The sequence below is a fragment of the Chiloscyllium punctatum genome, chromosome 7 (genome assembly GCF_047496795.1).
Source record: "Chiloscyllium punctatum isolate Juve2018m chromosome 7, sChiPun1.3, whole genome shotgun sequence".
Taxonomy (NCBI): Eukaryota; Metazoa; Chordata; class Chondrichthyes; order Orectolobiformes; family Hemiscylliidae; genus Chiloscyllium; species Chiloscyllium punctatum.
Window position 1 is genome coordinate 8115562 of NC_092745.1, and position 144179 is coordinate 8259740.

Below are 144179 nucleotides of genomic sequence, written 5' to 3' on the forward strand. Positions count from 1 at the left end.
AAATGTTCCGCAAGTAGGTGGTCTGTCTCCCCAGTATAGAGAAGGCCACATTGGGTACAGCGGATGCAATAAATGTTGTGTGTGGAAGTGCAGGTGAATTTGTGGCGGATATGGAAGTATCCCATGGGGCCTTGGAGGGAAGTAATGGGGGAGGTGTGGGCGCAAGTTTTGCATTTCTTGCGGTTGCAGGGGAAGGTGCCTGGAGTGAAGGTTGAGTTGGTGGGGGGTGTAGACCTGTCGAGGGAGTCACGGAGGGAGTGGTCTTTTCAGAACGCTGATAGGGGAGGGGAGGGAAATATATCCCTGGTGGTGGGGTCTATTTGGAGGTGGCGCAAATGCCGACGGATGATACAATGTATATGGAAGTTGGTGGGGTGGTAGGTGAGGACCAGTGGGGTTCTGTCCTGGTAGCGATTGGAGGGGTGAGGCTCAAGGGCGGAGGAGCGGGAATTGGAGGAGATGCGGTGGAGGGCATTGTCAATCACGTCTGGTGGAAATTGCGGTCTTTGAAGAAGGAGACCATCTGGGTTGTATGGTTTTGGAACTGGTCCTCCTGGGAGCAGATGTGGCGGAGACAAAGGAATTGTGAATATGGGATGGCGTTTTTACAGGGGGCAGGGTGGGAGGAGGTGTAGTCTCGGTAGCTGTGGGAGTCAGTCGGTTTATAGTAAATGTCCGTGTTGATTTGATCGCCCGAGATAGAAATGGAACGTTCTAGGAAGGGGAGGGAGGAGTCTGAGACGGTCCAGGTGAATTTTAGGTCGGGGTGGAAGGTGTTGGTAAAGTGGGTGAACTGTTCAACCTCCTCGTGGGAGCACGAGGCAGCACTGATACAGTCATCGATGTAGCAGAGAAAAAGGTGGGGGGTGGTGCGAGTGTAGCTGCAGAAGATGGACTGTTCCACATATCCTGCGAAGAGGCAGGCATAGCTGGGGCCCATACGGGTGCCCATGGCACTCCATTGGTTGGGAGGAAGTGGGGGGATTGGAAAGGGAAGTTATTCAGGTTGAGGACCAGTTCAGTCAGTAGAAGGAGAGGGCCAGTGGAAGGGTACTGGTTGGTGCAGCGGGAAAGGAAGAAGCGGCGGGCTTTGAGTCCTTCGTGATGGTGGATGGAGGTGTACAGGGACTGGATGTCCATGATGAAGATAAGGCGTTGGGGACCGGGGAAGCGAAAATCATGGAGGAGGTTGAGGGCGTGGGTGGTGTCCCAAACGTAGGTGGGGAGTTCTTGGACTAAGGGGGACAGGACCGTGTCGAGTTATGCAGAGATGAGTTCGGTGGGGCAGTCAGGTTTGTGGATTTTGGGCAGGAGGTAGAAACGGGCGGTGCGGGGTAGTGGGACTATGAGGTTGGAGGCGGTGGATGGGAGATCCCCTGAGGTGATGAGATTATGGATGGTCTGGTAGATGATGGTTTGGTGGTGGGATATGGGGTCATGGTCAAGGGGGCAGTAGGAGGAGGTGTCCGCGAGCTGGTATTTAGTCTCAGCGGTGTAAAGGTCGGTGCGTCAAACTACTACTGCGTCTCCCTTGTCTGCCAGTTTGATACGGAGGTTGGGGTTGGAAGAGAGTGGAAGTTGCCAAGCGATGTCATAGAAACAGAAATGTGAGTAAAGTTTTGAAGTGACATTTAGACAGAAACATGAACGGCCAGAGAATAGAGGGATATGGACTATGTACATACAGATGGGATGAGTTGAGAATGATATCAAGGTGGGCCGAAGGGCCTATTGCTGCACTGTTCTAGTTTCTAACTTCCCAGCATTTAACCAGTCAAAGCACTTCAGAATCTTGCATGTTTCATTCAGTTTCTCTCTAATTTTTCTCAACTTCAATGGGTTCATTCTCAATCTACTCCACCTCTTATTATATAATCTCTCCATTTCCAACATCAGCCGAGTGGAGCTTATCTGGCCTGCCTCTGATACGAGAATATCTTTCCTTCGGGCACACACACTGTTCATAATGTTCTAGGTATAGTCTGACTTGTACCTTGCATCGTTTTAGAAAGACCTCCCTATATTTGGACTCCAGTCCCTTTGCAATAAATGGCTGCATTTGATTTGCCTTCTCTATTACGTGATGACCCTGTAAGCTACATTTTTTCAGATTGATAAACAAGAACTTCCACAACCCTTTATGTTTCCAGTCTAAAAACAAATACTGTTAGCCTGACAGTAATTCAGGAGCATTCTGAAATGAGTGAGAAACGACATATCAACAAAAAATAACTGGACCCTTAGAAACACATTTTATAAAAGAGAATTTGTTTTTGAGCCTGTTGGATTTATTTGTTGTGTGAATATAAATGGCAGAATAGATACGGATGTTGGGCGGGGTGTTGGTACGGACAATATGTTTTATTTGAATTTTCAGAAGCCTTTGTGCAAGTTTCAATAAGGGCTAAAGAGTAACTGGTAGAGAATAGGGCCTCTTAAATATCAATAAGGTCAACTATGTGTGGAACCAGAGTAGGTGGGTGAGATATTAAATTTTAAAAAAAGTCTTGTCAGTATTTACTGTGGAGAAAGACATGGAAGCTCGGGAACGTTGGGAAATAATTTGCGATATATTGGAAAGAATCCTCATCAGAGAAGAGAAAGTGATCAGATTAGATTATATTACAGCATGGAAACAGGCCCTTCGGCCCAACAAATCCACACCGACCCGCCGAAGCTCAACCCATCCATACTCCTACATTTACCTCTTACCTGACACTATGGGCAATTTAGCATGGCCAATTCACCTAACCTGCACATCTTGTGTGGGAGTGTGGGAGGAAACCGGAGCACCCGGAGGAAACCCACGCAGACACGGGGAGAATGTGAAAACTCCACACAGTCAGTCTTCTGAGGCAGGAAGTCAACCAGGGTCACAGGTGCTATGAGGCAGCAGTGCTAACCACTGTGCCACTGTGCCCACCGGTCGAAGGGCTGGAATATTAAAACAAGTAAAGGTAGATCTATTCTTAGTAGCTCATTAGGTCGACCTGAGAATATTGTGGGAAGCTAGGGAAGAGATTGCAGTGCCCCTAACAAAGATATTTTAATTTATATTATCAACAGACGCAGTGATGTGCCGAAAGACTGGAGGTCGGCTAATGCTGTTCCATCACTAAAGGATTGCAGGGAAAAGCCAGGAAATTACAGCCCCTTGAGCCCAGTGATGGGGAAGTTGTTGGAGGGGATTCTGAGAGAAAGGAGCTCCTTATATTTACAAAGGCAAGGGCTGATTCGAAGTGGTCAGCATGGCTTTGTGAGTGGGAAACTGTATTTCACAAACCGGATTGACTCTTCGAGGAGGTGGCCAAGAGATAGATGAAGGCAGAGCAGTGCACATTGACCACTTGGACTTTAGCGAAGCATTTAACAAGGTTCAAAGGGCTGTAGAACATCTACTCAAGAGGAAGAAGGAAGCTTACTTCAAGTTGAGGGCGCTAGGATCGTTAGACCTCTACAGGGTTATATGAGGGCGGCACGATGGCTCAGTGGTTAGCATGGCTGCCTTATACCACCAAGGACCCGATTTCGATTCCAGTCCCGGGCGACTGTCTGTGTGGAGTTTACACGTTCTCCCCATGTCTGCGCAGGGTTCCTCCAAGTGCTCCAGTTTCCACCCAAAGATGTGCAGATTAGGTTAATCAGCCATTGTAAATTACCCATAGTGTTCAGGGATGTGCAGAATTGACACATTAGTCAGGGTAAATGGAAAGTAATAGGGTGGGGGAATGGTTTTGGGCGGGATGTTCTTCAGAGGGTCCGTATGGAGTTTTAGGGCCAAATGGCCTGTTTCCACAATCTGGGGACTCACTGAAGGTAGCCAGGAAGGAACTGAAGAATGGACTTAGGGCAGCTAGAATGGGACATGAAAAAACTTTTTTGGGAAGGATTAAGGAAAACCGTAAGGCATTTTCCACTTAGGTGAGGAACAAGAGGATGGTCAGCGTGAGGGTAGGGCGGGTCAGGCATAGTGGAGTGAACATGTGCCTGGAGTCACAGGAGGTAGGGGAGGACCGTAATGAATACTTTGCTTCAGTATTCACTTCTAAGAGGGACTTTGTCATTTGTGAGGACAGCGTGTAAAGGACTGATATATGTGAATAGGTTGATGTTGAGAAGGAGGATTTGCTGAGGATTGTGTAAAACATAAAGATAGATAAGTCTATTGGACCAGACCAGATATGCCCAAAGTTACTGCGAGGGAAGGGATTGCCTTTGGCGATGACCTTTGGACCCACACTAGGAGAAAGGGCTTGAAGAAGAGCTTATGCCCGAAACGTCAATTCTCCAACTCCTTGGATGCTGCCTGGCCTGCTGTGGTTTTCCAGCACCACACTTTTCAACTTTGCACCCACACTGTCCACCAGAGTCATACCAGATGATTGCAGGGCGGCACATGTTGCTCCCTTGTTCAAGAAAGGGCATAGGGCTAATCCCGGGAAATACAGACCTCCACTTTCTTATGTCTGTGGTATGCAATTTATTGGAGAGGACTCTGAGAGAGCGGCTTTATGACTCCGTAGAAAACCATAGTTTGATTAGAGATAGTCAGCATGGCTTTGTAAGGGACAGGTCATGCCTCACAAATCTTATTGAATCCTTCGCGAATGTGACAAAACGCATTTATGGCTCATTCAAAAAATACAGAGGCATGGGATGCAGGGAAACCTGTCTGTCTGGATATGGAATTCCTGCCTCATAGAAGAGAGAGGGTGATGATAGATGGGAAGCATTCAGCATGGAGCTCGGTGACCAGTGGCGTTCTGCAGGGATCAGTTGCAGGAACTCTGCTCTTTGTGATTCTTTTTTATAAACTACTTGAATGTGGTTGTGGAAGAATGGGTTAGTAATTTTGCCAATGACATGCCGGTTGGTGGAGTGGTGGATAGTGTGGAGGTCTGTTGTAGGTTGCAGCAGGATATTGACAGAATGCAGAGCTGGGCTGAGAAGTGGCACATGGAGTTTAATCTGGAAAAGTGTGAAATGATTAATTTTGGAAAGTCAAACTTGAATGCAGAATACAGGGTTAAAGGCAGTGTAGTGATGTGGAACAGAGAGATCTTGGGTTCCACATCCATCTATCCCTCAAAGTTGCCATCCAAGCTGATAGGGTTGTTGAGAAGGAATATGTTGTGTTGCCTTTCAATTGCTGGGGGATTGGGTTTTCAAGCCGTGAGATTATGCTGCAGCTCTATAGAGCCATGGTGAGACCCCACTTGGAATATTGTGTTCAGTTCTGATCCTCCCATTACAGGAAGGCAGTGGAGGCTTTATGGAGGGAAAATTAGAGGTTTACCAGAATGCTGCCTGTACTGGAGAGCATGTCTTACGAAGAAAGGTTCAGGGAGGTAAGTCTTTGGTCATTGAAGTGAAGAAGGGTGAGTGGCGACTTGGTAGAGGTGATCAACATGATGTGAGACATAGATAGAGTGAATAGTGAGAGACTTCTTTATACCATGGCATAAATGGCTATTGTCAGTGGGCATAAATAATTTTAAGGTGATTGTTGTATGGGTAAAGAGAAATTTCAGAGAAAGGTTCTTTACACAAAGAGTGTTGCGTTGTTGGAATTAACTGCCAGTGGTGGTAGGAGAGTCAGATACATGAGGGACATTTAATAGACTCTTGAATTGGCACACAGATGGTAGTAAAATGAAGGGTATGTCGGTTAGTTTGATCTTACAGACGGATAAAAGGTTGGCATGGCATCATGGCCGAAGGGTTTTGTACTGTACTGTTCTGTGTTCTACGTTCCGTGTGGTAAACTGGGTAAGAAGCCTAGACGATTGTAAAAGGATACGGTATTCAGGAGGAGCGAGGAAACTGGATACAAAATTGGGCTTGATGGTAGGAGCCAGATGGTGATGGGAGACGTGTTCTTTCTGACTGGAGGGATGTGACCAGCGGTGTGATGGGTCCACTGTTGTTTGTCATTTGGATAAATGGTTTGGATGAGAATATTGGTTTCCTGGTAAGTAAGTCTTTTGGGTGACAGTGAAATGGGTGGTAAAGTGATTAGTGGAGAAGGTTATCTGTGATACAACAGGATGAACAGTACTGCTGGGATAGTGGGCTGAAGAATAGCACATGGAGTTTAATTAGATAAATGTCAAGTGTTACATTTTGATGAAACAAACTAGGCTGGGACTTGTACAGTTAATGTTCGGGCCCTGGGTAGTGTTGTCAGTCAGAGACCCAGGGATGCAGGTCCACAGTTTCTTGAGAGTGGCGATACTGGTAGACAGGCTGGTGAAGCAGGTGTTTGGGATGGTTACCTTCATAGGGCAAAGCATTGAGAGTAGGAATTGGGATGTCATGTTGTGGCGATACAGGACATTGGTGCGGCCTCCATAAAAGCATTGTTGATCAGTAGGAAGAACTCATCTGGTTCACTTAGCTCCTTTTAGGGAAGGACATCTGACATTCCAACCTGGTCTGGCTGACATGTGACCCCAGACCCACAGCAATATGGCTGACTCTGAGCTACCCTCTGGGTAATTAGCAGTGAGGCAAAGAATGCTGGTCCAATCACCCTCATCCCATGAATGAATAAATAAAAATACATACGTCCCTCCCTATCTCTGCAAACCCCTCCAGCTGCAGCTGGCTTTGTCACACTGTTCAGGCCCGGACCATTCTCTCACCACCTTCAGCATCCTCACCTCTCCCTGTTCCTGTTGTGTTATTAAACCCTGATAATGATTCCCCTTTCCATTGCACTCCCCACTGCTGGCAGACCCTTTGCAATCCCTTTAAAACTTATTGCTTAAACTCTCTCTCATTTCAGGATTTTAAGTCCTTTGTGGTAATCGTCTAAGCCTCATAATCGGTTAAGATCCATTTTGTCCTGAATGAGGGATGGGTGGGAATTTCTTGCTGAGGATTTTCCATTTCAATGGAACGTCCTTTTGTTGAGGGATTTCCACTGTTCCTTCAAATGTTTTCCACTGTTCATTTACAGACACATGTTTCAGTCTGTTTACTCTGTTTACCTTGGTCACTTCTCATCTCAAACTCATGTAATTGGCTGTTTTTGTTTCCAGATGTAGCTTGTCCTTTCTGTGATTCACTTTAAAACTTCGTATTTCTTTAAACTGCACTTTACACAATTTCCCAGAGGATCTCCCCAGGTGACATTACTCACTAAGTTTCATGACACAACTGTCGCACTGAGATAGCTATGTCCCTAGCCAGTTGCAAAATGTGTTATTCAAAGAAACACTGAAAAAAAAATCCACAATCTCTTCTTCCAATATCACTCTTGCCAGTATGATTGTCAAGATTATATGAATATTCAAGTTTCACTAAATTATCACAATGCCTTATTACAAATTCCAATGAGTTCCTCTTTAATGCAAATGATGAGCAATGAAATGTTGTTAAGTGGCTGAAAACTGTTCTGCCGCTTGTGTTGGCAAGTAGTTGCCAGAATTTACATTCAGACTGACTATACTTCATGATCTGATGCCAAATGCTTTCTCTGTAATACCTTTGTTACCCATTATTGTTAGCATTACCCATTTTACATGAGTTTCCGCAAGGTGGTGAACCACTGAATATTTATGTTCCAACTGTTGTTCGTCCTGTAACCATGTCTCACTGGTGTCTAAATCTTTTTTATCTCTGTGTCACAAATCAGTCTACCTTGCTGCAGAGACTTTGTCCATTCCAAAAAAAACATAATTTACTCTTTCCCACAATTTCCTGTCAAAAATTGATTCACTGATGTACAGTTTTAGTTGAAATTTGTCCCTTCCTGTTCCTTTCTGCTTGTCTTCAGCCACATCCCCGTGCTGTTCAAATGCGTCATCTTTTCTATTTGGATTTGGAAAGCTGCATTCACCTGAACCCTTTAGGTTTAGCTGTCCATAAACCTACCGACATGATTTGCCAGGACACTGATCCCAGCTCAGTTCCAGTGGGACCGCATCCTAATGGATTTTTTAAAAAATCAGGTTTGGGATGTGGGTGTCTCTGGCTGATCAGCCTTTCTTGCCCAGCCCTAGCTACCCTTGAGCTGACTAGCTTGCTCGGCCATTTCAGAGGGTAATTGGGAGGCAAACCCTTTGCTGTGGCTATGTTGTGCAGACCACGTGAGGGTGGGCGATGTCCTTCTCTGAATGACAAGTGTTTGGATTTATTGTACATCAGTAATGGTATTTATAGATGGTCAATTACTATTTTTAAAATAATTTATTTGAAATTCCACCATTTCAGATAAGGTGGTTCAAATCTTCCTCTCCTGAACATTAGCTGAGGTTTCGGGATACATGCTCTAGCAACAATATCACAAGGCCATTACTTTGTCTGCTCACAGGCTATTTATCCCTGAACACTGATACCAGTGTATCATGGAGCTAAACCTGTTTTCCTTCATGATTGTGTGATCCTGAAACCTTCATGCACTCTGGTGACATCACTCAGTCTCTCTCCATGTGGTATCCATCACTGTGTGGGTCTAATTGCTGCCTCTGTCAGTGTCTCTCACTCTTACAGCTATTCCAGGTTCTGAGCCAACAGAATTCTGCACAGGCCATGGATGGAGACTGGGAATTTCCAGATCTCCGTGGGACACAGTACTATTCTCCATGTGTAACCCTCCCTGCATCAGTCTAATTTCCCATTCTGTCTATTTCTCTGTCTCCTGTAGGTACTCAGGAAGTTCCTGACTCAATAGATTTCCCAGCTGCTGGGTGTCCCAAGCATGACCACATTGAAGATGGTTGGTCAGGCAGAGAGACAAAGGGCAGGGAGATCTGGAGCCTTCAATAAACCCTGCACTGATGTAAGATAACTCACCATGCACAGAGCAGAGAGCAGCGAGAGGGCTCCAAACATCAGCTAACAGTGCTGGAGGGGGAGCAGTGTACAGACACACCCCAGGCTCAATCACCACATCTACTGTAAGTTTTGTTGTTCTGAGACAGTATCAGGAGTGTCACAGTTATCAATCCATGCCTGTGATGTCTTAGTGAGCATCAGGACAACAGAGGGGAAAGCAGGCTTCCCATGAGTGGGTGGGAAAGCTGCCTGGGATCTTTCTGTTTTGTGTTCCTCCTCCAACACTGTACATATTCCATGTCTCGTGGATCAGTGTCTTCAATAATTTGTAACTCCTACAACAGTGCCTGTCCCTGTAACGTCCACCTTCCCTATTGTCCCTCCCCATATTTGAAATGTACTGCATTTATTATCCTTCCATGCAACTAGTCCATGCTGACTACTGTTCATGAACGAGTCGCATTTGCATGTGTTTGGTCCATATCTCTTCAAACCTTCTCTTATCCATGAATCTGCCCAAATGTCTTTTCCATGTTGTAACTTTACTTTTCTCTACCCCTTCCCCAGACGCTCATTCCATACATGCACCATTCTCTATGTGGAAATGTTCTCCTGTGGTCACTTTTAAATATTTCTTCTCTCACCTCATATTTCTGCCCTCTAGTAATGGATTCCCCTACCCTGGGATAGAAACCTTTACTATTCACATTAAGTATGCCCCTCATTGTTTTATAAACCTTTATAAGGTCACCCCGCAGCCACCTCCGCCCAAAGGAAATACGAAGGATAATGATACAAATATCTCTGCCATGGTCCCCGCTGCGACTTTGCCACAATGTTAAGGACCCCGAGCGTTCTATACCTTTGTGTTCTAAGATCTCCAGCACCACCTCTTCTGTAACGGAGACTCTTTTCAAGACATCATTGTTTCTCTCCCTTTGTTTCCTGGTCTTTGTCCACAGTATGTTCTGAAATGAAATATTCCTTTCAGGTCACGCCCATCTCCTGTTGTTCCAGGCACGGATGGCCTTCTTGATCTTTGAAGGGCTCTATTGTCACTCGAGTTGCTTTTTTGTACTTGTGTGCTGTAGAATCTCTTTGGATTCTCCTTAACTTTATCTTCCAAAGCTATCTCATCGCCCTGTTTTGTTCTCCAGCTTCTCCAGCGTGTCTGTTTCTCCACGTGTGAAGCCACATCCAAGGAACAATGTAACTGCACCACTTGGTCTCTCTCCGTGAGACAACACTGAACAGAGCACTGCCATTAACTGTGTTCGTCCTCCCTGGTTTGTCTTAACAAAATCCAACACCTGAATTCAACTCCACCTTTCATTTCTTGACCCACGGCTCAGTTGGTTAAGATCACCTTTGATCACTGTATTCATTGCCCACTATAACACCTATTTTACTATCCACAAACATGCTAACACTAATTCATATATTCTCGTTTATGTCAATATACACATGTATGGACGCTGCACCGATCCTCATGGCACACCGTTGGTCCGAGGTCCCCAGTCTGCACAACAACCCTCTCCCACTACCCTCTGTCTCCTACTGTCAAGCCCATTTTGTGTTTGTTTGTCTTGCTCTCCCTGATCCCATGTGATCTTATCTTACTAACCAGTGCGCAAGGCTAAACCCAGTCTAAGGCCTTGCTGAAGTCAGGATAGACAACATCTACTGCTCTGTCTTCATCCATCTCCTTGGTCACCTCTTCAACAAACTCTATCAAGTTTGAGAGACACCCCTTTGTATGCACAAAGCTATGCTGACTATCCCTAATCAATCATTGCCTTTCCAAATGCACGTGACTCCTGTCCCGCAGAAACGCTTCCAACAACATTCGCACCACTGACATCAAGCTAATTGGTGTTTATGTCTCTGGCTTTCCCTCGCAGCCTTTCCTAAATGCTGGCACAACATTAGCCACCCTCCAGGCTCCCAGTTCACCACCTGTGGCTGTCAGTGATAGAAATATCTTTGTAAGTTTCTTACCTAAGTTACCCCAATGTCCTGGGATGTACTTGATGAGTTCCCTGGGAGTTGTCTGATTTTAATGTGTTTTCAAACCTTCAGCACCTTCTGTTCTCCAAAGTGGACTCTTTTGAAAACATCACTGTGTATTTCCCTGCTTCACCAGTGTTTTTTCCACAGTAAGTTCTGACTTGAAATTTTTCTTTCGGATCTCGCCCATTTCCTGTTGGTTCACACACAGATGGCTTCATTGATCTTTCAGGGGTCACGTTTTGTCTCGAGTTAATCTTCTGTTGTTAATATACTTGTAGAATCTCTTTGGATTTTCCTGAACCTTATCTGCCAAAACTCTGTCAGTTCCCAATCCTCATGGTTTCCCTCTTAAGAGTATTACTATACCCACAATGTTCTTTAAGGGATTGACTTAATTCAGCTGGCTATATAGGACATGTGCCCCCTTTTGTTTGGACCAGAACCTCAATATCCCAAGTCATCCAGTGTTTCCCATTGTGTCAGCATTGTCCTTCATACAAACAGGAATATGCTGCCCCTGAAATCTTAATTTATCTCTCTTTTGAAAGAATCCCACTTGCTCGACGTCTCTTTACTTTCAAATAGCCTCCACGAATCAACTTTTGAACAGTCTTGCCTAATACCTTCTGGACTGGGTCAGGGCCAGTTTTGATCTTTAACTTGTGGACCAGGCCTGTACTTCTCCATCGCTATTTCTAAACTAATAGAATTGTGGTGACTTTGCCAAAGTGCTCCCCCACAAACACTTCAGCCCCTTTCTCGAAGGGAGGTCAGGTTTCATCCCTTTCTCCAATCGGACCAGTTACATACTGACTGAGACAGTTTTCTTGAACACACTGAACAAATTTCTTCCATCCAAGCGTGAACATTCTGGCAATACCAGCCTCGGTTTAGAAAGTTAAAATCCCCGACCATTACAGCCCTATCATTATTACAGATATCTGAGATCCCCAACATATTTGCTGCTCAATTTCCCACTGACTGTAGTACCGTCATATCAAACTGATCATCCAGTGTAATTTCTCAGGTCCACTAACACAGCTTCGCTGGACGATCCCCAGTAATATCCTCTCTCATGCTGCAGTGATGTTTTCACTGATCAAAACACACCAATCCCCATCCTCTCTTGCCTCCCCTTCTATCTTTCCTGTATCATCTGTCCCTGGAACATTGAGTTGCCTGTCCTGCCCCTCCCTCAGCTATTTTTCCATAATTCCAGTGATATCCCTGTCCCACGCTCCCATCCATTCCGTGCGTTCATCTGTATAACCTGTTAGATCTTTTACATCAAAGTAAATGCAGCTTAATTGATGCGTTTTCCCTCATTGCCTGCTGCATTCTTGCCGGACTTGTCGATTGAAATGACTCTCTTGAAATTCTGTCCCAGCCTCAACCTTCGGACTGCAGCCTGAGACCATCCCCCTCACTGTGGACAATACCCTCACCGTTCATGTCATCTACAAACCTACTAATGATACCTTCTGCTTTCACATCCAAGTGACTAATGCCCAAAAGGAACAACAATGATTCCTGCACAGATCCCTGTGGTACACCCGCTGGGCAAAGGCTTTCAATCAGAAAACCAACCCTCCAACAATTTTGGATCCAATTTGCCAACTTGCTTTGGATTCCATGGGCTCTTCCCTTTTGGACCAGCCTTCCATGTGGGTCCTTGTCAAAGGCCTTAATGAATTCCATGTAAACCACAACATTTGCACTGCCCTAATCAATCTCTTCAATCGTAATTTCAAAGAAATCTCAGCTGATTTCATTGGACATTAACTTACTCTTCCAAATCTGTGCTGACTATCACTAATCGATCCCTGCCTTCCCAGTTATTGATTCATCCTGTCCCTCAGAATTGTTCCCAATTTCCCTCCCCCCTGCTGTCAGACTCCCTGTTCTGTAATTACCTGGCTTATCCCTGCTGTCCTTCTTGTATAAAGGAACCACATTAGCAATCCTCCAGTCATTCGGCACTTCACCTGTTGCCAGCAAAGTATTAAATATATCCATTAGGGCCCAACAATCTCCTCCCTTACCTCCCATAGCAGCATCGGATACATTTCATTGGGCACTGGGGAGTTTTCCATCTTTTATGCCTGTGAAAACATTTAATTTCACCTCGAACATTATCCTCCCAAATGAAATCTCTGGATACAATGTCTTTCTCCTGTGTGAATACAGATGGGAAGTATTCATTGAAGACCTCACCTACTTCCTCTGGCTCCATGCACAGATTATCCATTTGGTTTTTAACAGGCCTCACTCTTCCCTCAGTTACCCTCTTATTCTAACGATACTGATAAAGTACCTTGTGACTTTTCTTTAATAGTATCTGACAAACATATTTCATGGCCATTGTGTGTCCCTCATTTCTATGGATCCCCTTGCACTCTCTATCCTTGTAAATGGCTTCACCTGAGTTTATTGCACTGTATTTTCTTTATCAAACTCACAATATCACTTGATCAGTATTTGCTGGACTTGCTGTCTTTACTATTCCCACGTCAGGAACTCACTGGCCCTGAATTCTCACTGTATCAATTTAACATACTCCCACTTTCAAAATAGACCCAACTGCAGATAGTCCTCCCAGTATATGTTTGCCAGATCCTCTCTAATGATCGTGATACTGATCGGAGACTCATTTTCGAGGAGGACAGACTGGAGATCCTTTGGTTGCAGAAGAGACCCCAGGATGGTGTGCTGCCTCCCGGGTGCCAGGGTCAAGGATGTCTCTGAGCGGTTACTGAACATTCTGAAGGGGGAGGGTGAACAGCCAGAGGTCATTGTCCACATCGGTCCACATGATATAGGTAGACAAAGCCATGGGGTCCTGTGAAATGAGTATCGGGCGTTAGGTAAGAAGTTAAAAAGCAGGACCTCCCAGTGCCACGTGCCAGTGAGAATGGACACAGAATAGGCCAGTGGATGTTTGCCTGAGCAGCTGGTGGAGGGTGCAGGGTTTTCAGTTCTTTGATCATTGGGATCATTCCTGGGGTAGAGGTGACCTGTACAAGGGGCTGGGTTAGACTTGAACCAGAAGGGCACAAGTATCACTGGGGGGACATTTGCTAGCGTTACCCTGGAATGCTTAAACTAGCTTGGCAGGAGGTTGGAACTCTGAATAAGAGAGGGACCATCGAAACGTTAGGGGAAAATACTTCGGCCATCAAGAGCAAGTTTACTCTGCAGGATATCCAGGGGCACAGTCAAGGGAGGGAAAAGACTTTTGGTTTAAAGTTCTTTTATTTCAACGCACGTGACCTGACTAGTAAGGCAGACAAGCTCAGAGCATGGATTGGCTCTGGGGACTTTGATATTATAACCATAACATAAAGATGGCTGAGAGAAGGGCAGGACTGGCAGCTCAGTGTTCCAGGATACAGAAGCTACAGGCGCGACAGAAGGACAAGTAAGTGAGGAGGGGGAGTTGTCCTTTTGATAAGGGAGGATGTAACAACAGTGCTTAGACAGGATACTCTTAAGGGGTCATCAAATGAGGCCACATGGTTAGGAGTTAGAAACAAGAAGGGGTGGTCACTCTGTTGTGACGGTATTATAGACCCCCAAATAGCCAGCGGGTACTAGAGGAGCAGATGTGTAGAGAGATTGGAGATAACAGTCAGAATAATAGAATTGTATTTGTTGGACATTTTAAGGCTCCCTCTGCCTCCTACTGTCAAGCCAATTTTGTCACCACTTCAACAAAAACAATCAAGCTAGTGAGACCTGACTTTGTAGACACAAAGCTGTGCTGACTACCTTTCATCAATCCTTGCCTTTCCAAATGCATGTGACTCCTGTCTGGCAGAATCACTTTCACAACTTACCCACCACTGATATTGAGCTAATTGGCCTTTAGTTCCTTAGCTTTCCATTGCAGCCTTTCTTAAATAATGGAATAAAACCACATTCTTGTCATAGAGCCATACAGCATGGAAACTGACCCTTCCGTTGATACCAAACATGATCTAAAACTAAACTCATCCAGCTGCCTGTTGCTGGCCCATATCCCTCCAAACCTTTCCTGTTCACGGACTTATCCAAATGTCGTTTAAACGTTGTTATTGTACCCACATCCACCCCTTCCTCAGGAAGTGCATTCCACACTCAAACCATCCTCTCTGTAACAATTTGCCATTTTTTAAAACTCTCTCTTCTAACCTTAAAAATATGGTCCCTACTCTTGAGGCTCCCCCATCCTGGGGAAAAGGCACCTACCATTAAATCGATGTATATATCTCACCGTTTTCACAAACTACTATAAGGTCACCTCTCAATTTCCAGCTCCAGTGAAACAGGACTCGGCATATCCAGACATTTTTCAGAACTCAAGACTTCCATATCCAACAACATCCTTGAAATCTCTTCTAAACTACTGAAACCTAATAATATCCTCCCCATAACTGGGTGACAGAAGTGGAAAAAGTATTGTAGACGTGGCCTCACCAATGTTCTTAGAATCTCCACATGACATCGCAAATCCTACACTCAATAGACTGAGCAATAGTCAGGCATGCCAAGCACTGTCTTATCCATCCTGTGAGGCAAGCTTCAAGAATTATGTACCTGAACCCGGAGGGCCCTCTGCTCTAAAACACTAACCAAGGTCCTAATATTAATTGTATGAGCTCTACCCTTTTTTTTAACCAAATGCATTACCTCGAATTTATTCAGATTGAATAACATCTGCAGATTTTCAGCCCATTCACCCATATCATCAAGATACCTTTGTAATCTCAAAAAATCTCCTTCACTGTCCATGATTCCAACCTCCAGCCTTCCAGCTAATCACACATGGCTGTCAAAGGTACAAATACCTTTGCTTGGGGTTTCACAGTTTCTTCCCTCGCATTCCACAATGTCCTGTGATACACTTAATCAGGTCCTAGGGCATTCCGTACCTTTATGTTTTAAAACCTACAGCACTACCTCTTATATAACATCCAGTCTTTTCAAGTCATAGAGATGTTCAGCATAGAAACAGATCCTTTGGTCTCCAATTCGTCCAGGCTGACCAGAAGATCTAAGTAAATCTATTCCCTTTTCCAGCATTTGGCCCATATACTGCTACACCCTTACTAGTCATATACCCATCCATATACCTTTTAAACGTTGTAATTGTATCAGTCTCCATTACTTTCTCTCTCAGCTCATTCCATACACGCATCACCATGTGCATGAAAAATCTGTCCTTTCGGGCCCTTTTTAAACCTGGCCCCTCTAAACTTAAAACTATGCCCTCTAGATGTGGACTCCCCAACCCCTGGGGAAAGACCTTGAATGTTTACACTATCCATGCCCATCATGTTGAGATAAATCTCTTTAAGGTCATCCCTCAGTCTCCGATTCTCCAGTGACAGTTACCACAGCTTAGTCAGCAACAACCCGGGCAATATCTTGTTAATCTTTACTCAGCCCATTCAAGTCTCACAACATCCTTCCTATAGCAGGGAGACTGGAATTGCAGAGTGCTCCAATTGTAGTCTAACGTATTACTCTTGTTCCCTGAGTCCACAGTAAGTTCTGGAGAGAAACATTTGTTTAGGGTCTTAGCCATATTCTGCAGTTCCACACATCGATGGCCTCATTGATCTTTAGTGGACCCTATTTTGTCCCGACTTACTCGTTTACTATTAATTTCTTTTTACAATCACTTTTGGATTCCCCTTATCCTTCTCTGCCGAGTCTATTTCATGTATCCTTTCTGCATTCTTGATATCTACCCAAAGTATATTCCTACAGCCCCTATGCTCCTCAGGGATTCCCTTGATCCACGTAGCTATACCTGACATGTGCCCCCTTTTCTTGACCGGATCCTGAACATTTAACTAGTGTTTCTAAATGCTGACTGCATTGACCTGCACACTAACAGGAATATGCTGTCACTGAACACTCAATTTATCTCATTTCTAAAATATTCTCACTTGCCAGACTTCCCTTTCTCTGCAAAGAGACTCCCCAATCACCTTTTGAAAGTACCTGGCTAATACTATGAAGATTGGTCTGGCCCATTTTATAATTTGAACTTGTGGACCAACCTTGTCCTTTTCCATCGCTATTTTCAAACTAATATAATTGTAGTCGCATTGGCAAAATGATTTCCCACGAACATCTCAGTCCCTTTCCCTACCTTGTTTCCCAAGGGGAGGTTAGATTTTGCATCTTTCGCAAGTTGGGCCACTTACATACTGTTTGGGTGTTTTCTGGAACACAATTACTAAATTACTCCCTCCCTAACGTTGAATAGTGGCAGTGCCAATCTAGATTTAGAAAGTTTAAACCCCACTACAATACAGCCTTATTATTATTATTGAAATTTGAGATCTCTCGACATATTTGTTCCTCAGTCTGCCACTGGCTATCCAGGGTCAGTACACTCGTAACAAAGTGATGATTCATATTCTTATTTCAGATTTCCACCAGAACAGTGGCGATCCCACATGTATATCCTCTCTAAATATTGCTGTGATGTTTCATGTAATCAAAACCCATACCCACACGTCTTTCCTTCTCTTGCCTCCCCTTCGATACTTCCTCTGCTCTCTGTGCCTTGAAACATTGAACTGACAATCCTGTCCCTCCCTCAATGGTATTCTGTAATAACTATAATCTCCCAGCCTCATATTCCCATCCATCCCCTGAGTTCATCTTTTTTAGTTTAACTATCAGTTATCTTTTTTACCTATTCCCTGCTATGTTCTTGCCTGTCTTGTCTTGAAATTGCTCACTTGGACTTGTGTACCAACCTCAAACTTCTATCTGGCTTTCTGACAGTTTAAGGTCCAACACCCTACTAGATTAGTTTATATCCTCTCAGGCCGCTTCAGCAATTTGCCCCACCAGGATGTCTGTCACCATCCCACTCACAGGTCCATTTCCCACCCTGTGCTGACACCTTCAGGGATCTTTGGACTTATCCACCAAGTTCCCTGTGCATCTCAGTACTCTACAAGGACCTACCATTCATTATGTCTGTCCTTCGCTTATCATTCCTCCCACAGAGTATTACCTCACTTCGAGCACTCCTAAATCATCCTCAGATCATCATCTGATCGGCATCGGACTGTAGATTGAGACCATCCCCCTCACTTTGGACAACACCCTCACCTTTCATGTCATCTGCAAACCGACTAATTATACCTTCTGCTTTCACATCAGAGTTGCTAACGCACAGAATAACCAGCAGTGGTTCCTGCACAGATCCCTGTGGTAAACCCACCGGTGAAAGAATTTCAAACACGAAGAAGTCTATCCACCAATTGTGTATCCAATTTGCCAACTTGCCTTGGAACCCAATGGCTCTTTACTTTTGGACCAGCCTACCATCTGGGATCTTGTCAAAGGCCTTATTCAACTCCATGTAAACCACATCATCTGCACTGCCCTCCTTAATAGACACCATTTCAAAAATGTCCACTGAATTTCTAACACAGTATCTTCCTGTACCAAATCCCTGATGATTGAGCCGAGATGATCCTTATTTTGCAAGTGTTGATTTAAACTCAGAATTGTTCCAATAATTTCCATCCCCACCTGCTGTCAGACTATCTGCTCTGTAATTACCTGGCCCATCCCTGCTGCCCTTCTTGAACAAAGGAACCACATTAGCGATCCTCCAGTCATACGGCACTTCACCTGTAGTCAGCAAAGTTTTAAATATATCCGCCAGAGCCCCAGCAATCTCCTCCCTTACCTCCCATAGCAGCCTGGGATACATTTCAGTGGGAACTGGGGATTTCTCCACCTTTATGCCTGTGAAAATACTTAATACGTCCTCCTTATTGATCTTAACATGTTCGAGGACATCACCATTCCAATTGAAATCCCCGGCTACAATATCTTTCTCCTGTGTGAATACAGATGGGAAGTATTCGTTGAAGACCTCATCTACTTCCTCTGGCTCCATGCACAGATTATCAATTTAGTTTTTTAACAGGTCTCACTCTTTCCTCAGTTACCCTCTTATTCTAACTATACTGAGAAAGTACCTTGTGACTTTTCCTTAATAGTATTTGACAAGGATAATTTATGGCCATTGTTTGTCCCTCATTTCTAAGGACTCCCTTGCACTCCCTATACTTGTGAATGGTTTCACCTGTTTATATTGCACTGTATTTTCTTTATCAAACTCAAGATATCACTTGATCAGTATTCGCTGGACTTTCTGCCTTTACTATTCCTTCAACACACAGGCCCTGAATTCTCACTGTATCACTTTAACATACTCGCACTTTCCAAATATAGACCCAACTGCAAATAGTCCTCCAAGTCTATATTTGCCAGATCCTCTCTAATGATAGTGATACTGATAGGAGACTCCGCTGTGAGTGGGACAGACTGGAGTTTCTTTGGTTGCAGAAGAGATCCCAGGATGGTGTGCTGCCTTCCGGGTGCTTGGGTCCTGGATGTCTCTGAGCGGTTACTGAACATTCTGAAGGGGAGGGTGAGTTGCCAGAGATCGCATCAGTCCACATGATAGTGGTAGACAATGGGATGGGGTCCTATGAAATGAATGTCAGGAGTTAGGTAATAAGTTAAAAAGCAGGACCGCAATGGAAGTGATCTTCAGATTAATCCCAGTGCCACCTGCCCAGTTGAGGACTGAAATAGAAAGATAGGCCAGATAGATGTGTGGCTGAGGAGCTGGGGGAGGGAGTAATGTTTGGATCATTGAGATCTCTTCTGGGATAGAGGTGACCTGTACAAGTTGGACAGTATTCCTGGGGGAGATTTGTTAGTGTTACACGGGGAGGGTTAAAACTAGTTTCGCAGGGACTCTGAGTAAGAGAGGGCCCATCGACCAGTCAGAGGAAAAATACATCAGTCATCGAGAACAAGTTTCCTATTCAGGATATCCAGGGGCACAGTCAAGAGAGGGAAAAGGTTTAACGTGCATTTATTTCAACACACGAGGCCTGACAGGTAAGTCAGACGATCTCAGAGCATGGATTAGCTCTGGGAACTGGGATATTACAGCCATAACAGAAACATGGCTGAGAGAAGTGTAGGACTGGCGGCTCAGTGTTCCAGGATACAGAAGCTACAGGTGTGACAGAAGGACAAGTAAGTGAGGAGGGGGAGTAGCACTTTTGATCAGGGAGGGGATGACAACAGTATTTAGAAAGGATACTCTTAAGGGGTCATCAAATGAGGCCATATGTTTAGAAGTTAGAAACAAAAAGGGGATGGTCACTATGTTGGGACAGTGTTCTAGATTCCCCAATAGCCAGCGGACACTAGAGGAGCAGATGTGTAGAGAGATTGCAGGTACCTATAGAAATAATAGATTAGCATTGGTTGGAGATGTTAACTTCCCCTGGATGGACTGGGCCACTCACAGAATAAAAGACCCGTATGGAGTGCAATTTGTCAAATGTGTCCAAGAAAGTTTCCTAAATCATGATGTAGCTCTAACAAGGCCTAACTCTACTCAGGCAGGTGCAACATTGGTCCTCCCCTCAGAAGAATTTGTTGGGCAAGTGACTGAATAGTCAGTCAGAGAGCACTTTGGGTCCAGTGACCACAACTGTCTTAGTTTTTACATAGTTATGGCAAAATGTCAGACAGGTCCACAGATGAAACTGAAGCAGGGCCATTAGGCAGGATCGAGCAGAGGTGAATTAAAAATCACAGAATACCAGGTTATAGTCCAACAGGTTAATTTCAAAGCACCAACTTTCGAAGTGCAGGTGATCATCCTAAAAGATGAAAGGCAGAAACTAAATGTGTTTGATATTACATTCCATGACACTGCTATCCTGTTGCTATAAATTCTGTTCCGTACGACTGTGCTCCACAACCACCTGATGAAGCAGTGATCTGAAACCTTGTGCCTCCAAATTAACCTGTTGGACTGTAAGCTGGTGTTGTGTGATTTTTAACATTGTCTATCCCAGTCACCACCGGATCCTCCACATTATGATTACCATCGATTGGGTGAGTCTGTTTGAAGGAAAAGTAATGACTGGCAAACGGGAGGGTTTTAAAAGTGTGATCTCAAGAATCCAGGGCCAATATGTCCCTGTTAGGGTAGAGGGAAAAGCTGGCAGTGTTAGGGCTCCCTGTCTGCTGAGGGTTATTGAGGCTGTGTTCAGGACAAAGAAAACAGCATACATTGGGTTTAATCTATCCATATCTTCTTCCAGTCCGAAAGACACGATCAATTTGTGGAGACCCTGCAATCCTCTCAGGTCCCTGCTGCAGTCAGGATCTTTAGAACTCACTCCAATGTCTGTTGCTCTCCTGATCCAGTTCCGAAAAGAATCACTATCCTCTCGTCGCTATCTCCCACCCTGACAGTGTAAGCTCCTCCAGCCTCTCCATCCACCTACCATCTCCATAACCTTCTCCAGCTCTTACACCCCTATCTGTGTAAACATCAACCTCCCCCCAAACTAATGCTCCCTTATCTGTGAAACTGTCTCCAACCAAAATGGCTGTCTTTATCTCCTGGTAAAACTGTCCGGCTCCACACCCTCTGTGTCTAAATAACCTGCAGAACCTTAGCTTTTCTATAACTATAAACATCTTCAGTCACAACTGCCCTCCATATATCTGTGTGTTCTTCTAATCTATAAAACCGTCTAGATTTCCACAATCTGCTCCATTCACCGAAAACACTCCGGTCTGTGTAAAACACCCCATCCTACCAACATCCTTGTGCCTGTAAACTGCTTCATCCCTCCCAAGCTCCCCATCTCCATGAACTCCTGTAGACCCTACAGCTCTTCACATTTCTGTAATTCCTTGTGGCTCTATGGTCCTCCCTCCCTATGAAACTACCTCCAGTGCCCACACCCCTCCCAGTCTGGGACGTCTGCTTCAGATCAGACCATTGCTGCCTCTGTGACCTCCTGTCAATCTGAGCACACCTTCCTATTTGTGCCTCTTCATTCAGATCCCATCTCTCCAGATTTCGGAAACCTCTTTGTGCCATTGTAACTCTCCCTATTTAGAACGTGGAACAGTGCAGCACAGCCCAGGCCCTTTGGCCTTAATATTCCGCTGACCTTTTACCCTACAGACCCTACATTTTACTATCACCAATTTTCCTATCTAAGAATTGCTTAAATGTCCCTAATGTATTGGACTCTACTACTACTGTTGGCACCCGCTACACCATGTGTAAAGAACCCACCTCTGACATCGCGTATAAACCTTCCTCTAATCACCATCAATTTATGCCACCTCGTTATTTTCATTTTTGCAATGGGAAAGATATCTGGTTATTGTGTCTATCTAAGTCTGAAATCATCTCATTCACCTTTATCAAGTCACATCTCATCCTTTTTCATTCTAATGAGAAAAGCCCTAACTCCCTCAGACTTTCTTCATAAGGTCTGCCCTCCAGTCCAGGCAACATCCTGATAAATCTCCTCTGCACTCTCTCTAAAGCTTTCACATCTTTCTGGTAATGAGGCAATCAGAATTGAAAGCAACATAATAAGTGTTGCCTAACCAGAGCTCGATAAAGCTGCAGCATAACCTCGTAGCTCTTAAACTCAATCCCCCTGCGAATGAAAGCCAACAAACCAAATGCCATCTGAACAAGGTTATCAACTTGAGTAGCAGCTTTGAGGGATCAATGGACGTGGACTCCAAGATTCTTCTGTTCCTCCACACTGTCAAGAATCCCGCCTTTTTCCCTGTAAAGATTTTCTGCGGACCCCTTCAATCTTAAAATCTCCCTATCTTGGTAACTTGTTCTAGTCCCTCCAACACTCATAAACTGGGACTCTTCAAGTCCCGAAAATCCTCCATACGTCTGTAACCTCCTTTATTAGTATCTTCCCTCAAAATTACTGAAACCTCTATATGCCACAGCAATATTTGCATAACTCTCCAGAATGGCTGTGCACAGCTTCAGGTTCCCAGGCTGGGAGATGATTGTTCAGATATGAATCTATTTGCCCATTCTGTCTGTTTGCCTGACGTTGACCTGGTGCTGCTGTGGTAGAAAACACTCTTCGTGCATGTGGTAACCTCCGGATCTACATTACTGAGCAGAGCTCACCTCATCGAAGCCTTCCTTTGGAAAGTTCTTTATTTTGTCATTATTTTCAAGCGGCAATTTCACACGATGCAGGTCTTGGGGAGTTTCCATTTTGAGAGAATGAAACCTTTATCACTGGAAATTGGGAAGCCTTTAAAAATGAAAACTGCAGTCCAGAGACGGCGTACAGTGAAAGGAAAGGGCGATAGGTGTACAGAATACTGGATGAAGAGAGAAATTGAGGTTTCAGTGAAGAAAAAGAAGGAAACATATCTCAGGAGAGAGTGTGAATCCTGAGAATAGTATAAAGGCAGTAGGAGTGTACTAAAGCAAAAATCGTGAGGGAGAAAAGAGGGCACGCGATAGCTTGGACAAATATTGGTAAGGAGAATCCAAATGATTTTTATAATAAGATAAAGAACAAAATGGTAACTAGGGAGAGAATAGGGCCCCTTGAAGATCAGCAAGGCAGCCTGCACGTGGAGCTGCAGGAGATGGGGGAGATACTAAACAAGTGTTTTACATCAGTGTTTACTGTGAGGAGGACATGGTATATATAGAATGTGGCTATAGGGATGGTGCAGGAGGGAGGGTTTCGGGTTTTTGGATAATTGGAGCTCTTTCCGGGGCGGGACCTCTACAAGCAGAATGGTCATCATCTAAACCAGTGGGGTACCAATATCATGGGTGGGGTGGGGGGGCGGGGGGATTCGCTAAAGCTATTACGGTGGATTTAAACTCATACAGCAGGGGGATGGGAACCAAAATTGTAGGACAGGTACAGAAGAGGATGAGAGTCGGGAGTTCCAAAATCAAGTATCAGACACTGGCAAGCGAAAACTTGGATTGAAGTGTATGTACTTCAACGTGAGGAGCATCCGAAATAAAGTGGGTGAACTGGCAGCATGGGTTGGTACCAAGGACTTCGATGTTCTGGCCATTACAAAGAAATGGATAGAGCAGGGACAGGAATGGCTTGCAGGTTCCGGGATTCAGATAATTCAGTAAGAAGAGAGAAGATGGTAAAAGATGGGGGAGGTGTGTCATTGTTGATCAGGGACAATATTGCATTTATAGAAAGGATGTTTGTGGACTCGTTAACTGAGGTAGTATGGGCTGAGGATAGACACAGGAAAGGGGAAGTCACCATGCTGGGAGTTTTCGATAGGCCTCCGAATAGTCCCAGAGATGTAGAGGAAAGGATAGCAAAGATGATTCTCGATAGGAGTAAGAGAGGCAGGGTAGTTGTCATGGGGGTCTTCAATTATCCAAATATTGACTGGGATCACTATAGCACGAGTACGATAGATGGGTCAGTTTTTGTCCAGTGTGTGCAGGAGGGCTTCCTGACACAGTATGTAGACAGGCCTACAAGGAGCAAAGCCACTTTAGATTTAGTACTGGGTAACGAGCCTGATCAGGTGTTTGATTTAGAAGTAGATGAGCACAATGGAGATAGCGATCACAATTCTGTCAGGTTTACTTTTGTGATGGAAAGAATAGCTGTACTCCACCAAGAATGAGTTACAGCTGGGGAAAGGGAAATTACGATGCAATTACGAAAGATTTTGGAAGCGTAGAATGGGGAAGGAAACTGCAGGTGATGAGCACATTAAAAATGTGGAGCTTATTCAAGGAAAAGCTCCTGTGTCTTCCTAGATAAGGATGTACCTGTCAGGCAGGGAGAAAGATATAGAACGCGTGAGCCGTGGTTTACTAAGGAAGTGGAATACCTGGTCAAGACGAAAAAGAAGGCTTATATTAGGACAAAATGTAATAACTCAGGGCTCTTGAGGGGTCCAAGGAAGTCAGGAAAGACCTAAAAAGAGAGCTCAGATGAGCCAGGAGGAGACATGAGAAGTTGTTGGTGGATAGGATCAGGGTTAACCCTAAGGCTTTCCACAGGTATGTCGGGAATAAAAGAATGACGAGAGTTAAATTAGGGCCAATCAAGGATAATTGTGGAAAGTTGGGTGTGGAGTCAGAGGAGATAGGGGAAACACTAAATAAATATTTTTCGACTTTGTTCACTATAGAAAATTAAAATGTTGGCGAGGAAGATACAGAGATACTTGTATCTAGACTAGAAGAGATTGAGGTTCACAAGGAAGAGGTATTAGAAATACTGCAGAATGTGAAAATAGACAAGTTTCCTGGGCCGGATGGGATCGATCCTAGGAACATCTGGGAAGCAAGGGAAGAGATTGCCGAGTCTTTGGCATTGATCTTCAAATCATCATTATCTACAGGAATAGCGCTTGAGGACTGGAGGATAGCAAATGTGGTCCCCTTGTTCAAAAAGGGTAGTAGAGACAACCCTGCTAATTACAGACCACTGAGTCTCAATTCAGTTGTTGGTAAAGTGTTGGCAGAGGTTATAAGAGATAGGATTTATAACCATCTAGAGAAGAATAATCTGATCAGGGACAGTGAAGGGTACGTCATGCCTAACGAATCTTATTGACTTTTTTGACAAAGTGACCAAACAGGTAGATGAGAGTGAACTGGTTGATGTGGTGGAAATGGATTTCAGCAAGGCATTCGATAAGTTTCCCCACAGTAGACTATTATACAAAATGTGGAGGCATGGGATTGTGGGACACATAGCAGTTATTGGTTAGCTGAAAGAAAGCAGACGGTTGTAGTTGGTGGGGAATGTTCATCTTGGTGTCCAGTTACCAAGCTTCTTGGTAGTGCAGCTGAGCAGAAAGATCTCGGTGTCCATGTACACAGATCCCTGAAAGTTGCCACCCAGATTGACAGGGTTGTTAAGAAGGCATACAGTGTTTTGGCCTTTATTAATAGAGGGATTAAGTACTGGAACCAGGAGGTTATGCTACAGCTGTACAAAGCTCTGGTATGGCCACACTTGGAGTATTTTGTACAGTTCTGGTCACCGCACTATCAGAAGGATGTGGAAGCTTTGGAAAGTGTGCAGAGGAGATTTAATAGGATGTTGCCTGGAATGGAAGGAATGTCTTACAAGGAAAATCTGAGGGCCTTGACACTGTTCTCGTTAGACAGAAGAAGGTTGAGAGGTGACTCAATAGAGACATACAAGATAATCAGAGGGTGAGATAGGGTGGACAGGGAAAGCCTTGTTCCAAGTATGGGAACGGCAAACACAAGGGGACACAACTTTAAAGTGAGGGGAGATAGGTGTAAGACAGATGTCAGAGGTAGTTTCTTTACTCAGAGTAGTAAGTGTATGGAATGCATTGCCTGCAAAGATTGTAGTTTCACCAAGTTTATATGCATTTAAGTCGTCATTGGACAGGCATATGGACGTACATGGAATAGTGCAAGTGGGATGGGCTTCAGATTAGTATGACGGAGCCGAAGGGCCTGTACTGCGCTCTAATATTCAATGTTCTATGTAGGGAAATAGATGGTGTCAACTTGCAAAATGTCCATATTACAGAGGACGAGGTGCTGGATGTCTTGAAACGCAGAAGGGTGAATAAATCCGCAGGACCTTATCAATCTTAGAATCATAGAGATGTACAGCATGGAAAAAGATCATTTAGTCCAACCCGTCTATGCTGACCAGATATCCCAACCGAATCTAGTCCCACCAGCCAGCACCTGGCCCATATTCATCCAAACCCTTCCTATCGATATATGCATCCGAATACCTCTTAAATGTTGCACTTGTCCCAACCTCCACTACTTCCTCTGGCAGTTCATTCCATACACGTGCCACGCTCTGTGTGAAAAAAGTTGCCCCTTAGGTCTCTTTTATGTCTTTCCTCTCTCACCCTAAACCTATGCTCTCTAGTTCTTGATTCCCCCACCCCAGGGAAAAGACTTTGTCTAACCTGTCCATGCCACTCACAATTTTGTAAACCTATATAAGGCCACCCCTCAGCCTCCGACACTCCAGGGAAAACAGCCCCAGCCTTTTCAGTCTCTCCCTATAGCTCAATTCCTCCAACCCTGGCAACATCCTTGTAAATCTTTTCTGAACTCTTTCAAGTTTCGCAACATCTTTCTGATATGAAGGAGACCAGAATTAAATGCAATATTCCAACAGTTCTCTAACCAATGTCCAGTACAGCCGGAACATGACCTCCCATCTCCTGCACTCAGTACTCTGACCAATAAAGGAACGCATACCAAACGCATTCTTCACTATCCTATCTCCCTGTGGCTCCACTTTCAAGGAGCTATGAACCTGCATTCCAAGGTCTCTTGGTTCAGCAACACTCCCTAGGGCCTTACCAGGACCACATCAGGTGTACCCTAGGCTTCTGTCAGAAGCTAGAGAAGTGATTGCTGTGCCCCGTGCTGAAATATTTGTATCACTGATAGTCACAGATGAGGTGCCAGAAGACTGGAGATTGGCTAACGTGGTGCCACTGTTTAAGCAAGATGGTAAGGAAAAGCGAAGGAACTACAGACCGGTTCGCCTGATGTCAGTGGTGGGCACGTTGAAGGAGGGAATCATGAGGGACAGAATTTGCATGTCTTTGAAAAGGTAGTTTCTAATTTGGGATAGTCAGCATTGCTTTGTGCGTGGGAAATCATGTCCCAAGAAATTGATTGCGGTGTTTGAAGAAGTAACAAAAAGGATTGATGAGGGCAGAGCTGTCGATGTGAGCGATATAAGTTCAATAAGGTGTTTGAAAAGTTTTCACATGGGAGATTGGTGGGCAAGGTTAAATTGGATGGAATACAGGGAAAACCATCCGTTTGGATACAGAACTGGCTCAAATGTAGAAGACAGAGGGTGGTGGTGGAGGGTTGTTTTTCAGACTGGAGGCCTGTGACCAGTGGAGTGCCACAAGGATCGGTGCTGGATCCACTATTTTTTGTTATTTATATAAATGATCTGGATGTGAATATAGGAGGTGGAAAGTGTAAGTTTGCAGATGACATCAAATTTGGAGGTGTTGTGGATAGCGAAGAATGTTGCCTCAGATTACAACGGGATCCGGATCAAATGGGCCAATGGGCTGAGGTGTGGCAGATGGAGTTTAATTTAGATAAATGTGAGGTGCGGCATTTTGGGAAAGCAAATCGCAGCAGGATTTACGTGCTTAATGGTATGTTCCTGGTGAGTGTTGCTCAACAAAGAAACTTTGGAATGCAGGTTCATAGCTCCTTGTAAGTGGATTCGCAGGTAGATAGGATAATGAAGAAGGTGTTTGGTATGGTTGCGTTTACTGATTAGAGCAGTTGGGAGGTCATGTTCTGGCTGTACTGGACATTGGATGAGACACTTGTGGAATATTGCATGCAGTTCCTGTCTCCTCCTGATCGGAAGGATGTTGTGTAAATTGAAAGGTTTCAGAAAAGATTTACAGGGATGTTGCCTGGATTGGAGGATTTGAGCTAAAGGGAGAGGTTAAAATGTTTGGAGGTATTTGAGCCTGAGGGGAGACCATAGGGAGGTTTATAAGAGAGGTATGGATAGGTTTAACAGCCACGGTCTTTTCCCTGAGATAGTAGAGTCCAGAACCGGGCAACCTGTTCATGGTGAGAAGGGAAAGATATGAAAAGAACCTAAGGGACAACTTTTACAGGCAGAGGGTGATGTGTGTATGGAATGAACTGCCAGAGGAAGTGGTGGAGGTTAGTGCAATTACTGCATTTAGAAGGCATCTGGATGGGTGTGCGAAGAGGAAGAATTGAGAGAGATTTGGTCCAAGTGCTGGCAAATAAGACGAGATTATGTGAGGATATGTGGGTGGCGTGGATGAATTGGACCAAAGGCTATGTTTCTGTGCTGTACATCTCTATGACTGTAAATGTTTTCCACTGTCCATTTACAGCCACACATTTCACTGTTTCCCCTGTTTACCTTGGTCAGTTCTCCTCTCAAACACACATAAATGGTTTTGGTTGTGGTTCTAGGGTGTGCTTTATGGTCACTTTAAAAATCCATCATCTCGCTGACTTCCACTACACTACAATTTCCCAAAGTATATCTCATTGTAATAATACTCCTTCACTCAGCGTCATCACCCAACGGTCGATCTGAGATAGTCATGTCCCTAGCCGTTTCCACAATATGTTATTCAAAGAAACACTGACAAAAACATTCCAAAGATTGAAGTTTCCCAAAATTATCACAGTGCCTTTGCATTACACAGGAATTCATTCGAACTTATAACAGTGTTGAGCAATGAAATGCTGCTAGGCATCGTAAAAAACATTCTCCTGCTTGTGTTTTTGACACGTGTTGCCCAGAATTTGCATTCAGGCCGATTTAGCTGCATAATCTAAGACCAACTGCTTTCTCTGTAATCCCTTTGTTACCCATTACTGTCAGGGTTACCCATCCTGCACTCCCAATCTGCCTGAGACCCCTCAAGGATGTGTGGAATTGAATATTTAGGTTCCACCTTTTGTTTCTCCAAATATTTTGGTGACCAAATCTTATTTATCTGTGTGTCACAAGTCCATCCACTTTATTGAAGATACTTTGTCCATTCCAAAGAAAGAACATTGTTATTGACTTTTTCCCAGAATTTCCTGTCACAGCCTAATTCACTGATGTACAGTTTTAGTTAAACTCTGCCCTATCCTGTTCCTTTCTGGTTGTCTTCAGCTACATTCCATGCTGTTGCGATGCTTCACTCCTTTTCTATTTGGATTTGGAAAGTTCCTTCCACCTGAACCCTGTCCCTGCATCCTTCATGTCAGTTTCAAGCCCTGTCCATAAACCTACCGACATGACTGGCCAGGACATTGCTCCCAGCAGCGTTGTTTTTTTTTAAATTCACAGGGGGATGTTGCTCTCTATGGCTGGCCAGCGTGTATTTCCCACCCCGAGCTGTCCTTGAGCTGAGTGGCTTGCTGGATCATTTCAGGGGGCAGTTGAGAGTCAACCTCCTTGCTCTGCGTCTGGAGTTACATGTAGGCCAGACCTGCTGGCGATAACAGATTTCCTTCTTGAAAGGATATGAAGCAGTTAGATGGTTATAGCTGACACCGGTATTAAATTCTGGATGAACAACCTAGTGAGAATAACACGAGGCCATCACCTCTCCCACTCGTAGCTCAACCGTCACTGAGTACTGATCCTACTGCACCATGAATCAAAAACCTTTCATCATGCCCATTGCTTGATCCTGAAATAATTCCTGCACTCTGGTGATATGATTCAGTATCTCTCCATTTTTTATCCCTCACTGTGTGGGTCTAATTGTTGCCTCTGTCAGTGTCTCTCACTCTTGCAGCTACTCCAGATCCTGAGCCAACAGAATTCTTCACTCCAGAGAGACGCAGCAGCACAGGCCAGGGATGGATACTGGGATTTTCCAGATCTCTGTGGCACTCGGTACTATTCTCCCTGTGTAACCCTCACTGCATCAGTCTAATTTCCCATTCTCTCTATTTCTCTGTCTTCTCTAGGTACTCTCTAGGTACTATTGAGTTCCTGACTCAATAGACTTCCCAACTGCTGGGTGTCTCATCAATCACCACATTGAAGATGGTTGGTCGGCCAGAGAGACAAAGGAAAGGGTGATCTGGAGTCCTCAATAAATCCTGCAGTGAGATAAGATCATTCACAGGGAACAGAGCGGAGAGCATTTAAATAGCTGGAAACATTCGACCCTCAAGTCAAAACGTAGATACAGTACTGAAGGGTGAACACAGAGCAGAAAGCTTCCAGGCTCAATCCCCATCCTTTGTGAGAGGATTACTTTCAGCTCTGCTGTACTGAGCCTGTCTGAGACAGCATCGGGAGTGTCACAGTTATCAATCCAGGCCTAAGCTGTCATAGTGCGCATCAGGACAATGGAGGGGAAAGCAGGCCGACCACGAGAAGGTGCTATTGAAGCCTGGGATCTTTTTGTTCTCCTTTACACTCCAACATTTTCTGTTGTCACACCATAGAGTCATATGACAAGAAAACAGACCCTTCAGTAAAACTCATCTGAGCTAGTGCCTTGAATGCTTCTAACTCTGAGAACAGTTCCTATCTCTGTAACTTCACCCCCTCCCTACAATCCCTCTGCAAATTTAAAACCTACTTCAATGCTGACTATCTCCCGGTGACTGTAAAATGCTCCAGACTGGATGACATGCCAAATCTCAGAAATCACCTCCTCCCGTCATTACAATAATCTGTCTTTCTGTCATCTTGCACAATACCTCCAGCCCACCCTGTCTCTGTAACATCCTCCAGCCTCGACCATTTGTGTCCCCTCCTCCAGCTCCGACAGCACATGATATCACTGTAACCTTCAATTACTATAACATTCCTGCCTCATATCCTACACCACCATAGGACCTCTAATCATTCACCATCCTTACAGACCTCCCTATCTCTATAAACTCCTCCAGTCTCTCCAGCCTTTCCTGCCTGTGTAACCTGCTCCTATCCTGGCAGCCCTCCCTGAGTACAGTGTCCTGAAGCCACAATAACCCTCCCAATGTCTGCAATCTCCTCTATCGCTGTGACCTTCTCTCGTCACGACACTGCTCCATCACGATACCCCCTGCCGTCACTACCAGTCTTCCTATCTCTGTAACCACATGTGGTCACTAAAGCTACATCCGTGTACATGAAACATCCTCTTTGTGGCTGTATTCAAGCCCAGTCCCGACAGCTCTCACTTTCTGTAATCTCCTTCAGTCTGAAGAACCATCCAGTGTCTACACCCCTCTATATTACTAACTTCATCCAATCGCACAAACCATCACCACAAACCTCACTATCGCAGTAAATTCTTCCAGTTCCTCCATATCTCTGTGCACCATCCTTTCCCTCCTACTCATTCCTGATAAAGGGCTCCGGCCCAAAATGTTCCTGATCCTCAGATGCTGGAAAAGCACACAGCGTGTCAGGCAGCAACACTCTCTTGATTCTGATTTCCTAATTTCTGTGTAGCACTCTCTGACTCTGTATCACTGTCAGTCCCCACTATCCAGCCACCTGCTCCAGCAGCTATATCACTCCCCATCTGTCAGGCCAACTCTGTAACTGCTCCAGCAGTTATATCATTCCCCATTTCTCAGGGCTTCTCTTTAGCTGCTCCTGAGGCTTTATCACTCCCCATCTGTCAACCCTACTCTGTATCTTTTTTAGCAGCTATGTCACTCGCCCTCTGTCAGGTTTACTATGTAACTGCTCTGGCCGCTATATCACTAGCTATCTGTCAGGCTCACTCTGCAACTGCTCCACCAGCTCTATCACTCCCTATCTGCCAAGGCTACTCTGTAACCGCTTCAATAGCGATATCACTCCCCGTCTCCCCAACTTTGTAACTGCCCCAGTGATATTACTCCCCATCTAGCAAGCCTACTCTGTAAGTACTCCAGCAGCTATATCACTCCCTATATGTCAGACCTGCTCTGTAACTGCTCCGGCAGCTACAACACTCCCCATCTATCAGGCCGACCGTGTAACTGCTCCAGTATTTATAACACTCCCTAAATGTCAGGCGTAGTCCATTCCTCACAGACTGTGGAGACCATTATCTCAATAACCTGCTCCAGGCCCTGAACGTCTCTCTGTACTCAGAGTACTTCTCCAGCTACAGCAACAATCCACATCTCTGTTTGCTCCTCCTCTCCCTCCAGCACCTCAAACACTCTCTCTTTATCTGACTTGGCAACTCTACCTTTGCATTCCGTTTTTCTGTCCCAAAAATCTCCCTATATCCGTAACTCTTTGTGATATATATAACCCACCCTGTCCTCCAATATCTCCATCCATCTACTCATCTCCATCACCTTCTCCAGTTCTTACTCCCCCGTCTGTATAAACATCACCCTCCCCTACAACCCTCCCTACAGCAGGAACCTCCTCCAGTTTATGCAATGCTCTCTATCTGTGTGAGTGTCTCCAGGCCTTATTGCTGTTCCTGTGTCTGTAAGCTCTGCCACACTCTCCAGCCTTCCCACTGATGTAACCTCCAGAACCTCATCATCTGATATCATCCACTGCAGCAACATTCCATGAAATACTCCCTGTCTGCGTAAACTATCCCCACCCTGCACAGAGAAGTGTCACCGTCCTTTTGATCATCTGTAGTCCCTCCAGATCTCCCTGTGTCTTCCCTATTCCATTACCTACAGCTCATCTCATGTTATAACTCTTCTCGCTCATATGTTACTTCCCATCTCTGTGTTATTCTACGATCCCTGCAATTTTCGTTCTTTTTCTCCAGACCTTCCAATCCCCCGATCGATAGAAGGTTATTGATTCCTTGCAGCATGTTTTATACCTGAAACCACTTCCAATTCCTCAATGAATCCTGCCCCTGTAACCTCCTCAAATACTACAGCTTTGTAACTGTCTTTGTAATATCTTCCAACATCTACAATCCTCTAGATTTCTGTAAACTCCTCCATAACAGCATTCCACATCTGTGTGTAATGGATGGGAATGCTGCAAACCTGTTTTCACAGCTCTCACTAACTCTCTGAACTTCTGCAGCTTTACAACCTTTAGTATCTGTGGCTCCTCCAATCTTTACTATTTTTCTGGCTCTGAACTGATCCAGCCCCTTCGAACCTTCCTAACTCAGTAAACGCCTGCACAGCCAATGAACATCCTTATCAGTGTATTGCCGAGGCCCAACAACCCTCCCTACAACGCCAAATACTACCCTCCCTATCTTTGTAACTCCTTCAGAACTGATAATCCTTTACCTCTCTCTGACATTCTTCATCCCGACAATCTGTCTGATCTCCAACCACCAACAGTGACCTCACACCACCCCAACACTGTAACATCCTCCAGTCTCTACAACCCTGCTTTTCTCTGTAAGCTTCCCGAGTGCCTACATTTGCCTTTATCTCCGGTTACTGATCCTTGCTCAGGGAAACAATGTCTCAGTACAAATCCTGTAAGAAGACCAAATAATCTTCGATGTATCCGTAAATGTGCCTCATTTTCTAAATACTCATGAGTTCAATTTCAGCCTTCTCCACCTTTTCTCATCAATATCCCTCCATTTTGAGGGACAGTCTGTTGAACCTTCTCTGGACAGCCTCCAATGCAAGAACATTTCCCTCTAGATAGGGAACCAAACCTGTTCACAGTATTTTCATTGTGAGGTGACTGGAACCCTCTATAGTTATTACAAGCCTTCCCTATTGTTCTTCTCCATTCACTTTGGAGACAACCCCAGTATTTTATTTGCCCTTTCTATGACCTGCTGATCCTGTATACCACCTTCCTGAGATTTATACACAAGAATTCCCAAGTTATTTGTGATGTAGCTTTCTGCAGTCTATCTGAAACCAAGAGGTTACGGTAATAATCAGGAAAGTGTTGGAATGTATGGAAAATGATGTGGCAGAAATGATAACTGCACAATTCAAAAGCAGATGAATAAGCACGGCCCGTAAGCCCATCCCAATGGCACAGAGGCAGCGCATTGGCTCAGTGGTTAGCACTGCTGCCTCACAGCAACAGGAATCAGGCTTTGATTCCAGGTTCGGGCGATTGGCAGTGTGGAGATCTCCCTGTGTCTGTATGGGTTTCCTCCAGGTATCCCTGTTTCCTCCCACAGTCCAAAGATGTGCAGGTTAGGAGAGGTGGCCATGGAACATTGTCCGCACTGTCGGGTTTCCGTGATCAGATATAGAAGGAGGTCACTTGGACCATCGAGTCTTTTCCTCTATTTGATGATGGTGGAATTGTTTCACTTACTTAGTCCCTGTAACCCTTCATCCCCTTACTCATTAAGAACCTAACTATCTGGCAAAAGTGAGGGCTGCAGATGCTGGAGCTTAGAGTTCAGAGTGTGGTGCTGGAAAAGGACAGCAGATCAGGCAGCATCCGAGGAGAAGGAGAATCAACGTTTCGGGCAAAATCCCTTCATCAGTCCTTTCCTGACGACGGGCTTTTGCCAGAAATGTCGATTCTCCTGTTCCTCAGCTGCTGCCTGCGATGATGTTCTTTTCCAGCACAGCACCCCTGACAAGAACCTATCTATCTCTGCGTTAATACACTGAATTCCTTCTGATCCATAGCCCCGCCGTAGGCAGTGAGCTCCCCAGATTATCGCCCTCTGGCTGAATAAATTGCACCAAAATTCCATTCTAAAGGGGTGTCCCTTCACTCTGAAACTCTCTCTTTGGGCCCGAGTCTCTCCGAATCATGGAAACATCTTCCCCACGCCCACTCTATCCAGCTCCCTCAGTATTCTGTACGTTTGAATCAGATTCTGCCACCGCTGCCTAAACTTCATCGAGTGTAGACCCAGAATCTCCAAATGCTCCTCATGTGACAAGCATTTCATCTCTGGGATCTTTCTGGGAAATCTGTTTCCTGTACCCCCTCACATCCTTTGTCCAGACTGTTAATGTCCAGCATGTTCAGTGTGGTCCCAACGCTTACCCCTGTGGAACTCCACTTGTCACTGGCTGACTCCTTTATATCCGCTCTCTGTCTTCTGACAGTGCGAGCATGTTGTTCTGAAAGCGAGATGTCATTTCATAAACACTGCTGGCTTTGTTTTCCTGTCTGGCTGTAGACAGCAGAGTAGATAAAAGGGAGGAATGGTTTATTGGGATTTTCAGAAACCTTTTAACAAGGTCCCACTGAAGAGGTGGATAAGCAAAATTGGCACATATGGGATTGGATGGAATGTACTGGCATGGATTGGGAATCCTTTAAAAGACGGAAACTTAAATGGAAGAAAATGGATTACTGCTTGACATACAACTAATTTCAAATGGATTTGATGTATTTGATGGTCGGACTAAAACTAATGTTCCACATTTGTTGGTGACACAAAATTAGCTGGGAATGTGGGTTTTATGGATGAAGCAAAGAGAACATGAACAGTCTGTGAATTTCCCTTTTTTAAAATTCAATGATGTACCGTGGTCATCACTTGCTCGGCCATCATTTCCTTCCCATCTGTAATTCCCTGGTGAAGGTGGTGGTCAGCTGTCTTCCTGACCCATTGCAGTCCTTTGGGTGTAAGGACAGACACATTGCTGGGAGGATGGAACATGACTTCGACAGCACCTTGGAAATTCTGGTGTTCCTGTGCACCTGGAGCTCCTGTTATTCTAGGGAATAGTGGTTCCGGGTTTGTGAAGGGCTGCTGAAAGCGACTTCCTGAGTGACCTCAGTGCTGCTTGTTGATTTTTCTACAAATTCCTTCCTTCCTTCATTCACGGACATATGCATTATTGGCTGAGTCAGCATTTTTAAAAATTCAATTTGAGTTGTCCCTGAGAAGATGGTGGTGAGCTGCCTTCTTGAGTGACTACACCAGCCGTTGGAACTGTTGTTATCTGTGTCCCCTCCAGCAGGCGCTCCAACACTCCTCATGTCTGTGACATATCCCACATGTGCCACTGTAACTGCGTACAGACAATGCAGCTCTCGCTTTATGGGTGTCATACTCTTTTACGTAGAACTCTTATAGTTCCTCACAATATCTCACCTCCTCCATTCCCGTCTGCGCTGTTGATCTTGCAAACTGTTTGTTATTCCTGTTTAAACTTCTGATCAGCATTCAACTCTTCCATTTTAAATTTGTAAACTCTCAGTATCTGCATCCCTCCAATCACTGTTAGAAATTATAACACAGGCTCCCCTCCTTAAATCTCTATGAATTAACATGGCTAGATGTGTTTAATTCACACTTTTCACGCTCCTTATCCATCTCACCTCGTCTAGCCCCTACAATCCCACCATTTCGGAATGCTCCCGTTCTCTGCACCGCCTCATGACCTGAGGGTCCTTGAATGCCACCAGTGCTCCAATGATCTATATCAACCCAGTTATTATAAGTCTTCTGACTCTGTAACATCCAGCAGTGTCCAGTACCTTACAATGCTTCCTGGCTGTCAATTTGCATTCGTTGAAGTCTTTCTATCTCTCTAAGCAGTTCACAAAAAGCCCCTTAGACTCGACAAATCTCCGTCAAAAACGAACCACCAATTCTCTATTTACTTTGCCTTATTCAGTTCCTGCAAATCTCCCTGTATCTTCCAGTAACCTGCTTTAGGCATTGCACGTTTGCCTACCTCTCCAGATAGCCTGTTCCATCCCCTACAGCTCGCTCAATCACTGTAACACTCTCTGCCCCTTCTAATCCTCCTCTTTTTCACTGTCTTCCAGGCACAGCGGCAATCCTGTGAGGGAGCAGTGCAGATTGGGATATGATAAACCTCAGCTCAGGCTTGAGGGATACAATTACCTGGGAGTCACAAAGAGAACCTGAGAGAGAGCAGCACAGAGCGGGAGATTATAAATCAGCAGCGAGGATCGAGGCCGACTGGGACTTGGAGTTGGAGAAACAGCAGAGCAGGAGGCTGAAAATCAGCACGGAGTCACAGAGGGAGTGACCATGTGATGGAGCAATTTTGAGCAGGAGCTTGAGGCTCACTCACACCTGGGAGTTAGAGGCACCAAAGTGTGAGGAAGGAAATCAGCACTGAGGATCGAGGCCTAGTCATACTGGGAGTCACAGAGACGGTGACACTCTGAGGGAGCAGAGTGGAGTGGGAGCTGGTGGATTACACGTACCTGGGAGTCACAGATATGGTGACCCTGTGAGGTCTTCACAGAAGAAAATGAAAGTTCATTTGCTGATAATAAACCGTTACTTCCTGTAACTTGCTGCAAAATAGCATTTTCTTTCATGGAATTAGGGCTGAAGGCTGAATTATCAGTAATAAGTGAAAGTCTGAATCAGTATAATAAAGAATCTCAGTCAGGTACAGACTGATAAGGGAATGCATGTGAAACGCATACCTCTGATGTTAACTTTATCCAACGTAATTCATTGACTAAAACGTTTCAGCTTATGTTCTGGAAGTGCAGGTTTGTCAAATGGGAAACGTTTTCTGTTACATTGGGAAGTCATAGCCCCTGCTGGTGTCCGAAATGAACACCGGGTCATGCAGCTCAGTTAATGACTGGATATTCTGTGAGGCATCTATGACGCTGAGAGTTAGGTGGATAACACGTAAAGGGAGGGGATCACAACTGCTGTCATAACGGCCTGTAAGAAGGAAGGGAATGGGTGATCAGTCAAGTGATACGGTCAGGCAATACAGGATTACCCTGGAGGGGAGGGGAGGTGAGGCTCCCTCTCCATTAAGTTTCCCAGTTTGGAAGGTGATGAAGATGCGGGCTGCTCAGAGGAATGCAGTCAGAGCCATATCTGTGGCACCACAAGCAGTTTGACTGTACAGGAGGGGAGGGAGAAGGAAGGAGGGGCAATAGTCACAGAGGAGTCAGCAAATTGAAGAAGGTGTCAGCGTTTCTGTGACTGTAAATTTAATTCCAGGATCGTGGTGTCAAGAATGTCACTTTGTCCATCAAGTCTGCTCCACCATTCACATTTGACTGATCCGTTTTTCAAGCCCGTTTTCCTTCTTTCCCCCTTTGATCTCATGGCAATCAAGAACTTTTATATCTGTGTTTTAAATCTACTCACTGACCTTGCATCCATGGCCTTCTGTAGCAATGAGTTCCACAGATTCCCACTCCTTGGGCGAAGAAGTTTTCCCTTACCTCCGATCTCAAAGGTTTTCCCTTTACTCGAAGGCTGTGCCCTTGGTTACTCGTCTCTCCTGTCAATGGAAACATCTTCCCAACATCCACTCTGTCCAAGCCACTCAGTTTCTGAAAGTTTCAATCAGGTCTCCCCTTGTCCTTCTAAACTCCATCATGAATAGTCCCAGAGTCCTCAAACATTCCTCATCTGTTACGCCTTTCATTCCTGGGATTTTTCTTGTGAACTTCCTCTGGACCTGCTCCAGGTCCAATGCATCCTTCCTGATGTATGGAGCCCAAAGGATAACGTATTCAAAAATGATATAAAGGAAAGCAAAGGATGAAGTGGAGAAGTATTGGTTCAGGATAGTGTTAGTTAATGAGTCTGAGATTAAATTGATGCCTTCAAGTCCAGAATGAATTTGGCTGGAGCTTTAGTAAAAAAAACCTATAAGGTTACGCTGTAAGGGACCGTCTGTGGGCTGCCAACTAGTGAAAAGGATGCAGAGATGGCGTGATAGTGTTGAGAAACTTGCATCATCCAGATACAGGCTGGGATACTGACCGTGTCTGGGCAGTGATGGATTGCATGGAAGAGAGCTCACTGCAGGAGTATGTGCCCACCCCAAGGAACCATGTACTGTTGAACCTTGGAAAAGTGGTGGGGAAAGTGGATTCAGTATCTTGTGGGAATATTTTCAGGTACGACGATCATTTTATTGTAATGCTCAGGATGATGGCAAAGAATGCTGTGGATTGACTAAGTTTGAGAAACATTAATCGACTGGGAGCTGCCTTCACTGTGGTAAGAATGAATCTGGGAAAGTATGGCCGGAACACCAAGTTGGTCAGAAAAATAAAAATTGAACAATGGGCTCTATCAATGGCTTGGGTCAGTTCGAGGAATAGTTCCTCACACAGGAAAGGCAGGGTAAGCAAACCCAATGTTCCATCGATGACAATGGAAAAAAGGTTAAGGTGAAGAAGAACAATTGAATAGCTGTCAGATAGAAAACAATATTGTGAACCAGGAGAAATGCTGAAGGTTTAGGGTAGAGATGGTAGAGCAGAGGGATTTATAAGGGAACGGAGAGCCAACATAAAGTTGTCACACCTCTAAGGGAGCGTGCGAAAAGGTGGAGTAAGGCTGATTCCACACTTGAGAGAGGATTTATACTGAGAAGAAGGGGAATGGCTGAGTGTGAGCTGAATACTTCATCTCTGTCTTTACCAAAGTGGCCGAACCCACCCAGGCCATGGTGACAGAGGAGGAAACTCTGTCACTAGAAAGGTACAAAATTGATGAGGAATATCTTTGTGGCACAGGCAACAAACGTGTTTCACTGTTTTTTCCCTCGATATGTGTGACATTAAATTATTCATTCATCCATTCATTCATGGAATAAAAGGGACTGTATCAATTTGGAAACAAAATTGACTGATGGGTAGGAAATCGAGAGGAATGGTCACTAGATTTTTAATTCAGGCTGGAGAAAGTTTTTCAGTGAAGTTCTGCAGGATTCAGTTTTGGGGACCTCATTCATTTTGATATGTATGAACTATGTACACCTGATGTGCAGGGACCCATTCAAAGGTTACAGTTGACGCAGCACTTAAAGAAATTGTAAACTGTGAGGAAAACATTATAGAGCTCTAAACTTACATCGCCAACTTCTTAGAAAGAGTAGAGAGGTGATTGATGAAGTTTGGCACATTGAAATATGAGAAATGCAAATTTCCAAAAAGAACATTAAAAGATAATATAAAATAGGCAGGAATACAGGAACCGAGGATGTGCAAAGATCAATGAAGTTTGGAGGACATTAAACATAGGCAAAGCCTACAATGTTCCTGTCTGAATAAATATTCATAGTGCAAGAGTAAGGAGGTGATGTTGAATTTGCATCAAACACATTCGACCTCAACTGGAGTATCGTATACATTCCTGGGTGTCACATGATAGGACTGATATGAACACATTGGAAAGGATGAAGAATTGATCTAAAAGAGTATTTCCAGGAATGAGTAAGATCAGTTATGAAGTCAGACTGTAAATGTTGCAACTGTTCTCACTGAAGTGAAGGTGGCTAAGAGGGGATCGGATGCAGTTTTTCAAACTCATAGGCAGACTGAATAGATTAGATTGGATAAAACTGTGCCCATTCACAAAAGGAGGGAAAAACGAGAGGGCACAGATTTCACATTATGTATAACAGGAGAAATCTGATTGAAGTAGTCAGAATACAATTGCATGTGTTGTAAATGGATGTTCAATGGCCATGTTCAAGAGGGGATTGGATGATTATTGCGACTAAAAGAAATGTGTAACGGTATGGGGGAAAGTAGGCGATCAATACTCTGTAATGAACTCAGATGAAGAGCTGGTGCAAACATCATGGGTCAAATGACACCCTTCTGTGCCTTAAGACTTCTGTGTGGTTTGGTGCAGTCTCAAGAGTTCTCCAACTCTAATAATACTGTGTCTGCATAACCTCATTGATCCAGTGCGATCCATTCTTACCTCTGAAACATCCATCAGTCAAAACTCCCCTCCTTATGTCTGTAACTCACACAAGCCATGTTATAAACCTTCTTTCTCTGCAATCTCCTCTAAATGCTCCCTCTCTCTGTAATAATTCTCAAGGCCTGACAGCTCTCCCTTTGTCTGTAATTACTCTGATACATAGAAAGATCCCAATCTTTACAATCTCCTCCAGCTCACGCAATGATCAGTCTATCAATGTCACTAACTCCCTCCCGCCCTGACAAATCTCATGATCTCCATAACCTCCCCCAGCCATTACACTGTTCATTATTCAGTGCACCTTTCTCCGTCCCTTACAAATCTGCCCATCTCTTAAACTTCCTCAAGTTCCGACAATTTTCCCTGTTGTCTAACGTGCACCAATGTGTGATCTTCTGTGTAAAATCCTCGGGTCCCTACAGCTCTGCCGATTCTATAACCACCTTCTGTCCCCACACAACTCCCAATCTCTGCAGCCTCCACATTCTAAATCCCACCCTATCAGTGGAAACACCTCCAGCTCTCCTTATTTCTGTAATCGCCACTAGATCAAAAGAACCCTCTATGTATCTTTAATCTTCATTAGTCCCTTCAAATATCAGTGTCTCTGAAATTCCTCCCGTTACAGCAATACTCGCTATGAAATCTTCCAAGAAAAGTCCCATTCTTTTCAGAGAACCTCATCTTCTTAATCTCCTGCAGTGCCAATACAAGGTTTTCTTTTGTCTTCTGCAAGCTCACTATCTCAAACCCTTCACCTATAACGTCCTTATTATCTCTAATCTCATTCACAAATTTGATCGGCCTGTATGTCTGTGACCTTCTCCAGGAGGAGGAATGGCTTTTCGGGAGTAGGGGTAGATTTTGTGTTTGGAGGATGTCATAAATGTATGACTGTTTGTAGAAAGTAGAGGATTTACAGAGATGGGAAGGGTGACAGAACATGAGGGATGTCACAGAGACTGATATTTGTAGGCACAGAAAAAATAATCTATGGTTTGCCTGTTTAGCTATAGTTTGAAGAGGAAAACATGCTATTAAACTGCAAATGTATGGGCCTATTATTGAGTTTGGGATCTGCCTGTTCTAACTGTGGGACTCCGTACTAGAATAGGTGCGAGAAGCTGACCCTACAAAGGCTGGGCAGAATTGTAATCTTCCAAATCGTATTTGGGAGAACAGTTCCAGGATAGATGAGAGCAGCTGGCAAAATTCAGGCAAGTCAAGAAGCATGGGATTTCCCTGATCTGATTGTGGGACTCATTTCCAGAATAGATGTGAGTAGGTGTAAATACCTAATGCGCTGGGCGTGTTCAGTTCTGAATGTACTTACCTATTCTGTATCCATACCTGCACGTGACTCCGAACTGACATTGTTACAACAAAGTGACTGCTGAAAGACAGAAAATTCCAGATAGGAATACTTGACCAGGGTCAACTCAACAGAGCCTCAGATAAGATTAAATTCTCATTTCCTGAAATGATACAATTGAAAATTATTTTATGAGAACAAATCTTGTTTCATCTGGTGTGAATTCAGTCTGCATCATTGACCCGAATCTCTATGGTAGGACAGACCAGTTCACCTGTCACAGTGTGGGCTCTATCTGTAGGCCTTGTGTGCCTTAATCACTTCTCCCAACACCACTCAGCACTCCCACCATCTCCCACATCCGTTGTATTCTTTTTCTGATACAGACAGACACGGAAATCATTTTCATCAGGTTTTGTGGAGAGTTTCTCTTTGCAAGTTTACGGTAGACAAACTATTGATCAGGCTGATCCAGCTCACTTTTCACTTCAACCAAAACCTAAAACTACCTTTGTCCTTGTAATGTCCTTCAGCCCCAAGAACAATCCATATCTCTCTAATATCCCACTGTCTTCGCACACCTTCCTATCTCTGTAAACTTTTCCCAAATTTACATTCGTCATGGTTTCTGGTACTTGCTGTCATCCGCAAATTCCTTCCTGCTTTTTCAACAAGGCCAATGAAACAGTCTAACAAATAGAATGAAACAAGACAGATATGGCAGCAATGTGACCAAGACTGAGAACCGGATAATCAAAGGCTTTCAGCATTTATACAAGAAGGATAAAAAGGCAACCACAGTGAAGCAGCATTGTATATAAAGGCTGCGATCAGTATTTTTGTGATGCTAATCAATTTACACACTACTCTTCTCTGTCCTCTCCCCGATCCCTTTGTATTAATTCTCTAGATATTGTCTAAATATTATAAATTTCTACCGCACAGAGAAGATTACTCTCGAAATTGTCTGCACTGACTTAAAAGAAGGTACCACCCAGCATCATCCTTTCAAAAACAATCATTGTTATGGTACCACAGAGACTGTATGACTTCAAGTTCAGATCTAGGCACATTTTTAAAGTTTTCCAGAGTCTTTGCCTCAACTCCGCTTCCATGCATGACTCCCAGATCCCTGCCTTACTCTGGGTGAAATAACAACTTCCCTCACTACTTCTCTAATATTTCAACCAATTACATTAAATATTTGCTGCTGGTAACTGAGCACTCCAATATAAACAAAACAGTCTCTCCCTCTGTATCCAGGACGTTGACAACATGTGCAGGCTAATCAAATCTCCTCTCAGCATCCTTCACTTCAACCTTTCCTCATAACTGCATTATCAGTTTCCCAGGATAACAAATCTCTTCTGTGCCACCTCCAAGATTGAAACAAGCTCTAACTGCCATTTCTCCTGGCACTCTGATGCTACCTGACCTACTGTGCTTTTCCCACACCACACTCTTTGACTCCAATTTCCAGCATCTGCAATTTTTACATTCTTCCTGAACACTCTCCATTCTAATTCCATCCTTCCTTGTGATATAGTGACCAGAATTACATGCAGCACACAGGCTTTGACTGAACTAATTATTTATACAGTTCTAGTATAAGCTTCCTGCTCTTACATTCTGCACTTGAACTGAGAGTGGAAATGGTGCCATTTGCTGCCTTATCGAGATTATTGACCTGCCCAGCTACCTTCAGGGTAAAAGCAAATTACTGCGGATGCTGGAATCTGAAGCCAAAAGGGAAAATGCTGGAAAATCTCTACAGGTCTAGCAGCATCTGTTAGGAGAGAAAAGAGCTGACATTTCGATCTAACTGACCCTTTGTCAAAGCAAAAAAAGAAGGGAGAAATATGGAGTTATTTATACTAGGATCTGTCCACACTGACAGTATGCTCGTTTATTGTGTATTCTTTCTATTGATTGCTGTCCCTAAATGATTTGACTTGCACTTCTCCAGGATGCTTGGTACATTCAACTGGACCTCATAGCTTCCATTTTAAAGCAGACTGCTATGCGTTCGCTCATCAAATCAATAAGTCACATCAACTGTACGATTCTCTGCATGAAAACCAAACAGCCAGATTAATTGCATACAGCTTTCCCTGCAGAAATTCAGGCTGACAGTCCTGGATTCCTTTGGGAGTTTCTAAGGGTCCATTCTTCCTGCTTCGCAATTCCGATCTGTAAGTATTCAGTCAGCCCCTTGCTTCATAATAAATCAAGTTACAATATCAGCAGGTCTCTGAAACTTTGCCTCTGTTCAGCGAGGAACCGAAAATGATGAACAATGAGAAAACATGGCAGGGGATTTTTCTCCCCAGCATCTTTTAAGGATGTGAATCTCCTTTATAGGTCCTCTCTCTCTTTAAGTGTATAACTTACAATATTTTGCACGACATAATCTGCGCAAGACAAGGGCCTGAATCTTTTGACTTGGCCAATCTCATTTCTGTCAGTTTCATGGAGGGTTTGTCTTCACAAATCTAAGTTAATATTCTCATAATTACAACATCCTGAATCTGCCTCATTAACTACCTGCCCTGCCTCTATGTCCATTCTTTCATCTGATACGAGCCCAATGATTACTTTCCGCTTTGTTATAGGAATAAAAACTGCCCACTGCCCAGATGTCCCAGAATGCAACAGATTCCCTGCTACAGATGCGATTTTAAAATAACCTCATTACACTCTTGGATTGACAATCCGAAACTGCCCTGGGCATGACATTAGTGGCGTGGGTGGGGGGTGATTGGGAAAGGTAGTAAACTGAGGGCCCTACTATGTGGCTGAGCCCCTGAGGTTCTGGTGGATGGCATGGCGCAGGACAGGGAAATTATCTTCCTCCAGGATAAATAGGCAGTCTTTTCCCTGGGGTCGGGGAGTGCAGAACTGGAAAGCATAGGTTTGGGGGAGAGGGGAAAGATATAAAATAGACCTAAGGGGCAACGTTTTCACACAGAGGGTGGTGCGTGTATGGAATGAGCTGCCAGAGGATGTGGTGAAGGCTGGTACAATTGCAACATGAAAGGAGCATTTGGATGGGTATATGAATAGGAGGAGTTTGGAGCGATAGTGGCCAGGTGCTGGCAGGTGACACTGGATTGCGTTGGGATATCTGCTCTGTATGGACGGGTTGTACCGAAGGGTCTGTTTCTATGCTGAACATCTCTATGATACTATGAGTGGCAGGGGAAGTCATGAAACCAGACCTGCTAGCTTGTCTGAGATTGACCCGTGGGCCAGTGCGGTGCCAGCCTTCTGGGTGAATGCCCAACAGTAGGAAGGATGTCAGTGACCAGGGTAAGTGACACCATCTACATTTTGTGAACGTGCCCTCTCTCTCTCTGTCTCTCTCTCTCTCTCTGTTACTGCACCCACCTCCCAACAAGACTCATGTTCTCCTACTCTCACTGAATGCAGCACCGTCTCTCGGTTTCTCTCTGCCCTCTTCTCTGTCCTGCTCGCCTGCTCTGCCTGGTGTCTGTGTTGCCCACTCACTCACTCAGGACACCTCCCCACCTATCCCTCAGCTCTCTCAGCACTAACAGCTGTACCAACCACTTCCATCTCCCTAATACCTCTTGATAATTCTCTCATTCCAGGAGGAACTATCCCACAATAGAGCAGAAAGAGCCAAGAGGGGTATGAAACAGCCCAACATTCAACTCCTCACCCCCTCACAGGGGAAGGATCCTGACCCTAACAACCACGAGAGGCTGACTGACTGTGTCCAAACTCCCGCACTGGGATCTGCGACTCAAATTGACTCACTGTGCTGGGCACCATGACTGACTGTGGACAATGATATTCAGCTTTCTGGGTTTGTGTGTTCCAAACACCAAGGCAATACAGCAGGCGGGTGAGCCTGGTAGCTCTAGCTGAGGGGAAACACTGTTGAGGGTAGGGTATGACAAGGCAATAATTCTGTGAGCATTCATGTCCGCTCAAAGTGAATGTGTACAAAAACGGAATGAGTAGCCCAGAGGGCCAATTCAAGAGCTGGGTGGATGTTCCTGAGCACAGTGTCCATGCAGCAGCATTGCAATGAGAGCTGACAGTGTACCCTGAGCTGCAGCATTGAAGTACAGAAGCGTACCGACAGTTCGTCGGAGAAGTGCTGCGATGGCATGGTGAGGCTGGCATGTTTCAGAGTCACCAGGTACCAGGTCTGACTTTCATGTCAAATTCTCAATCTTGAGTTTCCCCACAGCAGGGGTGAATATGAAGCTGCAAGTTGATACGGGGGTGGGGGGGGGGGGGGCGGGGGGAGCGGGGACAATAATGTGGCTGTTAATCAACAGTAATCATTCAGTCAGCATCTCGCCACTCCCGCGCTCAAGACCTGTCTTTAAGAACAGTCCAGTACAGGAACAGGCCCTTCAGCCCAGCAATCCCGCACTGACACATGATGCCATTCTAAAGTTAAAACAAAAGTTTTTGCTCCGACACCCTCTATGTCATTCTATTCCCTACTTACTCATACTTGTGCCAAGATCCCCCTTAAACCTTACTATATTGGCTTCGTCCCCTCTATCTGTGCATTCCAGGCACTTTCACATTCTGCCTGGAACAGCAAAAAAAAACCTATCATATCTCCTGAACTTTCTCCTTTTTACCCAAAACCTACGGTCCTGAGTAATTGATATTTCTACTCTGGCGGGGGTGGTGGGGGTGGGGGGGGGGCGGGGTGGGGGGGGGGTGGAACTGTCCTTCTATCTATGCCTCTGATAATTTTTAAAATATTTATCAGGTAGCCCCATAGCCAATGATGCCCAGGTGCACACAGACCCTATATGTTCAATTTCTCCTTCTGGGTAATACCCTCCAAACCAGACAACATACTGGTAAAACTTTTCCATACCTTTTCCAACACTTCAACTTCGTGTGGCAACCAGTACTGTATACAATATTCTAAATGTACCTCGAACTAAGTTTCTCTACAGCTGCAATATGACCTGCTAATTTTCATACTGCATGCTCCGATGCATGCCTGCAAGTTTGCCGTCAGTTTTCTTGATCACCCTCTCCAACCGTGTTGCCCCTTTCAGGGAACTGTGGAGCTGTACACCTTAATCCCTTCGGATGTTGATGCAATCAGTAGTTTTTCCATCCACTTTATACTTCTCTCCTGCATTAGACCTTCCAAAATGCATCACGTCACAATTGTCCAAATACATTTCCATCTGTGTTTTCTCAGTCCAAGTCTGCAGCTGACCTACATCCTGCTGTATTCTCTGGCAATCATCCTCACAATCTGCAACACCGCCAATCTATTTACAGATCTCCAGTCACAAAAACACTGTTCCACCACTCCTCTGTTTTCTATGACCAAGCAGTTCTCTATCCATCTTACTAACTGAACGCTGATCCCCTTTCACTTCACCTTCTGTATGAGCCTGCCATAAGGAACCATTTCAAAGGCCTTGCTAAGGTCCAAACGGCCAACATCCAGCCCCATGCCCTCATCAATCAATTCTGTCACTTCGACAAAATAAACAATCAAGTTTGTGAGACATGATACTCCCCATGCAACTGTGCTGCATGTTGCAAGTAAGTCCATACTAGAGTACTGTTGGAGCTGGACTAATTCAGACAAGTGATTATTCCATCATATTCTTGACTTGAACCTTGGTGAGTAGATTAGATTCCCTACAGTATGGAAACAGGCACTTCGGCCAAACCAGTTCACGGCAACCATCCGAAGAGTAACCCACCCACACCTATTTCCCTATGAATAAAACACTTAGCAATTTAGCATGGCCAATTCATCTGACCTGCACATCTTTGGACTGTGGGAGGAAACCCATGCAGACACGGGGGCATATGCACACTGCACACAGTTAGTCACACAAGGCCAGAATCGAACCCATGATTTTGGCGCTGTGAGATAGCAGTGCTAAACACTGAGTCACTGTGCTACTCTTGAAGACTCCCGTCGAGTGAGAGGTATGTTGGGCCATGACGGTTACTGTGCTTTGGGAGGTATGTCGGGTTGTGATGGTTACTGTGCAATGGGAGGTATTACGGGCCGTCATAGTAACTGTACAGTGGGAGGTATGTCGGGCCGTGATGGTTACTGTACAGTGGGAGGTATGTCGGGCTGTGATGGTTACTGTACAGTGGGAGGTATGTCGGGCCGTGATGGTTACTGTACAGTGGGAGGTATGTCGGGTGTGATGGTTACTGTACAGTGGGAGGTATGTCGGGCTGTGATGGTTACTGTACTGTGGGAGGTATGTCGGGCCGTGATGGTTACTGTACAGTGGGAGGTATGTCGGGCCGTGATGGTTACTGTACAGTGGGAGGTATGTCGGGCCGTGATGGTTACTGTACAGTGGGGGGTATGTCGGGGTGTGATGGTTACTGTACAGTGGGAAGTATGTCGGGGTGTGATGGTTACTGTACAGTGGGAGGTATTTCGGGCCGTGATGGTTACTGTACAGTGGGAAGTTTGTTGGCTGTGAGGTTGCAGACTGTATCAGCTGTACGGAGTATGATTCTACTGCTGCCGATGGCCGTCTGCACCTCATGGATGCATTATCATTAATTATTCAATCTGTTTAAAGTCTTTCCCATTCAGTAATAAAGGGGTTACATATCATGGTGAGGAGGGTCTGCAAAATGTAGGTAGCCCTTGCTCCCCATTGTGCAGTGACCATTCTTACCAATATTTGAAATGGAGAGGTGTATCAGCAGCAGGCAGATCGGTGACAATGTGGTCATTTATATGTTTCCCTTTTATTGAGTCCACCATATCCTGTGACAGACCAGTCTAGCAGTCACAGCATTCAGCATCAAAGCAGAGCACTATCATTAGATTGGATTCCCTACAGAATGGGAACTGGTCCTTCAGCCCACCCAGTCGACAGCGACCCTCCGAAGAGCAACACACGCCTCTCTGACTAATGCACTGAACATTATGGGTAGTTTACTATGGCCAATTCACCTGAGCTGCATATCTTTGGACTGTGGGTGGAAGCCCACGCAGACACAGGGAGAATGTACAAACTCCACAAAGGTTCCCCAAGGCTGGAATCAAACTTGGAACCCTGGTGCTATCAGGCAGCAGTGCTAGCCACTAAGCCACCATGCCACCCTATATTGACTATGTACCAAGGGGCTGTCCCCCCCGTCTGGCTGTGTCCTGTCGGTGGGACAGAAACTCTCAGAGAGGGTGGTGTTGTTGCCTGGCAAGTCCTGTTCACAGAATTCTGCTTTACAGGCAATATCTGACTGTTGCTTGGTTAGTCCATGGGAAATATACAACAGATCACTTTCACATTTTCAGTAATGAAGAGTTAATATCACTTTATTTCTTGCATGTTTTAAAATAAACCAAACATCATTGTTTTTCAGTTTAAAACTATTGAAGTGAACAATAATTGAAATACCAGAGCGCACAGCTAACTATTATACAATTCAGTGACTGTAGTGAGCAGCCAATTCATGTTCAGATTAGTGAGCACACTATCTTTCAGGCAGCAAAGCTGTTGGAATTGTCTTTGAGGAAAAGCCTGAATTCAGACACAGTGTTACTGGCCCTCACCATGACCTCCAAAATACTGGCCATCTCCAAAATCTGTCCAGAGAACTCCCAAACTGGAGCTGGGCAGTTACTCACACAATAGACTGGTTCGAGACATACCTGAACAATGGGGAGAGGTGTGTGGGGCAGACTGGTCAATGGACTAGCACATGGCATTGGTCCAGAAGCAGTTCAATATTTATAACAACGACCTGTAAGTAGCCATGTCATGCAAGTATATCTCATCTTGTGTTCCACCTAAACTCTGTAATTCTGCACCTTGGATCCGATCCTGAATGAAGGTGTTATAAAGGTGATGGGCTCCTGCAGCACATGGCATCTTACATTGAATCCCTCATAAACCATATCCAGTGTATGTTAGCCCCACAGTGTTAGTATCCAAACAGAATTGTGCAGCTCCATTGATGGCCAGTATGATCCCAGCCTAATGTCCTTTTGTGTGACTTGAGCTGGAAATCTCTGTGTAAATATTTGCAGCATTGTTCTAACCATTAACAGCAAAGTCTCTTTACTGAAGGTCCGACATCCTTTCGTAATACCAACTTTTAGATTGCCCAATGAGCACAAAATCCAACCATTTATTCAATACTGTTATAACAACAATGTGATGAAAACTCACAGTAAGTACCATTGAAATGATGAGTCTCATTGCCACACCCAAGACCAAATTATTATTAAGTACAAGGAATTTGAAAATATACAATTATTTTCCCTTGTATTAATATTGTTAACTAATAGTCAATTCTCCTGCTCCTCAGATGCTGCCTGAACTTCTGAGTTTTTTTTTCAAAACCGCACTTTTTGGCTCTGATCTCCAGCATCTGCAGTCCTCACTTTCTCCCTGCTAATATTCACTCATAAGCATTTTCATGGCAACAATGTCTCTGTGTGTTGAAACATGTTCCAGTCAGATATGAGTACATTTTCAGTTGCTTCTGTCTATCTCAAAGCTCAGTAATGTGGGATGAGAATGCCAGTGTCTGTGATGCTCGATATGTAGGCCATGCCTCTGAGAGATTGACAGATTGTTTCAAACACCATATCCCTTCAACTGTTCACAACAAGCAATGTACTGCCTGGACCAACCAGCCTGAGCTCACAAAACCCAAAACACAGTGTCCATCATTGAACAGGTCTAGACAATTTTTTTAATGTTAATTTATTCATGAAATGTGATTGGGACGGCATTTATTGATAGATCAGGAACTTAAAACAGTGACACTGAAGGAACAGCAATATACTTCCCAATCAGGATAGTGGGTGGCTTGGAACAGAACGCGAATACGGTGGGGGTCCCGTGTATCTGCTTCCCTTGTCCTTCTTGATGGTCGGGGTTTCAGAGGTACGTTGTAAGGAGCCTTGTTAAATTTCTGCAGAGCAGCGAGTAGATGTCAGGTATTGCTGCTACTGAGCGTCAGTGGGTGAGGGGTGCAGCTGCACTCACACAGGCAATTGGAAGTATTTAATCACACACACATTCAACGTGTGTCTAAGCAATAGGGGACAGGCTTTCAGAAATTTTGAGGTGAGTAATTCCTGCAGAATTTCTAGCCCCTGACATATTCTTGTCGCCAATGAATTTATATGCATCAAAAAGTGGCGCTGGAAAAGCAAAACAGGATAACGATAATGCCCACAATATTGCTTGGTGTGTGGTCAGTTATGGTGGTGGCATTGAACGTTAGAGGATGTGGTTCAATTTTCCATTGTTAGGAGTAATCGTTGTCTGGCACACGTGTCATGGAAATGGTATTGTCACTGTTAAGCACACACCTGCATATTTCCAGGTCCTGGTACATTAGGACAAGGACTGCTCCAGTATTTGAGTAAATCACGAATGATGTTGAATACTGTCCAATCATTGGCAAACATCCCCACTTGTGATTTTACAGTCATTTATGAAGCAGCTGAAAATTATTGGGCCTAGCGCAGAGAGCACTCTTATAGCTCACTGATGCTGTCCCTCTCTCTGAGCTAGGAAGCTTGCTTCTTATTCTACCTGCTCCAGAGGCGTCTAACAACATATCTGAATGGAACAATATTATAATATCTTCCACAAGGAGATGAGTGAGGACTTGGTTACTTCAATCAGTTGGACGGCTAGTTTTTAATACGGATTAATACCAACAGTGTGTGTTCAATTCTGCACTGACTGAGGTGACTGAAAAGGGCTGTCCTATTCAACCTCTCCCTTGCTTGAGACTTGATGACTGTCCGGTTAAATTACCACCAGTCGTCTCTGTCTAACGAGAAAGCAGCCCTGTCATCCTGGAAGAGTATGGTGCCTTGCCTTTCCATTTCTGATCTACAGGCTTACCCAGAAACCCCTCCCATGGGGAACTGCTCCGGAGCTGAGATGGCTGCTCTCCACCAACCCCAGCCACCTTCCTTTGTACCAGGTATAACTTCAGCCAGTGCAGACAATTCTTATTTGCTCCAGTTTTGCCATTATTCGTCAATATGACACTTGGTCAAATGCAGTTATGACGATGTTAAGTGCAGTCACTGTCGCCTCATCTCTAGAATTCAACTGTGTGTTCTCTTGTTGTACATCGTTAAACCAAGGCTTCAATGAGCCCAAGGGATGAGACCCCAATCTGAGCTTCAGTGAGCAGGTTGGTGCTGTGGAAGTGCTGCTTGACCCCACTGTGGGTGACATCTTCCATCCCTTTATTAATGATAGAGATGAGAGCAATGGGGCAGTCATTGATTGTCTGATGGTTTGTCTGTGCATGTACAGGACACACCCGGATAGTTTCCCACATTGACATGTCGATATCAGTGCTGTATCCCCGCAGAAACAACTTGAATTGAATGTTATCAGGGCCCACAGCCTTTGCATTCCCCATTCCTCCAGCCGTTTGGAATTACCACTCACAGTGAATCGAATTAGCTGAAGACTGCCATCTGGAGGAGACTAAAATAGATCATCCTATCGATACTTCTGTCCGAATATTGTTGTGGTCGTTTCAGCCTTAGCTTTTCTATTGTTGTGTTGGGCTCTTCCATCATTGAGGAAGGTGATTTGTGGGGATCCGCCTCCTCCAGTGAGTTGTTTGATTGACACCACTATTCAACTTGACTGCATGTGAGAGGATTGCAGAGATTAGGTCTGATTTGTTGGTTAGATCTGTCTGTCACTAGCTGTTTATGCTATTTGGTGAGTAAGTGGTCCTGTTTGGTAACTCACCTCATTGTGAGGTGTACCTGGTGCTGCTCTTGGCCAGCCCTCCTGTATTCTCCATTGAACAAGGGTTTATCCCCAGGCCCCCAGACGTTAAGAAGGAGGAATTTCTAGTGTCTGCAGGGCTTTTACTTTTCTGTCACTATCAATCGAAGGGCCTCTTCTGTGCTGTATGAAACTCACTCTATAACTCTTGTGTTCGGACAGTCCAAGGTTTCACTCCTGCAGTTCCTTTCAATTCCACAGATTTCTACAATATTTTCTCTATTAAGACATTGCACAATTCCACTTTTAAACTATCTACGCGTATCTCTGTATCTTTCCCTGTCATCTCCTCCAGCCGCTGCATCCATCTGTATCTCTGTAACCCTCCGTATCACTACAACCTGTATATCATACTACAGCCCCAACTATCACTGTAAACTCCGCCAGCCACCACACCCCTCCTTATCTCTCGAAACTTCAGCTGCTTCACCTTTCCCCAAATCCTGTAATGAGTTCAAAACTATCTCACTAACCTGTTCTAATATGTACAGGCCACACTATTTCTGTAATACCTCCAGTCTTGCTTTCCTATCTCTGTTACATTTCCAGCCTTGCTTTCCTATCAGTATAACATCTCCAGCCTTGCTTTCCTCTCTCTCTGTAACATTTCCATCCTTTCTATACTCTCAATGTAACATGTCCAGCCTTTCTTTCCTACCTCTGTTGCATCTCTAGCCTTGCTTTCCTCTCTCGAGAACATCTCCAGCCTTGTTTTCCTATTTTTGTAATATATACAGCCTTGCTCTACTATCTCTGTAACATCTCCATCCTTGCTTTCCTCTCTCTCCGTAACATCTCCAGCTTTGCTTTCCTATCTCTGCAACATCTCCATCCTTGCATTCCTATCTGTGTAACATCTCCAGCCTTGCAAACCTATCTCTGTAATACCTTCAGCCTTGCTTTCCTATCTGTGTAACATCTCCAGCCTTGTTTTCCTCTCTCTGTAACATCTCCTGCCTTGCATTCCTCTCTGTAACATCTCCAGCCTTGCTTTCCTATCTCTGTAACATGTCCTGCCTTGCTTTCCTATCTCTGTAACATCTTTGGACTTGCTTTCATTCACACCTCAGTGAATTGGTGTTTACACACGTCAGTGAATTGGTTATATATTTGCTCCTGCATTTTCATCTTTCTGGGGCTCTATAAAATATCCCCAGCAGTGTGTCTGTCATCGTTTGGACCCTAACCTCGACCCATAAAGCCTCATTTGAAGAAACGTCCAAGGTATCGTGCCTCCTCACTGGAGTAACTGTTCCTTATTTAATAATGCAACATCACCTCCTCTTTAATACATTCTCCTGTCCTGCGTATAGATCCAGTACAATAGAATATTGAGTTATTAGCCCTGCCCTCTCTCAAATCTCTGTGATGGCAAAAACGTTCCACCTCCACATGTCAACTCATGCCATTATCACAACAGTCTGTTTGATAATACTGCACGTATTAACGTAAACTGGAATATAACACCTGGAATACCCTGTGCCCCGGAGTTCCTCCATCATTCACTATTTGTTATCAGGCTGCCCAAGCCATGAGCCAAAATTGTAACTCTGGGACTGAATCAATATTTGTTGAATTGTAATTTCTTTTTTTTAAAATGAATAATTCAAGTGCAACTTTCCAGAACTGAGCAGTGAGTTCCACAAACAATGAGTTTCTGATGGTTAATTCCACCCCCCACCCCCGCCCCTCAGTCTCAGTGTGCAGAGGGGACAGCCCTCAGTAATGGAGAAACTGAGGACTGTACTTGAAGGAAATCAGAGTTGAAAAGTGTGGCGCTGCAAATGCACAGCAGGTCAGGCAGTATCTGGGGAGCAGGAGATTCGACGGCTCGAGCATGAGCTCTTTATCAGGAAGGGATTGGTGCGTTCCGTTTCCTTTGATTCCGTGATTCGCAGGACGTTGAGATCCGTACTTGCTCAGGAAGGCAGCACTGTATATAATACTGAAATGGAAAGCATTCAATCAGTTGGTAGGACAGGGTGTAGACACGTTGAGGGGAATTACAGACTGATTGAAGTGCAAACATAAGGATAGACAAATCCCCTCCGTCAGATGGGGCATACGCTAGGTTACTCCAGGAAATGATGGAAGAGATTGGCGTGCCTTTGGTGATAATCTTTGCATCCTCGCTGTCCACTGGAGTAGTGCCAGACGATTGGAGGATTGCAACTGTTATTCCTTTGTTCAGGGAAGGGAATAGAGATAACCCTGGGAATGATAAAAAAGTCGGTCTTACACCAGTGGTTGGGAAAGTATTGGAGACAATTCTGGGAGACAGAACTTACAATTACTTAGAAAATGATAGTTTGATTAGAGATAGTCAGCATGTTTTTTTGAGCAGCAGGTCATGCCTCACAAACCTTATTGAATTCATTGAAGATGTGAAAAACACGTTGATGAAGGTAGACTAGTAGATGTGGTGAACAAGAATATTAGAAAGGCATTTATTACGATTCCCCGTTGTGGGCTCATTCAGAGGGTAACGAGGCATGGGACGCAGGGACATTTGACTGTCTGGAGACAGGCGTGGCTGGCCCATAGAAGGCAGAGATTGGTAGCAGGTGGAAAGTATTCAGCCTGGAGCTCACAGACCAATGGTGTTCCACAGGGATCGGCTCTGGGACCTGTGCTCTTTGTGATTTTTATAAATGACTTTGCTGATGAAGTGGAATTGTGGGTTAGTAAGTTTGCCGATGACATGAAGGTTGGTGGAGTTGTGAATCGTGTGGAGGGCTGCTGTAGGTTGCAGCAGGACTCTGACAGGATGCAGAGCAGGGCTGATAAGTGGCAGATAGAGTTCAAACTTAAAAAGTGTGAAGTGATTTATTTTGGAAGGTTGCATTTGCGTACAGAATATAGGATTAAAGGCAGAATTCTTGGCAATGTGGAGGAACAGAGGTATCTTGGGATCCATGTCAATACATCTCACAAAGTTGCCACGCAAATTGATTGGGTTGTTAAGAAAGTGGTGGTCTGTCGGCTCTCACTATCAGGGAGATTGATATTACGAGCGGCGAGGTTAATGCTTAGCTCTAGAAAGCTGTGGTTCAACCACACTTGCAATATTGTGTTCAGTTCTGGTTGCCTCATTATAGGAAGCTTGTGGAAGCCTCAGAGAGTGCGCAGAGGAGATCTACTTGGATACTGTCAGGACTGGAAGGCATGTCTTAGGAAGAAGGTTTGAGGGAGCTAGGGCTTTTCTCCCTGGAGCAAAGAACAATTCCAGCTGACTTGATAGAGGTGTACAAGATATTGAGAGACAAAGATTGGATAGCCAGAGTCTTTTCAACAAGGGGCGTAATTTTAAAGTGATTGGAGGAAGGTTTCGGGGGAATGTCAGAGGTATGTTCTTTACACTGAGAGTGGTAGGGGCAGAGTGCACCAACAGTGATGGTAGCAGAGTCAGATACATTAGGGATAATTAAGAAGACCCTCGGATAGGCACATGGAAGCTAGTGCATTGAAGGTTATGTAGGATAGTCTGATCTTAGAGTCGGATAAAAGGCTGATAAAACGTTGAGGGCTGAAGGGCTCTTACTGTGCTGTATTGTTCTATATTCCAAGTTTCACTCAGTTTGTGGATTCTCATCAGTTGGTGAAAATGTGAGGGAGTGAGGTGTGTGAGGGAGTGAGGTGTGTGAAGAAATGAGGTGTGTGAGGTCAGGAAGCTGGGGAGGGACGTTAGACCAAGACTTCCAGTTATGGTGTGCATGGTTACATTCACCTGATTATCAACACAATATGTGTGGTTACCTGGACAGACATCATCCACAAAGTTCAATTATTAACCTTATTTTTGACTTGCCGTTAGCTCCTGGTTTCTTCAGATGCATTCTGTTGGGTGACCCATGCATTAAGATCTGACCATCCACGGGCATGTACAAATTTTGTTTGATACTGATGAATGTGAAGGTTCATTTATTAGATATAATTACAGAGGATTCACCGTGCGACACAAGGTGCTGCAATGTACTGACAATAATGAACATTTTCACCCAGTGTCTGGTCCAGGGAGCAGATGTATGGAGTATGGGGGACATGCCAGATGTCAGCACCATAAGCAACACCATGTGATTCTGACACTCCTTGTCCATGCAACTGCTCTCTGTGTCTGGATTTGACTGGGGATGACATTGTAAGACCTAGTTCCTGGTCAATCATTGGTATCTAATTTAGACAGTATTTGTAATTCACTGAGAACAGTGATAGTCTGTTGGCTAGTTTGCTCCTGCCCAAGGTGGAATCCAAATGATTTAGTTTGAAGGAATGTCTGAGTGATTGCACTGACCCAGGTTGGAAATTATCTGGACAGATTCAGGAGCACGTCAGTGTCTCAATGAGTGCCACAGGCAGCTGTGAGATCCAGTAGCACTGTGCTGGAATTGAAGCCTTTTGGAATCCATGTTTAATGTCAGTCATGATTGCAACATGGTGGGTTTACAAGCAACTTCTCCGAATAAGCTCTGCCCCATGCTATCTTGAATTTGTGGGACACTATTCGTGTCTTTCACTCAGAAAACTGATGTGAAATAATTGTTCAGTTTCTCATCCATTATTTGTTCCCCATTTCTATATCTCCACCGTCATTTTCTGTGTCTCAATGTCCATTTCTGCGTCTCTTCTGCCCTTTATATATCTAAAGAAACTCATCCAGTCTTCTTTAATATTAACGGCTAGTTTACCCTCGTATTTAATCTTCTCCCTCCTATTTCTTATTTTGTTGCCTGTATTAGTATTTGTAAGCTTCCAAACCCTCTGGTTTCCCACTGGCATTTGCCATGTTATCTGATGTCTCTTTTGCTTTTACGCTAATCCTGATTTCCCATGTCATCCATTGTTACCTCATCCTCCCTATATCATGCTTCTTTTTGCTTGGGATGAGTCTCTGCTGTGTCTCCTGACTTACTCCCAGAGGCTCCCCCATTACTGTTCCACTGTCTTTCCTGCTGGCCTACATTCCCAGTCAATTCAACCCAGTTCCTCCTTCATGCCTTTGTAGTTGCTTTTATTCAGCAGTAATATTGTGAACTCTGATTCTATCTTCACCCTATTAAAATGAAGAGTAGGTTCAATGATATTATGCTCAGTACATCATAAACCTTTCTTTACCTTAAGCTCCCTTATCAAGTCTGCCTCATTGCACAACTCTAAATCCAGTATTGCCCGTCCCCTCGTTGCCTGCACAATAAGCTGCTCCAAAAAGCCATCTCATAGACATTCCACAAATTCCATTTCGTGCAAACCACTACCAACCTGATTTTCCCAGTTCACCTGCACATTGAAATCCCCCCAATCACTGTAACTTTGCCTTTCCTAAACATCTTTTCTATCTCCTGATGTGTCCACCGCCCCAGCTCCTGACTATGTATAGTAAGCCTGTACATAACTCCAAATATGGTTTTTCACTTTTCCGTTTCTCAATTGTAACCACACAGATTCTACACCGTCTGTCCCTACTTTGAGTTTTGGGAACTAAGTGATGGGAATATAAAACATTTTAGCATTGTCACAAATTCATAGTTTAGCAATTGATTAAAAATATTAAATTGTCAATTCCATTGACCACAGTCTATTTATTAGGCCAAATATTCTGTCTGTACTAGGGAAGAATGCAGACATCTGAAACCGTTCGAAAAGCAAGGTATGAAGATGACATGAGTCTATAAATAGATTAAGGAGGGTCAAGTGAAAAGACCAATATCTTTGTATGTAGCATCGTAAGAAAAACTGTCTGTGCGCTCAAAGATGTTGGTGGGAAGAATTGAAAGGCAGTGTATTATTTTAATGGAGAGATTGGGTTGAGGCATAGAGGAACCGGGCACTTGGATCACAAATTAAAACCTTTAGGTATACATAAAGTTTTGAGGGAAGTAAGATAAATTTAGAAGTTTGCTCAAACAGAATACATTCAAAATTAGGGAAGATTTTCCAAAGTTTTACAGGGTATGGGCGAGTCCATATCGAGAGAGTAATGGCCATAATGACATGCAAATCAGTTCAGAGAAGATTCACTCAACTAACTCCTGTGAGGAACGTTTATTTCAGTAGGAAATCTTGAACTGACTGACTCGGGATCTGCTGGAGTTTAGGCGAACAACATGTGATCTTGGTAACCCCAGATTATTCCAAGTAGTCCTTTCAATTTGAACTCGGAAACAATATTTCAGCTTGTGAGAGAGATTACCAGGAGTGGATGGAAAATAAAACAGAAGAATATCTCAATAAAGAAGATGTTGGTTGTTTTAACCTACCAAAAGTGTCGTGTAATTGTGAACTCTCTGCCCATAAAGCAATGAAGGATAAGACATTGAATATTCCGAAGGCAGAGGCAGGCAGATTCTTGACTAAGAATGACGCACTAATGTTGTAAGGGCAAAGGAGGAATATGTGATAGAAGTCACAATCACATCATCCACGATCTTATCGTATGATGGAGCTGTATTGGTGACTTACTCCTGATGCTAATTTCGACATTTCTGTTGTTTTTTAGATATTGAAAAATTATGAGACGATTCCCATGAACATGCAGACTTCTCCTTTCAGGTTATTAGGCACAAACTTTCCACATGTGACCTTTAAACAGCCCTGGAAAAAGCACTCAGGAAAGTTTAATGGTTTGGAGAAAGATCAGGAACATAGGGCAAAATGAAAGCCTCACTAGAAACTGCTTTAGAAATCAGAATGGGCCGAATGGATGTCTTTAATAGTACATATTCCTGTCAGTTATTCTTGGGAGGTGAGTTTCGTTAGCAAGGCCGGAATTCTGTGGCCTATGTCTAATTTTATTCAGAATATGGTGATAAGCCCCAGGGGTTCTTGTGGTGCAAGAACACTAACAGGTATGTTAGAAAGAGAGAAACGGGGTTCTGAACCATTTGATAGTGAAGGGAGAATGATATAGCTTCTAGTCGGTGTGCCGTGTGACCTTGCAGATTGTATTCTTCACCATTTGATCCTCACAATGTATGGAAATAGTCAGACTACATTTTCTGTTTTCAACAATTTAAGTGATAGTCGCACATTATACAAACAGGCCATTCAGCCCAATACATCTACGCCAGCCAGAAAACACCAACCTACATTAATCCCAGTTACCTGAAGATCAATAGCCTACTATGCCCTGGCATTTATGCTTAAATGCTGCGTTCTCTTAGAATAACCATGACTTGAGCTTTTTTGTTCTTTCAATCTATGTACGAAATGGTTTCATGGAAATAGATCAGACAATTTCAAAGACAAGCCCAACAGACCAATAAAATGTCTACATTGTTCAATAATTATTAGGAAGTCTGATTGTCTTTTCAATTCATTTGGGATTTTAAATGAGCTATACCAGCATTAATTGCCCTTTGAGACGTTCCAGTCCAGTTGATGTTAGTCCATCCGAGTGGCTGTTGAGAGGGAGTGCCAGCTGTGCATCTCGTGTCGGTTCAGCTGGGAGTAAATATTACTGGTGGATGGAGTGTTAAACAAGCCGCCATGCTGTGATGAACAGCTCACAGGAAAACACAAGAAAACTGACTCATTGTCAAAGCCAACGTATGTGATGGAATTTATTATTTTTTTCAGAGAAATATCAACCTGTGTAATAATAAAGGAAAGTCTGTGACTATGTTATTGGTTTCCTTAATATAACAGTGTCAAACAGCTGGAATAACGTTAGTGCTTTTGATGGACGATGCTTGCACTGAGCATGTGAATTATCCTGGATGATTTCAGAGATGGCTGGGCTGTCCTAGGTTGAGTAAGTGCTGATACTCCATGGGATGATGCTGGTTTGTAATCTCGCCACTTACTGAGCACAGTTCAATGGAACAAACCAACAAGTCCCATTGGCTCGTGCTTCACAATATATAAAAGCTTTCATGGCTACCACCACATGGAATCATGTAATAAAGTAAAGGCACATCGAGTCTGCACCATCCAGTGCTTATACAAGTGTTTTATAAAGTTAGTGAGGTTACATTCCTAAATCATCCTCCCAGGCAATGCATTCTTGTCACATATCATCCTCTGGGTTCAAAACAGATTCCACAAATCCTCTCTTAGTATCTTCTCTTTCATTTAAAATGTGTGTCCCCTTGTTTTTAACCCTTGGATTATGGGGAACAGCTGTTGTCTGTTCACTCTGCCCATACCTCTCATGCTCTTATACACCTCTTCTAGGTTCACCCCTCACCCATCTCTGCTCCAAAAGCAAAGCTAGCCTATCTTCATGGTTTGAGTTCTCTCTTGTCTTGTTACATCTTCCAAAGTGCAACATCACACATATTTCAGTGTTACCTATTATCAGCCATTGATCTGGCCATCTGACAATCCGTTTGTACACTCCTGTACCCTAACACGTTCCTGCTCACTGTGATCCACCCAGTTAATCATTGTGTCATCCACAATATTTTTTATCACCTTCCAATATCCCCACCATCTCCCACATTCTTATCATCAACATTTATGAATTTCAGAAACAAACCTTGATTTTCTTCCTGTTCTACAGATGCTGTTGCAGAACTGGGAATTCTTGTTTTTCATATTTTGGTGAATTTACAGCGTGAATCAGTTGTGGTCTTTTGTGAGGGAGCCACATGTAGTATTTTGGGCATGGAGCTGAATTCTGCTTTAATACCCCGCCCCTCCGCATGTATTATTCATAAGGTTTGGAAATCATTAACCTTGGACTAACCTTTGGCACCTTGCCCTGCAACATTTCCATTCGATGTGGGCCTGGAACTTATTCTTTACAATATTCACTGCAGTAGTCAGAGCTGAAAGATCTTTTTCATCTGCAGGATGCACACAGGCTCATTCATTAATTTTGTTTGAAAGAGCTAAAGCAATTATGATAGAGATTGATTGAAATTCTGGATTATAAACACACTATAGAAGATCAAACCAGGTTCTCATTTCTACACTGAATTGGAAGCAAATTAAAAAAACAAAGACCGACCGATTTGGACATTGTTTAAAAAGTGATGTCATTCTGAAGTAATGCATTAAGGAAGACCATCATCAATTTTCTTCTGAATATTGTGAGGACATTGTTCAAACAAACAATCTTCTTGTCTTTGGCTCCTTATTCTTTCAACTGATCTTCCAATGTAATTTGAGGTGAGATCGGAGTGACTTCCCTTTCAGTTGAAGCAGGACTTGACTGAGGGTGGAATCAAGGACCCTGAGCAAAACTGTGATTAATGGGAATTAGAGAACATTTTGCACTGGTAATGGGAACAATGGGAAATGCAGTCTCTTCAAGGTATCTTCCAAGTTGCATGTCATCCTGACAAGGGAATAATTTGCTGTTCCTATACAAGTATATGTTAAAAATCTTGGAATGCTCCTACAAACAGCTCTGTGTGGATCTGCATCACTTTGGTTGAAGAGATAAAACAGGGCAACTCTGTGTCGCTTATTCCAGAACCATTGGGGATGACAAATAAACTCTGCCCTTACTAGTGCCTTCCCATACTCTAGATTAATATACCCTGTGACATCAGAAGCATGATAGGACATTGATAACAATTGGGATCAGTACTTCGACCAGTAATTTTCCAGAGGATTGATCGTATGATGTCATGACCACCGAGTTCAAAATGCATTATGACAGTGGCAAATAATTATCGATAATTAGGGAGCTGTCACACACAGACTTTTTAATATTTCATTCAAAAACCAGAACCAAATATTTGAGAGTCAACAGAAATGGCAGCTTCACTGTTCCCTTTCAGATCAGACAACTATCCACAGTCCAAAAGCGTAACTACGTTGAAAGTGCTGGAAAACCATAACAGGTTCTGAGCAGAGAGAAACACAATTAACCTTTTGAGTCCAATATGAGTTTTTTCCGAAGAGGATCATGTGTGGGGGTTTTGTCACTGTCTACTGTTTTCATTTCAGGTTTGCAATTTCCACAGTATGCCCGAGCACAGTGACTTCATTTGTGGGGCGGTTGGGGGTGGGGGGGTGGTGGGTGTGGTGGTTGGGAGAGCGAGCATGTCATCCCAGTGGTTAGCACGGCTGTCTCACAGTTTCAGGGAACAGTTTTGGGGGGACGGGGAGGAGGCATTCTGTGTCAGTGGTTAGCACGGCTGTCTCACAGTACTAGGGACCCGGTTTGTGGAGGAGGGGGAGGGGGGCATGGTGTCTCAGTGGTTAGCAATGCTGTCTCAAAGTACCAGGGACCCGGTTTGGGGGGAGGGGGAGGGGGGTATAGTGTCTCCGTAGTTAGCAAGGCTGTCTCACAGTACCAGGGACCCGGTTCGGGAGGTTGGGCGCATAGTGTCACAGTGGTTAGCACGGCCAACTCACAGTACCAGGGACCAGGTTTGAGAGGGTGTGGGGGAGGGGGAGGGGGCATGGTGACTCAGTGGTTAGCACGGCTATCACACAATGCTAGGGACCCGGTTTGGGAGGGTGTGGGTGAGGGGGAGGGGGCATGGTGACTCAATGGTTAGCACGGCTGTTTCATAGTACCAGGGACCTGGTTTGGTGGGGCAGGTGAGGGGTGCAATGTGTCTCATTGGTTAGCACGGCTGTCTCACAGTACCAGGGACCCGGTTGGGGGGAGGGGCGCATAGCATCACAGTGTAGAGCACGGCCATCTCACAGTACCGTGAACTCGGTTTGAGGGGGGAGGTGGGGCATGGTGACTCATTGTTTAGCACGGCTGTCTCACAGTACCAGGGACGCAGTTTGGGAGTGTGGAGGGTGGGGGGAGGGGGCATGGTGACTCAGTGGTTAGCACGGCTGTCTCACAGCACAAGGGACCTGGTTTGGCGGGGAGGGGGAGGGGAGCAATGAGTCGCATTGGTTAGCATGGCTGTCTCACAGTACCAGGGACCCGGTTTGGGGGGGAAGAGGATGGAGCATGGTGTCTCAATGGTTAGCATGGCTGTCTCACATTACCAGAGACCTGGTTTGGGGAGGAGGGGGAGGGGAGCAATGTGTCTCAGTGGTTAGCACGGCTGTCTCACAGTACCAGGGACCCGGTTTGGGGAGGAGGGGGAAGGGGGCTTTGTGCCTCAGTGGTTAGCACGGCTGTCTCACAGTACCATGGACCCGGTTTGGCGGGGAGGGTGATGGGGCATGTTGTCTCAGTGGTTAGCACGTCTGTCTCACAGTACCAGGGTCACGGTTTGGCAGGGAGGGGGAGGGGAGCAATGTGTCTCAGTGATTAGCACGGCTGTCCCAAAGTACCATGGACCCAGTTTGGCGGGGAGGGTGATGGGTGTCTCATTGGTTAGCACGGCTGTCTCACTGTACCAGGGACACGGTTTGGGGAGGAGGGGGAGGGGAGCATGTGTCTCAGTGGTTCGCATGGCTGTCTCACAGTACCAGGGTCCAGGTTTGGGGGGAAGGGGAGGGGGCATGGTGTCTCAGTGGTTAGCACGGCTGTCTCAAAGTACCAGGGACCCGGTTTGGGGAGGACGGGGAGGGGAGCAATGTGTCTCAGTGGTTAGCACGGCTGTCTCACAGTACCAGGGTCCCGGTTTGGGGGGAAGGGGAGGGGGCATGGTGTCTCAGTGGTTAGCACGGCTGTCTCAAAGTACCAGGGACCCGGTTTGGGGGGGAAGGGGAGGGGAACATGTCTCAGTGGTTTGCACGGCTGTCTCACAGCACAAGGATTCTGGTTAGCTTCCACTTTCGGGACTGTTTGCCTTGAGTTTTCACATTCTTCCCATGCCTGAAATTGTTTCCTCCAGGTATTCCAAGTTCTTCCCATGGTACAAATAGATTTGGTGGATTCACGATGCTAAATTACCCATCGTGTGCAGCGAGGTGTGATCGCTATTGGAAATGTAGGGATACGAGAGGAGGCAGGCTAGCCAAGGGAAGTGCAGGAATAATGAATGAGGTGGGTCTGTGTGAAATGCTCTGCAGAGGGTCAATGTGCGCTGAATGGGCCAATGTCCTCTAAAATAAGAAAAATAGAAGTCAAATCAAACAAAGAAAGATACTGCAGATCTGCACCAATAATAAATTGAGTGCCAGGGAAACTGAGCAGGTTTGACAGTCTCTGTCGAGAGAAAAACATTTAGCATTTTGACCATACAGCAGATCTGAAAGAACCTGGGAAATATTGTAATGTGTGTTGCTGCAGTGAGATGAATGAATGAAGAAATAGAGAGATAGGAAAATCAAACAAAGGGATTATTGATATTCAGCTGGGATGAAAATAAAATGTGAATGTATTTTCATTTATTTTTCAACTCTTCCCATATTCCCGAGTATTGTGACCATGTAGGTACATTTCCAAGTCCCTGTTTGAAGTGTGTTCTGTCCCCTCTATCTGTCTTCCATGAGAGTGATTATCTTCTTTACTTCATTAATGGGGCATGGGTGGTGTTGGCTGGGCCAGTATTATTTTTCTTTCCAAGTTGGTCTTGGGAAGGTGCTGAGGAACTGCCTTTCTGAACTACTGTACTTCGAGTGCTGTTGGCTGCCAGTGCTTAGGTCTGTCTGGTTTCACTTCTTTGAGACCTCTTAGTATTATAACTGAATGACTGGCTGAGCCATTTCAAACGGCATTTGAGAGACGACCATTGCTGAGGGTCTGGAGTAATATGTAGGCCAGACCAGTGAAGACAGCACGTTTTGTTCCCTGAAGGACACAAGTGAGCCAGATGTTTTTAGTTTTAACAACCATCAATATTTCATTAGATTCTTAAATCCAAATATGTCATTTAATTCAAATTGCACAATCTGTTGTGGTGGGATTGAAGTCGGGATTTGGGCCATTACCTGGGTCCCCGGATTTACAGTCTGGAGAAAATACCACTGGACTATCACGTCCTCAACATCTCCACCAGCAGTAGTAGTGTTCCTGTTATCATGACTGAGTACAGGAAATTGTGTAGTCACATTGTCAACTACTTCCATGGAGAGCAGAACTATTCATATTTCAGGTGATGGGACTGCACGGAAATGTAACAGTTTATCAGCCAGGAATAGAAATGGAAGAGAGTTCGGCATTTTCAACACTGAGTGGTTGTGCTTTGTGTGCAGGGATTGACTTGCTCTTGTCAATGGAAATTCAGTGGAGGTTCTCTGGTTGGTTTTCTCAGATTTGTGTGTCTGTTGCTGCATTCATTCATGGAGACCTGAGGTTCTGTTGTTCCCACTCTGGACAAGGTATTGGGTATCTGTGTCTGCAGAGACTACAGAGTCGGGAGCACGACACTGCACTTTCCTTACTGGGATTTCCACAAATATTTCCCAATATTGAACCTTTTCCAAGTGCAAAGTGTGAAGCCGGTTTATTTCAACAATGAGGAGGTCACTGAGCTGTGCAACTGCCTTCAGCATAACCTGCAGTTTCACACTAGGAAGAGAACTGTACTCAAAATGCCCATCAACAATTTTGATTCTGGAACTCTCCAGGCAGAAGTGGGTGACATATCAATTATGACAGAGTCCCATCCTCTCCCGTATTCATGAGGTGACAGAGACCATCTCTGTCTGGTGAGGTGAATGTGTTGGTTCTGTCAAAACAGAGGATGCAACAGAAAATCTTTTGAAAATATTAGAGAACAGGGTGACTGGCAAAAATGAGGAACTTTATGCAATTTAGAATTAGTAAAGTTGAAGTACTGGAAAAAAAGTTCATTGTACTGAAGGCTGGTAAACTACGACCAGATGAGTGATGAAATCAAAGGGCTACAGAGATGGGGGTTGGAGAATTGAGCTTTCTGGATGACTATTTTCGGAACTGGTAGACACGATGGGTCAATGTCCTCATTCTGCACTGTCTTTTCTTTAATTATATGAGGGAGGTGAAAGTTCATCAAAGCCTTTTATATTATTGAAATGATCCTGCAGACTGGCAAGTAGCTACTGTGACCACAAATATTTTAAACAGGATGGAGAGTGAAAACAGAAAACCAACTGCTGGATAATTTGATGACAGCTGTGAGGAAAGTATGAGCATTTTTGTAATGGATGATAACTAGATCCTTGGAGAATAATGACATGATTGTGCAGCGTCAACCTAGATTTGGGACAGGAAAACCATCTTTGAAAAACATACTGGAGTTTGTTGAGGATCCTGGTTGTGACATCGCTGAATGAGCACCCGTGAGAATGGTGTATTTGAATTTTCAGAAGTTTGACATGATTGCACAAAGGTGAGTGACAAAAGTTAAAGTCCTTGAGTAATGGGGGATAGATATCCTGTGCGGTATGAGAATTGGATGTTGGCGAGAATACGGAGAGTAGAGTCCTCCCTTTGGACAGAACACCACTACTCATTGTGTAACACATGTATCAGTGCTTGGAGCACTGCTATTTGTAACACAAAGAAGTGAGTTGTATGTGAACAACCCGTATAGTGTTTTTTATTTTGTAGTTATTCGATGATGAGCGGCTGGGAAGTGCATTTGGCAAAAAGAACCTGGGTGTCCATGGTTATAAGTAACTAACAGACTTTATGCAGGACATCTGTTAATCAGGAAAGGAAATTAAATGCCAGCCTTAATTACAAAGTGAAGTTATGGAATATAGTTGAGGCGGTACTTGGGCTATTGTGGACAGACTTCCACTCCTTTATAAACAACGATTTCCTTGTCACAGAGACAGTACAAATGAGTTCTATCAGAATAATCTCTGGGATGATGGTACCATGAGGAAAGCATGAAGGAAATGGATGTTCAATTTGTAGCACAGTACGAGAATAAGAGCTGACTGCATTGGAACTTGAACATACAAATAGGTTATTGTGTATAGTTGGGAAGTGTAACCTTCTCACAGAGGATAGTGAATATCAGGAATTATGTGATCTACAGAGTTCGGAGAGCTAGATCACTGAAAGTATTTACAGAGGAGGTAGGTGGGTTTTTGACCTGCCATAGAATTGAGGGATGTGAAGAACTGGGAAATAAAGCAGATTTCATAACAACAGTGGATCATCCATCTTATACAATGGCACGGCAGACCTGACCATCCGAATTACCATCCAATCCTGTTCCTTATGTTCTCTTATTCTTAATTAGAAAGTTATTGGTGGTAATTTTCCTGAACATTCCGTTTTTATATGTTACAGTTAGAGAAAGCAAAGTATTTTATGTATTCTCAGTGAATCTGAGTCTGCACCATGATCAACAAATGAACCACAAGTTGCAGAGATGAGACACTCTATAAATAAAGCAGATGTGTCTTTTGAGCCCAGCCTGGGGTTTGAATTAACATTTTTCAACTCACTTCAAACTGTGTGTGACAATTGTAAGGGACAGAAGGAGATCCTGTATTACTGTGGATCAGGTATTTCGAGCAAATGGCCTCTGTCTACTCCTGTGCAGGAGCTGTGAGGGGCTGAACGGAATATAAGAGCATCGGACGGAGGAGTAGGAGAGGGCTATTCGGCACTTTGTCTTTGATCTGCCACGCACTAAGATCGTAGCTGATCTAATTGTGTTCACAGCAGTACTTCTTCTCTACGTGCACCATTGTCCTACATTCACTTGTCCATCAACTACTTAACAGGCACAACTATGTTTACATGTAAACATTCACACACCACAACCTTCTGGGGAAGGGAATGCCCACTTGAACAGCCCTGTTAGAATTTGTTATTCAGCTCCAATCAATGTTACAGGGTCAGTGTTTCCTTTTGCAGTTACACTGCTCCACTGTTCACAACCAATTTAAAAGTTTAGTGATATGGCTAATGATATAAATGTCAGCCTGGCTCATCCTCAAGAAAAATGTGAAACACACACACACACACACACACATATCTTAAGACAAAACAGAAAAATGAAAGCTTTCCAGAGTTTCATAATAGTTGAACTCATAACAAATGTATAGATGATAAACTGCCCCAAGTGGTATTCTGTCCTCTGAAGTTATTAGATTAGATTCCCTACAGAGTGGAAACAGGCACTTCGGCACAACAAGTCCACACCAACCCTCCGAAGACAAACTCACCCCAGTGCCATTTCCCTCTGGCTAATATAAGCAAACACTATGGGCAATTGAGCATGGCTAATCCACCCAAGATACACATTTTTGGACATGTGGGAGGAAACGCATGCAGACTTGGGGTGAATATGCAAACTCCACACAGACAGCCGCCCGAGGCTGGGATCAAACCTGTGACCTTGGTGCCGTGAGTAAGCAGTGCTAACCACTGAGCCGCCATACCGTCCACTCTGCGCAGATAAGCTGCTCGTGATGTGATTTCTCCCCGGAATAGTTGCATTTAGCTGAATGCCCTTTGCTTCAGACGGTAGGGAGATTCCAATGAATCTTTCATCAGGAATTCTCCTTAACTCATCAGGTAGAGGTGAGTCAGAAACTTACTGTTGCCAGGTGGAACAAAAGAAGGTAGAGGGATCAATCGGCTGCTGCTTCCCAGGCAGGGAATATTGTTCTCCCTCTCTGTGTTGAAACATGCAATTATGTCAACCGAACACCAAACTGAGCTGTGTGCGCTCGTCGTGAACAGTCTCTGGAATGGATCATGATGGAGATATGCAAGTGCATCATTGCTGTTGTTATACACAGTGCCTTTCATTAGCAAAAGGGAAAATTCCTGCTTTATAATTTGATTACATGTTGGAATGCATATGCTTAAATTTAAAAATCGTTTGATGTCTTTATAATATCTGTGCTAAAATCAATACATTTTATTCTTAAAATTTATTCCATAGTTATTTTCTCCCCGAGAAGAAAAAATATGCATCCAGCTGATTTTTCTCAAAATCGTGTATGCTTCAAAAGGATGTCTCATCTCAGTCCAAAACTGAAAAGTTTTCAGAACAAAAATCCTTCATTCCAGGAAAGTGTGAACAAAACATTGTTGATCAGCTTCTAAAACTTTTTTTTAAGGTTACGGGATCAAAACTGCACATAGTGTGTCAGTTGTGGTCTTAGTTACACTTGTCCAGATGTAGATTCGAAACATGCGATGCTGGACAAACACAACCGGTCAGGCAGCACCCAACGAACAGGAGACTCGATGTTTCGGGCACCTTCCAGATGAAGGACTTATACTCTGTGACGCCAATTCTCCTGCTCCTCGGATGATGCCTGATTGGTTGTGCTTTTGCAGTCTCACACTATTCAACTTGATCTCCAGCCTCTGCACTCCCCACTTTTACCGGTATAGATGCAGTAAAACTTTCCTGATTAAACCTGGTACCCTTTGCCAGAAACACAATCATTCCACTTAGCTTCCAAATCGCTTACAGCAAGTACAGACTAACTACATATGCTTCATGATTTGGAGATGCCGGTGTTGGACTGGGGTGTACAAAGTTAAAAATCACACAACACCAGGTTATCGTCCAACAGGTTTAATCGGAAACACACTAGCTTTCGGAGCGACCCTCCTTCATCAGGTGATGAAGGAGCGTCGCTCCGAAAGCTGGTGTGCTTCCAAGAAAACCTGTTGGACTATAACCTGGCGTGATTTTTAACTTTGTACATATGATTCGTGACATATGAATGCCGTCTGTGTCACAGAGATCTGCAATCTCTCTCCACTTAAGTTGTTTACCATTGTTTTATCCTTCCATCCAAAATAGACAACTCACATTATGCTATATCTGCTGAAGGTTTGCTCACTAAACTCCCTTTGCCTATACACATTGATGACACATGACCTCCATTTGATGACATGCTGGATGACCAGCTTGGTGTTTAAGCTAATTGGGCTTTGATATATTCCATCCCTTCCTCCAGATCATTAATACAGATATTGATCGTTGATGATCCCATAGTGATCTCTCAGGCACTCACCAGTTACAGCTTTGTAATGTGAAAATAAACATTTATCTCTACTCTCTATTTCCTGTTAGCAACACCTTCCTGTGGAGCATCTCAGATGTTCACATGGCGTCCTGTGCAGTAAACTGTACTCAATGAGCTAAAATGATTCGTTCTATTTTCTTCTTTAACACGTTAAATAGGCAGAATGGTCTTCTCCAGTCTCATGGTAACGATAATGACTGGCTGAATGAGGTGGCCCCCTATCTCTGTCACAGCTTCGAGGGGTTGATGGAGGGCACAATACATGGGGTAATGGCAATAGTATATCCCTGTAACAGCATCGAGGGTGGATTGAGGGAACAACATATGAGGTAGGGGCAGCAGTTGGCCATTCGGTGCCACCAGTCAGAATGCTCCTGACTAATCCGATTGTGTTTGAACATCCGGCTCCTCTCTGTTCCCAATAAATATTGACTCTCTTGTCCAGCAAAGATCAGTTGAGCTCAGCCTTGAATACCTTCAAAAACGAGTCTTCACTGCTCCTTGAGGATGAGGACCCTACAGATAGTACAACACTAAAGTGAAAGGGGCGAACTTATTTCAGTGTGGGCCCTGTTATTTTAAACTGTGTTAGCCTAACATGAAATCGCCACCTCTTTTGAAACACAAGGACAGAATAATTAGGCATAGACATAAACCATTCAGCCCTCTAAAATTGTCCAGTCGGACCACTGACTCTTTTCAATCAAATATGTATTAAACTCAATCTCTGCTCCTCTCCCGGGAAGAGAATAACTGATAGCACGACACCACAGGAACATTAAAAACGCAGAATTTGGACATTCGGCCCATCGACTCTGAATGCCATTTAATACTGGCTTTCTCAACATCATTCTCCTGACTACTCCATGTTACTCTTGACATGCTTATTCATAAAAAAACCTATCTATCTCTGTGTTATAAGCACTAGTGTCTGTGTCTCTGTATGTCCGTGTGTGCACTTGTGTGTGTTTGTTCATGTGTCTGTGTGTTTGTGTATTTATGTGCTGACATCGGTTCATCTGTGTATTAGCCTGTGCGTTTTACTTGTCCTTATGTCTATTTGTGTGTGACTGTCTATGTCTCCGTACTCCAATACCTGTGTGCGGTTCTATCTCCGTGTATGTACTGTGAGTATCAGTATATTAGCGTGTTTACAAATTTCTCTAAATAATTTTGAGTCTGTATCGTTCTGCATTGTGATTTTTGTTGTTTTGGGAGGGAGAAAATTGTGAGAACAGGCAGAGTGGTTAAAGTGCGAATTGCCCTTCTACTGAACACTGTTTTATACTCAGTTGGAGGGACATGGATATCACAGAATCTCCACACGACACGTCCTGGTCCTCTCTGGCTCATACCAGGGTCCTCCCCATATGGTGGGAAGGTGAAGGAGGGATCAGATATCGGGTGCTCCACCAAATGGCTTGGCCCTTTCTCTCCTATTACAGTCCGTTTCTCCTGGAATGGGAGAAAGGGAGGAGGGAGTGATGGTGGGAGTGTGTGGCCCGGCTGTTAGTGCTGGTGTAGGTGGGGGAGGGGGATGATGAGGTGTTCAGAGGAAGTCAGTCCACAGTGTTGTAGCCATGCAGTGTTATTAGTGTTGGGAGTATAGTGAAGGGTCAGGACCTGCTCAGGACCAGGAGATCTACAGAAATACTGCAATGTCTGAAAAAATGTCTATTTCTTGAACGTAGAATCACCGAAGAAAGGACAAGTGACTTAATGAAGGCTAACATAATAAATTAACGATTATATTAATCATAGGAAGTGAGTTCAAAAGAATTTTAGACATTGTGGAAACCGGAGAATTCTCAGAAAGTTGTTTGTGAAAAGCTTGCATTTTCTCCATTTACAGGTTAGCTGAATTGCCCATGCTTATTTGCCCAAAGTATTCAGTGATGTGTAGACTAGGTGTATCAGTCGCAAAATATAGAATCGGACTGGAATGGGTCTGGGTGGTTCCTCTTCGGAGGGGCAGAGGGGACTTTTTGGGCCCAAGGGCCTTTTCCACATTGTGGGCTTTTAATGATTCTGTGAAAGAAGAACACAAAGTTTACATAAATCTACAATCTGTATTGCAAAGGAAACAAAATAAAAGCAAGGTCAAATGTGGAATTTTGTAATCGGGAGAGGAGACGTTATTGTGGAGAACAGGGAAATGACCAAGAAAGTAACCAGTTACTTTGCATCTGTCATCACGGAGGAAGATCCGAAAATCACTGAGAAATACAAAGTGATCACATGGAACTTGTGGAACTGAAGACATAAAGTTAATCATATCAGTAACAAGGTATTAGTTGAAGACTAGCATGGTAGTATTGTAGCTGGATTGAGCATTGCTAAGTCTGATGAGCCAGTTGTACTTAGCATCAAAATATTAGACATTAATCAGCAATAGACGCATTAATTGTGCTGTCGATGACTATTTTATTTCATTCTGCAGAGGATGGAAGTTAGTAAATGTGTTCCAAGCATTGTAGATGAATGGAAGGGATCAAGCATCAGCAAAGGGAAGTTGAGATCGTGTGGAGAACTGCAGACCAATTAACTTGACATCTGTAGGGAAACCGATAGAATTTATTATATAGGATCTGACATTGGATATTTCGAAATTAAAAGCAACATTGGAGAGAATCAGTATGCACTGATAGAGTCTGACAGATTCTTCATACTTGACAAACTTCAGAATGACTTGAACTTGTTTATTATAACATAGAAATGGCATATTTCGATTTTCAGAAGTCTTTTTATAAGAACTCAGGCAGTGAAGTCATAAATAAAGTAATGTGAATGGTAATTGGAGGCATATTTAGAAATGAAAAGTTAAAGTCAGGTTCACCTTCATTTAGGAGAATCAAGTCGGAAGGTCATGTTGAAGCAGTTGCACAGCTTGTTAATGAAACGGTACATAGAGTATTGAGTCCAGTGTTGGTCACCCAATCTGAGAAAAAATATACTGACCACTGAGGATGTGCAATGGACATTTCCCAGATTAATCCCTCAGATGGTGAGATTGCCTGATGTGGAAACTCGGCCTGTGTTCTTTCGAGTTTCAAAGAATGAGAGGTGATCATAGTGACATTTAGAAAAATCACGAAACATATGACAAGGTGGAAATAAACAGGATTTTTCTCTGGTTGTCTACTCTATACTTAATCCAAATAATGGCAGGTAAAGAATAGACCATTTCAGACTGCAATAAGAAGGCAATTCTTCATTTGAAGGGGACTGACTAACACAGCGACATGGAAACCTGCTGGCAGGGCAAGATTAGGGAGAATCCCCAGATATTCTACAGGTGCGTCAAGTGGAACAGAATAACCAGGGAATAGGTCGGACTCATTCGTGACTTGCCAAGTTGCATCCAAATCAACTTAGTGGTCGGAGACAGAAGGTCTGCTGGCAGAAGTCTGTTTGTTTGACTGGAGAACAGTATCCAATCGCGTACCACAGGGATACGTGCTGTGTCCCATATTATTTGTGATTCAGAGATGCCAGTGTTGGACTGGCTAGGGCAAAGTTTAAAAATTACAGAACACTAGTTGATAGTCCAAGAGTTTATTTGGAGGCACGACCTTTCGAAGGGCATCGTCACGTGACGAAGAAGCAGTGCTGCAAAAGCTAGTGCATGCGAATAAAACTGTTGGATTATAGCCTGGTGCTGTGTGATTTTTAACCTTATTATTTGTAGTATTCATAAATGATGCAGCTGTGAATATGGAGGTGTTGGGGTGAGTGATAAATCATGTTGCGTTTGACACAAAGTTTGGCTGGTTTGTTGGCAGTGAGGAGGAAGTCCTTATATTACAGGAAGATACAGATGGAATGATCAAATGGGTGGATCAATGGCCGATGGAATGTAACCCTGATAAATATGAGGTGATGTACTTTGGAAGAAGGAACCAGACAGGGGAGGACTCAATGAATGTCAGCACACTAGGAAGCTCAGAGGGTGCTTCTTCACATATCCCTGAATGTGATTAAACAGGTTAATGCACAAGTTGACAAAGCATAGTGACCATAAACATAGCCTTTATTCATGGAGACACAGGTTATAAGAGCTACGTGGAACTTTGCTTAGGCCAAATGGAATACTATGTACAGTTCTGGGAGCCACATTACAGGAAGTATGTGATTGCCCTGGAGAGGGTGCAGTGGAGATTCACCAGGATGTTCCTTTGGATGGAGTACATCAGCTCGGGTTGTTTACTTTGAAGCAGAGAAGGCGAAGAGGGACGTGCTTCAAAAGGATAAGATTACCGGGGGCATGGGCAGGATGGATAGACAGCAGCTGTTCCTTTCAGTCAAAGGACAAAGAACAAGGGAATGCCATTTTAAAGTGAAGGGTTTGATGTTTCGTGATGATTTGAGGATTGGTTTTCATCCAGAGGCTGTTGGGGTCAGGAATGCACTTCCTGAAAGGTCAGTTGACACAGGTAACCTCACAACCGTTAATAAATATATGGTCGTGCCCTTGAAGTGCCATAACATACATAGCTATGTGCCTCGTATCAGCAAACCGGGACTAATGTAGGTCGTGCTGTATTTATGACAGTGCAGAATCACTGCTTCTGTGATTGTATTTGGTTGGATGGTCAATCATTGAGCAGTATAAGACAGGAATTGATGAGTTTCTGAAGAATATATTAACTAGGTCTAGAAAAGTGAACTTGTCTCCATGTGCTAGAACAGGGAAAGCTAAAAGTGTCTAATGCCCTGCTCCCTTCCTGATCTTTCTGGCCTGGATCAATAATCCAGTGACATTTGCACAACAGCACAATCTCAACATGGGGACCTATCGGAAACCAGACTGAGCACATTATTTCTGTGCTGCTTGACAGATCTGTCAAAAAGAACTCCCGCCAATGTGATGATCGCGACGGGACTGAGGGTGTGGTAAATGGTCAGACTGTAGTCATTCCCTTGTTATGGGACTGGATATAGTTGAGGAACGTTTCACGTGGCCAGGCAGATGTCAGAGTTGGAGCTGGATTGAATCAGCTTCCCCAGCGACACGGCTTGGTGTGCAGTACAATCTTAATTCCTATTGCAGGAATGGTGTCCGGGCCCATTGCCTTTGTAATATTTACTGTGTTCAGCTGTTTCTTCATGTCACGTGCAGCGAATCGAATTGGTTGAAGACTGGCATCTGGGATTCTGTGGGCATCATGAGGAGGGTGAGGTGGATTATCGACTTAACATTTCTGGTTCAGGATGGTGCAGATACTGCATCCTTGTCTTTTACACTGATGTAAAGGGCTGGGGATATTTGTGGAGTCCTCTCCTCCTGTAAGTTGTTTATTAATCCATCGACATTGATGATTGGATGTGGCTTGACTACAGAGTTTCGATCTTATCTGTTTGTCTTGGGATCATTTCCCCCTCTCCACCAGATGGTAGGTCTGCTGTTTGGAATGTCAAGTGAGTTGTCATCAGGTTTAATGAGTTGTCATCAGGTTTAGATACACATGGTTCTGACTCTGGCATGTTCACCCAAACTCGGAACTGAACCATCAATAGGTTTGATGATAATGGTACAGTGATGGATTATCCTGGGGGAAAAGTTACGGATTGTGATTGAATGAAATTCTGCTGGGGCCGCTGCTGAGATCTACAGCATCACATGATAACATCACATGATGTGAGCTGCAATATCTGCAAATCAATTCTGCTGACTTTCCCCCAGTTCACACCGAGACCCATTGCCCCATCAGCCCTGTACTCAGTGACCTATCCTGGTTTCTGATGTGCAAACACTTCCAGTTTCATATTCTCATTCTGCTGAGGGTCTCTCCCTGATGTCCCGCCTCCAATTTGTTTCATTACTCAGATCCTTTAACATATTAATCTGAATCATTTTCTTTCCCATCATAACATCTTCTTTGTTTGAAGTGAATGTTTGTTCCTCTGTTTTTCTCCCTGACCATGATTAAGACCTCGGTAGTGTCAGTGATGCCAGCCTTATGTCGTTTCAGAGCCAATGAACTTGTGCACTTTGTGTTTTTGTTCGCTTCCCAATGTACAGCGCTCTGTGCTTGACAGGGCGTTTGAGCAGATTCGACACACATCTTTGGAAAATGTTCAAAAACAGAAATTGCTGAAGAAACTAAGCAGGTATGGATGCATCTTGTGAAGTGAAAGCTGAGTTCAGCTTTCGGGTCCAGTGACCCTTCGACAAAGCTCCCACATTCGCCAGCAATTTGTGCATTTTTATTTCCAGTATTCATATTATTTGTTTCATTGAAAATTTGTGCTGTGCCTATTCATTTCTGGAGAAACTCAGCAGGTCTGGCAGTATCTGCAGAGACAGAGAAACAGAGTTAGCGTTTCAAGTCCAGTGTGACACTTCTTCAGAACGGAAAAGGATTGGAAACTGGACGTTTTAGTCCTTTGCCAGAGGTGGGGGGTAGGTGACAGGGAAAAGAGGGTGTGGCAAAAGATAAACAGGCTTTTAGCAGTGGTGAAAGAGAAGATGGTATAAAAAGAGTTGAAATTAGGATGTGAATGGGGCAAGTGGTTCTCTATATTGAGTGCAACATAAAGAAGACACAACCACGTAAGGCCATAGGGAGGCCAGGGGGGAGAATGTTGAATATGTGGTATTATACAGATATGGCCAGAGATACATTTTCACTGTAGAGATCACCGCCATCAGACAAAGGAATACAGGTGCTTGACGGCTTATTGGTACTAGTAAGATTTTCATGCTGCCTTAGTATTGTAACCTAAAGAAGAAAACAAATAACAGTATGAAGTTTTGGCTGAGCGTTGTTTACCTGTCACTTTTAACATTGTTTCAAATTTGCAGTTCTAATCTTAAAATGCTTGTTCTTGAAGTTAGTATCAGATGGAGTGTAGGAGATTGATGGGGTGACATTATAGAAATTTACAAAATCAGGGGAGACTTGGGCAGGGTGAAAAGCTGAGGTCTTTTCCACAGGATAGGAAAATTAAATCACAGAGCCATAGGTTTATGGTGGAATAGGGAAGATTTAAAAGGGAGCAAGAGGGAAATGTTTTTACACAGACGGTGACGTGTTTATGAAATGAGCTACCAGGGGAAGACTGGATGATGCAAGTACAGTTCCAACGTTTAAAAGACATTTGGACGAACATGTGAATGGGGGCCGTTTAGAGGCATATGGGCCAAATGCAGGAAGATGGGAATAGTTTAGTTTGGATAACCTGGCCGGCATGGACAAGTTGGACCAAAGGTTGTGTTTGTATGCGATATGACTGTATGAATATAGAAAGCGAAGTAAAGGAAAGAAAAGATGTGATGTAAGCAAATTGGCAAGAAATATAATAGCAAGCAGCACGAGCTTTTCCATTTATATGAGAAGAGTTCAAGAGGTGCGTGTGATCTTTGGTAGAAAGAAAGTCAGGAAATTTTATTTAGGACATTTGGAGGATGTGACTGGGGAACTGGATACAGGAAATAGTCAGATAATTTACACCAGTATTTTACATCGTTCCTCACAGGTGAAGGTACTGTAAATATTTCAATGGTATAAACAAAATGGTAATAGGGGGGAAGATCTTGAGCTGTCACTAACAGAAGGAACAAAGCAATTCTCAAACAGATAAGACCAAGGGTAAAAAGGTCATCAGCAATTCATAGCTGGTTTTAAGAGAAGTGGTCACAGATTGGCTGGTGGCACTGTGTGAAATATTCCATAGCTCTCTTGATTAAAGGAGTGTTCCAATGAAACTGGAGACCCTCCATTGTGGCGCCTGTCTTCAAGAAACGAACGAGACTGAAAGCAGGAAACACTTCGTCTCAACATTATTGCTGGGAATCTGTGAGAGTCTGTTATTAAGGAAGGGACTGCAGAGCATTTAGAAAAGCTTCACACAGAGTCAGCATGGTCTTGTTAAAGGCGAACTACATTTTGCCTGTAAAATCATGCAAAGCTTTTCTGGAAATCCATGAGAATGTATCAAATGGTCTTGATAAAGGGGGACTGGTAGACATGAGGCTTTCCAGAGATTTTCCACAAGGTGTCACAAAATAAAGGTTCTTACGCAAGATAGAAGCTCGTAGTATGATGGATAATGCATTAGCATGGGATGACACTTGGTAAACACACAGAAATCGGAGAGTCAGGATTCATCGATCTTTATGAACAAAATGGAGTACCGCAAATATCAGTCCCATGGCAACAGCTGCGAACAAGAGCTGCACTCAGCTCCTGACGGCCGGAGCTGAGTCCGATATACATTTGAATTTGAGGATGACAATGACAACCAAAAGGCAGGCTGTTATTAAATGGAGAGGACTCCCAAAAAAAGAAGCAGTACAACGGAGTGGCGTGTTTCTCTGTATGAAACATAACGTCAGCATGTTGATTCAGAAATGTTGGTTCATTCGAATTGTTCCTGGGATGAAAGGATTAAATTATTGAATAGATCAAAAATGCTGAGGCGATTCTCATTGTGGTTTAAATGAATGAGGGTGTCATTACTGAAACGGACAAGATACAGAGGGGGCTTGACAAGGTCGGTGTTGAGGATGTGGTACCACACCAGGCAGAGTCTCGAAGTCAGGGATGTAGGTACAGAATAAGGAATATCGATTTCAAACAGATGTAAAGAAATGTCTTCTTTCAGAATGTAGTGAATGGCTGGAATTTCCTAACCCCGAGAGTTGTGGAGGTTGGGTCACTGATTGTATTTACAGATGGGTGGATTGGTTTGTGGATTTCAGCGAGTTGAGGGATGCAAGGGGTTAGCAAGAAAGTGGAGTTGCGCCATGCAGTAGATCAGCTATGCCCTTATTGAATGACAGTGCAGGTTCCTATTTCTTACATTCTTATTTATGTTTGTGGAAAATAATTGATTATTTTTGTTGCAGTCATGATGTAAAATGTTGCATTCAGAGACAGCAGAGGATTTGTCTGAGTTGACCTTGTGTGGGGCATGGGGGCTGTATTCAATGCGAATCTGGTCCTGTAACATGACCGACATCAGGAGCTGAAGTTACAGAGAGGGGAAGCCTGAAAAGAGGGATTGGGGGAGGGGAGTCACTGCCTGACAGAGCCTGGATTTTCCAATACATTTGCCAAATTACGCCCCACCATCGTAGTGGCCTCAATCTGCTCCTGCACAGCAGGACCGAAAGGATGAATGCAACATCATAACATAGGGCTGACGGACACGACTGGGCCATTCGGCACTTTGACACTATTCCACCCGTCATTAAGATCATGGCTGATGTCATTGTGTTCCCAGCTGCACTTTTCTCTGATCACACAATGATCCCTGATTCATCTGTCTATGGAAAATCAGACAAAGTCAGCCTCGATATAATATGAAGATTCAGCCCTCCCAAACTTCTGGGTGAGAGAGTTCCCACTTGAATGAATTCCCATTTTGTGAATTTCTCCTCAGTCCGGTTCTCACTGAGGTTGGAGGGTGTCACTGTTTCCATTTCTAGTCCTACTCCTCCACTGCTCACAACAAATTTTGAATGTAACCAGGTTGGCGATATGGTCGATAATAAAGGTTTAATACTGGGTCAGGTTCAGTTATCAGAACAAGACAGTTGGATTTCTTCTGTGATCTACAAGTAATTAGGAGTATGATGGATATATGGTTAGCACTGCGGCCGGACATCACCAAGGAGCTGGGTTCAATTCCAACCTCAGGTGAGTTTGAACATTCTCCACGTATCTCAGTGGGTTCCTTCCCAATGTTCCAGTTTCCTCCCAGAGTACAAAGATGTGCAGCTTAGAGTCGATTGGCCATGCTCGATTGCCCATTGTTGAGAGAGCGTCCCCTTCATGGTAACCTCTGTCAGTGTGGGGGAATTGAACCTGCACTCCTGGGCTCCCTCTGCATCACAAACCAGCCGTCCAGCCAACTGAGTGGGAGACAGTGTAACTGTTACAGACAGAAACAGGCACAGGCCAAGGGCAAGAGAAACTTTCATAACAAGGAAAGTGGTACAATTCAGATAACGGTCAAGATAACAGCTGAGGATAAAAAGTTCTCTGCTCAAAATTGCATTTCGTAACGGGACAAGTGTTTATAAGCAGTGTTTGGCTGAATACAATAAAGTGAAACACAATGAAATAGCAAGACTTACTAATTGTGATTGGATATAAAATAAGTGCATATTTTTGCAGGACCTCGCGGGGTTGAATGACTGAAGGTTTCTGTACCTGAAAAATGGGAATTCTTTGGAACACTATCTAGAATGTTCCATATTCAAAGTGTGTGTGTATGAGAGAGAGAGAGAGAGTGAGAGACCACAGATAATGCACTGAGCTGGGTGGTGAGCTCAGACTATGCTCAGGTCTCCTCTGGGAAGAGAATGGACCCCTTGTTCTAGCCCATCCACGAGGACGTCTATGTCCCTGATGAAAAGTCATGGCGTTAGTTCCCCTTATCTGCCATTCTCAGGGCCAACTCTGCAGGGTGGCTACAAACTGAGGAATTACAACAGTGTGCCCATTGGCCTTTGAAAGATGGCATCAGTATCAGTGATCATAGAATAGCAGGGACATCAGTGCGATGGTGAGTCCATCCAGACATGTTGGGTTGGAGATTCGGGATGACATTGAATGCGAGGAACACTATGAGTTTGAGTGGGTACTTATTGTGGTGACTTCGATAAGACAGCACCATGAAACTAGTTCAGTCTCGTAGACAATCCCTCTGTCACTTTCAATGAAAATGTTACTGAGACAAACTCTTGTGAGATTCAGCCCAATGAGTCGAAGACTCTGCTGACACCACACCCAGTTACAAAGTTGCAGAACAAATTTTCATCTAAAACTCTCCATAATCTTTATTGACGCCAATAGCCCCTTCACCTATCTTTCCCAGGAATACTGGCTCATGTTGCAGGAGGCTGTCGAAATGTCTTCATTTCAGCATTCTGAAACCTGTGATCTTACTGGAAATTATCTCTCAATCTCCCTTTCGCTTTTTTCCCCAAAATCCTTTTGATTGTTGGTAGTTAAACTGATTTAACCGCCATCCCTCTCTGGCAGAAACTAGGGAATACGGACTAGGCAATGAGGACTCTGTATCAGAGTGATCATGTAACTAGACGGGTAATTCAGAGGCACGGGTTATGACTCCAAGGCAGTGTTTAAAACCCTACCACAGCCGATGTCAGAGCTTAAATTCGAATGACAAAAATTGGAATGAAAACAAATTTCACTCATAGAAACCAGAAACCGTAAAGATTTATTTTTATTATTTCACTGATCGTCTTTGCTAAAGGAGCTTAACATTATTACCCAGTCTGAGCTCAGTATGACTTCAGACCCACAACAACATTGTTGTCTCCATTGTGTCTTGACAAATGGCCACGTTGTCAAGGACAATTAGTGATGGACAACAAATGCTGCCCTTGTCAGTAATGCTGGCATTCCGCGAAACAACAACATTAAAGGTGAAATAAATTAAAGAACGGTGGGTGCTAGAGATCGAAAATAAAACTCTACGGCGTCAGAAAGTGTTGGAGAATCTCGCAGATATGGAAACCTCTGTCAGGAGAAACGCAGATAACAGTTTGAGTCCAGTTACCCTGCTTCACGACTGAAAGCACACTGGGAAATAATATTATTTATCCTGGTATCATGGATGGTTGGGTTGGAGAGAGAGGTGGGGGCTAGGTTTCAATTGAATGGATGGAGAAATGGCCAGAAAAAGAGAGGAAAGGAAATGAAAAGTGAGCAAAGGGATTGCTGATGATAAACTGAAAGGAAAACAAAATGGCAAGTTATTCTCACATTTCCCTATTTCCCATATTCATGAATATCGCGTCAATTTAGATATGTCCCTGGTTAAAGTGAGTTAGGTTCCCTCTATCTCTCATCTCTGAGTGTGATGATCAAATCCATTAGCAATACTGATGCTGCCCTTATAGTTGCTGAGATATAGAGACGTTAATGCGACATTGTCAACTGCTTCTTTGGAAAGAGAACATCTTACTGTGGGACTGTTCAGAGATGCAATGGCTTTCTCAGCCAGAAAGGGAAACTCAGGAGTGGAAATAGTTTTCAACACTGAGCGCGTGCACCATGCATGTGGGGAATTGACTTGATCCTGTCATTGGAAAATCAGTGGAGTTTCTGTGGATGCTTATCTCGGGTTTGTATTGTCAGCTGCTGGGTCTGGTGACCCCACTCTATACACTGCATTTACAGAGTGTCTGGGTCCATGGTAAAAAAATGGAGATGAGGCGCCACATAAGGAAAGCTCTATAAATAGGGAGGTGCAGGACAGTACATTATCTTTCCTGGGATTTCCCGGGACATTTGTCTCTGCTGGACCAGGTGTCAGGTACGAAAACAGTTTGTTTCAAATTTGAGGTGGTCACTGATCTGTGTCCCCTCCTTCAGTATACTGTGTAGCCTCATACCGGTGACAGGACTGTGCTCACAATAAATTAAACTGGATTAATTCTGGAATTTGCAGGCAGGGGTGAGTAACATATCCATCATCACTGGAGTGCAGTCTTCCGATATATTCACTTTCTGACAGAACCCATCTGTTCGCTGAGAGCAATACAGTGTCCATCTCCCTGAGGAAGATACAGAAAGAAACTTCCAGAAATACAAGGGAACAGAGTGACTGGTAAAAATGAGGAACAGCAGGAAATTAGAATTACTAAAGTTATGTCTTTCAAAATCTCATTGAATTTAAGGTTTGTATATTGCTGCATCCGATGAGCTATATCTCAGAGTATTGAGGAGGTGGTAGGAGAGCTCGTGAAAGAATTACCGATTATTCCTCAAAGCTGGTTAGATTCTGGAAAGGATCCTCCAGACCGGAAAGCAGCGATTGTAAACCTTAATATTTAAAACAGGACGGAGAGAGCAAACAGCAAACTAAACAGTGGTTAGCTTGATGTAAGCTGTAAGAAAAACATTGGAACATTTTGTGAGGAATGTGACAACTAGACACTTGGAAAATAATGACATGATTCGGTAGAGTCAATCTAGATTCAGGAAGGGGAAATGATCTTGATCTTTGATAAACCTGCTGGATTTTGTGGAGGTTGTCCGTTGTGACATCGACAATTGAGAACCAGTGGGGATGAAGTATTTGAATTTCAGCAGACGTTTGACATGGTTAAATAAAGGTGAGTGGGGAATGTTAGAATCCATGGGTAGGTAGGGGTGGAATACACCAAATGTATTAAAATTTGGATAATCGAGAGAATGACGAGAGTAATTTAACTGCCTGGAGTGAAGTCTTTGGGGTATCAGAAGGATCAGTGTTCGGGCAATAGCTCTTCACAAGATATAAAATATTTCAATATGAACAACAAATATCATCATTCACATTTATGTTCATGAAATAGTGAGAGGTTGGGAAGTGCTGTTGTTGAAACCGACCTGGATGTGCTTGGTCATAAGTCACAAAAAGAATTTTTACGCAGCAGCAAGTAAACAATATGTGGCTCTTCATGCAAAATGATTAAACTACCAGAGCAAGTGTATCTTTCCCAATGATAGTATTTTGTTGAGAGACTGTTAGGTGTATTGTGTACAGGCTAAATCAGCTTTATAAATACTGATCTTGTCAGCGATTCAGTCCAACGGGGTTTCACCAGACTAAACCCTGGCATGATGCTACCATGAGGCGAAAGTGAAGAAACTTGTGCTTAATAAAGTGTGTTAATGTGTTTGTGAGTTTATATTTTAAAAAACTGCTGAAGCACATTGAGTATTGAAGGTATAAAATTGCCTTATTAGATCAATTAAAGGAATGCCCAGGCAAATTCACATTTCCTATGTATTGGAGTGCAAATATATACACTGTAAATATATTGGCTGGTGCCTGTTCTCGTCGAGGAGAGATCTGCACGGTAACAGCATGTAGATTGTGGTTTTTGAGCGTGGTGGTGGGAGGGTCAGCCGGTTACAGTATTGCAAACGGGCAATGCATCTGAATCACCTCCCCTGGGATATGAAAACATGCATCATTCTCCCTCACTACTAACTTCACGAGAGCAATAGCCAGCGGTATCAACATTCAATCCAGTCCAGTAGTTTTTGTGAACTGAAGGAACCATACTGAAAAGGGTTAAATGGAGCTGTTTGTTCAGTGACTGTGATTGATGCCAGTCTCCATGGATTCTAGTTGTGTCACTGGATGTTTTCTTTGTCCTATTAGTAAGGGGCCACTTGCAATGGTTTATGCCATTGCAGCAGCAGATGCATCAACTCCAACGCTCAAAGGGATCAGCAGCTGCAGAGACAAGAAAAAAGGAGATTGAAACATCTGAGAATAGTCTGGAATGATCCATTAATTGATTAGAAGATGAGAACATTAGTCTGGAATTCTGCAACAAAGGACAGGAGTTTATCCGATGGTCTTTTCTATTTTTCCTGGTCTCGGTCAACATTAACATTTCGGATATTTGGTGCACTGCTGATTATCCAGGCGGGTTACTATCCTATCCTCGCTATTGTTGGTGTTCCTGGTAAGTTTCTTCATCTCTATCCATTTATTAATCTCTTCAATTATGGTGAACTTCTTTGCTATTTCTATTGTCTATATTTGACAAAGACGGAAACTATTGTCTTCAGTTTCAAATGCAAATTCCATTGATTACCCACAAATTTCAGAACCACCCACACCCCCGCCCTTTAAATATCTGAGACCAAGACTGCTCACAATACCGAAGTACCTTTCTTCCCTGAATTCATTTATGTCTCGGTATTCTGTCCATCACCAAACCAACCCACTACCAGCTCGATTATATGCCCAGTCACCATCTTGGCATCAATGATAACGCTTAATAAACCATTATCTATGCCTTGGTAAAATTCAGACGTTATGGTTCCACCTCTCTTCTAAGCACTCTTTCAGTTGCAAATATTTCGATCACAACTTTGTTCCAGTCTCTAAAATAACTTAATAACAGGAACACTCTCTCAGAGCAGTAATGTCGGAGGAAATGTAAATCTGATGCACATGTTATTGCACAGAAAGACACTATTCCACATCCTACAACAGACAATGTCAGAAAGTAAATACACAAGACAGGAATTGGGGGGAAAAAAGCAAGTTTTAATAATAACAACCATAACACCTCCAGCATTTTGTCTATACGTTTATCTATTTCACTGATGTCCTTTGGTAAATAGATTTTGCGTTATTATCTGGTCTGGCTTAAGACTGATGTGAGACCCACTGCAAGGTGCTTGGTTCTGTACTGCCTGAAAGAATGAACTCGCAGTAAATGACAATTGGTTAGGTCAACAAATGCTGCCCCTGTCAGCGATGCAGACATTCCAAATAATAACACAACTAAAGGTTATATAAATCAAAGAATGATACAACAGATCAGAAACAATAAAGAACAAGAAAGTGCCAGACAAACTGAGCAGATTTGGCATCCCCCTCGGGTCGAGAGAAAAATAGAATTTGCAAACCGATTCATACATCAGAATTGAACACAGTTGGGAAATAGTGTGATTGATGTTGGTGACACCGACATCTGTTATGAAGGGGAGAAGGATTGAGTTGAATAGATTGAAAAAGAGAGAGATAGAGAGAAAGAAACAAACAAAGGAATTGTTGATGGTCAGCTGTAATGCAAATAAAAACTGAAATTAAACATTACTTATGTTTTTCCTGTTCCCATATTATTGATAATCATGACCATGAAAGGTATATGTCAAAGTCCCTGCTTAAAGTTATTTGTGTCTCTTGTTCTCTCTTCCCTGAGTGTGATCATCGTCTTTTATTCATTAATGGGATGCTGGCCCAGTATTTAATTCCCTTTCCCCATTGTTCTTGAGAAGGTGTTGGTGAGCTGCCTTCCTGACCCACTGCAGTCAGTGGCTGTAAGGCGTCAGTGCTGTGGTCCATGCGGATTCATTTCTTTAAGGTTTTGAAGTGACTGATATAACTGAGCGGCTGGCTTGGCTATTTCAAACTGCAACTGAGAGTTAACCACATTACTGTGGAATAACATGCAAGCCCGACCAGCTGAAGATGGTAGATTTCCTTTTCTGAAGGGCATGGGGTTGCAAGGTAGGACAATCGACATTGGTTTCATTGTTTCATTTGATTCTTAATTCCTGATATTTTATTGAATTTAATTTCCAACATTTGCCGTTGTGGGATTCGGATCCGGTGTCTGGGTCATTACCTGATTCCCTGGATTAATATTCGTGGTTATACAGCTAGATCATCGCCTCCTCAGTATCTCCAATCAACTCCAATGGCAACAGTGATGTTGTTGTTGGTGTGACTTTGCTTCATAAGACAAATAAATGATTGGCAAATAATGCCATCCTTCTCAGTTTGTATTTATGAGAAGGCGAGATGATGGGAAGTGCTCTTGGTCAAAAGGAGCTGGATGTCCTTGATCATGATGCACTAACAGAATTCATGCAGAGCAGTCGGGTACTGGCAGGTGGGACTAGATTGGGTTGAGATATCTGGTCGGCATGGACGGGTCGGACCAAAGTATCTGTTTCCATGCTGTGCATCTCAATAACTCTATGACTCAGCAAGTTTTCAGCACAATAACTGAGTAGTATCGTTCATTACGAAATGATTAAAGAATAAGAGTGAAGACACCGTCCAACAGTTTTGGAGTGTACTTGAGACAGTATTTTCTTTCATTTATAATCAATTGTCTCCTTGCGACAGAGAGACGGTGTAATGGTGTTTCACCAGACTAATCCATGTGGTGATGGTATCATGAGGAGAGTGTGGAGGAATTTGGCTGCCCTTTCCTTACCTCTCGCCGTTAGCTCAAGATGTTTAATTTGCAACTGAATTCTTGCCATCTCTGATTCTGTTGGTTTCTCTAGCAAGTTTAATTACCGCTGTAATTATCTCTCCTTTCCTCACAGAAGCAGTCAGTTCCAATTCCAGCTTTTCTGCTAATGCTTGCAACTTGGTCTTATTCATTTTTCGTAAAATTTCCGAAGTCACTGCATGCACACCCAGAAAACGTTTGGCGGCTGAAATAGCCATTACTATTCTATTTTTTCTCAACCCAATCAAACTAATACCCAAAAAAGAAACATTTGACTTTCGATAAAATGCAGAAGAGAGGGGAAAAAAGAAAGCAGCATAACAGAGAGTAAAAAGAAATAATGGCAAAAGAGAGAGCAATAGGGGAGAGAGAATAGGAGAACTTTCGAAGAACAAAAAATGACAATTAAAAAGAAAAGTCAGTGTAAAAGGCTGGAGATAACCGCTGAGGGTGTGCTTAGTAAGGAAGAGAGTGAGGATGGGAAAGCCCCTGGTAGTCAGAAGCGTAGTGAGAATTTGTTTGAGTATGTTCAAGCATCGCCTCAATTTGATGAGAAGAATGTAATACCCTTTTCATCTCATTTGAAAAGTTGGCTGAACAAATGCAGTGGCCAGAGGCTATGTGGATTTTGTTGATCCAAACGAACTTGTAAGGTAGGACTGGTGAGATATTCACATCCCTATCAGAGGAGGTATCTGGGGAATATAAGGAGGTTAAAGAAACATTTTGTCTGCATAGGCAACCTTTCAGGAATTTAATGAGGGATCCTGGTGAAACCTACACTGAGTTTTTAAGGATCAAACAGACTAATTTTGATAGTTGGATCAGAGCTTTAAAATTCAAGCAAAGCTATGATGCCCTTAAAGAGGTTAACACTTCGAGGAATTCAAAAATTAACTGCCTGAAGTAGTGCACACCCAGGTGGAAGAGCAGAGAGTGTAAGCAGCAAGGTTAGCTACTGAAATGGCTGATGATTATGAACTGGTCCATAAACTTGGTTTGGCTTCCAGAACCAGTTCTGGTCTCTGAGGGACAGAAATTGGAGCAAACAGATATCCTCACGTGCAAATGGATAGGTAGATCACAGTGCAGATCATAAGGATAATTTACCACAGTAATAAAGAAAACCTTGAGGGAGACAAAGAAGTTAAAAACCTGTCGTGTTTTCATTGTAAAAAAGAGGGCCACACAAAATCACAGTGTTGATGGGCTGGGAGAAAACCAGATGTAGGATAACCAAACAAGCCTGGAAGTTTTGCTGGACTCGTAACAAAAAGCATAAGGGAAGGTAGGCAACTGCCTCAGATTGTACAAGGTAATCAGTGGACGTGCCAAATCTGCAAACAAAACTTACATGAAAGGGTAAAGTTTATTCACCTAGGCCAGGAGTAATTGGTAAGAAGGTTTCAATATGAATTGACACAGGATGTTTTCAGTCTGTAATGCTGAGGGGTGAGGCTTTATGCACTCTTGAGAGACTACTTCCAGAAAATGTGCTCAGAACAGGAATTCATAGTGAGGCAAAAAGTGCACAGTTATGTAAAGTGAGGCGAGAGTGTCCAGAGAAAATTGGAGCATGTGCGGTAGGTGTACTAGACCCCTAACTCTCAGCTATAGGAATAAATATTTGTCCTTGCAAATAATATAGCTGCTTCACTGGTAGGCGTGCTCCCTACTCTAGTTGAAAAGCCAGTGGAGATGCAGGCAACTGAAGACCTGGAGAATGTTTATCCAGGAATTTCCCCTGATTGCGTCACCAGAATATCACAGAAGCACAGGTTTAAGCAGGATAAAGGCACAGATAACGAAGCTGATGTAGAGTTATCCAAACGTTTCTTTTTGATCAGATAAGCGGAAAACAGAAGGAGCAAGTCGGAAAATATGAACGTATTTTTAGCTCTGCTAAACTGATTGAATTACAGCAGAAAGATGTGGAGTTACAGAAGTTATATCAAAAGATGTTTAGCAAGAAAGAGAATGAATGCATTCCTGTGTGTTATTACTTAACAAATAATGTTTTAATGCAGATATGGAGATCAGCACACATTGAAGCAGATCAGACATGGACAGAAATTCATCAAATTGTTTTGTCTGTTGGGTACAGAAAGGAGGTACTGCGAGTGGCACATGAGCTAAAACTTGGAGATCATTTCGGGATGAGGACATTACAGGCTGAAATACAAAGATATTTTCACTGGCCTGGACTACACAAAGATGCAGTAAATATTGCCAAATGTCTCAAACATGTCGCATACGCAGTAATAAAACCTGCACCTTTAATACCTATTCCAGCATTTGAGGAACCTTTCACAAGAGTCTTGATAGATTGTGTAGGCCCCCTATCGCAAAGACTAAGTGGGAATAAGTATTTCTTAACAATAATGGATGTGTTGACTAGATTTCCAGAAGCAGACCCATTATGCAGCATCACAGCTAAAAGAGTTGTAGAAAAAAATACTTATTTTTTACGAAGGTACGGACTACCAATAGAGATCCAGACAGATCAAACCTCACATCCAAACTATTCAAGCAGGTGATGGATAACTTGGGAATAAAGCAATTCAAATCTGCTACGTAGTATTCGGAATCAATGTGCACATGAGCAAGATGGCATCAAACAGTGAAAACCATGTTGAGGTGGATCAGGAGAATCCAGATGATTGCGATAAGGAAATTCCTTTTGAACTATTTGTGATCAGAGACGCATGGAATGAATTGACGAAATTCAAACTATTTCAATTAATTTTTGGGCACGAAGTAAGAGGACTGTTAACATTGGTGAAGGAGAAATCAATAAGGCAGAATTCAGAGACCACCCATTTGGACAATGTGTCAAATTTTAGGGAACGATTAAATAGAGCTGGAGAATTAGCTAGACAGCATTTAAAAGTATCGCAGCATACAATGAAACAGGAAGTGGATCAGAAATCACAAATTCGCAATTTTGCAATTGGGAATAAGGTATTGGTGTTACTTCGAGTAACAGTTGAGCCTTTAGAAGCAAGTTTTAGTCTCCCTTATCAAATTGGGAAGAAATTGAATGAGATGAACTACTTGGTACGGACTTCAGACAGGAAGAAATCTCACAGAGTGTGTCATGTAAATATGCTCAACAGGTATTTTGATAGGGAAGGAAAGCAAGAGTAGAAGATATTAATGATTACAGAACAGAATGCAGACCCAAGTTCAGAGGATTCTGAATTGGACATTCCTAATATCAAATTGACCAATGAAAAAGTTGTCAAAAGTTGGGATAAATTATTGAGTTACCTTCCACAAGAAAAGCATAGTGACCTGAAAGAGTTATTACGATATCTTGGAGAGATGTGCGGAAATAAACTGGGAAGTACGAACATAATTGTGCATGATGTAGACACAGGAGATACTGTTCTGATTAAATAACATCCTTAAAGCCATTATCCTCTAAAGTTGGCACAGGTTCAGAAGGAAATAGAGCACACGCTCCAAGATGGCATAATCGAAATGAGTTACTGTGCTTGGAGCTCATGTATTGTCATGGCGCCAAAGCCAGATGTTACCCACTGGACATGTGAGGAAAATCACAAACTCAACTTCGTTACAAAGACTGATGTATTTCCAATTCCATGTTTGGAGAACTGTGTCGAAAAAGTGGGAGAAGCTACTTACATTTCGAAGTTGGACTTGCTCAAAGGCTACTGGCAAGGACCTCTGACAGAGAGAGCAAAGGCAATTTCGGCTTTCATAGCACTAAATGGATTCAGTTCAAAGTTGTGGCATTTGATATGTAAAACGATCCAGCCACCTTTCAGAGACTGATAATGAGGTCATTGTCGGATTACCCACCTGTGTGGTGTACATTGATCACATGGTAGTTTTTAGTCACTCATGAAAGGAACATTTACAGTATTTATCGGACTTGTTTGATTGACTTCAGAAGGCAGGCTTTCTGGTAAACATAGCTAAAAGTGAATTTGAGAAAGCCAAGCCACGTTCCTGGGTCACGTTATTGGACATGGACCAATGGCCCCATGAGATACAAAAGCGAAAGTAGTTGGGGAATGTTCCACACCGTCGACAAAAAGAAATATGTAATACTACGGTTCCTGAGATTGACTAGATTTTACTGAAAGTTTGTGCTAAACCTTAAGCAGTGTGGCTGCTCCCCTCACCGAATTGTCAAGGGCAAGAACTCTCAGTGGACAGTGAACTGTCAAAAGGCATTTTCCAGCCTAAAACCTGTGTTAGACACTGCCCCCCGTATTAGCTACACTAGATTACACGAAGACTTTCAAGGTGGCTATCGATGCCAGTGATGTCGGTATTGGTCCAGTGTTCCTGCAGGAGGGTGATGAGGGAATAGAAAGACCCATCGGGTGTTTTTCTGGGAAGTCGAACGTTCATCAACAGAAATGTTCAACGGTGGAGAAAGAGACTTTAAACTTGGTGTGGGCATTACACCATAACTGTGTTTATATTTCCAGCAATGCATCTGAGACAATCGTATAAACTGATCACAACACATTGACATTTGTGGAAAAAAATTAAAGACAAAAATGCCAGACTGGTTAGATGGACTTGTTGCAGCCATTCAATCTGACAATTGTGCATGTGGCAGATCGCGAAAACGTGAAAGCTGATGAGTTACTGAGACTAGAATGAGATACGGATATGTTCGGTGGTGGGTATACAGCAGCCTGGTTTTGTATGGGTTTGTGCATGTTTGAATGTTTACAATTAGTACAGTATATCTGTCAGTTTTGAGACTACTAACTGGGTTTGAAGGGTTAAAAATGCAGCCACCTTTTAGCATTGATTTTTTTTAAGTGGGGAGAGATGTGTCACAAAGCAAGTCCCTTTTTGTCTAAAAGCTGTTCCTTGGCGCAAGGAGACTCTGTCCTTGTTTTTTTTTTCAAGAGGAACAATAAAACGGGGCCAAGCTCCGATCAAAGCTGAACATTGTGTTGCCGGAAAAGCACAGCTGGTCAGGCAGCATCCAAGGAGCAGGAGAATCGACGTTTCGGTCATAATCCCTTCATCACTTTCTCCAAGCTCCGATCAGTCTGGTTTGGTACAGAGATGAAAAGTACTTTCAGAGGTCTTTTATTTATATGGAAACAGATGGGTCTTCATCCCAAAGTGGCCATGCTTTATAAGTGACCAGTATAATGAACGGAGAGTGGTGAGCTAATTTATCTGAACTAGCTGAGCTGACCAGTTTTCAGTTGAGTCTTGAACTGGGAAGTTCAACTGGGAGCTGTGTGGAAACTCTCTCTTTTTTCTGACTTCACCCTGGAAGTTTGTGTTCCATTTATCCTTTTTTTTTTACTATTGGGAGTTTGCTTATTGGGACAGTTGTGTGTATTCGGAAGAGCATAATTAAGTCTAGCTGAATAGGTTGAATTCTGTCGTGAATTTTTATTCTGTTCTTTGTGTTTCATTGTGTAATTTTATGAATAAAGTTTTTGTCTGTTTCAAAATTTAGTAGTCAACCTAGCTAAATTACCCCTGGTAATTTTCATTGTACACTTACCGAAACAAATTGCAAAGGTATGCTCTGGGCTGCCTGCTTAAAAGTGTTTTGAGGAGTCTAACCTTGTTCATAACATCTCGGAGATGGAAGATGCCTCCTTGGGACTTGGCACAAACCATTCACTTTCCCTCCTCATGGTCAGCAAACCACGTTAACATAGCACGTGTGTACCATTAGCAATGGAGCCAGGAGGAACAACATGGAGCAGTCTGTCTTTGCAGACTATGGCTCATTGGTTTGTCGTGTTGCAGCAACAATGACATCCTCCTATTTCAGTGTAACAGTTTAGAGGGGATTAATGGCCTCTTCTGTTCATGGGTCAGTGTCTGGAGGAACTGAATGTCTTCCTCCTGGCCCGAGGGCAGAGGTTCAAGGACTTCAGTGGGCAACCACGTTGTGCTGACTAGACTCTATCTTCCTGGGTAATAGGAGACAAACAGAAGGCTGGAAGAACACAGCAAGCCAGGCAGCACCATGATCTGGGAAAGTCTACATTTCAGTTATAACCGTTTTTCAGAACTGGGTTGGGGGGTAGGGGGAGCTGCAGTTAAAGAGGGAAGGGAGTGGTTGGGTGGGGAGATCAGGGGGATGGTCAGTTACGGCAATGTGGACACAAGTGGTTGGTGCAACCTGGTTGGGCGATGGGAGGGATGAATCCGGTTGGGAGCTGAAAGGTAGGGTCGTTAGGTGAAATGGAAAATATCCCAGTCACTTCCTATTTCAATTCTCTTTCCTAATGCCTTTCCAACATGGCCATCCTTGGCCTCCACCGTTGCCAGAATGGACCAAATCATAATTTGGAGGAACAAGATCTCATCTGTCCCCTGTGCAGCCTGCACCCCGGGGACTCAACATTGTATTCTTCAATTTCAAATAACCTCCCTTCCAGTCCCCCAACTCCCTTCCCAAGCCCTCCCCTCCATTCCATTCCTCTGATCAACCTTGGTCCAGCTACCAACTGGATTCAGCCCTTCCATCAACAACTCGCTGATACCTTTATCTGTGTCCACTTATCCACATCTCGCCACTCTGCCTCCTCCTCCCTCACCCGCACTTTATCTCTATACCCCCCTACTCCCATCCACAGTCCTGACGAGGGGTTATATCCAAGGCGTTCACTTCTCAAAGTCTTGATGCTGCCTTGTTTATTCTGTTCTTCCAGCTCCTGAGTGTGTATTTTGGATTCCAACACCTGTTTTTATTTTAAATTGTCTTCTTGTGTTACAGGCAGGAGTGAGTGAACGCATTGCACCTATTGTTATGCAATAGATCTGATGGGCTGGGGATTTCTTATATTACAGTGAAACTAGCTAGAGATGCTGAAGGGGTTCCCCTTTCTTTTAACTGTGGAAATGTTTATTCTCCAGCAGTGCTTTTGATTCATGTTCCCTATACATCAACAGCACAAGCTTGAATGTTGTCCAGATTTGATACTTTAGTACCTTAGGAGGTGACCCATTGTTCTCAACATTGTATAATCTTCAAAGAATATCCCCACCTCTGATTGCATGAAAGAGGGAAAGACATTGATGAAGCAGCTGAAGATGTTTGTGCCAAAGAAACTACCCTGAGGATTGCCCACAGAGATATCCAGGGACTGAGAGGCTTGATGTCCACCAGCCCCATTGTGCTCTGAATGATTCAACCATTGGGGAGTTTACAACTGATTCCCATCAAGTTCAATTTTGTTCAGTCTCCTTGACATCTTGCTTTATCAAATCCTGTCTTGATATCAGGTCCAGTCACTTTACGCTGTGTTCATATCTTCTATCCATGTCAATAGGCCAAGGTATATGTGTGGGGAGTGTTTCCTTCTCTCAGGGAATAGTGATGGTTGGGGCCAGACAATTAGGGGAGGCTACATCACTGAAATGTTTGTGGGTTGCGAGTGGGTGTCATTGGGTTTTGACCCGTCAGAGAGTCGACAGCTACAAAAAATTGGGCATGAAAGAGAAATTGCGGCCGAGTGCAAATCAGCCCTGACTTACTGAATGGAAGAGCAGGTCTGAGGGGTTATGTAGCCTGGTTTTATTCCAGTATACCCCATAGTCCAGTCACTTTGTGGCCTCTTCCTTTCCCTGTGTTACTGACTTCAAGTAGCTGAATAGATTGATCCTGTTGCTGTGTAACTGGATACTGGTGCTGCATGATCTGGTTACAGTTTTATAGACCCTAGGGGCTTATTGGCCTCCTCCTGTAATTGTATATCAGGCCCCAGGGGCTAAACAGCCTCATTCTGTTCTGCTGTAACTGAAATCCATATTGACTAAATCTACTGCCAATGGAGAAATTGAGCACAGCAGATGCTGGAGATCAGTGTCGAAAAGTGTGGCACTGGAAATCACGGGAGGTCAGGCAGCATCAGAACAGGAGAATCGATGCTTTGGATGTTCCTGATTAAAGGATTATGTCCGAAATATAGATTCTTCTGCCCATCGAATATGCCTGACCTGCTGTGCTTATCCAACACCACATGTTTTGAAATCTACTGCCCCTCACAACTTAATCTTCCTGGTCACATCATCCACTTACTTGAAGAGAATTGTCAGGCACAATCTTCCTCGCACAATGCCACACTTACTATTCCTAATCAAAGCCTGTCTTTCGAAATCCATGTACATCATATCCCTCAGAACTTTCTCAAGTAACTTACCTACCACGGATGTTAAACCTATTGCCAAGGTTTTTTTCGTTCAGTTCTTCTTGAATAAGGGCACAACATTTGCTATCCTCCAGTCTTCGGGACATTACCTGTGGTTACTGATGATAAACATTAAAAGCCAGGGTCCCCGCAAATTCTTCTGGAGCCCCTTGAGGTGTTCTTGGATATATCGGGTAAGGACCATGAGATTTATACACTTTCAAACATTCTAGCACGTCCAAAATCTCCTCAACTATGATATAGATTGGCTCTAAGATATCTAACTTCCTCAAGTTCTCAAGTCAACATGTCTTTCTCCACGGTAAACGTAGAGTAGAAATATTCGTTGAGGACTTCACCCATCACTTATAGTTCCACACATACTTGTCCACATTGGTCTTCGAGGGGTCCTATTTTCTATCCTCTTTTGATTTTTTAAAAATATATTTAAAGTACCTTTTTGGATTCATCCTAATCTTCTCAGCCAAGGCTCTTTCTTGCCCTCTTTTCACCCTACTGATTTCCTTCTGCAGTAAACTCCATTATCTCTTATATACCTCCAGGAATTCCCTTGATCCCAGCTGCCTGGACCTGAGCCACGCCCCAAGTTCGAACATGAACCTGTGGACCAGTTTTGTCCCTCTCCATAACTATTTGAATATTAATAGAACTACGGTTAATGGTCACGAAGTGCTCCCCCACTGTTAACTCAGTCACCTGTCCTGCCCTATTTCCTAAGAAAATTTCGTGTTTTTCCCCTTCCCGAGTAGAATTCTCTGTATATTGCTTGAGGAAACTTTCCTGAAGCTTTTATCAGATTCTATCTCATCAAATCCCTTAACGCTCTGGCCATTCCAGTCTGTATTCGAAAAAATAAAAGCCCCTATTATGATAACCCCATTGCTCTTGCAGGTGTCCCCTCTCTCCCTGCATATTTATTACTCTCATTCCTGTCGACTATTTGGGGGCCTATAGCACATCCCTCATCACCTCACGAACACCTTACTATTTCTTAACTCCACCCACAAAGCCTCACTGGGTGATTCATCAGTTATTTTATCTCTGATTACTGCTGTGGTACTCCCCTTAATCAGAAATGCAACTCCACTCCCCTCCTTCCAATATCTCTGTCTCACCTAAAGCAACTGTACCCTGGCACATTAAGCTGTCAGTCCTATCCATTACTTAGCCATGTTTGTACAATGGCTATAATATACCAGTCCCACCTACATTTCCACGCCCTGTGTTCATTGACCTTACTTGTATTGAAATAGTGCAATTTAATCCAAAAGGCATTTCTCTCTGTCATTTTCCAGCCTAAATTTACTATTTTTGATGACTCCGCCTCCTTCCAGCCTCGCACTTGTCTCCCTGCTCTGGAGGATACCACCCCCTGCCGATCTAGTTTAAACCCACCCTCGTAACCCTAGCATAACTGGCAGCCAAGATATTGGTGTCCCTTCCAGTGCATGTCTCGGGCGGTAATCTCCCTCTAAGGAGATGAACACTGTCAAGGTTTTTTTTTTATTGTTTCTCCAAGCTCTCTGTAATCTCGCTCCAGAACCTCGGCCCTATTTCAACGGGTATCATTTGTGCCAACGTGCATTATGATTTCTGGATGCTCACCCAACCCCTTGAGAATGTTCAGTAGCCACTTGGAAACATCCTGGACCGGAGCAGCGGGGAGGTAACCCACCATCCTGGATTCCCGTTTGTGGCCACAGAATCTCCGAATGTCCCTTTAACAATCGACCCTCCTATCTTTAACGACCTGTTTATCTTTACCCTTTCCTGCTGTGCCCCTCAGCCAGTGGCAATACCACCAGCCTAGCTATTGCTGCTTTCCCCTGAACGGACATCACCCCCATCAATCCAAAATGGTCTACATGTTATGGAGAGGAATAGCCACAGGGTATTCCTGTACCCTCTGCCTACACCCTTTGCCGTTCCTGGTGTTCGCACAGCTACTCTCTACCTGGAATATGACAGGAAGCAAGGAACGCCTGTTGGATTAAATTGTGTTTATTTAAAAACAACAGGACTGACAGGTAAAGCTAATGAACCGAGGGTGATGAACGTTGACTGGAATATTGCAGTCATTAAAGAAACATAACTAGGGGTGTGTCTTGGGTGTGGCCACCACACTAAAGCACTTATCTATGAAGTTCTGAGTATCTCAGATGACCCTGAGTGCATCCTATATAACCTTCAGCCCAACAAGTCCGCACCGAGCCTCCAAAGAGCAGCCAACCCAGACCCACTTCCCTACACTACAGGCAAAATAGCACGACCAATTCACCTAACCTGCACATCTTTGAACTGTGGGAGGAAACCGCATTATCCAGAGGAAGGCCATGCAGATACGGGCAGAATGCACAAACTCCACACAGACAGTTGCCCGAGCCATGATGTGAACCCTGGTCACTGGCACTGTGAGGCAGCAGTGCTAACCACTGAGCCACCGTGCCAGCTCGCTCCAGCTCCGTAACACGGTCTCCCAGGAGCTGAAGCTGGGTGCACAGTCCACACGAATAGTCATCAGGGACAGTGAAAATCTCCGTGAGCTCCCACATGAAACAAGAGGAGAGTGCGACTGCCCTAACTGCCATCTCGACGGCTACAACAATAAAGTTAAAAAGACTTTATTTCAGTTTCCCTGTACATTTTGCTGAGCTGGAGCTGTCCGAAGCCTCTTTTGTCAAATCCTTACTGCTTACTCTGCTACAACGGCATGTCTCTCTACCTCTCCACATATAGTTTTGGCCAGCAAAGGAAGGAGACACGACAGTGATGCAGTGTTTAGGCCTTCAGGACTCCTTGACACCTGGCCACTGACTACCAGGCCCCCAGTGCAGGTCTCTGCTTGGCCTTGGAGGGGGTCTTGCTGAGGTCTTCCTTCTGGAAGTGGTGACTGTGTCAATGCAAATCCTCACCCCGACAGGCAATCTGTGTTGTCGCAGACCTCTCATACTTTCTGTCTATTAGTATCGCGTTAATGAATTCCTTGAATCCCTCGAGAGAGGTGATGTTCTTGTGAATACAGGGCTATTGGAAAAGATGACCATTAGACATAGGGACAACAATATGTCTGTCCTCTAAATGAGTCTGCGTTTCCTTCGAATCGGTTATTTTTATTTTGTTAATACCCATTCCATTTTTCTGCAATTTCCCCGTAACACTTGTATAAAAATCTGTCTGTCTCAGCCTTGAAGATATTTAATGATCCAGCCTCAACAGCCCTCCAAATTTTCTACAATTGTTTCCCTCTCACTGATGTGAGACTTGGTGGTCTTTAATCTGGTTATTTGCCCACTCTATCTCGCATAAACTTCCAATTCTTCCTCAGCTCCTGTGTCAATTTGCTCAAGGGTCAAACGGTCACTCTCCCTGAATCCAGTAACAGCTTCTCCAAACTCAAGACCGATTCGGAGGATTTATTTAACATATTCTCGGTCTCTGTGGACATACTGACCCCTTAGTCCCTAACACTCCCATTCTTTCCCACGTTAGCGTCTTCCCCTTAATACACCAAAAATATGTCTTTGGATTCTTGCTAATCTTACCCGCTAATGTTTCATCAACCCTCCTCTTGCTCTTCCGCTGACTTTTTAAGTTTAGCCCTCCACTTTCTGTATTATTTTAGGGCATTCATTGACCTGCTCACTTGGAACCTGCTTTAAGCTTCTCTTTCCTTTTTCATCCTGTTCGGGATTTGTATCGACATCTGAGGTTTTCTCGGCTTGTTTTCCTAAATTTTAACTTCGGTGTAACATGCTGGGCCGAGACTGTCATCAATTCCATTTTAATCAAATGATCCCCCAACCCCCGCCCCACCTTGTTCTGCTACAGTTTCATCCAGAGGCAACTGCACTTTGGCCAGATTCTGTCATTTTTTTCATAAAATCTGTCTACACAATCCAAAAAGCTTTTATGATTCAAACATTTTGGGGTCTTTTCCTTAGCCAAGTCAAAATGTGTGATATCACAGTCACTGGTCCTATAATGCTCTCCCATTTCTGCCTGGTATACCTGACTGGCTTCGTTCCCCACGTGAGTCCCAGCACTGCACTGCCCATTGTTGTATCTGCTCTATGTTGATATAAGAAGTTCTCTGGAATAAATTTCAAAGCACCTGCTCCCTCTTAAGAAGTTATCACGACCATAATGAATGTTTGGAATTGAAATGCCTGAATATAGTCATCGTATTAATGTTTTTACACACCTCAATAACTTGATTATATACCTGCTCCCGTACTTTCCTTTATCTGGGGGGATACAATATATCCCAAGCAGTGTTTCTATCATGGTTTTGACACTGAGCTTTAACCACCAAACAGCATTAGATGATCCTTTCAAGATATCGTCCTTTCTTAAGCCAGTAACTAAATACATAATTTATAAGGCAACACCACCTCCTCCTTAACCCTCTCTCCTGCCCTGACTATAGTTCTGTTACCACGGAATATTGAATTGTCAGCCATGACCTCCCTCATACACATCTCTGTAATGGTAAAAATGACACACATGTCATCTCGTTTCCTTGTCATATCCATCTGTCTGATAATATTCCCAGCATTAAGGTAAAGCACATCCAACCTGGAATATATTACCTGGAATACTCTGTATCTCGGAGTTCTTCAGTCATTCACTGTTGGTTATCAAGCTGCCTAATTCATGAACCAAAACAGTAAATCTGGGACTGAATGAATATTTGTTGAGTTGTAATTTCGTCTTTAGTAAAAGTGTTCATCAAATGCAGCTTTTCAGAACTGAACAGTCAGCTCTACCTACAACGGGTTTCCGCTGATTAATTGCCTGCTCAGTGTGCAGAGAGGACAGCCCTCAGTAATGGAGAACGTGAGGATTGAAGATCCTGGTGATCAGAGTCGAAATGTGTGGCGCTGGCAATGTACAACTACTCAGGCATCATCTGAGGAGCAGCAGAGTCAAAGTCTTGGCATCTCCCTTTCATGAGAAAGGCATTTGTGCCTTCCTATGTTTGCCATTCCATTATACACAGGATATTGGGAACCATACTTGCTCAGGAAGGCAGCACTGCACAGAGACCTGAAATGGAAAGCAGTCAATCAGTTGGTTAGACAGGGAGTAAACAAGTTGAGGTGAAATACAGACTGATTGAAGTACAAACATAAGGATAGCTAAATCCCTCGGCCGGACGGGATACCCTAAGTTACTACAGGAAGAGAGGAAAGAGATTTATGTGCTTTTGGCGATGGTCTTTGCGTCTTCACTCTCCATTTGAGTAGCGTCAGTTGATTGGAGTGTGGCAAATGCCAGTCCCTTGTCCAGGCAAGGGAACAGGGATTGTCCTGAGAATGACAGACCAGTCAGTCTTACATCAGTGTTGGCCAAAGTATTGGAGACGACTCTGAAAAATCAGAGTTTGATTAGAAACAGTCAGCATGACTTTGTGAGGGGCAGGTCATACCTCACAACTCTTATTGGATTCTTTGAGGATGGGATTAAACGCACTGAAGGAGGCAGAGCAGTGAATGCGGAGTCCATGGATTTTAACAAGGTGTTTGATAAGCTTCTCCGTGGTAGTTTCATTCAGAAAGTAAGGAGGCATGGCATACAGGGAGACCTGTCTGTCTGGATACAGAATTGGCTAGCCCATAGAAGACAGAGGGTGGTGGTAAATGGGAAGTCTTCAGTGTGGAATTAGGTGAGCAGTGGTGTTACATAAGAATCGGTTCTGGGACCTCTGCTGTTTGTGATTTTAATAAATGACTTGGATGACGAAGTGGAAGGGTAGGTTAGTAAGTTTCATGATGTAACACCGGTTGGTGGAATTATGGATAGTGTAGAGGGCTGTTGTAGTTTGCAACAGGACATTGACAGGATGCAGGACTCAACTGATTAGTGGCATATGGTGATCAATATGGAAAAGTGGGATGCGATTCATTTTGGAAGGTCGAAGTTGAATGCAGAATACAGGGTTAGAGGGAGGATTCTTACATTGTGGAGGAACGGGGGATCAAATGGGCCATGGCGTAGCTCCCACAATGTTTCTACACAGGTTCATAAGGTGGTTAAGAAGGTGTTTGATGTGTTCATTAGCCGAGGGATTGAGTTTAAGAGCTGGAAGGTTATGCGTCAACTATATGGAGCCCTGGTGACACCACACGTAGAATATTGTGATCAGTTCTGGTTGCCTCATTGTAGGAAAGATGTGGAAGCTTTGATGAGAGTTCTGAGGAAATTTATCAAGATGCTGCCTGGACTGGAGGGCATGTCTTGCAAAGAAAATTTGAGGGAGCTGGGGGGTTTTTCTCATTGGAACGAAGAAGAATGGAACGTGACTTGACAGTGGTGTACAAGATGATGAGAGGCATAGATAGAGTGGTAGCCAGAGACTCTCTCTCAGGGTGGAAATGGCTATCTCGAGGGGTTATGATTTTAAGGTAATTGGAGGAAGTTTTAGGGGAGATGTCAGAAGTAGGTTCTTTACACAGAGAGTGGTAGGTCTGTGCAATGAACAGCCAACGGTTGTCGTAAAATGAGCTATATTAGGGATATTTAATTGGATAGGCACATGAATGATAGTATAATGAAAGGTATGTAGGTTAGTATGATCCGAGAGTACATAGAACATAGAACATAGAAAAATACAGCGCAGTACAGGCCCTTCGGCCCTCGATGTTGCGCCGACCGAAGCCTACCTAACCTACACTAGCCCAATAACCTCCGTATGCTTGTCCAATGCCCGCTTAAATGACCATAAAGAGGGAGAGTCCACCAGTGATACTGACAGGGCATTCAATCAACTCACAACCCGCTGAGTAAAGAATCTACCTCCAACATCTGTCCTATACCAACCTCCCATTAATTTAAAGCTGTGTTCCCTAGTTACAGCTGACTCCATACACGGAAAAAGGTTCTCACTGTCAACCCTATCTAAACCCCTAATCATCTTGTACACTTCTATCAAGTCTCCCCTAAACCTTCTTTTCTCCAATGAGAACAGCCCCGAGTGCTTCAGCCTTTCCTCATATGATCTTCCTACCCTGCCAGGCAATATCCTGGTAAACCTCCTCTGCACCAGTTCGAGTGCCTCCACATCCTTCCTATAGTATAGCGACCAAAACTGTACATGATACTCCAGATAAGGCCGCACCAGAGTCTTATACAACTGCAACATGACCTCAGGACTCCGGAACTCAATTCCTCTACCAATAAAGCCCAGTACGCCATATGCCTTCTTCACAGCACTATTTACCTGGGTGGCAACTTTCAGAGATCTGTGTACATGGACACCAAGATCCCTCTGATCATCCACACTACCAAGTAGCCTCCCATTAGCCCAGTAATCCATCTTCTTGTTACTCCTACCAAAGTGAATGACTTCACACTTACCTACATTGAACTCCATTTGCCACCTTTCTACCCAGCTCTGCAACTTATCTATATCCCGCTATAACCTGCCACATCCTTCTTCGCTGTCCACCACTCCACCCACTTTCGTATCATCCGCAAACTTGCTCATCCAGCCTTCAAGCCCCTCCTCCAGGTCATTTATAAAATTGACAAACAGCAATAGTCCCAAAACAGATCCTTGTGGAACACCGCTAGTAAATGCACTCCAAGATGAACCTTAACCATCAACTACTACCCTCTGTCTCCTTCCAGCCAGCCAATTCCTAATCCAAACCTCTAATACATCCTCAATGCCATACCTCCGTAATTTTTGCAGTAGCCTACCATGGGGTACCTTATCCAAAGCCTTGCTAAAATCCATATACACCACATCTACTGCTTTACCTTCATCCACTTCCTTAGTCACCTTCTCAAAGAACTCAATAAGGTTTGTGAGGCACGACCTGCCCTTCACAAAACCATGCTGACTATCCTTGATCACATTATTCCTATCCAGATGGTCATAAATCCTATCCCTTAACAATTCTCTCTAAGACTTTGCCCACAACAGAAGTGAGACTCACTAGCCTATAGTTACTCGGGCTATCCCTGCTCACCTTCTTGAACAAGGGGACCACATTCGCTATCCTCCAGTCTTCTGGCACTGTTCCTATAGACAACAACGACATAAAAATCAAGGACAATGGCTCCGCTTTCTCCTCCCTAGCTTCCCAGAGGATCCTAGGATAAATGCCATCAGGCCCAGGGGACTTATCTATTTTCACCCTTTCCAGTATTCCCCGGAGCTCTTCCCTACATACCTCAAAGCCATCCATTCTAATCACTTGTGACTCAATATTCACATCAGCATCAATGTCCTGTTCCTGAGTGAATGCTGACGAAAACTATTGATTTAGTGTCTCTCCAATCTCCTCTGCCTCCACGCACAACATCCCACTACTATCCTTGACTGGACCGATACCTACCCTAGTCATCCTTTTATTCCTGACATACCTATAGAAAGCCTTAGGGTTTTCCGTAATCCTACCAACCAAGGACTTTTCATGTCCACTTCTCGCTGGCGGAAGCTGTGGGTGGGAGATCTCCTGAGGTGATGAGGTTCTGTATGGTCTGGGAGACGATGGTTTGGTGATGGGGGTGGGGTCATGGTCGAGGGGGCAGTAGGAAGAGGTGTCCTCGAGTTGGTGTTTGGCTTCAGCGGTGTAGAGGTCAGTGTGCCAGACTACCACTGCGCCCCCTTTATCCGCTGGCTTGATGGGTAAAAAGTCAACAGAACTTCAAGGGCCAAAAGGCCTGAACAGTGCTGCACTATTCTGTGTTTCCAGTTTCAGCCGGCTTGTGGATTCCCCTTAAATTGTTGAATGTGTGAGGGAGTGATATGTATGAGATCAGGAAGCTTTGGAGGGGTGTAAGGCCAAAGCCTCCAGTTGTGGTGTGCATTGTTACAGGCACCTGAAAGCCAGTATAATATGTGTGTTTACTTAGACCAGACAGTATCCACCAAGTTCAGTTATTAATGTGATTTGTGGATTGCCATTTGCTGCTGGTTACTTCACATAAATGCTACTGTGTGATCCATGTAGTAACTCTGACCATTCACAGAGATGTACAATTTTATTTTGATACTGGAGAATGTGAAGGTGACATTAGGTAGATATGGCTTTAGAGACAAAAGGCACTGCAAAAGACTGTCAACTTGTTAACGCCTTCACCCATGCCTGGTCCGGGGTGCAGATATATGGAGTCTGTGAGGCAGGTCAGGTTTCATGACCATAGGTAACTTGTATGGTGTGATTCTGGCTCTCAATGTCAATACGTCTGCTCTCTGGGCCAGGCTCTGACTGAAGATGAATTTCAAAACCTGGTTGCTGGTCAGCCATTAGTATTTAACCTGGACAATATTTGTACCGACACTGAGACCAGTGATAGTCTGTTGGCGGGTTATCCACCTGCCCAAGAAAGGTTCCAACTTATTTGTTTTGAAGTGATGTTTGCCTGACTGCCCTGAAGCAGGTTAGAAGCTCTATGCACAAATTTTGGAACAGGCCACTGAGTCTCTCTGTATCACAGGCAGCTGTGAGGTCCAATAACACTGTAAATTATTTCAGCTAAATTGGAAGCAAGTTTCAGCGCAGCTCGTTGCAAGATGTTGAGTTCACTGACCCCGAACAATAATCGGATATTTGCTATAGTTCATGAATTGGGCAACAATAAGATGATGTAAAAACAATAACTGCAGATGCTGCAAACCAGATTCTGGATTAGTGGTGCTGGAAGAGCACAGCAGTTAAGGCAGCATCCGACGAGCAGCGAAATCGACGTTTCGGGCAAAAGCCCAACATCAGGAATAAAGGCAGAGAGCCTGAAGCGTGGAGAGATAAGCTAGAGGAGGGTGGGAGTGGGGAGAAAGTAGCACCTATCCACTCCACCCTCTCCTCCCTGACCTATCACCTTCACCCTCTCCCCCACTCACCCATTGTACTCTATGCTACCTTCTCCTCACTCCCACCCTCCTCTATCTTATCTCTCCACGCTTCAGGCTCTCTGCCTTTATTCGTGATGAAGGGCTTTTGCCCGAAACGTCGGTTTCGCTGCTCGTTGGATGATGCCTGAACTGTTGTGCTCTTCCAGCACCACTAATCCAGAACAATAAAATGAGAACGATAATCCTTCAACTGGACTGTAATCTCTTAAATCAATTATGTTGATTCTATATTTATGGAACTAAAATATAAGTCCTGTCAAGATTTTCTTACACAGAAATAAAGCAGGTACATTTTATTTTATCGTAGAAAGAACATAATTCTTGTGGTAATGAGAATTAGATATTCATTTTCAGGATTCAAAGCAATGTTTTGCCACTCCAATATTTAAAGTGGTTGGTTTCTGGATAATTCTATGTTCAGAGTGAGCAGAAGATTGAACATACAAATAGAATTTAGCGTTCTTAAACATTTATATATAATCAATCAGTTTAATTTCTCACTGAATTGTACGATCTTCAGCTATTTGCCAGCAATTTAAAATGACAATAATTCAACATGAACTGTGAATATTAAACTAAATAAATCATTTGTGATATCAAATTTCAGTGAACAATAATTTGAAAACTTCCAATTTTTAGAATGAATGGTATTTAATATGAAATGTGGATAGTGAAAAAAAACAACAAACATAATATCGTGTCAGAAAAATGTCAAAGCTTTCCAAAGGGCTTTGTGCCAAAGCAATAATATATTTGTTTTAGAAATTGGAATACAACATGTAAAATATTCATGTTCTGAGTAACAATTAGACTTCATAATGAAGCTGACCTTGCGAAAATTTAAATACTTATGCTGCACCAAATAATCCGATATTTGCAAGCATTTACAATGTGAAATAATTGGATACTGACTTTTATTCACAGCTGACACTTGATAGAGTGCAAAACTTTAAAGTACAGGAGGAAGTCATTGGCATTATGTATGCATCAGCTCCAAAAATGTCTCCCAGCACCTCCCATACGCCAGCCCTCTCTCCGTTGCCCGTTAAATTAATAATTTCCAAATACATATCCAGTTCTCTTTTGAATCTTCATTCACAACTTTCCCAGTCAGTCAAGTCCAATTTGTAACATCTCTCTAAATAAAGACACTTTTCCTTATTTCACTCCTCGCACTTTTGTTTACAACCTTGAAATTAGAATTCTTTGATGCTATAATGCCAACTAATAAAGTGCTATTTTTCACTCTGACAGTTTATTCATACTTTTGAGCACATCTTTGTCTGTTCTGCTTCAGGAACAATAAGCCTTGCAAGAACTATAACAAACACTACAACGGAAAACAAGCAGAAGACTAGTCACCAGGATATATGAACATCAACTCGCCACAAAATACATGATCCTAACACTAATTTCTTACGTACTGATGAGGAAATACGCCACTTTGACTAGGTCTGTATATTCATTCTAGGACAGGCCAAACAGAGACAAGCACAAGAATTCCTAGAAACATGGCATTCCAACCGGAACTCCATCAATAAACACATCAATTTTGATGGCATCTCCCACCCTCTGACGAATAGGGCCGGAAATGACATCATCGACAGAGGAATTTACATGACCAACGCAAGGAAACCGAAACGCTTAAATAGAAATTGGCAGATAAAACCAGCACTTCACTGGAGGCTCACTCACTGAGTACAGTCAAAGGAATAAACCAGGAACTGCCATTAGCTATTGCTTCAGAATATATCAGTGTTCATGGCTGCCACCACATAGAATCATTGAATGAAAATGCGAGCCTGCATCACCAAGTGTATATCCAAAGGCTTTTTGAAACGTTTGTGAGATTATCTGTTCAATCACCCGCTGATGGAATGCACTCCAGCCACATGTCACCTGGGGCAGAACGGTGGCTCAGTGGTTAGAACTCCTGCCTTCGAGCGCGGGGACCCAGGAGTGATTCCAGCTTCGGGTGACTGCCTGTATGGATTTTGCACATTCTCCCCGTGTCTGCGTGGTTTCCTCCAGGTACTCCGGTTTCCTCCCACAATCCAAATATGTGCAGATTAGGTGAATTGGCCGTGCTTAATTGTCCATTGTGTTCAGGGATGTGTCGGTCAGGGGTAAATATAGGAGGAACGTGTTTGTGTGGGCTATTCTTTGGAGGGTCAGTGTGGATGTGTTGGGCCAAAGAGCCTATTTCCACACTGTAGGAATTTTATATTCTATGTCTGTGCCACCCTCTCAGTTCAAAACAGACTCACAAATCCTCTCTCAATCCCCTGCCTTTCACTTTAAGTATGTATCCCTTGGTTTTTGACCCTTCGAGTCAGGGAAACAGCTGCTGTCTGTTCATCATCTCCATTCCCCTTATGCTTTTGTACACTGTACACCTGTACCAGGTTTCCTCCTCAATCTTCCCTGATGCAATGAAAAAAGGAGCAAATTTAGCCCTTGCAATTCACAGTTTGAGTACACATTTGTCTTGATAAATGTGAGACGATGCAAATCTGAATTATCAGTGTTAAACTTCATCGGACATTAATCTGGATATAGAAATCATCTGTTTATATCGTCCTGTAGCCTAACCCTTTCCACTTCACTGTGAACCACCCAGCGAATCTTTGTGTCATCCCCAACATTAGTTATCATTCCACTGCCCCCACCTTCCACATTCTCACCAACATCATTTATGAATATCCCAAACATACCTTGATTTCCTTCCTGTTCTCCAGATGTTATGCAAAGAAGAGGAATTAAGAATTCCAGTCTCTTGCTATTCTTATTTTGGGGAATTTACAAAGTGATGTAGTTAACACCTATTATGAGGGAACTGCTAATAGCATTTTCGACACAGAGTTGAATTCACCTTTTATACTCTGCCCCTTAGCATGTCTTATTCATAAAGCGTGTACCGAATTTAAGATGAACTAGGGTTTGGCACCTTGCACTGGTACATTCGCCTTTTGTGTAGCACTGTTCTTTGTATCAATAGTCAGAGCTGAAGTGGTTTTCCATCTGCAGGGTGGACACTGACTCATTGCCTTAATCAGTGAATGTGATGAGAATAAATACTCAATTAAATACTACGTTATGGGCAAACTGCAGGAGATGAAATCATGTTCTCATGTCTACCTTGAATTGAAAGCAAATACATATTGTTAAAAAATTCAAAAATGTTGGGATACCATACTAGGGGAAAAAAATGTAATCCGCAATTGATGGAGATACAAAAATACAGAGTGAATGTGCAATCTGATCAAGAATCAAGTATAGAAAATGAATTACATCAAATCTTAGTTTTCAATGGAACCAGATCCCAATTTTCCTGAACAGTGATATTTTTCACCCAACCTCACATTTGCTAAAGCAAGTTTTTCCCAGTCACTAATACTTCATTAGCTATTCTTCGTCGGCCTTCTTACTCTTTTCTTACATTCCTACTTCCCTTGCACCGCCCCATCTGCAGCTACATACTCTTCCATTGATGGTATCTCTTCACATCTTTCTTCTCCCACTCCCACTGTAAGTTACACCAGTTCCCTGGTTGTTCCCACTTCCACTGGCAAATCCTTTCCGTTTTTGCTTTCCAACAGGGGTGATGGGAACTGCTGGCTTCTGTGCTGCTATTGTTCATCAGTGAATTATGAGATTTAGATGATCAATATCCAATAGGAACACACAATAGTGTGTGTCTGTCACCGTCAAATGCACCGTAAACATGGTGTGTCTGTTCCCTATAGAGAGTGGAACTTTATTTCTGTCTCTGGGTCACACGCTTAACCAAACCAGCCTCATCACAAATATGACAAACCTCTCCTCAGAATCAGACGACCATCCATCAGTTTTTCCTTAAACGTTGTGAGGACAGTGACCACATCGTTGAAATAAGCCGTGTTCTATTATTTTGCTCTTTACCATTTTAACTGATTTTCCAATGTCATTAGAGGTGAGATCAGAGTAACTTGCCTCGCATCTAAGTAATATTTGACTCATGTAGCATCATTAACCCTCAGAAAACTGTGGTTAACGGGAATCAGATGAAATTCTGTGCTGGTAATTTCCTCAATGAACAATGAAACCTTCCCTAGAGCTATTGGGAATGACAAATAAACTCTGCCTTTGCTACTGCAATCCAAAACCATGGATGGATTTGTCTTATTAATAACATCATTTGTTTTCACAGTTTGGTCTAAAGTCTCAGAAAAGTAAGACCTTGCTGGTTGAGTTTCACCCCAATGAAATCAGAGAATTCCAATAAGATAATGATAATTTTCAATTACTTTCTGTGGACTGATCGTGCGATATCAGTGCCACTGAGATCAACATTTTCTCTGTCCAACAACATCTCATCAAATTGACTCAAGGTTGCACCATTCCACAATTTTACATCATTCTCCAGCTCATTAGCTGTGCTCGCCAGCTATACGAGGACGACAAGGTGTATTAACTTAGAGATGCCTATGAGCTTCTGGAACCTGTCACCCCACCCATGCCCTGCGCTCTGAGCCCATCCCCTCCCCTAAGCCCACCTCCTGTTGTGTATTCACCATCCCTCCTAAACTGCCACGCTGTAATGCTGAATGTTCTGTACTCAGCAAATTTCTCAGCGTTATCCCTCTGCGCCCCCTTTAATGAATTTCAGGAACGACATAATGTTGAACTCCTCTTCCACTCTCTTCTCCTCGGTGTCCAGTTGTTTTGGCAAGAGTCCACTCCCCATCCCAAAGACCCTTCCCCCAGCTCCAACACTCTCCCTCCACCTGGACCCATTCCTCTGCTGTTTACTTTGACTCAATCTGTTCTTTGAGAACTTTCAATGTGACACTGGTTGTTTTAATTTCTCTGCATCCCCCTCACCCTATCACACCTATCACTCTCTGAACAGACTATACGCTGTATGCTTCGATCCAACCCAGACTGTGTTATTCAGCCTGTTCTGATAAGAGTGGTGCTGCTGTAGTCTTGTGGACTCATCTCTCCATTTCAGAGGCTGAGTGCCAGCTCTCAGATACTTCTACACATCACCTGCTGCTCCATAACCCTGCCATGGCACATCACGCCATTTTATTAACTAAATCTGAGAACATTTCATCTGGAGATTCCCACTCACTCGCCCCCACATAACAGTCCCGAAGCTGATGGTCCTCTGATAGCAGAGCTCGCTTTTATGTCCTCCTGAAAATCCACAAACAGAACTGCCTGGGCCGACCCATTGCTTCAGCCTGCTCCTGCCATACAGATGGGGTGCATGGATACACACGTGGGCCCATGTTATACCTGTTCCTTCATGGGGTACGTAGAATATTCCTTGTTCCAGTTCTTTCCAGTCCCCATCCATAACTGCTTCTCCGATACGTAGATGATATCATAGCTGCTGCTCCTCTCTCTTGTCCAGAATTGGAAAAGGTCATCGTTTCCAATTTGCACTAGTCCCTCACTTTCACAAGGTCTATCTCTGACTCCTCCCTTTCATTCCTCGACATCTCTGCTTCTATTTCTGGGAATAGACGGGTCACTGTTATCCAGTATTAAGCCACCGACTCCCACAGCTACTTGGAGTATACACCCTCACACCCTGTTTCCTGCAAAGACTCCGTTCCATTCCCCTAGTTCTTCCCTCTCAACCGCATTGCTTCTGATGATGTCAAGTTCAAAAATGTGGCCTCTGAAATGTCCAATTCTTCCTTAACCGAGAATTCCCCAGCACTGTTCTCGGTAGGGCCCTCAACCAGTTCTGACCCACCTCTTGCACTTCTATCCTCACCCTCTCTCGTCCCTCATGCAACAGTGTTAGAGTTCTCCTTGTCCTTACCTACCATCCCACCAGCATTCACATGCAGAAGATCATCAGTCTGCATTCCCCCACCTACAGCGAGATGCCACCACCAGACACATATTTGTCTCCTCTCCCTTTTCCGCCTTCTGACCATTTCCTCCGAGACACCCTGGTCCGCTCATTATTCACTGCCAACACCTCCCCCCACGTCACCCACCCACCCCAACACAGGTCCACGTCACTTTCCCCTACCGGAGGTGTCACACTTTCCCATTTACCTCCTCCCTCCTCACTAATCAAGGGCCAAACATACCTCCCAGCTGAAGCAGCATCCTATCAACATTTCTCACATTCGCTGCTCACATTGTGGTCTGCTCTACATTGGGGAAACTAAAGGTAGACTGGGTGAACACTTCACAGTATATCCAAACTGTACCTATGCAAAAGACCCTGACTTTCCAGTTGCCTGCCAGTTTAATACCCCATCCTGTTCCCTGGCCAATATCTCTGCGTCAGGCTTGCAGCAGTGTTCCAGGACATTTCAACGCATGCTGGAAGAACAACATTTCATTTTCCATGGGCGGTCCCTGCAGCAATTCAGACTCAAAATAATGTTCAATAATTTTCGGGACTGGACTCCTCAAAGCACACTACGCATACCCCAGGCCTAGTACTCACCCCCTATTGTTAGCTACTAACAGTCTCCATTTACAGCTATTCAGCCTCTTCTGTATATTAATCAACATTTTCAGGGCTACCATCCGTTCTGAGGAAGGGCCACTGAACTAGAAATGTTAATTCTGATTTCTCTGCACAGAGGCAGTTAGATTCGAAACGTTAGCTTGTTTCTCTCGTTACGGATGCTGCCAGACCTGCTGAGATTTTCAAGCATTTTCTCTTTTGGTTACAAATTACTCGAGATTCAACTCAGATAGCAGTTTTGCTTATATCGTTCAGATCAGTCAATTTGTCACAGTTCAGAAAAAAAAAGAAAAAAACGATAGAGGGTAGCTCAGCAGGTCTGGTACTCTCTGAGCAGAATTAACCTTTGATTCTTATATGACTTTTTCAGAACAGTGTCACATCATATTCGATATATTAACTTTGTTTATCTCTGCAGATACTTCCTCATCTGTGGCGCTTCTTCACCATTTTTTATTCGTTTTTCATGTTTCTGCATCACTATATTTCATGTTTCTTGGCAGGGCTACATGCTGAATTTGGTTATATGTGGACAATGTAGTCCTTTCCTGTTACTATTATAGTTGGTGCGTCTGTGACACCTGTGTTACGGCCGAAATCTGTTGCTTCTTTAAGATTGAAAGGAAAAAAGAATATTTTTCTGATTATCCTGTAAATCTCAGGAACTCCACTTTGTTTGAAAAGACATTTTAGAGGCAGCAGAAATTTCATGAGATAATAGGAATAGATTATTGATGGTGGAGCACTCTGTGACCTTCATTGAACTCGCTTGTCTACCCCCTCTCCAAAGGCTTTGGTTACATATCACAGAATTATTTACAGCAAAAGTGGGGGAAACTCAGCCCTTTGTCTCTTTCAGTTTGGAACGACTATATCTCTACTGTTAGTCTCCTGCACTGTACCCATAGCCCTCCACATTTTGTTATTAGTGTCTGCTTTTAATTTTAAGTATCCTGCCGGATATGAACAATATGATCAAGCTCAAACAAAAAAAAAGCAAAACTTAGAGGGCAAGCTCAGCTGGTTTGGCAGTATCTGTGAAGAGAAATCAAAGTTAATGTTTCTGGTCCAGTGATCCTAATCGAACTGTATTCCCAATGATTAAGTGGTGTGTATATTAAATATAGTTCACTTTATCACATTTAAAATGATCCTGTTCAGTTCATATTGTCATTCAGCATTGCATCTCTCAAATATTGACTGTTTCCTTGTTGTGCATTAGATTTAATTCTGTCTGGCAGAAAGCGTGAAGATGACAGGGGAATATCATTGTACCCCCGCCCCCCACCCCCCGCAAGCAGTCTCCACAGCCACGATCCCATTCCGTCCTATCTCCCAGCGAATGTCATGATCATTCGAACCTGACTCATTAATTCATAAGTCTTAATGAATAAGTTCATTGTAATTATCACTTTTGGTTTCGACTGAGGCCAAAATGCGTAAAAAAGTACGGTTTTATACAAATAAAACTGCATTTAGAAGTTTGTCAATTTGTATAAATAAATTACTGAAGCATAATCCCTAGTTGCCTTATGAGAGCAGTGTGAGGAACATTCAGAGAAGTCCACACTTCCTGTCTATGTTCAAGGCGACTGTGCCCAGTGACAGTGTGTTGGCTGGCGGTTGTTCCCGTGGAGGAGAGATCCACACAGAAAAAAACACCCTGGTTGTGTTTCTTTTGGTGGGTGGCGGGATTTGGGGAGAGATAGTAACAGCATAGTAAATGAACAACCGAGCAGAATCATCTAGCCTATGAAAAGATAAAATTCATCTTTCTCCCTCACAACTGACTTCACTAGAGCAATTGGTGATGGGAGATTTGACCAATAGCCAGCAATGTCGACATGTAGTCCAGTCCAGTCATATTATGAACTGAATGTGCTGGATTGAAAGCTGGGACTGGTTGCTCAGTGACTATGATTAATGTCAGTCTCCATGCAATGTAACTGTGTCACTGGAGGGTTTCCCTCTCCTATTGGTGAAGGGCTTCACTCAGTGTGCTATCCAAGTGTAGGAGCAGATGCATCAGCTCCAACAGTAACAGTGATCAACAGCTGCGTAGACAGAGAGAGGACAGATCTGAACCTGAGAATAGCGGACTGGAACATTACAGCAATGGAGAGGAGGTTTTTCTTGAATTTTTTCAAGTGTGACTCCTCTTCAGAACAGAAAAGGATTGGAAAATGGGCTTTTTAATTCCTTGACCGCGGTAGAGGAGGGGTGACGGGAAACAAGATGATGTAGAGGAGCAATGCCACTGACAAATTGACTTTTATTTCTGGTAAAAGAGAATCAAATGTAAAATGAGTATTAATTAGATTGTGAAGGGGGAAATGGATTCGTTAATTAACTGCAAGACAAACGATTCACAAACAGGGCAAGTTCATTGGGAGACCAGGAGAAAGAATGTGTGAAGAATGGAGACCAGCCATAATGCGGTCAGGCTGTGCAAGTATGGAATTGAATAAAAATTCCATCAGGATAGAACGTTCCAAGGTCTAAAGTGAGGTGCTATTCGATGTTGGGTTTTGCTTCATTGGAGCATTACAGCAACCCAGGACTGAAATGTTTGCGTGACAGCAAGGTAAGTTTTTGAAATGGGAAGCAATGAGAAGATCAGGGTTATTCCCACAGACAGAGTGAGAGTGTTCCTCAATACAGTTTCTGTTTGGTCTCCCCAATATAAAGGAGACTGCATTGTGAGCAGCAATGACAGGAGACTGGATTGAAAGAGTACAAATGAAATGCTGCTTCTTCTGGAATATGTGTATTGGGTTGTTAAGAAATAACAGATGTGTCCGCCATTTTTTCAAATGTCCAAATTTATTTCTTCTTATATTTAGACCACCTAGTTCCACAGCTTGAAAAGTGTAAGTACTATAGGTGCGGGAGGCCAGAGTTAATAAACTTGGATCTGGATAAACACAGCAGACCAGACAGAATCAGAGGAGCAGCAAAGGCAATATTTTGATCTTGGACCTTTCGTCAGGACGGGTGAGGGGGAGGGGAGCCCAGAAAGGGAGTGATGGGATATGAAAGGGCAGCGAGTAGGTATGGTGGTGGTCGGTACATGCAGGTATGAGGTTACTGTGATTGGTCAGTGGGAAGGGTGGATCAGATACAGGTGGGTCTGGTCAGGGAAAAGGGACATGGGATAAGGCGGCAGACGGAGTGTTTTTGAATTGGCTTCAGTCAATATTGAGGCCATTGGGCTATCAGCTTCAAAGGTAAACTCTCAGGTGGTGCATCTCTGATAGTGGTCTGGCTAAGGATGGGCATGTTGCCGGGCGAGTGGGAGTGGGAAGTAAAATGAATGGTAACTGGAAAGTCGTGTTGATTGTTTCGTACAGAGCACTAATGTTCCATACAGAGCCTGATCCTGGCCCACCGAGCTCATCTCCAAATCCCAACGTTGTCTCCTCTCTGTTGTGGAGATCAAAGGGAGACTCAGGGACATAATCATGGAGCATCGGCTCTCTACACTTTTTTTTTATTTCAAAAATATACTTTATTCATAAATGATTTGATAGTCTGTACATTGGATCATGCCATACATATGTCCATATTTACAAACACAGATTCGACTTTATCCTTGTCCTTTACAATCCTGTGCATTTTTCAATCTTGTGTATATACATATATTTGGCTGAGGCATCAGCAGAGCCCAAAAAAACGTCTGTATGGGCCCCCTGTTCTTCTTTCGGCAGGCCGATCTTACACGGTGGTCTTTCCCCACCGCGCCTTGGCGGCAGCTGCCCCAAGCTTCAGCGCGTCCCTCAACACGTAGACTTGGACCTTGGAATGTGCCAGTCTGCAACACTCGGTCGGGGTCAACTCCTTCAGCTGGAAGATCAACAGGTTTCGGACCGCCCAGAGAGCGTCCTTCACCGAGTTGATGATCCTCCAGGCGCAGTTAATGTTCGTCTCGGTGTGAGTCCCGGGGAACAGGCCGTAGAGCACGGAGTCCCGCGTCACGGCGCTGCTCGGGACGAACCTCGACAAGCACCACTGCATTCCTCTCCAGACTTCCTCTGCATAGGCACATTCCAGAAGGAGGTGTGTGACAGTCTCGTCCCCCCCGCAGCCACTTCGAGGGCAGCGTGCGGTGCGGCAGAGAGTCCGAGCGTGCATAAAGGATCTCACAGGCAGAGCCCTTCTCACCACCAGCCAAGCCACGTCTTGGTGCCTGTTGGAAAGTTCTGGCGATGAGGCATTCTGCCAAATGGCTTTGACAGTCTGCTCAGGGAACCGCTCGACAGGATCCGCCCTCTCCTTTTCCCGAAGGGTCTCAAGGACGCTACGTGCTGACCACTTCCTGATGGACTTGTGGTCAAAGGTGTTTTTCCTCATATATTTCTCCACGAAGGACAGGTGATACGGAACGGTCCAACTACTCGGAGCGTTCCGCGGCAGCGAGGCCAGGCCCATCCTTCGCAACACCGGGGACAGGTAGAACCTCAGTACGTAGTGACACTTGGTGTTTGCGTACCGGGGATCCGCGCACAGCTTGATGCAGCCACACACAAAGGTGGCCATCAGGGTGAGGGTGGCATTGGGCGTGCTTTTTCCCCCATTGCACCGGTCTTTGTACATAGAGTCTCTTCGGACCCGGTCCATCTTTGATCTCCAAATGAATTGGAAGATGGCCCGGGTGACTGCGGCGGCACAGGTCCTGGGGATAGGCCAGACCTGTGCCACATATAGCAATACCTGATGACCAGGTTTTTTCCCGCGATGGAGAGCGACCGTTGCCCCCATCTGCCTAGTTTCTGTCTCATCTTCCTGATCCGCTCCTCCCAGGTCTTGGTGCACGCCCCAGCCCCCCCGAACCAAATACCCAGCACCTTCAGGTGGTCCGTCCTGACGGTGAAGGGGATAGAGGATTGGTCGGCCCAGTTCCAGGAAGAGCATGGCCTCGCTCTTGCCTCGGTTTACCTTGGCCCCCGAGGCCCGTTCGAACTGGTCACAGATGCACACGAGTCTGTGCACGGACAGCGGATCCGAGTAGAAAACAGCGACGTCATCCATGTACAGGGAGGCCTTAACCTGCAGGCCCCCGCTGCCAGGAATAGTCACCCCTCTCAGGCTCGCATCCTTCCTGATGGATTCGGCAAATGGCTCTATGCAACACACAAACAAGGCGGGTGAGAGGGGGCATCCCTGCCTGACTCCAGATCTTACAGGGAAGCTATCTGATTCCCACCCATTGATTGAGACTGCACTGACAATGTTGGTGTAGAGCAGTCTGATCCAATTTCCGATTCCCTCCCCAAAGCCCATTTTGGAGAGGACATCCCTCATATATGTATGCGATATCCTGTCAAAGGCTTTCTCCTGGTCCAGGCTGATGAGGCAGGTGTCCACCCCCCTGTCCTGCACGTAGGTGATCGTATCCCTGAGGAGTGCGAGACTCTCAGAGATCTTCCTGCCCGGTACAGCACAGGTTTGGTCCGGGTGGATCACCGATCCCAGAGCAGACCTGACCCGGTTGGCGATGACCTTTGACAAGATTTTGTAGTCTGCATTTAAAAGTGAGATCGGTCTCCAATTTCTAATTTCCTCCCACTCCCCCTTCCGCTTGTAGACGAGGGTGATGATGCCTTTCCTCATGGATTCACTCATGGTACCTGCCCGAAGCATACTGACATACACCTCCAGCAGGTCCTGGCCGATCAAGTCCCAAAGAGCGGAATAAACCTCGACCGGTAAGCCGTCGCTTCCGGGAGTTTTATTCTTTTCGAAGGACTCGAGGGCCTTGGTCAGTTCATCCAGAGATAGCGGCTGGTCCAGACTCTCTCGTGTTCCGTCATCTAGGACCTCCGTGATAGAGGACAGGAACGACTGGGAGGCCGCGCTGTCGGTTGGCTTCGAGTCATACAGGCTGGCGTAGAAGGATTTGCTGATCCTCATGACGTCAGCCTGAGATGACGTTACCGAGCCATCTTCTTTCTTCAGGCTGCTGAGCACGGAGCTCTCTTTGTGCACCTTCTGGAAGAAGAAACGTGAGCACGTCTCGTCCTGCTCCACCGAGCGGACCCTGGACCGGAAGATTATCCTGGAGGCCTCCGAGGCAAAGAGCGAGGCTTGCTGGCCCTTCACCTCCTTGAGGTCCTCCATGACATCGACCCCCATCGTCTGCAGCAGGAGCAGGTTCTGCATACTTTCCTGGAGCTGGGACAGTTTTCCCCGCCTCTCTCTCGCCTCCTGGACACCTTTGAGGATAAAGAACCTCTTGATGTTCCCTTTTACCGTTTCCCACCAGTCCGCTGGAGACTCAAAGAAGGGCTTCACGGTTCTCCAACCTGCGTAATCCCTCTTGAGCTCTTCGATGTTTCCCGGGGTCAACAGCTTAGTGTTCAGTTTCCACGTTCCCTTGCCCGCCCGCTGTTCGTCCTGTAGGTGACAGTCGGCCAGCAGGAGGCAGTGGTCAGAGAAGAACACCGGCTTGACGTCGGTGGAACTGACCGAGAGCGTTCGGGACACAAACAGGTAATCTATCCTTGAGCGGATAGACCCGTCTGCCCGTGACCAGGTGTATCTACGCTATGCTCCATCTGCAGGGTTGCTGAAGACGTCGTGCAGCTTGGCGTCTTTGACCGTTTCCATCAGGGCCCTGGACGTAGCGTCCGGTTTACTGTCCCCCCCGCCGGATCGTCCATCTGCATCAATGATGCAGTTGAAGTCTCCGGCCAGAATGACCGGCCTGGACGTAGCCAGCAGCAGTGGAAGCTGTTGCAGGACGGCCAACCGTTCACTCTTACCCACTGGGGCGTACACGATGATTAGTCTCACGGGAGCGTTTCTGTATTTGACGTCCACGACGAGGAGGCGCCCACCCACCACCTCCTTAACCTCGGAGATGGTGAAGTTGCCTCCCCGCAACAGGATACCCAGGCCGGAGGCGCGGCTATCGTTGCCCCCCGACCACACTGACGGCCCGTGGGCCCACAAGCTCGACCATCTCCTGTAACTGCTGAGGTGCGGTATCCCACACTCCTGCAGAAACAGGATATCGGCTTTGACGTTGGCCAGGAAGGCCAGCGTTGAAACACATCGCGTAGCCGCTTTAATGCTACGCACATTTATGCTGGCAATTTTAAACCCCATTTTAACAGTTTACGGGGTTACCAGTGTCCATTTTCTTCTGGTCTTGCTCCAGTGGGGTAGCTGCGTGCATCCCCGTGGTGACAGCAAACTGCTGGACCTTCCTACGGCTGAGGTAGTTGTCCGGCTCCACGCTGGAGTCATTTCCCCGCTCTGGTGTCATCGTGTCAGACCCAGGGTCCGCATCGCCCCGTTCTCCATCTGACAGCAGGGCTGTCACTGGGACGCTGCTCCCAGTTCCCTGGAGCTGTGGGCCGGTGGGTACCCCTTGGTTCTCACCGGGTAGGGGGAGGCCTTCACCCATCCCCTCAGAGGGATCGTCTTTTCCTTCTTGGGCGGTGCTGCCCTCCTTTCTCCCCACGGCGCTCTGCCTCTTCCTCCGGAGGCGACCCTTCTTGCGCCCGTTCTCACCCTCGGAGGAGCTGCCTGTATCCTCCTCTTGGAGGTGTCTCTTCCCCCTTCGCTTGGTGGCTTTGGGGCCCTCGAGAGGTTTCCTTTTCCTGTTTTTAACGATAATCCACTGCTCTGCCTCCTTTGATTCCTCCTCTTCCATTTCCTCCGTCTGTCTTGCAGGAGCTTGGGTCGGCTGCTGCATCTCCCCGCTGTCTGCCGCCTGCTCCTCTACAACCTTCCCTTCCTTCTGGGTGCCTCCAGGCACCGTTCCTCTGCTGATTCGCGGTACCTCGTTGGACTTTATTGGTCCACGGCTCGTGTTGCCACCTCCGGCCATCTGTGCGTAGGTGGCGGCTCCTCGTCTTGGCCAGGCCTTGTATATGTAGCCCGCCTCTCCGCACAGGTTGCAGCTCTTTTCCTCCCGACAGTCCTTCGTCAAGTGACCCTCCTTTTTGCAGTTCCTGCAGATGGTCACTTTGCAATCCACCGCCACGTGTCCCGACTTCCCGCAGGTTCGGCACACTTTGGCTGCCCTGCATATGTCAGGTAGCCTCTGCTCCCTCCGATTGCGAAGCTCGAGGGTGGGTGGAGGATGTTCCCACTATCATCGGCTCTCAGAGTTACCTTGACCTGCCTCTTACTGGTCCAGATCACAAAGGGGTCGATCACATCAGTGGCTTCTCCCTCAACTTGGACGTACCTTCCCAGGAAGGTCAGGACATCAGCTGCTGGAACGTAAGGGTTGTACATATGGATTGTAACAACCCGATTCCTCCGTGCAGGAAGCACACACAATGGGGTCGCCGACAAGATGGAAAACAGCGGCTCCCCTTCCTTCTCCTTGAAGACCTTCAGGAGCTGTTCGCACTGCTTCACGCTTCTGAAGGTCACATCGAAGTAGCCTGCCCCAGGGAAATCTTGCAGGCAGTACACGTCCACAGCGACAAGCCCACAACACTCCAGCAGAACTTTCTTCACAAACACCGTCCGATCCACCGGTGTGTGCTCCTCCACTTTCTTCACAGTCACCCTGACTGTGTTCCGAATGCCCTGGCCCGGGCGGCGAGTGGCTGCTGAGGCCATAGCTCAGAGGTTGGCTGGTCCCTGAATTGGCGTTAGGCCGAAGCCAGCATGAAGATCCACCATGAGCAGGTCAGCACAACCAAACGATCCTCCAACGGCCAATCACGATCCAGCAAAGGTCTCCAGCAGCTCCGATGACTCGCAACACGACCCCCGCAGTAATTCCCCTGCCAGCACGCTTCTGCTGCGTCGAACCTCCAACACTCGAGCAGAATCTCTTCCTCTGGTCCTCAGGAACGACACATATTCCGAGCCAAAAGGCCGAGAAGCGATCAACAAATTCAGCATTTCAGTTGCCATCCATTTCAATCACTCCCTTCCCCTTACTTATCCGGCGACAGGCCTCCTCCACTGTCAGAGTGAGGTCAAACAGAAACTGGGGAACACAATTTGATATTTCAGCTGGAGACCTTACAGCTTAATATTGTCTTCACTGGCTTCAAAATCTCTCGACCAACAGCTTTACCCCATGTCCCCTTTCCCTGACCTCACCAAAGCTGTGCATCTTCCCATTCACATATCTGTTGCACCCTTCCCACTGACCAATCACAATAATTCCCTGCCTGCATCCCCCTATCACCATTCCACCTAGCCTTCCACCAGCCCCACGGCCCTCCCTCTATTTACTTCCCGGCTCCTCTTTCCCAGCCCAATCCTGATTAAGTCTTTCAGCCTGAAACGTTGACTTTCCTCTTCCTAGGATGCTGTCTCACTTGCTTTGCTTTTTCAGCTTCATACGTATTGGCTACATAGTTGCACGTTGAGACGTTATGAGCAACAGATTTTATTGTGCTTTTTCTACATTCCTTGTCTGTTTACTGACAAGCTTATCTCAACATTCTCACAACAGGATCTAGGAAACAGTTTTTTTGTCACTAATGCTCCTGTCAACTTCGAACTGATTTTCTTTGTTTTAACCGTACTTTCATCACTGTTATTCGCAATGGCATTGTAATTGTAGCTCTTGTTATGCTGGAGCTTAACCACACCATTTCCAATATGCTTCACAACTTCCTTGTTCTTATACTCCACACATCTATTCATAAACCCATAGATCCAATAAGTCCTTCTATAATTTCCTGTCTTCTGTGTCCCTATCTCCTTAAATGGGGAGGTTACATTTACCAATCCTCCCTCACTCCAAAGTTTCCTGAAAAATCACCAGCAATGCCTCTACAATCACCTTCGATATCTCTTTAGAACTACGAGCTGTTATCCAACTGGTCTCGCTGATTGATTGAACTTCACCTACCCTAGCGCCTTCTCCTTACTGAGATCAGTATACACACCTCTATACCCTGACTGTCTTGAAGTTCTGGCATTTTGCTGGTGTTTTCCACCGTGAAGACTGATGTAAAGTATCTATTCAATTTCTCTGCCATTCCATTGTTTCCCATAACTATTCAAGCCTCATTTTCCAACAGTCTTTTGTTTGCTTTTTTACTCCCTGTCTTCCTTGTTATATATCCAACAATTGCTTTCCATATTCTTTTACACGATTAAGAAGCGTAATATCATAGTTCATCCCCTCCTCCCATTTGTTGTTATTAGTTATCCGTGCTGGAATTTGTAAGCATCGTAATCCTTTGGATTCCCAATAATCTTCAACACATTGTGTGCATTTCCTTTTGTTTTTATGCTTTCCCTGAGTTCGTTATCAGTCACGGCTGCTCGTCTTCTTACTTGGGATGAATTTCTGATGTGCTGCTGAATTATCTCCAGAAACTCCTGTCATTGCTGCTTCACCATCTTCCACAGGCTCAGCTTCCCTTCCAACTGACTCAGGCCAATTGCTCCCTCATGACTTGTAGTTACACTATTCAATTATAAGACATCACATCCAAAAGTGAGCAATAGATGTAAACAGAAGGAGGGACGTCTGAGGCAAGGGACAGGAAGAACGATTGGATGATTCATCAATTAGATTAAAAGAGAGATCGAGAGAGACAGAGAGAGAATATAGACAAGAAGATATAAAAATAGAAAAGTCTATATGACAGATAGATATGGATGTACTTCTGTACTTGGTTTGACAAATCCTGTGTATTGTGGTCCTTTGTACAGTGTCTGTGAAACAGATTAATATGTTGAAATGTGGGTCTGATGCCAGAACTTTTATCTCCATCAATATGACAGGCAACAGCTGTTGACAGAGCCCAGCAGGCCAATGTATATGTTTCCCGATAGAAAATGGATTAACTGATATAAATTGGAACACCAGAAACAGGAATTTATAACATACATCCAGATAAGAATTAGAGATTAAGACTGGGAATGCAAGGAAGAGGCAGGAGGCAGAGGGTACTTGAGAGAAGGGGAACATAACATCTCAGCTGAAGACTAAATAACATGTTAACGTTTTATGAATTTTGTACATTGCATGCATCATTTTTGTTAACTATGTCTCTCTTATTCATTCTGAATATGGTGCACACATATGAACAATCTTATCGATCTACACGCACACACTCACACACACACTCACACAGACACACACACACACACAGGCACAGGCACAGGAACACACATTCACACAGACACACACACAGACACACACAGCCACACACAGACACACACACACATAGACACACACACAGACACACATAGACACAGGCACATACCCACGAGGACACACACATACACACATTCACACACACTCACACAGACATACACACTCACACAGGCACCCACACAGACACACACATACACACACTCACACATACACACACCCACACTCACACCCACACACACTCACGCAGACACATACAGGCACACAGGCACATACCCACACAGAAACACACACCGATACACACACTCACACACACAGACACATACATACACACACACAAACGCACACACTCTCTCACACACACACTCACACACAGACACCCACACACAGACACACACAGACGCACTCACTCACACAGAGACCCACACACTCACACACAGGCACACACATACACCCACACACAGACATACAGAGACACCCACACACTCTCTCACACATACAGATGTTCGCACACACAGAGACATAAAGACACCCACCCACACAGAGACACACAGAGACACACACAGACACTCACACACACTCACACACAGAGACACACACACACGCACAGAGACACATATACACAGACACGCACACTCTCTCAAACACAGGCACACATACAGACACACACACAGTCACACAGACACACTCACACAGACACACACACACTCACACACACAGACACGCACACATTCACACACAGACACACACACACAGACAGACACACACACTCACTCACACACACAGACACACACACGCACACACACTCACTCACACAGACACGCACATGCACACACACACAGATAGACACACTCTCTCAAACTCATACACACACACAGACACGCGCACACACACACACACGCAGACACACACACACACTCACACACACTGACACACACACACTCTCTCACACACACAGATCAATCATTGTTCGGCCATTCCATTTCAAATTATCCTGTTTCATGTACACTGTCACTTGCTATTCCTTCTTCCGAATATATCTGTTTCTTTCTCTACATTTCTCTACAATGTCAAGAAGACAGTGGGGACGGGGGGATGTCACTTTACTCCTCATCAGTCTCCACAGTCACTGTCTTCTATTCCTTTCTGTTTCTTAGCCCATGAAAAATACATACTGTGTCTGACCCTTGAATCCCGATAAACAGGATTTTTTTTAAAGATTCCTACAGTATGGAAACAGGCCCTTCGGCTCAACAAGTCCACATCGACCCTCCGAACTGTAACCCACCTAGATCCATTCACTACCCTCGATTCACCCCTGACACTGTGGGCAATTTAGAACATAGAACATAGAACATAGAACATAGAACATAGAACAATACAGCACAGAACAGGCCCTTCGGCCCACGATGTTGTGCCGAACTTCTATCCTAGATTAAGCACCCATCCATGCTTAAAGGTCGCCAATGAATCTGACTCTACCACTCCCACGGGCAGCGCATTCCATGCCCCCACCACTCTCTGGGTAAAGAACCCACCCCTGACATCTCCCCTATACCTTCCACCCTTCACCTTAAATTTATGTCCCCTTGTAACACTCTGTTGTACCCGGGGAAAAAGTTTCTGACTGTCTACTCTATCTATTCCTCTGATCATCTTATAAACCTCTATCAAGTCACCCCTCATCCTTCGCCGTTCCAACGAGAAAAGGCCGAGAACTCTCAACCTATCCTCGTACGACCTACTCTCCATTCCAGGCAACATCCTGGTAAATCTTCTCTGCACCCTCTCCAAAGCTTCCACATCTTTCCTGAAGTGAGGCGACCAGAACTGCACACAGTACTCCAAATGTGGCCTAACCAAATTTAGCATGGCCAATTCACCTAACCTGCATATCTTTGGACTGTGGGAGGAAACCGTAGCACCCAGAGGAAACCCACACAGACACGACGACAATGTGCAAACGCCACACAGACAGTTGCCCAAGGCTGTTCAGTATACAAAACAGTTACTTTTGGGCTAAGGCTACAACAAATCTAAAAAAGAAACGGCATACAAACGGCATACAAACGACAATAAGATATTTGCACCTTTGCAAGTAAATTATTGAATTACATTGTGTAAACGATAATTAACTGATAAAATGTATGAGAGTATAATCCAGCAAAATCCGTAGCACTGCAAGAGAATAACAAGCAATGACATTAAAACTTGATTATGGACTAACATTTATTATGTCCGGAAAAAAGATGATGATTTTGTGAGAGATTGCATTTTCCCCATGATATGTAATTCCCAGTAGTTCACGTACCAGTGTGGAGACCCCAGGTTAGTTGAGAGGGAGCTCCAGGCTCTGAATGAATTCTCACTGTCTCAATGTGTAGTTGGTGTGTGTCTCTGCACTGCTCATAAATCTATTGACAGCCTTAATGCCTTACTCTTGAAATAGTTCGCTATTCCCACCAGCTTCTGACCTTTATAGGAGTGCAATAATGTCTTCTCGGAGATAGAAGGCAGTTCCTTGAGACTTCGCACAAACTTTTCACTTCTCACTTCTCCCTCTCACATTCAGCAAACCAAGTTAAAGTGACACATATGCACCACGAGCAATGGAACCAGGAGAAACAACATAGAGCAGTCTATCTGAGTAGACTCTGCTTCACTATTCGTCATGTTGGGGCATCAAAGACATTTTCCTATTTCTGTATACGTAGTTCGATCGGCTGAATGGCCACCTCCTGGTCATCTGGAAGGAGCTCAAGGAGCTGACTTGGCGATTCCGGTTCCTGTTTAACATCTCGATGTGCTGACTACACTCCTTCACTACTTGTGTAATAGGCAGGAAGGTCTGAATGGGCTATCCCTATTCTTGTCCAATAGTTTCAATGGATCGAATGGCGTCCTTGTATTCTGTTGACACCACGTTTAGCGCAGAAGTATATGCTCAGAAACGGCGATTCTCCTGCTCGTTGGATGCTGCCTGAAATGCTGTGCCTGTACAGCGCTATACTCTCGAGTCTTCAGTCAGTGAATGGTTTCCGTGATTTCTGTGCTCCAGGTTATCGGAGTAAATGAACTCCAAACGCTCCTGTCTTGCAGTTTTGAGGAACTGAATGGAACATAGGGACGTAGGGATGAGGAGTAGGAGTGTGTCATTAGACACATTAAGCCTTCTCAACTAGGCAGTAAGATTGTGGCTGATCTGGATGTGTTCTCAGCCCCACTTCCAAATCTGTAGTTCATTGTCCTTTACTGTCCAATATCTGACTGCCATTGCTTTGACTAAATGCAAACACATAGGCACCACAAACTTCTGGGGAAGAGCAGTCCCACTCAAACAAACTGTTGTGAAATTATCCTCTTCCATGTTCAGACTGGGGTTGGACGGATCACTGTTTCATTTTCTAGTCCCGTTCCTCCATTGTTCATGATAAATTTTAAATGTAACTCGGTTGGTGATATGACCAATGATATAGGTCTCAGACTAGGTCAGATTCTTTGCTGGGAACCAGTCAGTTCGATATCTTACATTGGCAAAAATAATTCACCAAAGCAAAGTTACTCAAAGCTAAGACGAAAAAATACATGGCAAACAGTCTGGGCAAATATGCATATTAATATTTATCTTTCAATGCATACTGAGATGCAGTCTGTGCATACACATGGACACACACACTAAGACACGCACAGTGTCACACACACAAGTGCACACAGGCACATGCATACACATGCCTAAAGACAAGCAGGAAAAAAAACTCTGCAAAATATCAGCTTGAAAGAGCTTTGTCCAAGCAATAGTTAAACTCAAGACAAAAGTAAAATAATTAAATGTTATTCTGCCTCTGAGGTTGTTCTGCTCACACAAGCAGGATTTATTCCTGGAACAGTCGGATTTGGCTGAATTACCTTTGATTTTAGGCAGTGGGGAGATGCCAATGATTCCTCAACAGTAATCCGACATGAATGATAAAGATGACTGAACGGTTTTCATCTCTCATACATTGCTGCGAGAAGGAACAAGGAACGAACGGGAGCAAAAAGCAGTGGCTTCTCCAGAATGTTGCATTTTCTCCATATCTCAACAGAAATATGCAGTAATGTTATCTGACCATGAAACTGGATCACGTGAGGCCTCCTTGAACATTCTCAGAACTGTATGACTTCGTCCCTGTTCTCTGCTCCATGTAGGAGTTTTAATGAAGATACGTTTGTATGTGTCCTCATATTTTTGTCCAATAAAATCATGTCTTCATCGTATTTGTTTTCTTATACTATGAAAAGAATGCATAACATATGCATGTTGTTTTCTTAAATTTGAATCCTCAGTTCTAGACTCCCATACCAGAGAAAATGTCCATAGGCTATGCATCAGATACACTCTACTCAATATCTTATATGGTTCAATATGAACGCCTCTCGTTCTCAACCCTGAAGTGCTCTCGCCTTATAGAGGTTTGTAAAATCATGAGGAACAAGGAAATGGTGAAGATCCAAGAACATTTTCCTAGCTTAGGGCAGTCCAAACCTCGAGCACATAGATTGAAGGTGAGGGGAGAAAGATTTACAAGGGACAAAAGTGGTAACTTTTCACAGAGTGTATGGAATGAACTTCCAGAGGAAACGTTGGAGGCTGGGACAGCTACAGTATTTAAAGCCGTTTGAATGAAGCCATTTGAGTGAACACGAAGGTTTTATGGGATATGGGCCAAGTGCTGGCAAATAGATTGTGATTAATTTAGGACATCTGGTCGGCATGGACACGGTGCACCGAAAGGTCTGTTTTCTTGCTGTATGACAGAATAAGGTCATCTTTCCAGGGGCAAGTACAGTGAAACATCTTCGCAAAGCTTCTAAAGCGATTGAGTATATTTATTTTTCAGTTTATGGAATCATCACAGCCCACACTAAATCAGATGTTGACTCAGAAATCTCCTGTACAGATGCAGTAAAACATCCTGATAGCCTTTTCATGAAGTAATCATTCCATATACCTTCCTAATTACTTGCTGCATATGCATACTAACCCCGTGTGATGTATGTACCAGGGTGAACAAATGCGTTTGTACAACTGAGTTTTGTGCTCTCTCTTCTTTTAATTAGTTTACTGTTGTTTTACCCGTCTACCACAGCACAGACTTCGGTAGCCCATGTTTCCTGTTTCTGCTGAAGGTTTGCACACTAACCTTCCCTATCTGTATCACATTACAGACTCTCTACCTCCACTCGACATCTTATCGAATGATTATCTTAGTGGTTGAGCCAATTGAGTTCCATCCAATCAGTTCCCACACCCAAATCATTGACAGATTCTACGTAGCTTTTGATGTTGCACGGATCTCTGAGGCACTTCACCAAGTTAAAGATTTCCAACCCGAAAATAAACATTTCTCCCGATTATCTATTTTCTTATAGTTACCCAGGTCTCCCCTGTTCCTGTGTACCAACCTAGAAAGTAGATGTGACCTCCTCTTGTGCTGCGTAATGTACTGAAATGGCTGAAAAACTTCATCCTAATCCTGTGTAAATCATGAGAGGAGCAGAAAGGTCTCCTCATGTCTCATTGAATCGATCCTGAATGGATGAATGCGATCTTCCTCACCTTCTGTATCAGCATCGCGCGGTTGAGTGAGTGAACAACACATGAAGCAAGATCAGCAGGTGGTCATTCAGCCCCTCGAGCCTGCTGCACAATTCAGAATGTTCATTGTTGATGTGATTATAACTAAGCATCCCTTTCCTATCTGTTCCTAATAAACATTGATTCTCTTGTTCATCAAAGATCTATATAACTCTGCCTTGAGTGTTTTCCGTAACCCAGTCTTCACTGCTCCTTGGGAATGAGAAGACCACAGATCACACAATCCTAAAGAGAAAGAAACATCCCTTTCCCAGTCTGAAGTAGGAATGCCCTTATTCTCAAAATGATTTCCCCTCAAACCAATCAATATTCTTTTGATACAAGGACACAACGGTTAGGAACAGATATAGACCATTAATTCCCTCAAACCTCCCCAAATCTCTATTCACCTTCGACAATCAAACACTGACCAGATTAACCTCCACTGAAGTTAAAGGAATTCCAGGTACAATATTTTCACAAGCGTTCAAGAAATTAGAACAGCGAACATTGAACAGTACAGCACAATAAGAGCCCTTCAGCCCTCAATGGTGTGCCGACCTTTTATCCTACGCTAAGATTAAACTAAACTGCAGAGCCTTCATCCTATTGTCATCTATGTGCCTCCAAGAGTTACTTGAATATCCCTAATGTAGCTGATTCTACTACCACTGCTGGCAGTGCATTCCACGCACCTATCACTACCTGTGTAAATAACCTGCCTCTGACATCTCCCCAAAACCTTCCTACAATCACATTAATATTATGTTTCCCTCGTGTTAGCCATTTCTACCCTATGAAAAAGACTCTAGTTATCCATTCTATCTGTGCCTCTCATCATTTTGCACACCTCTATCAATTCACCGTTCATCCTTCTTTGCTCTAATGAGAAAAGCTAAAGCTCCCTCAAACCTTCTTCATAAGTCATGCCCTACCGAACAAGCAATATTCTGCTAATTACCGTCTGCACCCTCTCTAAAGCTTCCACATCCTTCCTTTAATGGGGTGAACAGATCTCAACACAATATTCCAAGTGTGGTCTAACCAGGCCTCTATGGAGCTGCCGCATAACCTCGCAGCTCTAAACTCAATCCCCCAGCTTATGAAAACCAACACATCATACACATTCTTAACAGCCCTATCACCTTGAGGGTTTTCGCAACTTTGAGGAATCTACAGACGTGGACCCCAAGATCCCTTTGTTCCTCCACACGGCCAAGAATCCTACCTTTAACCCTGTAGTCTGCATTCAAATTCAACCTTTGATAGCGAATCTCTCCTGAAAATGGGAACATGGAGCAGAATCAGGCCACTGAGCCCATTGGATCTGCTGTGCCGTTTGATCACAGCTGAAATGTTCCTCACCGACATTCTCCTGCCTTCGCCGAATGATCATTAGTTCCCGAATTAATGAGAATTTTATTCATCTCTATCTTAACGAAACTATGTGCAGGAGTGTGCATGTGTTTGTTTGTGTGTCCATATCTGTATGTATATGCGTTGTGTGTTTAACGTGTCTGTGTATGTTTGTGTGTATCTCTGTGAGACGAGGTCTTGCCGTTTTTTGGGATAAATCCATTTAAATTGCGATCAACCCCTCACCACCCCCCACACCTCTACGTCTGTCCCTGTTAAGTTTATAGTTATACAATGTCACCCTCTGTTCGCATCCCCATGCTTTTGCACTAGTGTCAGTTTTTTTGTTTCTTTCAGAGGACATAAAATAGCCTGTCAATCTCTCAAATTGCATGGCTGGTTGGTTTTTCAAATAATGTCATTAGAAGTACAGAGCAGTTTTATTTGATACCTAGCGATTTCGTTCCTGAGATATTATCACCACCACTGTTTCAATTTCACGACCTTTCAATCTTTTCTCATTTATCATTTGTAGGAGTGTATCATAAATCATTTCAAGGTAATGAACGTGCAATATATTCATTGCATCAACTTACAACTGGTTCCGTCAACCTTGCTTGGAAGCATTTGCGGTGGAAATACTTTTTATTTTATGCACTCTATGTCATGAATAATCTTCAAAGACAAATCACTTCCACATTGCAGAGTGAGCATAGGCATTACTTCACATGAACATTCTCCACTCCAAGGGTCCTCCGTACGATTACAATCCTCCATATACCAAACTGTGTGTGTGCGTGTGCAGATGGTTCTATCAGTTTGGATGGCGCTATGAGCTGCCTTCCTCCCATTCCTCCCAGACTGAATCCCGTGATGGTTGTCACCCTGCGGTGCTGTCAACGCAGAGAAGTGTGAAGGCCAGCAGAGGGGGACATTGCATCACTTTAAACACCAGAGAGGCTGACAGATCCTCTGTGCACATGGACACAGAGATACACAAAGAGACGAATACAGGAACACAGAGTTGAATACAGATGCACAGGCGCACACAGAGACAAACACAGACGTGCAGCGACACACAGAAATAAATACAGGCACACAGATACAAACAGAGACAAATACAGACATGCAGATACACAACAGAGATGAATACAGACACGCAGATACACACAGAGACAAATATAGACACGCAGATGCACACAAAGACGAATAGACTCACACAGATCCCCACAGGGATGAATACAGACACAAGGATGCACACAGAGATGAACACAGACACACAGATAAACACAGAAACAAAAACAGGCACGCAGATACAGAGATGAATACAGACACGCAGATACACACAGAGACAAATACAGACATGCAGATACACAACAGAGATGAATACAGGCACGCAGATACAGAGATGAATATAGACACGCAGATACACACAGAGACAAATATAGACACGCAGATGCACACAAAGACGAATAGACTCACACAGATGCCCACAGGGATGAATACAGACACAGGGATGCACACAGAGATTAACACAGACACACAGATAAACGCAGAGACAAACACAGGCACGCAGATACACAGAGACGAATACAGACACACAGACACTCACACATGAATACAGGCATGCAGATAGTCATAGAGACGAACACACATGCAGATGCAGATATGAATACAGGCATGCAGAAAGACATAAAGACGAATACACACACACAGATACATACATGAATGCAGACACGCAGATGCACACAGAGACGAATGCAGACACGCACAGACACACAGAGACACGCAGATACACAGAGAGACTGATAGAGACACACAGATATAAGCAAGATTAATACAGACACGCAGATACACATAGAGACAAACACAAACACACAGATACAGAGAGACACGCAGATGCACAGAAAAGTATTCAGACACGCACAGACACACAGAGACATGTAGATACACACAGAGACGAGTAGAGTCACACAGATGCCCACAGAGACAAATACAGACACATGGATACACACAAAGATGAAAACAGACACACAGATACACACAGAGACAAACACAGATGCGCAGATACTCATAAAGACTCGCAGCTACACACAGAGATGAATTTAATGACACACTCAGATGAATACAGGAACGCAGACGCACATAGAGATGAATACAGACACGCAGATTCAGAGATGAATGCAGACATGCAGATGCACACAGAGACGAATACAGACACAGATACACAGAAAGACAAACATAGACACGCAGATACACAGAAAGACAGATATAGACACATATAGAGACGAATGAACTCACGCAGATACCAACAGAGACGAATACAGATACACTTATACACACAGAGTTGAACACAGATAAACTGACATACACAGAGACAAAACAAGACGGGCTGATACACACAGAGATATGCAGATACACACAGAGACGAATAGAGACACACAGATGTACACAGAGATGAATACAGACACGCAGATACACACAGAGGTGAATACAGACAGTCAGATACACACAGTGACGAATACAGACATGCAGATGCACACAGACGCAAATACAGGCACGCAGATACACACGGAGAGAAATACAGACATGCAGCTAAACACAGCGATAAATGCAGAAACACAGATACACACAGAGACAAAATCAGATATGCAGAGACACACAGAGATTAATATAGATGCATAACCACACACGGAGACTGATGCAATAGCACATATACTAATACAGGCACACAAAAACAAATACCGATACACAGATGCACACATGCACACACACACACACACACACTCACACTCACACACACACACACACACACACAGATACCCAGTCATCAATGCAGACGCACTACACCCACTGCCACACTGACGTTTATGCACACTGGAATTTGCCAGTGTTTATTTTTCACATGGTGACTTTTTCAATATTTCACTCACTTTGAGGTGGCTTGTGTCAATCTTTCTGCTGTTCCGTAGGTAATTCTCTGCACCATGTCTATAGCTTCCACCTCTTTCCTTTAATGAGGTGACTAGAACACGGTATTACAAGTGTGGTGTTATGACACGGCGATGAACCCTTCTGCTAATTAAACTAAACACTGAGAAAAGCTCACCTCGCTCAGAATCTGTTAAAGTCGAGTGATAGAGAGCTCGCAAATTCCACCACTTAATAGAAAATAATATCAATGTATTCCTTAATTCTAAAAGTGAACATTGACAACAACAGTTTTCCCAACTCTAATCTTCCCTTTCTCTGAACTGTTTGTTATCTTCCTCCACCTTTAACAATATACTCTTCCAATTAAAGAAAAACTGTATTAAAATTACATAAACCAGACAGTGGTTGTAGTCTCCAATGCCCTTCTTATTTCCACTGAATATCTCCCTGGGTCATGTTCTGAACGGAGAACACCGAACGGAGAATTCACAAAGGTTTACAGGAAAGCCACACAGACAGACCAAGTCCTAAACTATGAAAGCAACCACCCCAACACACACAAACGAAGTTGCATTAGGACACTATTCAAAAGGGCCACAACACACTGCAGCACACCAGAACTACAAAAAGAGGAAGAAGAACACCTATACAAAGTATTCGCCAAAAATGTATACCCTCGCAATTTCATCAACAGATGCCTAAGGGAGAGACAACGGAACGAGGACATGCCGCAACCCTAAGGACTAGCCACACTACCATACATCAGTAGCATTTCTGAACTGACAGCCAGACTACTGCGACCACTAGGACACATAACAGCACACAAACCAACAGCCACGCTCATACAACAACTCCCCAGAACAAAGGACCCGATACCCAACATGAGCAAAACTAATGTAGTGTACAAAATCCCATGCAAGGACTGCACAAAACACTACATTGGACAAACAGGAAGACAGTTAACGATCTGTATACACGAACACCAACTAGCCACGAAACGACACGACCAGCTATCCTTAGTAGCCACATACACAGACGACAAGCAACATGAATTCGACTGGGACAACACTACCAAACAGAGAACAGCCAGGGAATTCCTAGGTCTCTGTGTGTGGATTATGGGATATTGAGTAACTGAAGGGATATGGAGAGTGGACCGGAAAGTGGGACTGAGACCGAGATGACATCAGCCATGATTGTTTTCACCACATAAAAATGCCTAAACAGAGGAAACCTCCTTGTGACCATCTGAAAGGGAATCGGATTGCACCCCCACGATCAGGTACTCGAATAACACCCCAACAGGCATGGCCTCCGGTTTCATAAAATTGATGTTATACCCCAAGAAAGATCCAAAGAAATCAATCACTTCTATTAAACGGGGCAAAGATATCATCGGGTTAGTTAGAGAGAGAAGAACGTCATCTGTGTAAAGGATGATGTTATGCCTTTCTGACCCTACCACTCATTCATTTATATTGGGACCCCTCTGGGTGGCCTCTGCCAACGGCTCAATCACCAATGCAAATAATAACGGCTGCCTCTGCCGATGCTAAAATTATACTATTAGACCTTAAACCATTAGTGAGAACTGCTGCTGCTTTAGCGTCACTATATAATTCTGCCATCCACCAGGCAAAGACACCTCCAAGGCCAAACGGTGCCAAGACATAAAAGTCGTATGGCCACTACTCCCAATCAAATGCTTTCTCTGCATCCAGCGGGATTACCAAGCCTGGAATCGACCTTGCTGGCACATCTGAACCATATTTAGCACTCTCCTAATATTAATAGCGGACATGCGACTCCTAATAAAACCTGCCTGGTCCTCTTTCACAATGAAGGAAAATATCTTCTCTAGCCTCAACGCTCGAATTTTCTACAAAATTTCAAAGTTCACATTTTTAATAACAGCATAGGTCTATACGAATAGGCAATCCTCTAGTGCTCTCCCTCTCTTGAGAATAAGAGAAATACTTGCTTCTCTCTGAGTTCTCGGGGTATAACATCAATTTTATGAAACCGGAGGCCATGCCTGTTGGGATGTTATTCGAGTACCTGATCGTGGGGGTGCAATCCGATTCCCTTTCAGATGGTCACAAGGAGGTTTCCTCTATTTAGGCATTTTTATCACACCAGCCTTCTGTCAATTATATAAAGCAAACTTCTTGTAGTCGTGTCTACAAAAATAATTGAATATATCCAACATTGGCCCAGCCATCATGTCTATGAACTCCTTATAAATCTCACTCCGCAAGCCATCTGTGCTGGTCGGCTTTCCACTCTGGAGCTGCCTTACCGCATCCTGTTGGATTGTCAGAGGGGCATTCAAAAGAGACTCCTTCTCTGAAGTTACACTTGGGTGGTCCAGGGTCTTAAAAAGGATTCCGTCTTCACCAATCTGTCCGCACAATCCTCTGACTGGAGCAACCTAGAGTAGAACTTACTGAATGCTGCATTAACCATTTTGGGATCGCAGGTGATAGTACCAGCACCCTCTCTAATGGATGTAATAGATTGGGGGCACTCTTCTTTCTGGCCAAGTGCGCCAAATACCTTCTCAGTTTAGCACCAGACTCGAATAACCTCTGTTTCGCAAAGGAAATCTCCCTCTTTGCATTCTGGGTGAGCGCAGTGTTCAGAGCAACCCGGAGGGCTGTAATCTCCTGCAACTTAGTTACAGACAGTCTGTCAAAGAATGCTGTCTCAGCTGCCTTTAGCTAAGCCTTAAGCATACGCTACTGCTTTCCCTTCTGCCGCTTCTCAGTCACCGAGTAAGGAATAATCAAACCCCTTGCATAGGCCTTGGCAGTCTTCCAGAACACCGACAGATTACTGGCCGTACCCAAGCTAAAGTCCCAATAAAAACTTAAATTCCCGCGAAAAGTCCTCAATGAATTTGCTATCTTTCAGGAGGCAAGGATCCATGAGCCAGAGCTGTGAGTCTGTCCCATCACCATCGGCCTGAACATCCACGTACACTGCTACATGATCAGAATTTTACAAAGCAGTATCGAATTTTTAAAAGCCAATGGGGCAAAAAATATGTCAATCCTGGTATAGCACTTATGTGGGTTAGAAAAAAGGTGAAATCCCGACATTCAGGGTGAAGACATCTCAAACGTCCACCAACGCAGCTCCCTTTTCAGGTCCACCAGCTGCCTTGATGGCAGGGAAATACCCGAGAGCTCCCTTGACATCCTAGCCACTTCGGGATCCATAAGTGGGTTAGAGTCTCCCCTTTAATTGTACGATGTTCCCCAAGGGTCATCAATCTGGAGAGCACAACTATTAGAAATTTGAGGAGGGTGCTGGGGGCAGTATTATACAATGTTCCATATTCTTCTCCATGTATTAAAGCTTTATGGATCAGAAACCACTCACGATCGTCCTTAATTTTGTCAAAAAACTGAAGCAGAAGGTTTGTATGAATGAGTGAAGCTACTCCTCTACATTTTGAATTAAAGGATGAAATAAACACCGGGCCGAACCTTCCCTGCTGTAACTTTAAGTACTTCTTATCAGTTAGATGTGTTTCTTGGAGCAAGGCTACATCAACACCTTCCTTTCTGAGGCTTGAAAGTATGTTTTTCTCTTAATCGGTGAGTGACTCTCCTGAACGTTCCAGGTGCACCATTTAAACAAGCGGTTAGCCATCGCCATCCGTAGCAGCCCATGACCCCTTAGGAGAAGAACCCCATTTATAGCACGTCAATTGAAAACAGTAAACATTTCATAAAAACTTGAAAATATAACGACAATAACTTGCAAATCAAAACTTCTAACAACTATTTCTACAATGAACCAACATATAACACAAATAAGTGGAGACTTTCCCCCTTCTTGCAGACGGTGTTCCTATTACCCACTAATCCCCCATGGCTCCTCCTAGCTGAAGCTGCTCCCCAAATCCAGAGAAAACAAAGTTTACAAAAGTTACACGCATTTTACAACAAGAAAATCAAAAGTGGGAATTCAATCCGTCCCATCCATACTTTGATCTGAGGCAGTCCTGCTGAAATAAAATGTAACCAACCCCATCATCCCCAAACCCCCTTTCCCATTCCGAGTTAAGTGAGAGAAGCGAAAAGCAAATGATAGAAATACAAAGGATAATGGGAATGGAGGAAGAAAGGAGAAGAGAGAAAAGGCAAAAAATGGGACATCCACATACTAAAGAAAAGCGAGGTAAAACAGGCTAACCCCAGAGAAATCAAAGAGAGCATAATTGTCCATATTATTTGATCCAGCCAGATTATTTTAAGGTGTACAGGAAGTCCTTTGCGTTTTCCAGTGAGTCAAAATTAAACACAGACCCTCCAGGGTTGAAACATAAGATTACCGGATATCCTACCAGATTATTCACATTCCTCAGCCTCCATTTTACCTTATCAAAGGCCTGCTTCTTGCGGATCACAGCCGTAGAAAGGTCTTCGAAAAGCATTATTTGTGACCCTTTGTAGATCATAGCCTATGGATCCTTCCCCAGAGCTCGAGAAGCAGACAGCACTTTTTTTTTCTCTATGTGCTGGAATTGCACTTGGACCAGGAGGGGGCGCTGGTCTGATTTAGGCTTGAACACTGCGACCCGCTGGGCCCACTCAACGCGCACTCAGTCTGCCCTTACTTCCAGCTTCAGATATTGTATGAGCCATTGCTCCAAGAAGCTGACGAGCTAGCCATCTTCTTCTCATTCCTGCAGCCCGACCAGGCTGATGTTCTTCGACCGTCCCGATTTTCAAAGACGTCGACCTACTCTATTAAGGCTGTAACCTACCACTCCAGGGCATGGACCCGACCCGCCGAGGATTCTGCCACGGTTTCCGAAGCCGTTATCCGCTGTTCCACCTCAACACTGCACGGCCCGAGACTCTTCGTCTCCTGGTCCTGCTTTTGCAGTTTCCAGCCTGGTTTGCGTCTCCTCCATCGGTGAATCAATCTTCTCTCGCAGGCTCTGAACTCTGAGACCAGGCTCTACTCCACAGATAAGTCTCCTGGAGCGTTTGCAGAGGCTGACGTCACAGCCGCGGATGTATCCATTTCTGCTGTGCCATGCTGGTTGTGATTCTCGTGGTCCTTTTCCCTTAGTCATTTTCCTTACTCACTTAAAATGGCAGAGAGCAATACCGGGAATCAAAAACAACCAATTTTATCACAACAGGGAAGAAAGAGAGGGTGAATGCATCACTTTGTCTGGCTTCAGGTGCAGAGCTTTTTGAAATGGTTTGAAGATATTTTTTGTAGGGGGAGACAATGGAGAACTATTGGATTTTATATAGTTAGATATTCAAGTGGATGTTCAAGAGCTCAGAAAGTGAATAGTAAATAAGATTGAACCAACGTGGTTCAGGGTGACTTTTGGAAATGGAAAGGTAAAAGTGAAGTTGGTCTTCAGTTAGCGGAAATTGGAATATCGATGTAAAGGCGTTCTGCACAGACTGCATGCAGTGTGGATGAGATTATACCTGTGTTCTGTACTGTTTCAAAGAATGAGAGGTGATCTCAGGAAAACTTAGAAAATTCACCCACAGCAGACGGACTCAGACAGGGGAATGAACAAGTGCAGCAGGCAAAGTTAGGGGGAAACCAAGATGTTCTGCAAAAACATCAAGCAGAACAGAATAACTAGGGAAAAATTAGGGCCCATTTCGAAACCAAGGGGGTAATCAGTATGCGAAACTGAGGAACGTTCATAGACTGTGACATGAGAGCTTCACACCTGTTTTATTTGGGAGAAGGAAGATGCAGGTACAGAATTCAAGAAGATAGACTGGGAAGCTCTCGAACAGTTTGATATAAGATGCAAGTTGGGATTGATGATTTTGGATGATGTAAAGTCCAAATGTGTTGTCTCGCAGGATGCTGTTGGAGACAAGAGAGGAAATGTCCTGACCTAAATGTTTAAGTCGAAACTGACCACAAGGGAGGCGCGAAAGGACTGGAGAACAGCTATGTGGTATCAAATTACTGGAAAGATGGTAGAAAAAGACTAGCATCTGGTGGTGTACCACAGCGAGCAGTGTATCTAATTATTTGTGGTATTCATAAATTATGTAAGTGTGAATGTGGAGGGGGTGGTCGGGGGTTGGGGCTGACCGTAATAAGTAATTTTGTGTTTGACACAAAGATTGGCCAGGTGGTTGGCAGTGAGGTGGAAGGCCTTATGTTACAGGAATGTACAGGTGGAATGGTCAGATTGTCAGATCAATGGCAGATGGAATGGGACCCTGATAAATACGATGGGATGCACTTTGTAAGAAGTAACCAGACAGGGGAGAATTCAATGATTAGCAGAACACTAGGGAGGTCAGAGGGTGTTTCTTCACATATCCCTGAATGTGACTGGACAGCATAATAGCCAGTTCAGAAATCACACGGGACTGTAGGCATAGTGTTTATTCATTAAGGCGACATAACATGAGTTAAATATGCCATTGGTTAGGCCATAGATATAATACTGTGTGCAGTTCAGGCAGCCACATTACAGGAAGGGTTTTGGTTTCTCAGTAACATCAGAAGCTATTGGGGTCACCACAGAGTTGGAAGCTTCAGTGGAAGTCTCCTGGCTGCAACTCTCTAAATTTTCACTTGATTTGTTTTCCCTCCTCGATTGTAGAACTGCATCTGAGAATCTGTGTCTGATCTTTCCTTTTTGCCAAGTACATATTTTTTGGGATATTACTGCATCAGAACACTTAATTATTAGAAGAGTCTAGGCCAACGCCTTCAAATATTTTTGAGGAGCTCTGCTGTCGTCCATAACACGTGACTCCTTCTTTTCCTGTGCAATTGGTTGGAGGCATTAAATGGGCTATCTCTACACTTCTCCAATAATATCATTGAGCTGAATGACTTCCTCATATTCCTGTGAAGCTAGCATGAGTCGCTGAATAATCTCCTAGTTTTAACAGTGGAAATGTGCAGTGTCCAGCAGCACTGTTACATGAATATTACCGATACTTCCAATAACACATGAATGCTGTCCAGGTCTTGGTGCATATGGACACAGACTAGTTCTGGAGCAGAAGGGACATTTTTTCCTGAATATTGTGTGATCTTCAGTGAACACCCCCACTTCTAATCTTATGGTGTGAGCAAGACATTTATGAAGCAGCTGAAGAAGTTTGTGCTGAGGAAGCTACCTTGAGGATCTTTTTGCAGACATGTCCAGGACTGCATGGATTTTTGTACCCAAACCACAATCATTGTTCTTTATACTTTAAATCACTCTGACCAGGGAAGTTTACAACTCATTCCCATTAAGTGCGATCCTGCTCAGCCTCCTTGAGACCGTCCTTAGTTAAATGATGCCTTGATGTCAGGGCCAGTCACTCTTCCCTGAGCCTTTGTGTTCACGTCTTTTGCACATATCATTAGGCCACAGTGTTGGGGCAGGGAGTGCTTTTTGACCAGTCAGAGTTGAGGGCTCTGACACTAATTGGACACGAAAGAGGATATTAGACCTTATGATCTTATTGTGGGAGAAGACCTGCTTGTGTGTGGGGTGAGGGGGAGGTGGGTGGTCTGTGGATGAATGACATATCCCTGTTTGTGGCCTTCTCACGTTCTATTATTGGGAAGTAGAGGCTGTTATTTTCCTGGAAGCTCTGGTGTTGAATATTACCAGATTGTCTGGACCATCGCAGGGTGAGGAATGGGGGCTGTATTCACAGTGAAACTGGGTCTACAACTTGACCAACAAACGAAGCACAGGTTGCAGAAAGAGGAAGCTCAGTTAGAAGTGAAGAGGATCCTCTTTCATACCCCAGCCTGGGTTTTCCTATTACACTTTCAAAAACAGCCCAGACTGGGTTTGACAGTTTTGAGGGGCTGAATGCTCTTTTCTGTGAAAGGAGTAAGTAGTCTCTAATTGCTCCCGTCTAGCAGGTTTGATGTGCTGAATGGAACACAGAAACATGGGACTGAGGAGCAGGAGTGGGTCATTGGACACTTTAAGCCTTCTCTACCAGGGACTAAGATTGTGGCTGATCAAGTTGTGGTCTCAGTTCCACTTTCCTGTCTGTGTGCTATTATCCAAGAATCACTTCTCTGTCCAATATTTAACTAACTCAGCGTTGAATAAATATAAACAAAGAGATATCTCAAACTTGTGGGGATGAGAAATCCCACTTGAATTGCCTGTTTAGAATTTCCGCTCATCTCTCTTATAGAGTCATAAAGCATGCAAATGTGTAAGTGCTGATCAGATATCCGTTTGTGATCGAGTCTGATTTGAGAGCATTTGTCTCATATTCCTCTAAACCTCCTTATTCAAATACCCATCAAGATGCCAGACTCCACCACTTACTTTGGGAGATAATTCCATATGTACACCTCCCTCTGTATGAAAACATTGCGTCTAAGTTCACTCTAAAATATTTCCCCTTGTACCTTAAAATGGAACTCCAGTCTGAAAAGCGATCCTTTACCAACCTCTGTCTCCTCCCTTCAATTTAATTTTGTATTCAATTGGCTTGGGTGTGCTGGTTCCCATGTAACCTAACCTTACTAACTTGCCTAATATGCAGAAGCTTGTCGAACAACATGTTCCAGTCTGTATGGAAAACATCTACAATACTACCTTCATCAATCTGCTTTGTCATCTCTTTAACAAACTCAGTCAAATTCGTACAACACGATTTCTCATGCAAAAAGCCATGGTGATTATCCCCAATCAATCCTTGCGTTTGAAAATGCATGCAATTGGCTATCCCTCAGAATCCCCTCCAACAACTCACCCACCACTGATGTCAGGCTCACTGGTCCAGAGTTCATTGGGTTGTTGGGTAACTGTTTTATTTTCTACTGCCACTCTTCCATTGGTCACAGCAAATTATCGGTGTAACCAGGTTGATTTTATGGCGAATGTTATAGGTCTCACATTGGGTCAGGGTCATCCTCGGAAGAGGTCAGGTTGATTTCCCTCATTTGTTAAAATAACAAATTCATGATGAAAACAAAATTCTGCAAATTATGATGGAAAGATGAATGTCAAACTGAATAGAAATTTTTTAAAAATGTACATTGATATTTCCGTTTCTGAAAATACTAAGGAGCACAAACATACACAGACATACACACAGATACATACACAGACAAGCACACAGACATGTACACACAGACACACTCAAACACACAAAAACACAGACACAAAAACATGGACACTCACACAAGTATGCGCACAAACACAGTCAAATGCATGTACCACAGACCATAAATAATTATGATGGACCGTAATTATTTATGACCGTAAATAATTAGAGCAGAATAAAAGGCCATTTGGCCCATCCAGTCTACTGAGCTACTGAGCATGGCTGACATGCTTTTCAAGCCAATTCTCCTGCCTTCTCACAACAAGCCTTGATCCCATCATTAAGCATAACTTATCTAGTTATATCCTAAAGATGCTAATGTGTCTGTGTGTCCGTGGGTCTGTGTGCATGTGTTGTCTCTGTGTGTTACCCAATGTCCTGCCTTGTGCTCCATGTTGGAGAGTGGGGTTTTAGCAGTTTTGAGGCACATCTTTGTAACTTGCTCTGTGCCAATCCATTGAACGCCTGTGTTAATCATTCTCTGCTGCTCATGTGCTCAGTAACATGAGGAATCCCCACAACTGTTAGTGATTCAGACCAGGCTTCTCACTTGCATTTCACTGACGTTTGACTTAACTCTAGTACATTCGTGAAAGTGCTGGGGATGGTTTCCTGGAGGCTGTAATTTAAACTGCTGTGGAAATTCAGGAAGACTAGAGGCTTTGGTGACCCAACTCTGGATGAAACATGGTGACTGTAGTTACGGTATTGGGATCTGCAACATGACCAACAAATGGAGCAGAGGCTGCAGAGAGGGGAATCTCTGTAAAATGGAATGAGGGAATTGCAATCAGATCAGTCATGAGTTTGAAGAATGTTGGAGCAGGATTCAATGGCTCACTCATGCAACTTATTCAGATATTTCTTTTAGTAACAAGCCGATTTCCCTTTTCTCCCCAGACGTGTGGGTAGTGAGTCACCTCCTCCTCTTCCCCGGAAACAGAAATCTGGGGCCTCACTAGTCTTCAGATTTCCCTGTATCCCAATCTCGAACAATTGAGTGACTACCTCCTGTTCCTGTGTCCCAATCTCGAACAGTTGAAAGACTGTCTCCTGTCCCTGTGTCTCAGAATCGAGAAGTTGACTGACTACCTCCTGTTTGTCCCTGTTCCTGAGCAGCAGTTTGAATGTTCTGAATGATGTCACAACGTTAAGAAAGGACTTTATAACAGGGAATTTCAAACTTGGAGCAGCATTACACAAAGGTATCTAGAAACTTCTCCACCAAACATTTTATGCAGCCCGTCTGTTATTTTATCCCTGCCTCCTTTTATAAAGAGGGTGAAACATATACAACAGTGCAGTGTTCCGACAACACTCCCACATACAGGGAAGACAGATTAAAAAGATTAAAAGATTTATAGTCTATCCCTCAGCAACCCTCATCCATTCCATCCAAACCGAGGCTGCATAGATCTTTAAACCGTATATTGTAATGAATTTGTAGAGTAAATATCACACTTTAAAACTACAGTCACTGACTACAGCCCTGCACCTCTCACCAAGATCTTCAGAAAGCGCACGAGCTGACTGACCACGTGATGCCGATGCAGGATTCCAGTTCTCTCCAAGATATTCGCCTCCCAGTTTGAAATTAATTTCCTTCTAAATGTAGACTACAAATCACACATTCAGGCACAGTTTTAAGGCTTGCAGAGCGGATTATATTCCTGCTTTATCTGAACACACTGTAGGTGCATTTGACAGACAGAGGAATCCTGAGGCTGGGATTTAATGTTCAGCTGGTGCCAGGGATGGACTCCCATAACAGTGCACGGGAGCTCGCTTTATAACGAAAGGGGCACAATTCACTAATTGTGTTGCAGTGAAATTGCGTTTAATAAGCACACCTTTACTGGATAACTGCCTGTATATTGAATGGAGGATCAAAATTGATGGACCAACGCGAATACAGTAGTTCCTATTTTATATATTCCGATGTTTAACCATACTAAAGGATATGAACACTGTGTGGGGAAAACCGAATTGAGGAGATTTTCACCATGAACTAGAATGGAGGATGCTCAGTGTGTTGAATGACCTACTCCTTTCCCGATGTTTCTGTGCAGTCTGTGGGAAAGCTCTGTAAATCCTGCCACCTGCTCTCAAATGTTAGGAAAGAAATCTCTGCAGGGTCAACACAGTAGTATTTCCCTTTCCAATAATGACGCTGGTGCCAGGTGATCTGTACGGTTTTATCCTATAAGACCCTGGAACAGTTTGATACAATAGAGTGTCTTGCTTGTCCG